Below are 144,179 nucleotides of genomic sequence, written 5' to 3' on the forward strand. Positions count from 1 at the left end.
GATTGGAAATTCAATAACTTAAAAAAGATGAGAAGAAGTAAAGCTTTTAAGACAAATGCAGCTCAATTATAAAGATTTAGTTTTGAATGGTCTTTGGTTTTGGTCCTATCAATGGTTGATTATTCTTAGGTTATTTTTTACCCATTTTCTTTAATCTCTTTGGGATTTTCTCAAAGTTATTTTCTACCGCACGTGTCTCTGTTAGTTGAACCAACAGATAACAGGCTTTCCTGCCTGACGAATCCCGTCAAGAACACACATTCGCTGACGTCTCCCGTCAAGATGAATTTCCCTGATGACTCCCATTATTATTTACGATGCGTTCTTTATATTCTCTCTTCAAAGTCTGGTGTACTCCTGGTAACCATCTCTTTTTGTTCCTTCTTTAATTGTGAAAATTTCAAATTGTGCGTTCACTATTTATTTTGTGAGCATGTCATACGTTACGTTCTATGGTTTACTACACTGCCTCCCTCTTAGAAAATGTGAGTGTTCCACTCACTCACAAGCAAGAGTTTCAAAGGTCCATTTTCGAGTTCATATATTCTGCTTTTTCAATCGCGTACTTGTCATAAATATTACGGGCCTCCTCATCTTCCATGTTTTTTTTGCCTGAAGAATAATTTTGAACAGGTCCTCCCGACCACCCTTGTCCGGATGACAGAGCATTGCCATCGTTTTGAATTGTTTCTGGATAGTACTGGTTGTGGCCCCCTGTGACAGGAATAGAAGCTCATAAAAGTTCGGAAGTCGACTGAACAGTCTCTGCGCGTTGATCGCCTCCAGCCTCCTCTGGATGACCTTTTTGAGGTCTGCTCTGTTCTTACCCTAGTCCTTAGTTTTCTGATATCTATCTCGGCATTCTTCAACTCCCGAGCTAAACACTCCCGCTCATCCACCAGAGCGATACATTATCTTGTCTTTGTTTCGGCTACATTCGTAACCTCCGCCAACTCTTTCTTCAGTATGTCCACCTTCCTCATGCAGGACTCCCGCTGATTCCCAGCGTATTCAAGCAGTCGTATGGTCTCAAGCAATTGATCGCTTAACCTATGACTTTCAAGTTTCAACTGCCGGAGCTCCTCTTCGAGCCGAGCCCCGGAAGTTCCCAACATTTCGCTGTGGTCAATCTTCTTTTGCTGTTCCTCGATTCTCTGATGCATGCCATTTGACTCCATAACACTAATTGCGGCTCTATCCACTTTATTGGGCGGTTGCAGCTGTGTCAATGGCCTCACGTATCTTTTATTTGAGGTTACTCCAACAATCCGATACACTTGGTGCCTGACTATTGACTTGACCTCGAACAATTTGGGTAAATAGTAGCAATAATCGCCAATTTTTGGTTCTTCCATTTTTAAATATCATACATTTAAATTAATCTAATGTGTCAATCTCAATTTCTCTCATATCTGGTACAGATTTAGCCTTTTTTGCTTTTATAACTACAATATCTATATTACCATCACACAGTTCAACTGTCATTTTTCTTGTCAATTTTTGTTCTTTAGTACATTGTTTTAGATGATTAAAATAAGCTAGTTCCCCCATTGGGTTAATGGGTTGCAGAGCAATTACAGGATTGGTGCTACTGCGTAGCATATCGATTCAAAGAAACACACGTATCAAACAAAATATGATTTTAGATCCAAAAAAATAGTAACCAAACTGATGGTTATTTACCTGGCCACATGCCAGAATTTTTTCACTTCGCTACCCAAGTATTCAAAAATCAGCAATTCATGCCACTGGTGATTGTACTTCAAGTCCGTGTTGAAATACTCTTGAGTCTCATGCTCATATGAACCTCCTTGTCCCAGGAAAGATTCTCTTCCTGTAATCGTTTTTCTCAAATGCCTTAATCTTTGGGCCCTCTTGCTGAGTTCCAGGTCTTTGTCACTGAAAAGTTCTGCCATTGGCGCGGAAGTTGAGCAATTGACGTTAACTCTGTAATTAGGCATATCGTTGGGTTTATCAATCAGTTGTATTCGTCTGCCATATGTTATCCGTGACCCATTCTGCAATTCAATAGCGTTCGGGTACATGGGGTTGCAATTAATGAATGTGAAATTTCTATAGAATACTCTTGCTATAGGGTCCATGTATCTAACTCTTTCTAAACTGTTGTCAGCAAACACCCTAATTGATACTTCCTCGGAACAAAACTGGTTTTCGACAACATGTACGATAACTTTAGCGCACCTATGGACATAAAGCATTTCTCCCGCTCTTTCAGCGTGTGTACCCAGAGCGTTTTGTTGATTTAGGACAATTTCGTGTGAGTCCCCGTTAATTGGTGTCGTTAAAATCATAGCTCTGTGCAGTGTTTCCATGTGACAATTCAATAACTCTATTTTTTTTTAGATTTTCAAACATGCCTCAAAAATCCCGCACAAACACAAAAATTTGGTCGAGTTTTATGTCTTTGAGATTTGTCTCTGATATATCTGTTGGTAAAAAATTTTTATCCGTGGCCGTCAACGTTTACTTTGTGTATAACAAATTTCTGTGTTTTGTTTCAACAAGCTGAAAATTGTCCATCTGTTTTGTCCTGGTTTTAAACTGAACAACTAATTTTCTTTTTCTGTCTAATTTGATCGTCAAGTACATTTTGTTCCCCGAGGGGACTATTTTTGCTGTTATCGAGTCTGGAAATTTAACTATCGTTAAGACAATTGATTTTTTGTCTTGGTAGAACAAATACTGTACTGAATTTATTTAAAATGTGTCTCTTGATATAACAAGGTCTGCTCCTGTTTCAGAGGTTCTTTAAATTATAAAGTTCCTTCATTTGCCTCCCTAGTTTTAATGACCAAAGTCTTCATGAAAATTTCAGCATTTATCATGATATTACCTTTCTGTGTTTCACGTTTTCGATTGATCTACTCCAAGGGGTCAACATAATTCTTTCCTTTCTCATCTCCGCCTTTCATGAATGTTATTGATACCTTTTGAACAAACTCTGGGTCGGTTCGGTCAACACTCATCTCATTAGGGACTGCTCTAGGAGAATTGAATTCAAAGTCCCCAAGACCCGGTAACCGCTCTTTGTGTCCCTGCCATAGGTTTTGGCAGACTGATTCTTTTATTGGGTAAAACGTTGGAATTATTTGTGATTTTGCGTTTAAGTAAGTTGCGTCGTCATACCAACCACTTTTTTCAGCACAGTTACCGTATATTCAGCCCTGTACATGCAGTGTTTTAGTTTACTCCTGCTGCTCTCAGCGTAGATGAGTCCACCTTTATTTACCTGCTCCTCTTTTATATGTGACGTTTCAAATTGCGTCGGTTCCGTCATGGCAAATTTTTGCGTCTGCAGATTATTCTCAAAATCATACCCCCCAATCTCCAAGGATTGTGAAAAACCTACTATGCTAATCAATTGGAGAAGTTTCCAGTTCAGCTGCACGTTCCAATGAGGGTTCCATGCCCTCTGCATTTTGTCGTATCCTCTTTTAAAAAAAATACATCATTTTCAAATTTTTCATCTGAATTGTAATCCTTGAATAAAAAATAGTCTTTGAGTTTCCGTGGTCTTGTTATTCCCGACGCATTTTTTGTTTGATATCGTCGATCGGTAACATTTTGCGAAGCAGAAGCCGTGCTTTCATTTGGAAATTCTTCGCCTTCACTCCTTTCGGATGTTGCCAACAGGCTATCCCGCTTCTGCTGCGTGGCTACTTTAGGCGCAGGTATCTTTGTGCTTCTGCTTTTATTGTTTGTGGTTTTTGTTTCTCTTGTACTCCCACACATAGGTGTTTCAAACAATTCCTCCTTGACTGTCTCATTGTGAGTTTCAGTACTATGGTCCATTTGACTATTACTCCCTTCCCGTGTCATTCATTTTGAGAGTGACTACTTCAATTTCCACAAAATCATTGTCCTCCCTAATGTCATTTTGGGATATTCTCGGTTCACTCTTTGCCTTCTTAGTTTCTCTTTTATCAGTGGTAGCACTTCTACTGTTAAAACGTTTGAGTTGATCGTAGTGGAACATTTTGTGGTTTTGTCGTTTTAACATCCTCAATAACAAAGTTTCGATCGTTGATTATTTCACGTTTTACTTGCGGTCCACTATAAAACGATTCAAATTTCTTTGTCTGGTCAGCTTTCAATGTGGGGTTGAACACCATTACTAAATCACCTACCTCATATTTTGGTCCAAATGTGCTATGGTCACAGTAGGTTTTGTGTCTCTTTTGCTACTCATCCATGCTTTCCCGAACCACTTCATAGCACGTCTCTAGTTCGTCTTTCAGGCAACTAACGTAATCACTCAAGTTCGGGTAGATTTTGGTTTGTATTGTTTGATACATGTAATCAATCGGTAGCGCGCATGATTGTCCAAAAAGGAGGTAAAAGGGGCTGTACTTGGCAACAGAGTGACTTGATGATCTGTACGCCATCACTACTAGCTGAAAGTAGTCGCTCCAGGTGTTGTGATGTTCACACACATATTTTGCAAGACTCTTTTCGATTATGCGATTGGTGCACTCTATCATTGCGTTTCCTTGAAGATCATAAGCTGTTATTGATGTCCTGTGAATTCCCAGCACTTTACACATGTTCTTGAAAAGATTCGAAATAAAGTTACTGCCCTTGTCGCTATGGAGATTTTCCTCACAACCAAACCTTGAAACCCATACTTTTACAGAAGCCCTAGCTACCATTTAAGCCATTTGATTGCTCATGAGAACTGCTTCATACCATTTTGTATACTGATCTCTACTTAACAGAATGTATTTGTTTCCACTTGACTCAGGTAAATGTCCCATAATGTCCAAGGCGACTTGCCATAACGGATGACTTGGTTTCCTGTTGTCAGGCTGTGTATTTGTTTCTGGCGCGGAGACTTCTTTTGACAGCATACTTCGCAAGAACTTACTCACTCGTGAACATCTTTTTTCATCCCGGGCCAGTAGAATCGTTCTCGAACCCGATCAAATGCCTTTGCCATACCAAAATGTCCGCAATATTTATGAAGGAAAGGTAAAATTTCTTTTAAATGTGATTTCTGAATGACTATTTGTGTTAAGTTGTTAAATTCGTCATTACGTCTCTGTCTCTTGATTAAACCATCTTCAATCTGTAATTTTCTGATATCAGTCCAAAGTTTCCACAGTGACTTGGAGGCTCCTGCCATAGTTTTTCTTTGAGGGCGTCTCCCGTTCTCAATCTAGTTTCTTAGTATAAGGAGGTCGGCTGCATTTTTGTGACGCTCAATTAGTTGTTCAATAGATTTCCGTAGTCCAATGGACCAGATATTTTTGTATTTCGTATTTACTTGGTTCACTTGATCGCAGTTTTTGACTTGGTCTTCAGTCTGTGGAACTCTTGACAGACAATCTGCGTGAGGGATCTTTTTTCCCCGCTTCGTGTTTGATTTCAAAATCAAACTGTCCGAGATTTTCAATCCATCTGGCCAATAATCCGTCTGGTTCCTTAAAACTATATAACCACGTGAGGGCACTATGGTTGGTAACAATTAAAAACTTTTGTCCCAGAAGATAATTTCTGAAGTGTTGAGTAAAATAAACTATTGCAAAAAGTTCTCGTTTTGTCGCAGAATAGTTTGATTGGTTTTTGCTGAGTGCTTTGCTTGCATATGCAATAACTCTTTCACCCCATTGTTGTCTTTGTGAAATAATTGCCTCAATGCCAAACAAAGAGGCGTCGGTGGTTATCGTATAGGGATCCCGGTCATTCGGATAACCCAATATTGGTGCTTTCTGTAGTGCTTGTTTTAGTTGTTCAACTGCTGATTCACACTCTTTGCTCCAAGAAAAACATTTTTTTTGTTTAATAGCTTATAAAGCGGCTCTGCTATTTTTCCAAATTCTTGTATGAATTTTCTGTAAAGACCAACTAGACCTAATATTGCTCTCAATTCATTTATTGTTCTTGGGTTTTTCATTTTATTGACTGCCGCTACTTTCTCCTTGATTTAATGCAATGTGTCCCAAAAAATAAATATTTTCCTGAAAAAAACTACATTTTGAGCCTTTTATTTTCAATCCAGCGTTTTTAAGTCGTCCAAGTACAAGATTTAGACGGTTGGGACGCTCCTCAAAGGATCGACCGAAGATGATTATGTCATCCAGGTATAACTAAAGCCACTTCATAGGAGAGTCGCGCCATGATCAATTCCAGTAAGTTTTGGAAAGCTCCTGGCGCTGACGCCAAACCCATGGGTAGCCTCTTCCACTTGTAGAGTCCCATTGGAGTTACAAAATTGTCAAGTTCTGAGACTCTTCATCCAGCGCCATTTGAAAAAATCACGATGTCAAATCAATATTGGAAAAGTAACAATTTCCGTCTCGAGAGTCGATAACGTCATTTATTCTTGGTAGCGGCCAACTAGTTTTATCGATTTGTTTGTTCAAACCCCTGTAATCTACAACCAGTCTGTAGCTGCCATCTTTGTTTTTCACCAATATTGATGTTGCTGCCCAATACGAATGAGTTGGTTCAATTAATTTTGCTTCTTCTAGATCTTCGACTATTTTTTTCTTTGCTTTTCTTTTATCAAAAATCATACTATAATAAGTTCTTCTGAACGGCTGTGCATCTTTGTTGAGTTTAATTTGGTGTTTAATTTTGTGAAAATATCCTAAGTCATTCGCGTTTCGGGATGACACTTGTTGATGTCTCATGAAAAATTCCAGTACTTCTCAATTCTCTTTCTGCTGGTTATCTAGATTAGAACCTTCCAAAATTGCGTGTTTTCCCATTTGAAAAATTTCCAATGTCTTTGGATTATTTTGATTTGTAAAAACTCCATTCACAACTAAGTTCTGTTTGTGTTCAAAATAGGTTCCTACTTTAGTACTTTTATACACGGTCAATGGTGCGTCCGTTAGATTTAAGACTTTTATCAAACTAGAACCATCTTTCATTGATATCATACAGGCTAAACGCAAATCATTCGTTAGTTGAAAATCTTCAATTGCTTCCACTAATCCCTCCACTCCCAGAATTTTTTCTCCGTTTTCATCAGCTAATCTAATTCTCATTAGACTGCCGTTTTTACTCTGTATATGAGTGTTTTGTCCCGCAAGTGCAAAAACCTGAACACTTTACGTTTTCTCTGTGGTAAGCGGTATTGAAATTTCAATGTGACTGCTATATAGTTTCTATTCGTGTAAGTTCAATACACATTTATCGGTTTTCAGGAAATCAATTCCCAGCAGACATTCAATACCTTCGTCTGCCGTTATCACAAATTCTTGTTCAACCTCAGGTAGTCTTGGTTGCAACTGTACCAACAGCTTTACTCTTCCTATTTTTTACAGCTGAGTTATTGGCTGTTAACACTCGTTTTGTGTATGTGTGCACAATTCCCGGTTTGCCCAGTTTTTCTAATGTGGACCAGCTCAAAAGCGATATACTACTTTCACTGTCTATTAATCCAACGCATCTGTTCCCATGAAGTATGATTTCCGTGTTTAGGCATTTAATTCTGTTTGTCGAAAAAACTCTAATGATATACAGTTGTTGCTGGTTTTCTTTTTAAAAGGCCAGTTTCTGTAAAAGTGTTGGGAACTTCCACATAGGAAACAATTTCGACAATTCCTCAATTTGTGTCCTTCTTGTCCATAGGCTCTACACTTGAAACCCTGCCTGTCGTTCCTCCTAGACGGTTCATATATTCCGAAAGATCTGTCTCGGTGACTATGTCCTGGCGTTAGAAATAGCCGCCGATCGTTGAGCCCACGATCTTGTTGCTGTCCTCTATCACTTCTATCGTCACCCCATCGTCCCCGGGAATTGCTTTGCTCCCTAGATATGTTTCAACGATTTTCTCGCTGTTTGTCATCTACTGGCAATTGGTTCACAAGCTTGGTGGCGGCCTCCACTAAATCTTTTGCTTCGTTCCGTCTAATTACCGCAACTTTTGATGTTTGCTCTTCCTCTTCTATTCATGTTACAACTTCTAGATGCAATGCTCGTTCCAAAACTGTTTCAATTTCCATATCCTTGTTGCTGATTTGCTTTCTGAAATCCAACCTCACCTGACTATGGTTGATTCCTTCTAGAAATCCTCTCAGAACGAGATGGTCTCTAATGTCCTGCGACTCCGTTGGGTAAGCTTTCAAAGCCAACTGCTTTAAATCTTCCAGAAAATCTGTCAGTTTTTCTCCTGGTGGCTGTACAAGGCAAGCTAGCCGTCCCCGGAAAACAACCGGTTTTTCGCTATAGTGTTCTCGGAAAGGTTGAACGCATTCATCATAATTTCCTCTTGTAGCTTGCGATAGAGTGCGATAGAACTCTAGGGCAGATTTTTGTAAGCCAAGTGCAAAATAATGCGGCCGTTCATTAACTTCGCGGGCCGGATCTCCTTCATTTCTTTTCCACTTTTGTAGTTCCGTTAATAGCTCAAAATGCGTCAAATAGCTTTCCAATTGTCTGAACCGGTAAAAGCTTCCGGTAATAGCATTCTAGAGGTCGAGCCAGTTGCCATTTTACTGTTCCCCTACTTGTATCGTGCCTTTTTAAAACTTTGTTTAGTTGTTGAAAATAATATTTTCTATAAATTACCAAGTAGATTGTCACTGGTAGGTGTTTTCTATTTTAATCTTTGAATTTCAATAACACTCTCTTTATTTTAATGTTTAAAAACGTTTGTTTATAAAACCAAACGCTTATTTCAATACAATATTTCCTTGTTACATTTTTTTAAATCTAACGAAGTTTTAAGTTTTAATTTACAGTCTTATAGATGACTGTCCCATCTAAAGTTTCTTTATTATTTTAATATGATACTAGCTGATCTCCGATTTTTCTTGTTTTTTTGATGTTTATAATATTTCTTTCTAATTACGACAAGGATGATATTAGGTGCTTCAATTTTTTACTTTCTCCTGCTTATTGTTACCCGGTTAACTTTTTTTTCGCTGTTTTTTTGTTTTTTTCTAATTAATGGTAGTTTCAGAAAAAAGTCAATATATGATTTTCAGAGTACAAAACAACGCAATTGCTTTAATTGACTTTACAACGCAAGTATCCTGCAGTTTATTTCGACCGATGGTTATACCGCTCGCTATCTACGAGTCAATTTTGCAACTAAGATCGAAAGAAAAAAAATATTTCCTAGACTAACAAGACTAACGCAGTGGCAATCCGTTTCAATTACCAACGCCAACAACTAGAGAAAAATATTTATTTCTAATCACTTGGTAAGATGCGGTCTTTCCACACAGGCAATTTTCTCTATTCACCAACGAGTAAAAGTTAGCCCCACGCGATTAAGTTCTCACTTTTGAAAATTGACTTCCTGCGATTGATTCCGCTGTGACTTCTGCAACTAACTCCCGCAAACACTGGTGGAAATTGGTGATTTGTTATCCCAAATCTTGTGTTTGTGTATTTATCTCGAGATTAATTCGATTCTCGAGTTCTCGGGATTAAAGTGCTTTTTATGTGCGTCTTCCTACAGAAAAATTCGTTAAAGTTTTCAAAATGTAAACTTTTTTAAAATCTCTGTCGCCAGAGTGATATCCGTGCACTGTGTACGGTTAAGGGTTGGGTTGGGGGTTTTCTTAAGCACTTTAAACCTCGGGGTTACTGATGAAAATCCTCTAAGTCTAAGACTTTAATTTAAATATGAAGGTGTTAAAATTCAAACGGTTCAATATAGAGTTAGAATTAATGATTGGAAATACAATAAGTTAAAAAAGATGAGAAGGTGTAAAGCTATTAAGAGAAAGGCAGCTCAATTATAGGAGGCTTAGTTTTGAATGTTCTTTGGTTTCGGTCCTATCAATAGTTCATTAATCTTAGGTTAATTTTACCCATATTTCACAATTTATTTTATGAGCATGTGATACATTAGGTTCTATGTTTTACTACAGATAGAACAGAAGGAGAGCGAAAGCAACTCGACACCTAAGGAAAAACTTCAGAAAGTAACGATTAGTATATGTGAAATCAAGGAGTTGAACACTAACCAATACGTTGAACATTAGTAGAGTTTCGCCGTAATTGTCAAAAGAGTTATTAAATAACAGATAGAGCAGAAGAAGCGGTCCAACATCTTGAACTCTAACTACCCAGCCTGATCCTACCAATGTAGAAACTGATGACAAATTACCTGTATCTGAAACAGAAACTGCTCTCAATATCCCCATAAAGTTCGATTTTCAAAGAATAGGTAAACTCAACAGAGACGATAAACAGCTATAACGCATACGGTGCGAAACGGATAAAATGAAATGGGATTAATTTTGAAGCGCAAAATTTCCAAAGAGACTGAGCGCTTTGAATCTGTATACCTACATCCGGACATCGCAACATCTGGAAGAGAGGTCCGAAGGGAATTAAGAAAATAAAATGACTAACGATCTAACGAATAAATTGAGTCAGTTTCCAGACGAGCAATTCAAAATAAAGGGTAATCTAATAATTCAAATGAGATCGTCATGAACAAGCGTATGTCTTTGGAACGTCAGAGAAGTAAGAACAAATTTGAAATTAGCCTTGAATGAAGATCTAAAAAGACTTTCTAATTCTGACGGACACATTCAGTACCACATCACTGAATATACAGAATTTCACGTAATCTTTTACTCAGTGTAGCCAATGTCAACGCGGTGCCTTGTGAATATGTTGTTTTGCATATGCCTTGAGAATACGCCTTGTGAATATGTCAGACTCTATGTCATTGTCATAGAATATACAGGCCTGTTTGAGTATACAGGTCGGTTTGTGTCTGGTGTCAATTTGACAGAGAACTTTTGAGTATAGCCAATGTCAAGGCAGTATCTTGTGAATATGTCATTGAAATCCATTAGAAGCTGTTCTGATCCTTCCTTGTCTTTGACAGAGAGTACACTGTCGCTCCTTTTGAACGAGTTCAGTAAAGATTTCCTTTCTTGGTTTTCCGACAGTGGTTCAATGGCTTCAATGTTTTTGACCTTGACGAGCTCGTCATATATGCGTTATTCAACTGCACTCATCTTGAATGTGTCCAGATTGGGTTCTGCGGTAGGAAAACAAAACGCGTGTTTTTTGTTATGTGATCTATTTTGCCTTTTGCTGTTCTCTCTGTAGATTTTTCTATTTGTTTTACTGTTTTCTTTGAATTGCTTGTTTGGAAAAATTTTGACTCAAGTGGTTTCAGGTAGCGAGCTTCCTCTGGTGTGATAATTTGGAATGTTGGTACTGGAGAATTTTGTCTAATGTGAGGTATAAATTCTGTTATATTGATTGCAAGTAGGGTGGTAAATTGGATCTTTATAAGTTTGTCAAGCGTGTTTGTTAGACCAAGGCCCAGTTTTTCAAATTTGACAGTACGCTCTACTAGTCCAATTTGTTCTTATTCATGAAAATCCTCTGATTGGATTTGTTATAGAGATTTTTGTTCTCCGGATGAGAAAGTATATGTTGTTCTGGTTATGAGCATGATTTTTTTTCTGGCTGTTGAGAAGTTTTTGTTTGCTGATGTGTATGTTTTATGTGCATAATTTTTATCTGAAAACTAATTTTCGGTGTTTGAAGTACTCTGTTGTGGGCATCAATAATAATCTCATTTTTGTCAAAGATGAAAAACAAAGAAAAACAGTGGAAAATTTTTCAAACCTCTGAACTGTTCCTAAAATGTAAATGGCGGATTGTAATTACAGGAGGATTTTTTTCTGGTTTCTTGTAGAGGTTTCTGCGTATTCTATCAAAATCTTCTTTGAAATGGCGCTGCTGAATGCTCCAGTGTCTGCTTTTGCAATCATTAACAAGGTTTTGAACTGCAGAGTTTTTATAAATACATTTTCGCTATAGTTTATGCTAACGGCTAAATATATAAAGGGAAAAACATGCAAACTATTTGTTTTTTAAAATTGATTCAATGGCATATTTCAATCGCGGTACGCTGGTTAACGTTCTGAATCGTCTCTGGCAGTGTAATTATTGCTACCACATGTTATGCAATATGTTCTCATTTGTGTAGGAGATCTTTCTTTACGTCCATTACTTCGGTTGTTTCGCTGGAAAATTACTATTCCTCTCGAATAATTTCCGCGACCTCTCTGAAAGTGTCTCGGATCACGTCCTTTTGCTGTTGTAGTTCTTACCGTTTTCTCGGCCATTTTGGCTTCTATTATGATGGTTCGTTCGTCTGTTGTAATTGTAGCCTCTGTATTTAATTCCTCTGCTGTATCGAGCGTACTGAGTACTCTCAACACGCTGATGCGCTTACTATGCTACCTGCACTATGGATTGTACCACTGCAGGTTTTCCTGATGCGCTTAAAACAATGAAAAAAAAATGTATATTGTGGATCTGGGCTTATCTGAGCAATTCGGAACTGTCCTTTGATGATAGCGCACAGTTAAATTACAGTGATGTTGTCATTTTCTTCCAGCAATAATTGTTTGTACTTGAAGGCTATGCCTTGCATGAATTGTTTTCTTGTTTGTCTCGTTCTTTCGTCAATGTGGTCGGGTCTATGTGAGCTGCAATGCCTTCCAAAATTACGAAGTTGGTGAGGCCTTGCAGATTTGTGAGGAAGTCATAAGGTTGCTCTTTTACCGGATCCAACATTCTTGATTGAAGATCGAGTTGGCTAGGTCGTTTCATGTGTTTTTGGCGAATCCAAAGTAATAAGTGAATTGCCAGCTAAGAGTATTTTGAGACATAGTGCACGTTTTTGATTTGCTTCCGGAAATCCAGATACAAACAATGGCTGTCGTCAACGTTCTTTCATATTCTGACCAGTTTTCATTTGGTAGTCCTGAGAATTTGTTCAAATGTAAGTGAGGCGGACTTGGATATGCCATTTTATTTTAGTCAGTTTGTTAATGAAGTGTTTTTGTGGAAGGAGAAATTTGTGCGCTTCTCCAATTCAACTGTGTCACAGAGTTCTCAGTGTAGGCTGTTTAGTCAGTCTTTTTTGTTCTTCTTAGCAGGATTTTGACTTACTTTTTTATCGATTGTTTTGTCGTTGAATAATACGAAGGGCTTTCTAGGTTGATGACCTTCCATTAGTCATAAAAGTGTTGTCTTAGCTTGCGTGGTATACTTTTTTTGCTAGCAAAGCAAAGATGTTGATTGCTCATTTAATTTTGAATGCGTAGAATTGGTCTTTGTTTGTGTGCTTGTAGTGTGGGAATTCTTTTATTTTGAAAAAAAATGTAAAATTCTGAGTTCCTTGTAATACGGATCCGTTCAATGTCGGATTGATTGTCTTCTTGTGAGATAAAATAAAAGCTAATGGCAGTGTTTGTTTTCCTGATGATTCAAAATTTGTAAGTTTTTCCGTTAATGAGTAATTCCATGAGGTGCAAAATTTTCCCACTTTTTAACAGAAGGAAGCGTTAAAAATTTGTGTTGCCATATGATAACACTCCTCTTTTGATTTTTTTTCTGTCTTTCAGAAGCTGCTTTGTAGATGCTTGTGCAAAGTGCTCGATTAAATGAAGACTGAGTTATTGTTGCAAACTCGTTTCTAATAAAGTCTATCAATTGAGGTTTTTGCTGTTTTATTTAGCGCGCGGGTTCTGTAAAAACGCTGTTTTTCTTTTAAAAGGATTTTTACTCAAGTATTTTTGTAATCGACTGAAATGTAGTGAGCAGATTCAACTGAGTGAGTTTCAAAATATTAAAAAGCTTAATGAATAACACTACAAATGTTTTTCAACCGTCATATCACTATCGTCATATTGACTTTGGGAAAAATTACACTAAGAAGTTTAATTATTCACTAATCGAGATGTTGTTCTTGTTTTGACAAACCAAGTGACTATCAAGTTGCAAAAAAGCGATGATTTAGGTGCATTAAAGGCCCAAAAAAATCCTTGTCACAGCTATATCAGTAACCAGAAAAATGTGCTGTCCAAAACTACAAAAACTGAAAGCAGAAGGAACTGCTGTACTGTTTATGCGGCTAAAGACTGGAACAATCTACCCGAACAGGTTACCAAGACTAGAAGGGTTCTGGGTTGACCTCCATACACTCATTTGAGATATGGAACGGCACAATGGAGCTGGTTCAAGAGGCAACGCCTGCCAACTGGATAACCTGGTCTGACCTGCGAGTGAAGAAAAAGCACCTGAATCCCAAAATCTTTTACTGGAAAAATTTTATCACTCTGAAGAAAGAACTGAGTATATAATAAATAATTATTTAAAGCAAACATTTTTGCTATAACTAGCAACATGATGTTATGAAATTTTAACAACTGAAAGTTGGAGTGTTTGAAACAAAAATGATATAAATTTATCTTGTGAGCTTTTCACAATAAAAAGTACACAAAACATGTAATTTAAATTAAAGGGTACTTTTTTCTAATTTGGTTGCAGGTTTGGGCCTTCTTTGCTGTTTTTCGCACCTTTTAATAATTTATTCCATTTCTTTGAACGGACCTCTCTTATTTAAAATTTTGCAATGAACTCGAATTTGATTTCAGCAACATGTAATTTTCAAAAAGGCCATATGGGTGCATATAGACCAATGTTTGAGTGTTAGCTCTCTGCTCCTTTGTTCATCACGCGTTTTGAGCGCCGGCTTTCGCTGCGCAACGTAAATTGCTTCCAGTGTCATTAGCTTTTAGAACTCGTTGCATTGATAAATGACACGTCGCTCAAAAACCCGCGAAGAGCCAAAATATTTACTCACCTGTTGTTCAACTGCGGAGTATATTATTTGATGCTCTGCTTTGCTTGATAGGTAGAATTACATCCACTACAACTTTCTGGTAAACCACATGAGACTTCAGATGTTTCTCAAACCCCGATTTCAAGTTTGCTAAGCATGCCTTGAGCTTGCAGTTTGTGAAAATCGCATTTATATCTGCTGCACTATTTAGTTTTTCCTTAAACCTTAGGCTAAGGTTACTTCTGTATTGCAGAAATAACGAAGGTATTCCATTGTCCTTTTTCCTTAATGATTCATTTGAGGTGATTTTGTGCGACAGGCTTGTTCATCTTTTGATTGTGTTTACATTTTTTCTAACGTTTCATTTAATACTTTGGAAGTCCAACTCTCTGGATTTTGAGTTTTTAGCCAAATTATTTATCAGATTTTAGAGTTTTCTCAAAGTTTTTCCAATTAATCGTGCAGCGCACTAGCCTACGGATTTTCTTTTCGATATTATTCCTCTTCTGTTGAAGCGGTACAAACTTCAGAAATTAAGGAGAGTACCAATGTCTGTTGATTAAGGTTGCCTCTGTTGCCTCTGCGGTGCACAACTTCGGAAGTTAATAATTTTACTAAGGTCTGTTGGTTTTTGGTACCATTTACAAATATCAATTTTTGTTCATTGGGGTGCATTGTCATATCCAAAACCGCCACTTCGCGCTTATCATTTAAATATTAAAGAGTAAATTTCAAATTCGGATGCAAATCATTGACCTCTTGTAGCAATTTAAAGGGGTCATCTTTTGCGGTACAAGAAATTTCATCTACATATCTTTCAAAAACTTTACGTTTTCTGCCATAGTCTTTTTGGCATATTTTTGCAGTTCAAACTTATCCAAACAACAACCCCAAATTTTTCAAATCGCTCTTAGAATATATTTTGACTTTTGATATGGTACCAGTTTTGGCATTTTTTACACTCGCCAGCTTGCTGTTCCAAGCAATCTTTCGATCGCAATCTGGACATCTTTTCTTTGGGATCTTTGCTTCTCACACTCGGTGTTTGACTTTTACCACTCATTTTTTCTTCAAAGATTTTCATCCAAATGTTAGCTAAGACAACTGCTAGGGATGCATCCATTACCAGGTTGTCTTGCTGACAGTACCAGATATCGTTGTTTTGAAATGAACATTGGTGACTGCCAATGTTTTTCTCAAAAAGTTAATCACTCTGGATAATGATTCATCCCGTGACAAAATAGTAGTGTGAAACAAAACAATTTTTCAATTAAAACTTACTTCCGATATTTAAAAGAATCGTTCTTGAACATTACTTCATCGTCAGGTTAAATGTGTTTCACAAATTGTTGAAGGATAAAATGAATATGTACTTACATTTTTCTGACACCACAATTCTCGGAACTATTCTAGAAAACTCATATGAAATATTTAGCCTAATTACATTCATAGTTCCATCTGCTATCAATTTCTTTGAAAACTTTCCTATTCCAGATTTTTTGAATTTGGTATTGTTTTTTTTATTTCTGGGGCTATTCCAAATTTGCCCTAACCCTAATAATATCTGTTGTGGAGGTTTTGCAATTTTTTTTGCCATGCACAAATTGTTTTTGGCCCAATGTACCCTTATCTAGTCAAAATTATGATTTGAAATAATATTTTAGCGTGAGTTCCCGCCACCTATATTCATCGCGTGTGTTTAGTGCCGGCTTCAGCTTGCTGATGTATATAGCTTCGATAGTAATTAGCTTCTATACTGTGCGAAAGGCATCCAGAATTTTTCATTCAATGCCTTTAGTGGAGTCACTACATTCAACAATATGTTAACCCAATTGTGACTCATTCTTTTGATGTTCTGATATCCTAGTGGTAACATGACGGCTTGCTTACCTTACAAAGATGGATCCACATTCATTACATTTTATCTCGTATACCACTTGGGATTTCAGGTCTCTATCGAAAGATGATTTCAAGGTGGGGAGTCATGAGCTTAATTTTCGCGTTATAGAAACCACTTGCAAATGATTTCTATAGAAACCACTTGCATAGTTTCCTCAAGTTGCTTGCAAAGTTTTGATTAAGGTTGCCTCTGTTGCCTCTGCTGTGCACAACTTCGGAAGTTGATGATATTACCAAGGGCTGTAGGTTTTTGGTACCGTTTACAAATATCAATTTTTGTTCATTGGCGTGCATTGCCGAATACAAAACCGCCTATTCGTGCTTATCATTTAAAGTGTCAATAGTGAATTTCAAATTCGGATGCAAATCGTTGACCTCTTGTAGCAGTTCAGAGGGGTCATCTTTTGCGGTACAAGAAGGGTCATCTACATATCTTTCAAAAATTTTATGTTTTCTGCCATAGTCACCTTCTGGCATATTTTTGCAGTTTAGACGTATGCAAACGACAATTCCTACTTTTTCGTACCAATCTTTGTCTATATTTTGGAATTTGATAATTTGATATAATACCAGTTTTCGCATTTTTTACACTCGATAGCTATATTGCTCCAAGCAATCTTTCGATCTCAATCTGGACATTTTTCTTTGGGATCTTTATTTCTCACTCTCGATGTTTGACTTTCGTCACTCAATTTTTGTTCAAAGGATTTCATCCAAATATTAGCTAAGACAACTGCTAGGGATACACCCATTGCCAGTCTGTCTTTCTGACAGTACCAGTTATTGTTGCTTTTGATATGAATATTGGTGACTGCCAATGTTCTTTCAAAAAATAATCACTCTCGTTAACGATTCATCCCCTGACAAAGTAGTAGTGTTAAACGAACCAATTTTTCAAATAAAAATTACTTCCGATATTTGAACGAAACGTTTTCGAACTTTAAGTCCATCGTCAGGCTAAGGTTGTTTCACAAAATATCGAAGGATGAAATGAATATGTAATATGATTTTTCTGACACCACATTTCAAACATTTCTAGGAACTACTCTTAAAAATTCAATCGAAAATTTTTTCCTGAATAAAATATTTAGCCTAATTGCAACTCATAGTTACATCTGTTATCAATATCTTTGAAAACTTTCCTATTCCGGATTTTTCAATTTTGGCCATGTTTTTGTATTTCTCAGGTTATTCCAAATTTGCCATAACCCTAAGTATCCCTCTTGAAGGTTTTTCAATTTTTGTTTTGTCATGCACAAAATGTTTTTGGTCCTATGTATCCTTATCGAAACCAAAATTGTGATTTAATTTAATATTTTAGCGCGAGTTCCCGCCCCCTATATTTGTCGCGTGTGTTTAGTGCCGGTTTCAGCTTGCTGATGTATATAGCTTCGATAGTCATTAGCTTCTCTACTGTGCGACAAGCATCCACAATTTTCCATTCAATGTCTTTCGTGGAGCCACTGCATTCAACAATATGTTAACCAACCTGTGACTCATTCGTCTGATGTTCTGATATCCTAGTGGTGAAATGCCGGCTTGTTTACTAAAAATAGATGGATCCGCTTCCATTATTTTTTATCTCATATACCACGTGGGATTTCAGGTCTCTATCGAAAGATGCTTTGAAGGTGGGGAGGCGTGATCCTAATTTTTGCGTTATAAAAACCACTGGCAATGCGCATAGTGTCTACAATTTGCTTGCAAAGTTTTGATTAAGGTTGCCTCTGTATCATAGTAACCAAATTCTCAAAAAATGGCTTTTGCGTGAAAAACCTGCGATAAGCTTAGGGGCTCCACGAGAGAAGGTTAATCACTCTGGTTAAAGGTTCATCCCCTGAGAAAGTACCTTTTCATCATAGAAACCAAATTCTCAGAAATGGATATTTGCGTGAAAAACCTGCAATATGCGTAAAAGCACCCCGACAAAACGGAACGCGAACAACGCGTGATTGATTTAGAGCACAACACATTCACCAGCTATTCTGACTCTTGACTTTGCCTGCATTGAATCGTCGGCCTCGCGAAGCATTTTTTCGTAGTCGCGGCGTCGAAATTGTTAATGCTTTAAAGGGAGCTGTTTTTGAAGAAGGTTTTTCTCAGCCTATATTGTGTAATATTTTCATTTTATTGATAGGTGTAAAAAGTACGAAATGCTCTATGAAGACGTAGTGCTGGGAGGACCACTGACCAGCCAATATTCGCCCAGTGTAAGGAAGAGGTTTTTTTCTTTTTATTTTTTTTCCGATGCGCCAAAACTAGACTAAGAGGTTTTTAACGGTTTTGATTGAGCATGATTTTTCTATTGTGACTTATTCTTGTGTTTCACAAAGACTATTTTTAAATTTTGGGGATTTAAATTTTGGGGCTTTCTAGATTTAGTTTGGTTTTTAGATTACATGCAGGAGTGGAGTCTTAAGTGGAGTCACTACATTCAACAATATGTTAACCCAACTGTGACGCATTCTTTTGATGTTCTGATATCTTAGTGGTAACATGCCGGTTTGTTTACTTTACAAAGATGGATTCACATTCATTACATTTTATCTCATATACCACTTGGGATTTCAGGTCTCTATCGGAAGATGATTTCAAGATGAGGAGGCATGATCTTAATTTTCGCATTATAGAAACGATTTGCAATGCGCATAGTTTCTGCAATCTGCTTGCAAAGTTTTGATTAAGGTTGCCTCTGTTGCCTCTGCGGTGCACAACTTCGGAAGTTAATAATTTTACTAAGGTCTGTTGGTTTTTGGTACCGTTTACAAATATCAATTTTTGTTCATTGGCGTGCATTGCCGAATCCAAAACCGCCTATTCGCGCTTATCATTTAAAGTGTCAATTGTGAATTTCACATTCGGATGCAAATCGTTGACCTCTTGTAGCAGTTCAGAGGGGTCATCTTTTGCGGTACAAGAAGGGTTATCTACATATCTTTCAAAAATTTTATGTTTTCTGCCAAAGTCACCTACTGGCATATTTTTGCAGTTCAGACATAACCAATCGATAATTCCTACTTTTTCGTACCGATCTTTGTCTATATTTTGGAATTTGATAATTTGATATAGTACCAGTTTTCGCATTTTTTACACTCGATAGCTATGTTGCTCCAAGCAATCTTTCGATGGCAATCTGGACAATTTTTTTTTTCGGATCTTTATTTCTCACTCTCTATGTTTGATTTTCGTCACTCAATATTTCTTCCAGGGATTTCATCCAAATGTCAGCTAAGACAACTGCTAGGGATGCACCCATTGCCAGTCTGTCTTTCTGACAGTACCAGTTATTGTTGCTTTTGATATGAACATTGGTGACTGCCAATGTTCTTTTCAAAAATTAATCACTCTCGTTAACGATTCATCCCCTGACGAAATTGTAGTGTTAAACAAACCAATTTGTCAAATAAAAATTACTTCCGATATTTGAAAGAAAAGTTTTCGAACTTTACGTCCATCGTCCATTTAAGGTTGTTTCACAAAATATCGAAGGATGAAATGAATATGTAATATGATTTTTCTGACACCACATTTCAAACATTTCTAGGAACTACTCTAAATAATTCAATCGAAATTTTTTTCCTAAATAAAATTTTTAGCCTAATTACAACTCATAGTTACATCTGTTATCAATTTCTTTGAAAACTTTCCTATTCCGGATTTTTCAATTTTAGCCATGTTTTTGTATTTCTTATGTTATTCCAAATTTGCCCTAACCCTAAGTATCCCTCTTGAAGGTTTTTCAATTTTTGTTTTGTCATGCACAAAATGTTTTTGGTCCTATGTATCCTTATCGAAACCAAAATTGTGATTTAATTTAATATTTTAGCGTGAGTTCCCGCCCCCTATATTTGTCGCGTGTGTTTAGTGCCGGTTTCAGCTTGCTGATGTATATAGCTTCGATAGTCATTAGCTTCTCTACTGTGCGACAGGCATCCACAATTTTCCATTCAATGTCTTTCGTGGAGCCACTACATTCAACAAGTTGTTAACCCACTCTTTTGATGTTCTGATATCCCAGTGGTGAAATGCCGGCGTGTTTACCCAACATAGATTGATCCGCATCCATTACTTTTTATCTCTTATACCACGTGGGATTTCAGTTCTATCGAAAGATGCTTTGAAGGTGGGGAGGCATGATCCTAATTTTCGCGTTATAAATACCACGGGCAATGCACATAGTTTCTTCAATTTGCTTGCAAAGTTTTGAGTAAGGTTGCCTCTGTATCATAGTAACCAAATTCTCAGAAAATGGCTTTTGCCTGAAAATCCTGCGATAAGCGTAGGGGCTCCCCGAGAAAAAGTTAATCACTCTGTTTAAAGGTTCATCCCCTGACAAAATACGTTTTCATCATAGAAACTAGCCTAATTGTTGTGATAAACTTATTAAATATTGACCCCTTTCCCTTTATCAAATCGTGTATTTTCAGGAGTTTGATCTAGAGGACTGAACATTCCACGAAAATTAAGTTGATTAATTAAGTCCCACTGCCTCTAGATTAGTGGGTGAAGATATTCCCCAGAACAACATTTATGGTGTTTATCATCGGCGCTAGCTGCCTAGCCAACGCTATCAAAGTTGCTCCCGAGGCACTCAGAAGTCAAGTACAGCCTACACTTTTCGCCAGAAAAGGACTGAGCCTGAACCCCAACGCCAAGAATAAACGGACGAATCTCGAGCTCCTACTCACCCGTGGACCATTAAAGAACAAAAAGAACTTGATACTTTGGCACGGAGTGATCAGCAACTCCATCACCAGGCACATCTCGAACAATTACAGTGCCCTACCCGTCTCCAGCCTCGTTGAACTACTGCGACGTTTCAGTGATCGGATCTCGGCTATAGTGTACTGTCAACGACTAGGATCCAAAACATATTAGAGGAATTAAGAAAGCTTGACATCCTGGTGATCGACACAGGAAAGAAGTTACTATCAAAGAGACGCCAACGATCAGGGTGGTATCGGAAACAGCTTTCATTGGTTCATCCGGACTCTGCGATAGAGTTAGGGCTTCTTACAAGAGTGCTCCAGAGAAGAAATAACCTGAAGAGCATCGTTCTTCGGAACAGGTCCTCCGGACGGAAGCGCCCATCTCAGAAGAGAAGCGAAAGAAAAACAAAAAGGAAACGACCTTCAAAGAACAAGAACAAGAAGAAGAGAAACAAGAGTACCGGCACCAAGTAGTCGCTAGCGCGTGTATACCACTGCTCTGGTAGCTTCCTGGAACTTCTGTTCCGGTGCGGCCTAGGTGGTGGTATACTCCAAGTAGTCACTAGCGCGTGTATACCTCTGCTCTGGTAGCTTCCTGGAACTTCTGTTCCGGTGCGGCCTAGGTGGTGGTATACTCGCCCCTGACAAGGTGAAAATGCCACCCAAACGGACGAAACAATTAACTTCTACCAGTGGAGAGGAAAGAGATGGCTGGAATTGCGAGAAATGCAAGAAAGTGTTTATAGACCCCAATGACAAGATAATTGAATGCGACCGCTGTAGCAAACACTACTGTATCAAATGTATCAACATGCCAAGCGCAGCCTATGAATACATGACCAGACCAGAAACCAGAAGTTATCTGGTGTTGTGATGCATGTATCGACTTCGCCAGGACAACCATAAAAGAGGCAACACATCCAGGGAATGATGTCGAAGAACTACGTAGCGACCTAAACACCACGATGAACTCGGTCAAAGCGCTGATGAATGACTTCTATTGCTTCATGAACGGACAGAAGAGCAGAGAGGTCCCCCAATCGAGCGGATCTACGGCCCAAATTTGGGTCCCTGTTCCTCAGCAACCGGTGAAACCTAGAAAAGAAATAATCCTAGAAGCATCTGCCGAACAGAAAAGAGAACAGGAGGAAGAAAGTAGACGAAGGAAGAACATTGTAATTCACAGAGCACCGGAAGAAAACCAACAGGGAGAAGAAGAGAGACTCAAAGAAGACGACGAACTAGTTGACTCATTACTGTGCGAGATTGAACTACCAGACTTACGAGCCAAAAAAGGCAAGAGACTTGGTAAGAAACCCACCCAAGATGACCCAAATGCAAAAGATAGACCACTGATGGTAACATTCGAGACAGAGGAAGAGGTTGCAAAAGTTCTACAGAATTTGACTAAACTGAAGGGGAAGGAAAAACGACTCGTCAACCTGAGAGTTTCTCCAGACCGAAGTATGAAGGATCGAGAAATTGTCCGAGAACTAGTACAGAGGGCAAAAAACCTGACAGCAAACGAAACAGGAGACTACAAGCACCTCGTCCGAGGGAAAACCATAATAAGAGTCAGAGCCAGAAAAAAACATACAGACGGAACCTCGAACTCTGGTTCAGCAACGTGGACACACTAAGTGCCCAGAAGACATCAGACCTTAGGATACAAATTGAGGGATCAACTGTCAAACCGGACATTATCCTGTTATCAGAGGCAAAACCAAAGAACTCAACTCTACCATGGGACCCATTATGGCACAAAATTGACAACTATTCACTGGAGGGTACCAATATGAACCCAAAGGAAAATGGACGAGGACTTCTGACCTACATCCGAGACGACCTAAAATATAACTTGATAAGTGCGGAATCCATTACCGAGATCCAACAACTTGAGATCAAATTAGCCGGCAGCACTTTAACATTAGTAAACATGTATCGTAGCCCGAGATCCTGCGACGAAAACAACGCGAAAATCAACGAGTATCTGAAAAATATCGGAAGATCAAGGAAAAAATTCATAGTGGTAGGCGACTTCAATTATCCAGATATTGATTGGGAAGTGGCACGTGCAACTGGTGAAGCAGAGAGCAACGAATGGAGATTCCTGGAAGCCGTGAAGGACTCTTTCATGGAACAACATGTGAAGACGCCAACTCGAAGTGCCAGAAACAACCGACCATCTTTGCTAGATCTAATGCTGACGCATAGTTCCCTGGAACCAAAGAGAATAGACCATTGTGCACCCTTAGGAAAAGGCGATCATGTAATGACCAAAACATCGTTTGCTCTAACTGTAGGAACTGACATCAAGTATCGCCGAAACTACAGGAAAACCAATTTCAGAGCCATCAGAAAGTACCTGAAATCTAAATTAGACACCAACTCCACAGTCACCCAAAATGTAAACGAGAAATGGGAGCTCTTCCGGGACACGATCCAGACCGCAGTGGAGAACCACGTTCCATTGACAAAAATAACAAGAGGAGAAAAAAGTAGATTACCACTTGACTCCGCAACTAGAGAAGCCATCAAACAAAAGAAGAAGACATGGAAGCAGTTCATCAAGGAGAACTCGGACTGGTCATATCGAGAGTACGCACGAAGACGGAACATGGTCAGGAAGCTAACTAGAAAACGCCAACATGAAAAAGAACAAACTGTGGCAGCGGTGTGCAAGAGCAACCCGAAAGCCTTTTGGTCTTTCGTCAACCAGAAAACGAAAACAAGGGAAACCATCCCCGACCTTGAGAGGGAGGATGGAAACACGACAAGCTGTGACTATGAGAAAGCAGAAACGTTATCCAAGTTCTTCGCATCTGTGTTTGTCCACGAAGAAGAACCAGACTGGGACATTGCAGTCACAAACCGAGACCAAATCGACGACAACATCAATATATCAACAAGTGAAGTCTTAGAGCAACTAAAAAAATTAGACGACACGAAATCACCAGGATATGACGGAATCCACGCTAGAGTTCTGCTGGAAGCAAGAGAAAAAATAGCTGAATATCTCACAGAAATTTTCAACGAATCTTGGAGAACATGTACAGTCCCGGACGACTGGAGAAGGGCCAACATCTCAGCGATCTACAAAAAAGGACCAAAGAAAGACGCAGCTAACTACAGACCGGTTAGCCTGACATCCGTATGCTGCAAAGTTATGGAGAAGTTTGTAAGAAAACACCTCATGAACCATATTCTGACAAACGACCTGATTAGTCAGAAACAGTATGGGTTCATGACTGGAAGGTCGACAACACTGCAGATCTTAAGAGCAATGGACGATTGGACAGAAGCGCTTGATAAGAATAACGAAGTGGATATTATCTACCTTGACTTCAAAAAAGCCTTCGACACAGTCCCTCACCAGAGACTCTTCAGAGTACTACATCAACTTGGAATTGGAGGTAAAACCCACGACTGGATCCGAAGCTTCCTCAATGGAACAGAGCAAAGAGTGATGGTAAACGAAATTCCTTCAAGATGGGAACCAGTACTGAGCGGAATACCGCAAGGATCGGTACTAGGACCAGTCTTGTTCATCATCTACATCAACTCAATGACAGACGTGGTTCAGTTCCCACTCCTACTGTCCGCAGACGACGCTAAGCTCTACAGAGAGATCTCAACAGTAGAAGATCAACTAATCCTCCAGAAAGACCTAGAAGAACTCCGAACATGGTCGAAGACGAGCCTCCTTGAGTTCAACGCAGAGAAATGTGTAAAGATGACATTGACATCAAAGAAGAAGACCACATCAGAGAGAACGTACAATCTTAACAAAGACCAAAATCTTAAGAGTGTGTACAAAGAGAAAGACCTTGGAATAATGACCGACAGCAAACTTAGTTTCGAAGAGCACATCTGTATGAAGTTGAAGAAAGCGAACTCTATTCTTGCCCTAATCCGCAGAAGTTTTATTAACATCAGCAAACAAGTATTTCTACAACTGTACAAAGCATTAATCAGACCCCACCTAGAGTACGCGAACCAAATCTGGTATCCAAATCTTAAAAAGCATAAGACCAGTATAGAAAATGTTCAAAGAAGAGCCACAAGGCTAGTTGTATCCCTGCGAGGTTTAAGTTATGAAGAGCGGCTCAGGGAACTCAAGCTACCAACCACAGAATACAGAAGACAAAGAGGCCGGATGATAGAAATCTTCAAAATCATCAATGGAATGTACGGCGAATCTGTTACGGGAAATCTAATTCAGTTTATCGATCGAAACTCGAGGAAACATGGGCAGCAACTTTCCATCAGAAGAGCACGACTGGAGCTGAGGAAAAAGTTTTTCTCAGTTGATGGACCGAAAGATTGGAACGAGTTACCAGAACACGTCATGTCAAGTGAAAGCTTGGATATCTTCAAGACACGACTTGACAGACACTGGCAACACAGGATGTTCCGCGAATTGTCCTAGGGTAAGGGACAACACGGAGGAGCTGGTCGACAGAGGCAACAAACCTACAGACCAGAATACTCGAACTCAGAAATGGGCTTTTGCTCAGAAAACCTGCGATATGCGTAATATTCACCCTGTGTAAGGAATGTTTTTTTTGTTTTTTTCCCGATGCGTCAAAACTAGGCTAAGAGGTTTTTAACGGTTTTGATTGAGCGTGATTTTTCTATTGTGACTTATTTTTGTGTTTCACAAAGGCTATTTTTAATTTTTGGGGGTTCAGTAGTAGTAGTAGTAGTAGTAGTAGTAGTAGGAGAGTCTTTAGGGTCGGAGCCCTCGGGTGTGGAACCCTTCAGTTTTCGTTTGGCACGAGTTTTTTCATTGGATTGCAGATTCCACAGTTGCATAGAAGTCTCCAGGTGCAGCTGTCGTGTTCGTTGTAGCTTCTGTGGAAATAGTTTTGGTACATCTCTGTCAGAAGTTTCTTCGTCATTGGCTTCTCCGTTGTCCTACTGATGATGTTGAATAGCTTTGTGGCTCTGAAGAAAAAATTTTCGTCTGATTTATGTAGTCGGTGTTTGGGGAGTTCAAATTCCTGCTTTTGTCTTGTTTCGTTTTCTTTTCGCTTTGGCAGTTTGTCTTCGGGGACGTAGTAATTGCCTTCTAGGATTGAGAGGAGATAGAGGACATCGTGCATTTCCATGTACATGGAGAGTGGGAGTATTTTCAGCGTTTTGAGTCTTTGATGGTATTCGTCGTTTCCACCGCATATCCACTTTGTTGCCTTTTGCTGGATCTTCTCGATTGATTTCATGTCAGTCTTCGAAGGGTACCAGACTTGGGAGGCGTAAGTGAGTACGGGCACTACGTATCCTATGTAAGCGTTCAGTTTCGTTTCCATTGAGGTTCTGCTCGAAACATTTCGTTTGAGTGTGTAGAAGGCTTTCCACGCTTTGGTTGTTCTAAGTTGGCAGTTTGCGCTCCAAGAGAGATTTCGAGACATTACGACTCCGAGATCTTTTTGGGTGGCAACGGTTTCAAGACCTGCTTCGTCACGCTGGGCTAGATCCCCTCTGATGAGGAGAGTTTTACTTTTGCTAACATTTAGGTCCATATGGTTTGCTTTGCTCCATTTCTGTATTTCCCCGAGAGTGGTCTCGCATTCGTGTTCACCGTGGGTAATTGCTTTGAAATCATCCGCGTATCCGAAGGCCGGGATGTCTGAGATTTCTTCGGGGAGATCGTCAATGTAGATGATGAACATCAGAGGCCCCAAAATTGATCCCTGAGGTACTCCGCTGGTTACATTTCTGGTCTTTGATTTGCTTGTTCCAATTTTGACGCGTTGCGTTCGGTTTGTGAGATAGCTTTCGAGTAGTTGGAGTAGCTTTCCTCCGAGGCCAATGTTCTCGAGCTTCTGGATGAGTCTTTTGTGCGCTACTTTGTCAAAGGCTTTTCTGAAGTCAACATACAGAGTTCGAATGTCATTGCATTTTTTCGATTCAAGTTGCTGGTATAGTTCGTCTGTGAAGAGGATGAGTTGAAGTACTGCTGATCGTTTCTTTCTGAAACCGTGTTGGGAGTCAGAGAGGGTTCTTTCTATTGGTGGGTAAAGCCGTTCGAAGATGACTTTCTCGAAGACTTTTGAGACGTTCTTCAATAGACTTATTGGTCGATACTGTGTGATGTCTGCTTTGTCGTTTTCTTTGTAGATCGGGGTGATCTCACTTGTTTTCCAGCTCTCTGGGAATTTTCCTTTATTAAGGCAGGTTTGGAAGATAAGTTTGAGAGATTTTGCCAAAGCTGGGGCGTTTTTTAAGATTATATTTCCGATGTTGTCTGGGCCGCAAGCTTTGTTTGCCTGGAGGCCCAACAGTTGTCTTTCGATTTCTTCTTCAGAAATTCTGAGGTAGTTGAGTCTCTGTTTTGGGTAGACTGAGGGTTCGTTGATTTTACCATCTTTGGTGAAAACGTCGGAGAAGAAGTCGTTGAAGAGATTGCACTTTTCACTATCGGTTGTGGCTGTTTTCTTTGTTTCTTGTCCATTTTGCACAACATTGTAGTACATTTCATCAGGGAAGTGTTTTGATTTGCGTAGGGATTTCAGGTATTTCTGTAGATCAGACATTCGGCGGCTTTTGAAGAGTTTGTCTTCGTAGACTGCCTGATCTGTCAGGATTTGCTCATTGAGGAGTTTTTCGCGTCGTTTTATCTTTATCAGGAGGTTGAGGGTCGGTGCTCTCTCGTATTTTCTTTTCATCGTTCCGAGGATCTTGAGTTCGTGTGATGTGGCAGAGGAAATCCATGGGGGAAGGTTTGCTCGGTGCTGGGTGACACGGGGGATTAGTATCTCAATTATCTTTTCGATCCATAGGTACCATTGGTCAACAAGTTCATCGACGTTGCTGAAGCAGTAGGGTGAAAAGGGATGGTCTCTGATGTGGCTGTTAAATTCTTTCCAGTCCACCTTGTGATATGCATGTTTCACTTTGGGGGCTGGTTTCGTAGCTGATATGTCGATGGAAATGGTTGTCCGGAATGCTTGATGGTCGGAGCATCTCTTTCCGTTGATTGAGTATTCCCGTGTTAGGTTTTTGTCGACTTCGGCAAGTTCAATGCTGTCAGGAGATTGGGTGAGGCATACATCCAGTGATTGATTTCGTTTGCAAGGCAGAATTTGCTGAAGTTGGTGGGTTTCAAAGTTGTTGAGAAGCGAAAGTTCGTAGTCATCATCTGAGAGCATGCTGTTCCAATCAGCTCCAGGGAGGTTGAGATCGCCGCTGACAATTAAGGTGTAACTATCCCGTTGTTTCATCTGTTTTTCGATTTCTTCCAGGGTTTCGTGGATTTGACTGGCTGGTGCCCTGTAAGGGCTAGATTTAGGAGGGTTGTACATGCAGCAAATTACAAGTGATTCAGTTGGAGTTTGTAACGCAATCGATACACTTTCCGAGTGCGTTGTGTTTTTCAGTCTGTAGTGAGGAATGTCTTTCACCGCAATGAGAACTCCTCCGTGTTTTGAGTTATGGTTTTCAGTAGGTCGGTCAGTTCTGTGGATTGTGTATCCAGTAAGGAAGAGTGCATTGTCAAGTACATCGCTTGTTAACCAGGTTTCCGTGAGACAGAGTACATCGTAGTTCCTCTTTGCTATTTCATTGGCAAAGATTTGTCGCCTTTGGAAGTCAAGCAGACTTCGCACATTGAAACTGAGTATTTGGAGTTTGTTTTTATTTTGTAGTCAATTTTGTTCCGGAGGTGAGCTGCTGCCAGTAGGAGTGACATCAACGTCAATCCATTTCTTGTTTTCTTTTTTCTGCAGTTTCAGATTGCGAATTCGCAAGTCTTTTAGGGCTATTTTCTCGACATCTATGAGGTATCTGCGCTTGATCAACAGAGCATTTTCAAGCTTTTTCTCGTCCGGACTGAGTTCTCGGCTCACGAAAATTGGTTTATCGTAGGTTGCAAGTTTGTGGGCGGACAGCAGGACAAGTCGCCGATGATGTTCACTGGAGAATTTTGCAATTATAGTTCTCGTTTTCTCTTTTTCGTAGGTTCCAACGCGTTTTACATCATCCATTGGGCAGTCGATATCCATGTGGGCGAGGATTTCCTTTACTTTCAGAACATCTTCATCATAACGCTCTCTGGCGGTTTTTCCGGAGGATTCGGGAATCCCTCGGAAGCGTACCCCATCGAATGTTGGCTTTTCTCGGATGATCGGCTGTGCTGGTTGACGCACGGCTGGTTTTGTCGGCTCGGGCGGAGGGGACTTGATTTCCGCTCGGATTTTGGATATCTCAGATTTGACTTCATCGAAGCTCTTTGCTATTTCCGCCACGTCCGGGGATTCTCTGCTGGATGCCAAGTTGTCTAGAACTCGGTCTCGTTGGTTGTTCTGCACACAGTCGTTACATATGAGCAAAACATTTTGTCGGATTTCCTGTAGTCCATATATGGCTTTTTCACTCATTCCACTGCATTTCGGGGTCAGGTGCATGGAGTCGCCACACGAGACACAGTTGAACACTGCACTTTTGTTACTGATGGGGAGGGAGCACGTTTTGCAGGTGCTTTCAGGTTTTGATCGAGTCATCTCGGTTGCTTTATAAACCAGTCGCAATTCCGAGGTAACAATTGAAACCTCCGGATTCACTGACGGGTTTATACCTCAACCGAGGGGGTGACTTTCCAACACAGATCCGCGATCCCAAAGCAAGCTAATTGATCCTGGATTCACAGGATTTGATAGGAAACTACGAGGAAATTACACAATTCCGCGATCCTAAGACAATAAATGTCTCCGGGTTCACAGGAAGTGTGATTTAGGGGAACGTAAGTACTATTACTGAGGTTTCCTTACTAATTTCTGATTGCGATCCTGAGATAACAAGACCTCCAGGTTCACTAACCAGAAAAAAGAAAAGAAAAAATCAGAAAAACAGTGACTTACTCTGTTTACTCTTGCTGTTCTGCTTTCTTGCTTTCCCGCTTCTTCTTTCTGTCCTTTTGGCGTTTGTTCGGTTTCTTCTTTGCCGGCTTCTTCGATCGCTTCTTCTTGATCAGCTTTCGAAGATTTCGACAGTTTAAGAGAATAGTGGTGACCAACTTGAGATCGATGTGGGTTTCGGGGTGTACCTGGGTTAACTGGTAAAGATATTCAAAATTTGCCTGTTTTCTTCTTGAGCTCAGGTTTTTGGTAGCTTCTAGAATGAGGATGCCGGTTTGTCGGAGGTCGATGGATAAGTCAGGGGTACCAGCTCGGCGGGTGTAGACTATGGCCTCAATCTGCCCGTTTGAGTTGAGCTTCTTGAGGATTTCGACCAGTTGCTCGGGGGAGAGGGGTCGATTGTTGTTACTTCTGTGGGGGGTGATGCTATTGTTGATCACGTCGTGCCAGATGACTATTCGTTTTCGATTTAGGAGCACAAATTTGTCAATTTAATGTAGGTCACCAATGGTCCTTCAAAAATGCGCTTGCCTATTTTTGGGGCTTTCAGATTTAGTTTGGTTTTTGGATTACATGCAGGAGTCGACTGGATTCAGGAGTGATGTGGAAACACTCCTCTCAAATTTCATCGACACGGATTCGGTTAGGTTTGAAGACTTTGCACGAATTTATAAGGAAATGAATTTTTCGCTGGTGTTCTTCCTGCTTGATGACGAAGAGTTGCCTGCTTTCCTGGATTCAGCATACTCTATAACGAGGAGTTTTCTACAGTCCAAGTTTCAATTTCAAGTTCGAGTTGGTGCCCTATATCTTTTGTATGCTCTCTATTCACAACAGCCTTTCCATGGTTAGATTAAATTTGGTTATCAACGCCTTTAGCATTAGATGACTGCTTCTCGACGTATTGAGTTATTCAGGCTGCCATTGTCGAAAAGCAGCAGTGTAATGTTCTTTATTTACAAGCCTGCCTGTTTTATGTGAACGATTTGATTTCCGATCTATCTTTAAAAAGTATTCATTTGACGGTTGTATTGTTGCACTCGTAAATCAGTGGGTACAAAATAAACTTACGCCTGTAGTTTAATTAGTTTCAAACTTAATGGAAAACTTAAAAATTCGACCCCTGCCGCTTTTTCGAAGCTTGAGTATGTTGAAAAATTGACAACAAGCGGTAGAATAGATTTTTGTAATTGAATGATATGAATCTTAAAGTGGAATTGTACATATCTGAAAAAGGTACGAGACATATATCTGGTAATTGATAATCAATAAGTTAACAGAAACTGTTTTAGGGACAGATCGAATCAAGATAAAATTCACCCCAGAAATGTGGACTGAATTTGTAGACCTAATTGTTGAAGTGAAGGAACAAGAGCACCACGATACCAACTTTATATTCTACCAGCTGTATGCCAGTAAGGCTTTCTATCTAGTAGCCCACGCTGAGATGGTTGTCATGAACAGGGAGCAGAACAAAATTAACACGTTAGTGTTTAATAGCCGCCTCAGCTTCTCAGCCGGCTATTATAGATATTATATTTTTTTTACAATTCAAAGAATTTGAATTATATTGGGGCGCTGTCTTTTTTTAAGATCTGTTCACACGTTTTCACGATTTTTGAAGTACTTGAGTAGTGATTTTGGTCACGCCGAAACAGGAAGTGGAGCGAAAAAGCGGGTGGTTTTGCGGCGTGAATTTATTTCGCTCCAAATTTAAAGTAGAGTGAGAAAACGGTGTTTGAACAAAAATTCGCTTTCTCGCTAGTGGTTTTTTGTTTACATCCGGCAATTTCACTTTGATTTTTACTGTTTTTTCGATTCTTTGGATCGGATTTTTTTTAAATGGTTTTTCCAATCCATTCATAGTCCGTTCTAGGTCTAGTTTTCTGTTTAGTCAATGAAAATTCTTTGAATTGTACGTCAGGACTTGTCCTGCTATGTCTTTTTACTTCGTCGAACTTTTTTTCCGCTTTACCCATTTTGCCACTTTTTCGGCATTTTGCGTGAAATATTTTTGACTTCTCTAGGCTAGTTTCACTCTTCTGTCATTCTGCTCAAAGTCCTTTTAAACAGCAGCTGCTCAGCAAAGTAATTCGAAATGAGGAGAGTCAGTATGAAAAAAATCAAAGTCAGAAATAGAAACGGGATAAACCCATAAAGCCCATTTTTTGATGCCCGGTACTTGAACTTTTGTTGGCGCCACTTCAAATCAGCTAGAAAAGCCACCAGACAGCAAGAAATAACCTTTGAAACTGAAAAAACTTAGAATTTGTCAAATCTCAAAAATGGTCAAAACTGAAAACTTTTATAAGTCGGGACCGAAAATTTGTCCACCCCCTCCGATTTTGGGAAGGCAAAATCCGAGCAACCCGAGAATATGGCAGACGGTTAGTGTTACCTCTAAGCTATCCATGGACCCAACACACGTTATTGCATCAGACCCACAATTGTGGCTATTAGCACTTATATGGTGCAATATTGGCATTTTTCGATATTTTATTTATTGTTAAATTTCTTAAGTTGTTTATTTTATGATACTTTAGATGATCATTAAAGGTGAAACACCGTACATTCGATGCATCTAGAGCCACGTAATAATCATCCATGCTTATGTCAAAAAAGTAAATATTGCAGTAATTTGACATTTACTATGTAAACAATGACCTAATACATTTTCTTGATTAACCAATCAGAGACAAGTGCCAATGATGTTAAAATGATAAATATTTGATTATTTACTTTAACCCAATTGTTTGATTAGTGAAACCGTATTGTATTTAGAACCATTAGAAACTGTTACCAAGAGCAGTTGGCTCTCAGATAGACTAAAATTTGATTCTTTAACAACTTTAGTCTTTTTGCTAAGATTTGCTAGATCTTAAGATCTTGCAAGTTCTAAGTTAGTTAAGCTTACTTAACGAGAAGTTTGCAACAATACTAGCTACTGGCTGAAGCCTTACAAACTTCAGCACGAGATTGAATATAGATTATCACTAAGGATTTTCTTAACTTCAATCAACAAAATTAAAGTTACAGTCCTTTAATACGTCCGAGCGACTAATTATTTCTGCGAGATCGTTAGTCAATCGAACCCAGTGAAAAACCAGGCCGGCGTAAAACTCGAGAACCAGGCTGTGATATATCGGTTCCGCTGAGATTCTTGAGCAGCCGCAACATTTGGTCCGCCGACCCGGACAACAACAGCAGTAACATAAACAACAACGAATGTTCGATTCAACCTGGTGGACCAAAACACAACCAGCAACGATGGCCAGCAAAAGTCCCAACAGACACTGGAAGACAGCTGATTGGAAGGCGAGTGGTCAACTCAAGACGTTAGAGAAAGAGCAAGTTGATCTACTCAAGTCCTTCTCCAGATACCTCAACGAGCTAGAAGGCTTCCTGACACAAAACAAAACAATGACGGCCGAAGGTGCTTATCGATGTTTCTTCGAGACATACGACAACTTGGAAGACAACCGACAACAGCAGAGGTTACTATTAAAACCAAAGTATTTTGAAAGCTTTGACAATGACACCAAGCGTATGTTAGAAGAAAAGAGGAAGGTCTTGCGATGGGTAGTTGACAAAGTACCAGATCTCAGAGGCATTGAAGATTGTCGCGCAATAGTCGTCGACTACCGGAAAGATACACTGAGAGAGTACAAATTATTGGGAGATTATGTTCCAATCGCGAACGAATTGTTAGAACTCGAAGAGAAATTGAAAGCAGAAAATTTAAGCGAATCCGAAAAACAGATACTGTGTGATCAGGCGGAACGGTTATTAGAAAAGCTAGATGAAATTTGTGCAGAAGCTCTTCGAATAGCGAAGACAGAAGCTTGTCACCATGGGTTTACGAATTTCAGTAATGCTAGGAGTCACTACCAAGACCTGATCAAACAGTACAGGCTCAGCAAGGATTGTGGAAACCAAACATCGTTAGTGTCAACTACATCGGCTGGTGACAAAGACCCAAACGACGAAACTGTAATTGATACAGGTAATGGAGCAATATAAAACGCTGAAGAGAACAACGAGGTCTCTTCCAAGCATTCTGCTACACACGGAAGCAGAAAACAGCACAGTATCGCCAACTCGCGATCATCGAGAAGGCGACAGATTGAGGAAATGGAGCTCGAAAACCTAAAAGCAAAGAAAGAAACAGAGCAACGACTGAGAGAGCGTCAGTTGGAGTTAGAGCAGGAGCGTGAAGAAATAGAACTTCGTCGCCAGCAAGAAGAGTTACGTTTACAACAGCAACAACAACAACGAGAACAAGAGTTACAACAACAAGAACAAGAGTTACGTCTAAAGATGCAACAACAAGAAGATGAACTGCGTCTTCGACAGCATGAGCGAGCATTTGAAATTGAAAGAAAGAAAGCAGAGGAAGAAGAAGAAAGACGTATGAAACTTGAGCTGACCAAAGGAAGCTCAAGAGCATCTGGATCAGTGGCAGATGAGATAGAAAGTGTTGGATCAAAACGAAATCACGAAAGAACAGCCGGGTGGGTAGAATCAGGGGCTCAACAGTCTGTCCCCCAACGGTCACTATCTCCAAATGTTGTTATCGACCCTCCAAAGAATGTCGCACAGGACAGAGTTGAAAAACGTTTCAGCACCTACCCGAAAACTACCCCACTGTTCCAACCGGGTGAAGGACTTTTCTCAACGCAACTGACAGAACCGAGCATTCTCAAGAAACCAGAAATCCGTAAACCAATTAGAGTAACGGAACCACCAGCACCGCCGTTGACAAGGACGACGTTTCAGCAGCAGGGAACGTCAGCAGTTCAAGACAGAAACAGGAGTCAGAGTCCCATTAACAACTCTCGAAACAGGTCTGCTGAGAGCAGAAACAGGAGCATAATGAATCACACCACTCCCCAAGTCATTTACCAACCAGTACCAAGCAGTGGTGCCAGTGGCTTGCCAAAACTAAAACTGACTGAGTTTTCAGGAGACCCACTGGAGTGGCCAGAGTGGTCAGGTCTTTTTGATGTTGTTGTCCTTCAAAAGCCAATCAGCGATACAGAAAAGATGCAATATCTGAAGACCAGTCTCACGGGCCAAGCGAAAGCAGCAATATCGGGAATGGGATTCAGCTCACAATCATACTATCATGCTTGGGATATACTCTGTGAGAAGTATGGCAGATCAGATTTCATAGTCAACGCGCAATTCAAGAAAATACATGCTCATTCTCCAGTTCGGCATGACGATTCTACAAGCATCGTCAAATTCGCAAATGTGGTTACAAATGTGGTAAACACTTTGACTCAACTTGGATACACATCAGACCTAGAAGCAGAAACAGGGCTAAGTTCAACAACGAGAAAACTTTCTCCGCAACTGAGAGAACAGTGGTTGCAATACATGCAAGATCGTCGACTACTGAGAGGTAACCTGATTAATTTCAAGGAGTGGCTTGCCTCCAAAGCTGCAATTCATGAGAACTTGTTAGCACAGACAAACTCGTCGTTTGACAGAAACAAATTTCAAAGCCGTGATAAGCCGAAGACGAGTACCTTTGCATCAAACGCTGAGGAGTCAAGCAAACCCAAGAATTTCGAATGTCCCTTCGAAGACGGACAGCATCCTATATGGACGTGTGAAAAGTTGAAATCACTGAAAGTAAATGAACGACGAGAGCATGTCCAGAAATTCAGACTGTGTTTCAATTGTTTGAAACCAGGTCACATGTCGAAGGACTGCAGAAGCAGGACCTGCAGCGTACCCAGCTGTGGAAGGCGGCACAACAGGCTTTTGCACAGCGAACTACCGAAGAAGGAAACTACAAAGAATGTCTCAGATGCTACAACGGCAGTTGCAACTAACATCACCCAAGGAGGACTCCCTGTGGTACGAATCAAGCTGAGAAACAGAGACTTAAGCCTAAATGTACTAGCGATGTGTGATTCAGGATCCTCAATCTCATTTGTGGACAAATCAGTGGTGTCAAAACTCCAACTCCAAGGCCGAAAAGCATCTCTATCAGTAGCAGGGATCCATGGATCACAGGATGTAAAGACTGAAATTGTGCCGATAGCTGTTTCAGCACATGAGAAGTCTCGACCATTGACAACAGTGCAGTTCTACGTACACGAAAAACTGAAATTGGGTGACCAAATTGTGGAGTTGCAAGAATTGAAAGACCGTTACCCACATCTGAGGAACTTGCCAGATCAGAGCTACAATCTAAACGATGTTCAAGTGATTCTTGGACAAGATTGCTACGACATTCATCACCCTTTTGAATTCAAGAAGTCAGAAGACAAAACTGCACCATGGGCAGTGAAAACAAAGATTGGTTGGGCTTTAAGTGGACCCCTACCAGCGAAGCAAGCAGCAATTCTTGCAACCACAGCAACTTCAATTGCAGATGATAAATTAGCAAACCAGTTGAGTAAGTGGTGGGATATCGAGTCCTACGCTTCAAACTGCGATGTCACCGGACATTCAAAGGAAGAACAACGAGCAATCAAGACGTTGGAACAAACGACCCGATTCAACGGTGAAAGATACGAAGTTGGACTTCTGTGCCGAGAGGACGAAGTGAAGTTACCAAACAACTTCTACTCTGCAATGGGGCAACTCAAGTCCCTAGAACGACGCCTACAGAAAGACGAGACGCTAAAGAAGCGCTACCAAGAAACCATTGACACGGATGTCATCGCTGGATACGTTCGGAAAGTTGATCAAGCTGAACTGAATGAAACCAAAGACAAATTGCAATGGTATTTACCACATCATCCCGTCATAAACCCGCACAAACCCGAAAAAGTCAGAACAGTGTGCAACGCAGCAGCAAACTATCAAGGTGTAGCCCTAAACGACAAACTTCTACCTGGGCCAGACCTGCTGCAGAGTTTGATCGGAATCATATTTCGCTTCCGAGAACACCAAATAGCCTTATCAGCCGATATATAAGCAATGTTTCTTCAAGTAGCTGTCCCAAAGGATGACAGCCGATGTTTACGATTCCTCTGGAGAGAAGATCCAGAGCGGAGAATAGAAATCTACGAGTACACACGACACGTTTTTGGGGCGAAAAGCTCGCCGACTTGTGCAAATTACGCCTTGCACCAAGTGGCGAAAGATAATGCAGTCAACGACGAAAATCTGGTCAAAGCTGTCCAGCGAAACTTCTACATGGACGACTTCCTCAAGTCAGTCAGAACACCTCAAGAAGCGATTGAAATCTACCAGAAAGTCAGAGACATCCTTAGCAAAGGTGGATTCAATTGACGAAATGGATAACCAGTGACGAAGAAGTCAAGTCACACATTCCAGAGACAGACAGATCAAAGAAAGTTGTGAAAACTTTCGAAGCAGAACCACAATCATCCTCAATCCTAGGACTCAACTGGAATGTGGACACAGACAGTCTCATAGTCTGTCGTGGAACTGAGCAAGAAGTTCCAGCAAAAATAACTCAGAGAATCGTCCTATCCTTTGTCTCAGCAGTGTTCGACCCACTTGGGATATGTTCACCATTCACCATACGAATGCGGTTTCTACTCTATACGAAAGCGTCTGGGCAGCAATGGGACAAGCATGGGACAAAGAGTTGTCAGCAGAACACTCAAAACTGTTCTGTGATTGGTGCTCTGAGTTGAGAGAAATAGGGACAATGTCAATAAATCGACTTTATTTTGAAAACGGATGCACAAACTTGAGACTACACATCTTTACAGATGCATCAGAGGAAGCAATGTGCATTGTGGCATATCTGCAAGATGAAGCAACGCTTAAACTGACATTTGTCATAGGGAAATGTCGTGTGGCACCCATCAGACATATGACGGTACCGAAATTAGAACTTCAAGCCGCATTCTATGGAGTTCGTCTCAGAAAGCGGATACTCAATGAACATGATGTCAAAATTGACAAAATCTATCATTGGACCGACTCATCAACAGTGCTACAGTGGCTCCAGGCAGATGAAGAAAAGTGGCCAAAGCTGTGGTGCCAAGTGAACGAACTCGAACCTGAGCAAGTTACGAGTACTGTAGCAACAGAAACAAAACTAGACCAAATATTTGACTGGAGACGATAGTTCCTTCAACCGAATTAGAAACTTCATTGCCTACTGCATGAGGTTCAAGACAAAGCAGAAGGGTCCCCTCAAAGCAGGCGAAATTCATCAAGCAGAGCAAATACTGTTTCGATTTGTTCAAAACGAAAGCTTCCCGAATGTTTCGAAGTCTATAGCAAACAGCAAAGAAATCCCCAAAACTTTAAACATTGCCAAATTGTCACCCTTCATAGAGGAAGATGGAACAATTAGAGTTAAAGGTCGACTGAAGCATTCAAACCTTGATTACAATGCAAAACATCCAATATTATTAACCGCGAAACATCCAGTTGTACAACTTCTGTTGGAGAGAGCGCATCGAGACAACCTACATGAGGGCACAGAATATGTGAGAAACATGCTCCAACAAGAATACTAGTAGTAACGTATACACCATGGAAGATCGGGGGGGGGGGTTGTCATCCCATGTAAGAGATAGGGTTTTCCTGAGGACAACCCTACCTTTTGCATTGGGAAGGACAACCCAACCCGATACATGCGCTATGACAACCCAACCTTTTGCATGGGATAGGACAACCCAACCTTTTACATGCAGGGACAACATAACTTTTACATGTAACAGCCGAAATATTATCCAAACATTTTACCCTTTTATTGAGGGAGACTTGACAAAGGGATTAAGGGGATTGGGTTACTGTCTAGAAATTACCATTTCTGAAATAGTGCGCGATGACAACAATTGCTACGGTGGATTTGGATAGGATTCATGAGATATACAAGAAAGTGAAAAAAGAATATTCGCAATACGGTGAAAGATTTTTGTATTTTTTAGCAACTTGCTTGTATTTGGATCCTGACCTCGATTTGGAAATTGCATTGAAATTGAGACCGTATGGTGGATTGATTGGGATTGACAATTCTTCGTTAGACGTTTATTTCAAAAATTTTAAAATTTTAAGACTACATGCAATTCTTCATGATGCTTGTGGTTTTGTGTATGAGTACAGTGAAAAGGGACCCGGTTATTCATACGTTTTACCCTGTCCAGTCACAAATGAATATGTGGGTCATGTGACTGGTATCGCTTTCTGTTTTTACTTAAAGACTTTCAAAAACCGTTTATTCAATCGATTGGAATGTTGACTGCAAGAGTGGTTGTTCTTGACTTTGAAGGCTTTCGAAGCAAAAAATCTGATTTTATTGTGAAAGAGCTAGCCATAACTTGCAATAACTACACGGATACAATTTCATTCTCACCTCCGCACTCATTCAATTCTCTTACTTTGAGTGAACAAAAATCTTATCAGTGGGTTTCAAAATACCTTCATGGTTTAGATTGGGAAAAGGGAGATTACCCATATTGCTATTCAAAACAAATTCTTCAAAGTGTAGTGCTTCGATTTCCTCTATCAGATTTTTATGCGAAGGGTGTAGAGAAAACTGATACGTTGCAAAAATTGCTTCAGAGGAAAGTTACAAACCTTGAGGATTTGTTATGCCCCAAAATTGAACATTTGAGTTTCTATCGGGAGACCCCAATTTGTGACTTGCATTCAACAACTTGCCCAAAACGACAGAAAAACAAACATTGTGCGAGGAAAAAGGCCCAATTGTTCTACTACTGGCTGATCCATGAACAACCGTCGATTAGAAAAGACAGCACCGTCTGTACTCCAAGTGAATTTGTCTCCAAATTTGATCGTTTACAGTTGCTTAACGGCTGAAAATCAATTGACTGTTACACTAGTCAAGGAGGAGAAAATTGACAGTCGGGGACAAACTGTATTGAGGAAACAGCAAGTTGTTTGCACAGGAGCCGAAATAGAATCCTTCAAAAAATATCTTTCACTCTTAGAATATTTTCAACTGTATCATGTCTATGAAAGAGAAAATGCAAAGAATGAATCTAACCCCTTTACCTATGCCCAAGCGGTCAGTTCCAGTGCAAGTGCCTCTGAACGATGACAATCTACCTAAGGAAATTAAGCAGCTTGTAGAACAAGGATGTGTGGATTCAGTTACGTATTACGGGATGGAGTATGGCATGAAAGCAAGCTACACAGTTGTTTACAAAAAAGAGGGCAAAAACTCTCATTATACAACTTATGAATTTTTTATAGTAGACTAACAATATTCATGTTGATTTTTAAATTTAATTATTTTGTTTGAATTCATTTTTGAAAAAAACGTTTTCTCCATGAGTTCAACTGCGGATCAGTTAGATTCGGGAGGTGGCATAACCGATTTGGTTTTTGATGAGAATCAACAGGAAAGGAGATCTTGGAGATTTTGTAATTCAAGAGTGCCACGATCAGAAGTTGTTTATTTCACTCAAATTTTCATTATAGTTTTTCTTATTGCAGTATCTCTCATCAAGTTGGTATTTTTTCAATTGGATTGTGAGGAGTCAACATTTTGGTTTTCGCTCCTCTCTTGCACAGTTGGCTACGCACTTCCAAACCCAAAGCTATGAATAAAATTATTTCAACGAGCGATCGACTCTTTATGGCAGTGTCTGGTCCATCTTGCTGTGGAAAAACTGAGCTGATTTTCAAAATGTTACTTCAAAACACTTTTTCACCAAAATTTCAATCCATTTTTTATTTCTATCAGAATGAACAACCAAAATTTGAGTCCTTAGAGAGAAAATTGAATATACAGTTTAAAAAATTTACAAGTTTTGAAATTATCTCAGAGTTAGAAGACTGTCTTCTTGTTTTTGATGATTCATGCGAAGAAATTTTTAACGATAAAGAGTTTTCAAAACTTGCGACTGCAGGTCGTCACAAAAATATAAGTGTTATTTACGTTAAGCACAATTTATTCCAACAAAGCAAGTGGTCGAGAACAATTGACTTGAATACAACACACATCATCTTATTCAAATCACCACGTGATACTCAACAAATTGGTTTAATTGGTCGACAGCTCAACAACACACAATTTCTTAAAGAAAGCTACGAGCTAGCTACCAAACAGCCTTTTGGTCATTTATTAATTGATTTAGACCCAAAGACGTCGGACGTTTTGCGATATTGCTCAAACATTGTGCCTCCAGGACCATCAATTTTCTACTTACCGTCTGCGAAAGCTGTAATAACAAATCTAACAAATGAAACAGAGAGAACTATGTATGCTGCGGCAAATGCTTCAGTCAAGCGACATCAACTTAAAAAAACTGATAAAGACAGCTTCTAAAAACTTTATTCGATTTCTCTGCGAGTGTTTTCTCAACGTAGTCAACGGTAATGTTGAAATTAATAAAAAACTAATCGAAAATCACGAAAAATCATTTCGAAAAATATTATCCAAACAAACAGGTTTGAGGGAAAAGAAAAGAATTCTTGGCAGAGAATCAGAACTGTTAAAAGCCGTTGGTCTTTCCTGTTATTTCTACTTGATGAAATCATAATGCATACAGAAGAGTTCATTTTAATTCCAAAACGAATGTTTATAACAAAGCAACCCCAAAAGAGCGAAATTATTGAAAACCCACAATATAAAAACAAAGCTATTCAGTTATCACTTATGCAACGAAACAAGCTAAGGGAAGATATAGGAAAAACGGACAGAGTGATCCCAACAGATCCAACAAATATTGAACGAGATGTAGATAAAGCAGATAGAGTGGTCCAAACAGATCCAACCCAATTTGAAGATGAAAAAATGGAGGCTTCTAGTGATGATAGTGAAATGGATCCAATTGTCACAAAAAAGCCTACAGTTGAATCATTTGAGTCGATTATGAAAAACGTTAAATTAAAAGAAGCTCACAAAATCAAACGTGCAGAAATAGTACTTGATTTTATTCTCCAATCAAACCAAATCACTATTGGGGAAGAGAGCCAACTAATTTACATTGACAATAAACCCACGGATGTACAAGTTTCATCTTTTTTGTATGATTTGCAACAACCAACCAAGAAAATTGATCAAGAGGCATATTCAAGAATCTTGATAGTTCTTCGACTTGAGCCTGATCTCGTCTCAAACACTTACGCCAAGCAAATATTGGAAAGCTATGAGAGCGAACAAGAATTTTTACCAACGCAACAAAGTCCGCAAACAGGACGCGGTACTTCAAAACGAACCACAACAGAAAAAGAGAAAACAAACGAAACGACAAAGCAAAAAAAGGCCAATCAGAAAAAGTGGTCTCGTTTCGTCTTCTGAGAGAAAAACATTAGAACAACTGTACTCGAGAGGTCCTGCATCGTTTGGAAGCTCAAAGCGATTACAAAAACACAGCAAAATGTCATTAGCAAAAGTCAAGTCTTATTTAGATACCAAGCCGTCCTTCACAATATACCGCTCGCATCGAATGCAATTTCTCAGACTAAAAGTGATTGTGAAAGATATCAATGAAATTTGGTCATTGGATTTAGCATATGTTGAAAACCTTGCAAAATACAATCGCGATGTAAAGTACCTTTTGGTAGCAGTTGATTGTCTGTCACGGTACCTTAGAGTAGAGCCAATGAAGACAAAATATGCAACAGAAGCAGCTAATTCATTCAAAAAATTGATCAAACATAAACAACCCGAGAAAGTATGGGTTGATGATGGAACAGAATTTCTCGGAGCTTTCAAAAGACTGTGCAACTCACGAGCAATTCATTTGTATAGCACTTTTAGTGGAAAAAAGTCTGTTTTTGCCGAACGGAATATTCGTTCACTGAAAAATATCATTCATAGGTACCTTGAAGAAAAATGGACATATTCGTACATTGACAAATTAGAAGACTTTGTGAAAACAATAAATTCACGTGTTAATCGGATAACTAAGCTTGCACCAAACAAAGTTACAAAAAAAGACGTACCACGGCTTGTGTCCTTGAGCGCTGAAACAACTGTTTCCCAAAAACCTCGTTTTTTGTTGGAGATTTTGTCAGAATTGTCAAAAAAGACAAAGCTTTCAGAAAGGGCTACGAACAATCGTTTACTGACGAAGTTTTTGAGATAACAGATATTCCGACATTATTTCCGCCATCATATTCCCTCATTGATGCAAACAAAGAACAAATAGAAGGAAAATTTTATCAATCAGAATTGCAGCTTGTTCGTGTAAAGGAAAATGAGTAGAAATCGTTTTGATGATGAGTTCACTGTGCATGTTATTTCATCCGCTTCTATGCACATATTTGGGTCAAATACTCTGGCCTCTTTTCGCAATTTTTTCAATGATGAAATTCAACTCTCTGGTGACTGGAGGGTGGCTCTTAGTGAAATAATTTTTCCGACAAAAATTGAGCACGTCGTGAATGGAGATTTAATAGCATACAGTCTTAAGGGATACGAAGACTCGCAAAAAATTTCGTCTGATGCTAGTGTCATTTCTCGGCCTTACAATGGAGAAAAACTGTCCTTCATGACTGGTAATTTTGACAATATTAATCAACTTCTGGGTACTATCAAGCGAACAGTTGGATTACCCAATTTTTCGTTTCGAGAAATCAAGAGTACTGGAAAATACGAAATAATTTTTGGTAAATATGAAGGAATCACGTTTCCTAGTGAGGAAATACCTAGCATTGTGGGCTTTACCGGAATTCCAGATGGACGCGGTGTACATATTGGTTACAAAATGGATTCAGTTACATCAAATAGATTAATGAAGAGTGATGAGACAAAAGCATACTTTGGAGAATTTCCTGCTGATCTTTGCGCGGGAAAGCACCTAATATTCATTTACACAAACATTATTGAGTATCAGTATGTGGGTGACGCAAAAGCTCCGTTATTGCGTGTCATTGATTCAAAACAACGTCTGAAAAACGGTAGCGTGTGCGAACTTGAACCAACACATCGATTTGTTTTTTCAAATTTAGACTATAAAAAACTGTTATCAAACGCTATACAATCAATTTCAATTGAGCTTCGCACTGAGACAGGACAATTGGTTCCTTTTTCGGGAACAGGTAAAGTTATTTTAACTTTACAATTCAAGAAGTTTTCTGACTAGTATGGATTCCTATTATGCTAATCAGGTAACATCATTGCCGCACTTCTCCGGACACTATAGACAAAGGGGAAGTGGGTTTGGGGCTTTAGCAGCGGGAATTGGACGCGTTGCTTTACCATTGGCTCGACGTTTTATTTTACCGGCTGCAAAACGTATCGGGAGAGAGCTTTTAAAACAGGGTGTTCCCGAACTTGTAGATGTAGTCTCAAAGAAAAAGTCACCAAAACAAGCCTTGAAAAACACAGTCTCAAACACTATCAAAAAACAAACAGGTGGACGAGCGCGACAACAATGACCAAGGAAACAAATTGGAAGTCTTTCAAGCAAGTTAACAAAACAGCGTAAAACCTCGTTCATTTCAAAGTCAAGAGCTCCAAAAAGAAGTCGATCAGATTTTTTTGCAAAGGTGAAAGATGATCGCTAATTTATTACCATCCGAGGCAACTCACAGTTCCCTCGATCTGTTCGAGAAACCATCCCTCTTAGTAACATTTGATGGCAATTTTTGTCAAAAACTGGGCCCGGTGTATAGCCCCAATGGTCCAATGTTGGAATTTGAAGTTGCTGGCGATAGAAACAACTTTATTGATTTACAAAAAATATTCCTCGAAGTCAAATGTAAAATTGTTCAGTCGTCCGAAGCAAATTTAAAATATGACGGTACAGCTGCTGCAGATGTGACTAAAAGTGACGCTCCCTACTTTTGCAATAATGTGCTGCATTCACTGTTCTCTGACTGCACAGTGTCAGCCAACGGACTAAAAATATCGAATGCAAATGGAAATTATGCTCACAAAAGTTTTATTGAGACTGAGTTTTCACACAACAAAGACGCGAAAAACACTTGGTTAGCTTGTCAAGGCTACTCGTATGAGGAAAATCCGGGAGCCTTATCAACTACTGAAGTAAATAGAAGAAAAGCTTTAGTCAGACAGTCAAATGAATGCACGTTTTACGGAAAGGTTGCAGTCGACTTTTTCACATGTGACAGGCATCTAATGAGTGGTGTAACTCTTCGGATTGCTTTTCGAAGATCAATTGATGACTTTGTTATTATGTCAGATGATGCCGCTAAGCATTATAAAGTGAAAATTGTCGAGGCAAATTTGTATGTGCGCAAGATGACTTTGAACGATGACGTCGTGTCGGCCATTGAAAAAACCTTGCTTTCCAGCCCGGCTTCCTATCCGTACCTTGAAACCCTAACAAAAACATTTTTGGCTTCTACTGGTCTGCACAGTTGGAAACAAGAAGACATATTTGCTAGGGAACCAATCCGAAGACTAGCTTTATGTCTGAACACAAACGAAGCTTTTCTCGGTAACAACAGACAGAATCCATTTCATTTCCGAAAATTTGATTTGGAACAGATTTATATCTATCGAAATGGAATGCCAGTCGCTGATAGTCCAATATCAACAAATGATGACAAACGGCTTTACTTCAATACAATATCAGACTTAGCCTATATTGACAATGGTCATGGCATAAGTTTGACGGACTACCCGAACCATTTTATTATGGTTTTTGACTTGACCAGTACTCAACAAGCTTCTCACGATTTTATTCATCCCGAGCTAACAAATTGCTCAATTTCGATCGAGCTGAAATTTTCGGCTGCCTTGCCCAACAATATTGAAATATTCATTGTTGGCGAAAAAGCTAGCACAATTTTTGTGGATTCTGCGCGCCGGGTTTCAAAAAATCACATTTTAACCAACTAATGGATGAAGATGACATCAATGACCTAATTCAAAAATGTAGAAAACTGAAATACAAATTTTGTGGTGTATTCGCTGCAAACAACTTTCCCCAAAAATTCCCCAGAAACAGTTTTCTCATCGTAAATGCTTCGCCCTCGAACAACCCTGGTACACACTGGCTTCTTTTATGTAATCGAAACAAAAAAATTATTTTTGCGGACCCCTTGGGACAATCGATTATTGCCTATAGAGACTTATATCGCAGACTCTCTGACACTAATGCACAAATATGTCAATTTCTCGAACATCAACCAATTCAGAGTCAAAACTCAGAACTGTGTGGACTTTTTTGTATTTATATTGCGCATGTTTTATTTAGTAAAAGACAAATTGTAAAAGTTAATGATGTTCAATTGCTTCGCTTTGCACTTCATATGATGTTTTAATATCTGTTGAATAAAAATTTTTTTTTTCAAAATTTTATTTTTTCTTCAAATACAAGACGAACAAATAGTAACTCAGAATCAATATCTAATTTTCCATAACCACTCACAAATATGTCCATAACTTTACAAAAAGCACCAGAATGAGGACCACTTAAAATGTTTTCAACTCGTTTTAAAGTTTCTGTACAAATTTGATCAGTTTGAGTTTGTTCATGGCCGGTTTCTGCTGAGACGGTATTGTGGATTGTTTTCTGTGCGATTCCTGTAGTTTTTGTGGCCGTCGTTTTTGTCGTCGTCAACATCTTTGCTGTGTTTGAAATTGGAAGACGCTTGTGAACCGTTGCTGGGTCAATTTTTTCTCCTGTTTTGTCATTGAAGTCAACGGCTAGCTTCAACTTTGTAAATACTTCTCCATTCGTTTCCAGTTTTGAAGAATTTGAAAATAGGTGTTTGAAAGTTGTGAAAAGACAGGGGACAGCAAAAGATTTGTTTTGCTTTGTACAGCCAATATCAGTTGAACTATCAATCAAAAGGTGAAAATGGTTAGTTGCTATTTGGCAAAACTCAGACTCAAAGTGAGGACAAACTGCATAATTATTCAAACTCGTAATGTCTGTTGGCTTTTGATCAACAATTTTGAATCTAAATTGTTTCTGAAATTGTTTGAAATAACTTGGAGAACGTTCATACATTGCTTCCACCATCCTTGCTCTCGAGCTTAGGCCTTTTATTTGGTGGCGGTTTTGTTGAACAGTCTTTTGATGATTTTTCTTCTGATTCAAGTATCTTCTCTGCCGTATTGACCAAACTCCCAAATTCTTGCAGAGTTAACGAAATTCTCTGTTCAAACTCTTATTCTTCTGCTGCTTTTTTAAACAGTTTCAGAAACACATACGTTCCTGTCTTTTCATAAGTTTTCAGCGTTGCCCTTATTAAACGCTTATCAGTTTTGGAAATATCAAAATAACAATCTCCAAATTCTGTATCTTTAGTGGAAGTGAAAGGCATAGTGTGCAACTTGTTTTTATCACTTTCAGGTACTCTAATGTGTAAAGATTCAAACTAATGGCGGCGGCAAGTTGGGATTAAACCAGTGTAGTCATTTTGTCTCATTAAATCCAGCTGACATGTGAATACAGAGTCAAGTACGCCTATGGCGTACTTGATTCTGTCTCTTGCATTCACATTGGATTGCATAATTGATTTCAGATGTGACCTTAGATAAGGTTTCCCTACTAAAATGGTTGGTGGTACCACAAAAACTGAAACAGATGTGACCCTAGGTGTGACGACCACAGGTTGAATTTAGCGTGAACGTGCAGAAAATTCAAAACAGATGTTAACCTAGATAAGAATTGAAACCAATATAATTCAACTGGTTATAACGTTATAACACATGAAAATTAAAAACAGATGTGACCCTAGGTGTGACGACCACAGGTTGAATTTAGCGTGAACGTGCAGTAAATTCAAAACAGATGTTAACCTAGATAAGAATTGAAACCAATATAATTCAACTGGTTATAACGTTATAACACATGAAAATTAAAAACAGATGTGACCCTAGGTGTGACGTGAATAAAACGTTGAATTTAGTGGGAACGTACAGTATTAGTAATTCAAAACAGTTGTTAACCTAGATAAGAAATGCAATGCAAAGTTAACTTGGTTTCTACGTTATATTAATTAGAAATTAAAAACAAATGTGATCCTAGATAAGCGGTGTGTTAAAAACGTATTTGCACTACTAAAATTATTGCGTTCATTTCCTTTGGTTCTTGCTAAACAGTCAATCTCTACTTGAAACCTTTTGGTTCCTCTTGCTAAACAATTTCACTCTCTACTTGAAACTAGTGTTATATTTTGATCGTTATAATGTCTGTAAAAATTCTTTCTGAATCTGCAATTTCCCGAGAACGAACTCTTGTTTATCAGACATTGTACGAAAACTTTGTCGTCTTGATTCAACAGAAAAAAATTGGCGATGTTTGGACAGTATACCAGCATTGTCTAATTCCAAAACTCTTTATCAATGCAATTGCAGCTCTACCTAACAAAACGGAGCCTTCTGAGAGCAGCATTATTACTTCGGGTGGGTTATTGCCTCCCAAAACTACGCCTGCTTTCGAAAATCACGATGTTGATACCTTGACAGACGAAGTGCGGAGGATATTCTATCGCTACGATTGTGAGTGTGTTCCACTTTGTGAAAATCAACTCGGAGTTTATCGAGCATGCGACGAATTAGCAGATATGTGGGGACTCAAGTCTGCGCCCGATTCTCCCACCAGTCTCACAAGTGTACCAGTGACGCCTGCAGTGGACCCTAGTCCTACAGTTACACCGACTCCTAGCCCATCCCTGTTTGCGGAAATCAGTAAAAGTTATCAAGAAAAGTTTTGCAACGGAAATCAAGATTTCGACTTGAACATTTTATCCGGGACAAGCTTTCATACCCCACAGCAATCGAATTCAGCCCTATTTGAAACGCCGGAAAGTGGTGAGACACCGCAAATTTGTGCTGCTCCTAAAAAACGAAGACCAGAAAGCAACCTGATGGATATATTTGATATTTAAAACTAAAACTATAAATATATGCGTGCTTTAGATTGCTCAATAGTTGTGTATATGACATTCATTCAATTGTGTATCTGACATTTATTAAATTGTGTTGATTGCCTTTGTACAACTTTTGATATAGACTTAATTCACAATAAAGATCTTCAACCTTTTCATAAGGAATTGAACAAGTTCAAACATGTCCCAAAAGAACACTGCACTTTGAGGAAATTGTATTTGGTTGAGCAAGGTCATTAAAAAAATAGATTTCTACCGCTCTTTAGTTATTAGACTTGTCTATTTAATGTTTTAAGGTTTGTTCAAATCGTAGTTCAAAAAATGAAATTTTTTGAAATATTTCAAAAAATGAAGAATTTACGAAAACAATAAATAATAAGAGAAAGAACGATAATTAATCAGGAAACCGAAGAATACCTTTGCTTCAATTAGGTTTGCAGTGAAAAGCTCTTGTTTGGAGGAAAAGTTTGCAAAAAAAAAAACTTTGAATATTAAGAGCGAATCTAAAATTCAACAAAAAGTGGTTAACAACTGAAATTGTCATTCTGGTGATTTTGTGGTAAAACAAGGAGCTTTTTCCAGCATTGAAATTCCTGTGAGATTGGTCCAGTGTTTGTTCTTTTACTGTTTTCACTAAACAAAAGTTTAAAACTTTCAAACTTGTGTTATTTGCATAAATATTTTGACCGTTTTTCTTGAAATCAAAAAAACTTTTTTTTTTGCTTTATATCAGCTGAAACTCATGATCATCCAAAACGAGAGTGACTTAGCGATGATTCCAATGAGTAGTGTGCTATTGATCGCTGTAACAGGTACCATCTTTCTATCAAAAACAGCCTTCTTTTCAACAATTTTTACAAAAATAACAAAATATTTTTTTGTAATGATCCGAAAGCAATGAAAAATTTATCTCAAATGAACGGGGATAGGCTCATACGATAGACAATTGTCCCCGCTATCAAAGATCTCAGAAGGTCCAGGTTGAAAATGTTACTGCAACATGGTTTTTTTGCATTTTTTCTTTTGTTATTTTAGTTAATCCCTCTTAATCCCTAAAAGTGAAAAAATGCCATTTTTTAACATGAAGGAGACATTTTTACCCTTACTAAACAGAAGTTTTTCTGTAATGGGAACTTGTTAGAGAGCTGATGAAGTAACATACGTATAACGTTTTTCTTTATTCTTGGAGAAAAAGCCTAATCCCCTTAATCCTTTTGATCAAAAAAATTGAAAAATTTAAAAAAAGTGATGTTTTCTTTCAATTGTTTACACAAAAGTTTCATATAGGAACACTCCATCAACAAAGAGGTCCTCCTGTGCTTCTCAGTCATTTTTGCCAACACATGAACCCCTGGTAAAGTCCTTTATTTAGAGGTTAAAGTCTTCTGAAAAAACTCGGCTTTCGATGCAGTTTCAACTGATGTTTCCTGATAGCCTTGGTGACTCCAGGACTTGTTTTCTTATATGATATACCTTAATATAGACCCTTAGTGTAGATGCCTTTATATGCTCCTTAGCATGCATGCTTCCGCGACATGTAACAAGAACTTTATCAATTTCGAAATTTTCAACTTTTACTAAAGTTATTTTTAATTGTATATTAAAACCATAAAAATGGAAGGTACGTTCAATCTGCATGCCTTTTAAACCATTTTTTTGGTTGTTTAACTTCTGTCTCTGCTTTGACTGTGTGATAGTCATTTTTAAGTTTGAATTTGATTTTTGGCGCGCTTTCAATTTTACTTCAATTTGATTGGCTAATTTCAAATTCAAACTTGCGCGCGCAAACTTTCAAACTTTGCACAGCATAACAGTGAGCTCAGATTGAAATCAGCCATATTTGAGAACTCTTGCATTGAGAAACCGTTTGTTCAAACTTATCATGAAAATGCCAGAAAAGTGTAACTTTTGTGACAACGTTTACAGCAACAAAAGTAACCGTGCTCGTCACGAACGCACTGTTCATGCTGATGAGAAAGGTATACCCGTATACCGCTGTTCAATTTGTCCAGTTACTCGCCGTCAATTATCTGAAATTCAAATTCACCTCTCTGACTGCCATGGTAGATTTACAAATCTTTGTCATTATTGTAATCTTGCTTTCAACGACAAAAACTCGTTTAGCGAACACATCAGAAAACAACACGTGTTACCTGTTCTTGACAACTCGAGAGTTGTCAATCCAATTGTTCATCGACAGGGACAACAACAACAACAACGACAACAGCAGCAACAACAACAACAACAACAACAACAACAACGAGGTACCCTCACAGAGTCAGCCTTTAGAAAGAGTCTCCAGTCTTATCGTATTGTAGATAGTAACAATACCGTTGGCCTTCTCGATTTCATGACTGCTCAGAGAGATGAAATCAGTGACATTATAGAACAAAAAACATTGAACGAAGGTCCACAAAAAGTTCAATTCAGTGCGAAACTATCACTTCATAAAGAAGCGCGCGACAACGGAGAAGCATCGGACATTGATATCTACGCCAATTCTGAAATGACACCTGTTCATCATCAATTGTCTGACGAAACGTTTTTTCACATGGTGGAAAAGATGCTCACTGTCCTCTTCGTATTCGCATCTAATGGAAGTGGTTGGATTCTTCAAAAAATTCTGTGGGTTGATTTAAAATTCGCTAAATTTTCGCCAATACGTGGTTCATCTTTTATTGAGCTGCCCCTCTGTCTTCGTAATCAACGTTTTTTATTGAATATACGCAACCATGATGATTTCCAATGTTTCAACTACTGCTTCACCGCTTGGTACCACGAACTGCACGGACCCAACTTAGCTGACCCTTCACGAGACATTAGAACACAATTGACTAACCCGGCTACATACAGGAAACCTGAGGCTACCAAACCCCGCGGTGAGTTTTCTATGCCAATGGGCTTTCACGATATTCATCAGTTCGAAATCATGAATGACGTGCAGGTCAACGTGTTTCAATTTTCAAAAGGAGACCTCCTTCCTATGTACGTCTCCAATAACAAGAACATTGCACCAACGATTGATCTTCTACTCCTGTTTAACGAAGATGTACATCATTATGTTCTGATCAATAACCTCATTAAACTGGTATGCACTGTGAAAGAAAAACAGTTCACAAACAATTTGCGTCTTTGCAGGAACTGTTTTGCTTTTTCCCACTCTGAAGAGCAACATCAAGTTCACGATGATGCATGTCGAAACCATGCACCAGCAACAATAAAGATGCCCGGCGATGATAAAAATTCTTTCCGGTTCAAAAATTTTAAGGCGCGATGGTTTGCTCCATTCACTATTTACTTCGACTTTGAGTCGTTTCTAATGCCAGTCTCATCTTGTCCAGCTAATCCGGACGCATCTTCAACTGAAGTTATCGAACAACACATACCCTCCGGTTTTGCTCTGACTTTGATTGAGAACGGTTTTTCAACACCAAAAGAATTCGTTATCGATAGCTCCGAAAACTGCATGACAATTTTTATTAAAAAACTACATGAGATGGCGCGAGAAGTATACTATTCAAAGAGACGCTTTCCGATATATTTGGGACAACAAGTGCCAAATCGAAGTAGTACAATTGAGTGTTGGATTTGTGAAGAACCTTTCGGACCCGAAGATACAAAAGTGTTGGACCATTGCCACCACCGCGGAGATTTCCTTGGTTTTGCTCATGAAAAGTGCAACTGGATAAGACGCACAATCAATTTCACTCCCGTAATTGGTCACAACATCGCTAACTACGACCTTCATCACGTATGCTTGGCACTTCGAGAAATTGAGCCATCAACAACAATAAATGTCATCCCATCCACAGATGAGAAGTACATATCGATGACGTTCGGTGTCCTAATCAAAACAGTCACGGGGAGAGATGGAAAAGTCAGAAAAATTTACGAATATTTACGCTTCATCGATTCTTTCAAGTTTTTAACTTCATCCTTAGAAAAGTTAGTTGCTAACCTACCCGCTTCGGCTTTCGCAATTTTCGATTCAATGTTCGATAGTGACCAGTCAGCTGATGCTCTAAATTTGATTAAAGAGAAAGGAATATACCCCTATTCGTACATGACTGACCGCTCAAAGTTCGCAGAAACAGAACTTCCCCCACTCGAAAAGTGGAAAAACAGCCTAGACAATGGAAAATTGCAAATAACAGAGGATGAACTGCAAAAAGCAAAAACTGTTTTTGATACTTTCCAATGTGGTAACCTTGAAGGATATCATAACTTATATCTGAAGTGCGATACACTCTTGCTTGCGTGTGTGTTTGAAGAGTTTCGGAGACTGTGTATGAACACATATGGACTGGACTGCGCACATCACTACAGTGCCTCAAACCTCGCTGGTGATGCATTTCTCAAAATTTGCCGGGCCAATATTCAATTGTTGACAAATCGAGAACATCTGGAAATTGTTGAAAATATGATTAGAGGAGGTCTCGCATCGGTGTACGATGAACGTTACTTCAAGGCGAACAACAAGTATATGGAGAATTACGACAGTGCGCTCGAGTCGACTTTTGGTTTCATGGTAGATGCTAACAACTTGTATGGTGGCGTCATGAAAACAGAGCATCTACCTGTTGGTGACTTTTTGCTGGTGGAAGTCCCACTCGAGCAGGTACTCAATACACCAACAGATTCTCTCATAGGCTACATCCTTGAAGTAGATTTGATGTACCCACACAATATACGAGACCTCCATCGTGATTTCCCTCTCGCGCCAACAAAAGATTTAGTACCCGATGAGTGGTTGAGCACTTACCAGAGAGAGTTGAAGTTCAATGTCAACATGCCGCGGTCATCTGTCCCCAAGTTACTACAAACCGTTACGGACAAAAAGCGGTACACGCTCCATTACCGGAATCTTCAACTTTATGTACAACTTGGTCTGGTTGTTGACAGAGTACATCGCGTGCTCCAATTCTCGCAAGAAAACTGGATGGAGCCCTATATCAGATTAAACACGGAAAAAAGACAGACCGCGCGGAACAAATTCGAAGAAAATTTGATCAAACTTATGAACAATAGCGCTTATGGTAAAACCTGTGAGTCAAAAAGAAGGAGAATGAAACTTACCTTAGCGCAGAATGCAGATCAAGTGCTCCAGAATGTCTCACGCTTTACCTTCAAGACATTCAAAATTTTCGGCGAAAATTTAGCTGCTATCACGCACGAGCCAAAGAGAATTTTTTGGGATAAGCCAACAATTGTTGGCGCGACAATTCTAGAATTAGCTAAATTTCAAATGTATAGGTTTCACTATAATATAATGAAGCCGCATTTTGATTGTCGCCTGCTATATTCTGACACAGACAGTCTTTTATATAAAATTCGATCTGACGATTTCTACAAGGAATTAGCAGCAAAACCCAATATTTTGTCGGAGTTTGATTTTTCAAATTACCCTAAGGAGCATCAACTTTTCAACAACAACAACAAACTCGTCGTTCTCAAATACAAAGATGAATTCGCCGGAAAACTCATCGACGAGTTTGTTTCGCTGAAGTTTGTTTCGCTGAAGTTTCGGTAAAACAGATTTATGTTCATTTATAACTTTTTAGTCATTATCACTTTTATCACAGTTATAACTTTTTTAGTCATTATCACACATACATCACACTAAACTTTAAGAGAAGCAAGCAAGCATTTCTTTGAAAAACTTTCTGAGGACAAATTGATAAAACTTCTCGCAACTTTTTTGTATTTAGATTCCCGAAAAATCTCTGCAAAAGGTGTTACCAGAGCTGCCAGGGAACAATTAACGCACCAGAAATACAAAGACGCTCTGTTCCTCTCATCTACACTACGAACACCGAACAACAGAATTGTGTCAGACCGTCACGTTCTACAGACTGTTTCAATTAATAAATTGTCCCTGAGTCCCTTCGATGACAAACGTTTCATTCTTGAGGGCGGTATAAAAACTTTGCCGTACGGTCATGCCGACGCAATTGAAGCCACTGATCTTGAAAGTGATCCAGAGTGGGATGCACCGACGCAAGATGAAATCGAGGATCTCTTTGGGGAAGAATGGGAAACGGATAATGAGTCGGACAGCACGCTCCCTGCTTCTACTGAAAGTTGGCAGCCACCCGATCCTGCCCTTGAAAGTTGGGAGCCACCTGATCCCGGATTCAACAGAATAATAAACGAATCGGACTTGGATAGTGACGATAATGTCGATTTTGAGGCAGTAATTGACGAAGAATCTCCAATCAATTGTCCATTCATAGATTATGAAGCTGTTGAATCTGAGGACGGAAGAGAAATAACCGATTCTTAGGAGGAAGAAGCAATACCACCGCGTAAAAGGGGTCGACGCATATAAAAAACAGCAATTTTCAGCCTTATTTTTACGTCTGTAATTGTTAAGATTGTGTTTTATGATTTATATTTCAATTAAAACTGTTTAACCTACTCTATTTTATCCCCATTTGTATATATTTTCCCTATGACACTTCAAAAAATTTAAATATTTGCATTTTTTCGTTCATTTCATGCTAATTTTGTTGTAATTTTTCGTTAAAAATGGCTCCATTTTTGTTCAAAACCCATTTCAAAATTCTAACCTACCCGTGCTCAACACTGGTTTCAGTAACAACGCGTTTTGTCGTGATTTGTAACCTTTCGATTGTACAGATTTTGTGTTCAGTTTTGGTTCAATTTCTCAACCCAAGTTTGTGTTGTTTAGCTAAATTTCAATTGCTAGATTTGAGCAAATTGCGTGGTTTGGTTCTACAGTAAATTCACAGTTTATATCCAGTCTTTCTGATAAGTCTAAATATTTCACTCTTTGATAAGAATAAATAATTCCCTCAAAGGAGGGGGGAAATGTTTGGATAATAATTCGGCATAAACCGAATAATTCCTTCAAAAGCGGGAAATGGAGGGGGAATAGGTTTGGATAATAATTCGGCCGGAAGGGAGCTGTCCCTGCATGTAAAAGGTTGGGTTGTCCTATCCCATGCAAAAGGTTGGGTTGTCATAGCGCATGTATCGGGTTGGGTTGTCCTTCCCAATGCAAAAGGTAGGGTTGTCCTCAGGACAACCCTATCTCTAACATGGGATGACAACCCCCCCGATCTTCCATGGTGTATACGTTACTACTAATACTGGATCATCGGGGTGAGAAATGCATTAAGGAAAATCAAGTCGAGATGCATCAGATGCAGACACAGGAACGCCAACCCAATTCACCCACCGATGGCAGATCTATCCCGAGAACGACTTGATGAACAGGTGTTCCCATTCACTCATACTGGAGTCAACTACTTCGGACCCTTCGAAGTCAAGTTCCTACGACGTACCTTGAAGAGATGGTGCTGCCTCTTCACTTGCCTGACAACGAGAGCAGTACACATTGAAGTTGCTCAGTCATTGGACACCGAGTCATGTCTAGCTGCAGTGACAAGATTCATTGCAAGACGTGGCTACCCAAATACCATCATTAGTGACAACGGAACAAACTTTGTTGGAGCAGCCAATGAGCTGAAAGCATTCATGAACGAGTGGGACAAAGCTAAGATTGAGAGTGACTTAGCACAGGAAAGGATTGTTTGGAAATTCAACCCTCCCGGAGCTCCTCACTTTGGTGGAATCTGGGAAAGACTGGTTCAAAGTTGCAAGAAGGTCATGATTGCAATCTTGGACAACAGAAGCCTCACCGACGAGGTACTCAGTACAACAATGTGTCTTGTAGAGCAGACTCTCAACGCAAGACCCCTGACAGCAGTAAGTGACGACCCTGAAGATTTGACAGCACTCACACCTAATCATTTCTTGCTAGGACGAGAGAACGTGAGTGCACCATTCATGCCATCCAGTGAACGCTACCATGACCTGAGAAAATCATTCAAAACGGCGCAAGCATATGCAGACATGATCTGGACAAGATGGACTCGTGAATATCTTCCGCAATGGAACCAGAGATCGAAGTGGTCAAAAGAACATGTGCGAAACCTGAAAGAAGGCGAGTTAGTGTGGCTAGTGGATAACTCTGTGAAACGCTGTGAATACAAACTGGGACGAATCATTGAGATCTTCACTGGCAACGACGGAGTTGTGAGATCAGCGATAGTCAAAATGGCACATGGAGAGCTAAACCGGCCAGTCGTGAAGTTAGCGCCAGTATTCTACGATGGTGTTTCCGAGATCGAAAACAGGGCCGGCGATGTTGGCGCCACTTCAAATCAGCTAGAAAAGCCATCAAACAGCAAGAAATAACCTTTGAAACTGAAAAAACTTAGAATTTGTCAAATCTCAAAAATGGTCAAAACTGAAAAATTTTATAAGTTGGGACCGAAAATTTGTCCACCCCCTCCGATTTTGGGAAGGCAAAATCCGAGCAACCCGAGAATATGGCAGACGGTTAGTGTTACCTCTAAGCTATCCATGGACCCAACAAACGTTATTGCATCAGACCCACAAGTGTGGCTATTAGCACTTATATGGTGCAATATTGGCATTTTTCGATATTTTATTTATTGTTAAATTTCTTAAGTTGTTTATTTTATGATACTTTAGATGGTCATTAAAGGTGAAACACCGTACATTCGAGGCATCTAGAGCCACGTAATAATCATCCATGCTTATGTCAACAAAAGTAAATATTGCAGTAATTTGACATTTACTATGTAAACAATGACCTAAATCATTTTCTTGATTAACCAATCAGAGACAAGTGCCAATGATGTTAAAATGATAAATATTTGATTATTTACTTTAACCCAATTGTTTGATTAGTGAAACCGTATTGTATTTAGAACCATTAGAAACTGTTACCAAGAGCAGTTGGCTCTCAGATAGACTAAAATTTGATTCTCTAACAACTTTAGTCTTTTTGCTAAGTTTTGCTAGATCTTAAGATCTTGCGAGTTCTAAGTTAGTTGAGCTTACTTAACGAGAAGTTTGCAACAATACTAGCTACTGGCTGAAGCCTTACAAACTTCAGCACGAGATTGAATATAGATTATCACTAAGGATTTTCTTAACTTCAATCAACAAAATTAAAGTTAGTCCTTTAATACGTCCGAGCGACTAATTATTTCTGCGAGATCGTTAGTCAATCGAACCCAGTGAAGAACCAGGCCGGCGTAAAACTCGAGAACCAGGCTCTGATATATCGGTTCCGCTGAGATTCTTGAGCAGCCGCAACAACTTTGTTCTCATAAGTTTGAGTTACTATCTATAATGCTTATTGGTATTGATACTAGACCCTGTAACCTCTCACTGAGAGACAGGAGTATGTTCAATTACGAAATGACATTAAAATAAATTGCACTTAAAAATGTTTTATTTTACAAAAATCAATTTTTGTTGATGTTTTCTTTCTTTCCCAATAGAGTTATGGGAATCAACGGCGGCTATTTTCCGGTAATCTTGCGGGTATGTTTACAGTTTTTTTGATTTTTGCGATTGGATTTAAATGGTTTAGCAAATCCATTCATAGTTCATTCTAGGTCTAGTTTTCTGTTTGAACCAATTTTCCATTTCTTGCTAGTGGTTTTTTTCACATGCGGCGTTTTGACATTGATATTCTGATTTTTTTAGAAATGGTTTTTCCAATTCACTCATAGTCCGTTCTAGGTCTAATTTTTGTTTAGTCAATGAAAATTTGTTCAATTGTACGTCAGGACTTGTCCTGCTATGTTTTTACAATTCAAAGAATTTGAAATGTATAGGGGGCGCTGTCTTTTTTTAAGATCTGTTCACACATTTTCATGATTTTTGAAGTGAAATTGGAGTAGTGATTTTGGTCACGCCGAAACAGGAAGTGGAGCGAAAAAGCGAGTGGTTTTGCGGCGTAAAATTTTTTCGCTCTAAATTTAAAGTAGAGTGAGAAAACGGTGTTTGAACAAAAATTCGCTTTCTCGCTAGTGGTTTTTTGTTCAAATGCGGGAATTTCACTTTGATTTTTAGTTTTTTCGATTTTTTAGATCGGATTTTTTTCTAAAGGTTTTCCCAATCCATTCATAGTCCGTTCTTGGTCTAGTTTTCTGTTTAGTCAATGAAAATTCTTTGAATTGTACGTCAGGACTTGTCCTGCTATGTTTTTTTACTTCGTCGATTAAAAATTTTTCGCTTTACCTTAGTTCACAGCTTGTTCAACATTTTGCTTGAAATTTATTTGACTTCTCTAGGCTAGTTTCACTCATCTCTCATTCTGCTAGAAGTGTTTTTAGACAGCAGTTGCTCAGCAAAGCAATTCAAAATGAACAGAATCAGTATCAAAAAACGATATCAGAAATAGAAACGGGATAAAGCCCACTTTTAGATGCCTGTTACTCAAACTTTGTTATTAGTTACCATTTTTAATGCTTATTGGTATTGATAATAGCCCCTGTGTGGTCTCACTGCGAAACGAGTATGTTCAGCTCCAAAATGACATCAAAATAGTTCGCACTTTAAAATTGATTTTACAAAAATCGTTTTTTCAATAGTTTTTTCAATCCGAATCTTGGTCATGGGAATCAACGGCGGCTATTTTCCGGCAATCTGCCGGGTATGTTAATTTTTTGCTCAATGACTTTGTTGATCAACGCCTCGACAATTCTACCTGTGAATAAGTCTACCTCTTGCAATTTAAATTCAAGTGGAATCATTCAAAATCTTTCCTGCTCTGATTCGAGGTCATTTGACAAGAAAGCTTCGAGAACATCGATTTTCTTCGAAAATAAAGATTATTTAGTTTATTTCCAGTACATATATATTCATTCATTTCTATTAGTCTTACCAAACTAAAAAATTCGAAAAATGCGAATCTGAGCAAATGTTTTTAAGATCAGCTAGCAACCAGCTGCGTGAATCGATTTCCCTGGACAACTACCTGGACCCTAACCTCCTCAGGGGTTTAGAGGAGGTCCACAGAAAGTACGAGGCTGCCAAGGCTGAGTTGAGTGGGACTTTAACTGGGAACGAAAGTGTCTTGATAACTAATCAGCTACATATGAGTAATAGCAATCTTCTCTCTGATGTTGCTGCTCAGTTCACTCAATTCAGGTTTGTTTGCTGCCTTAGACCATCTCTAATGTTTCGACTCCTGGGTACTTTTGCTGCGTCTTGTTATAGCTGCGAAGCTGTAAGCTGAGCGTAGCTATATTGCGGTGCTCTTGGTTTTTTTACGACTCGAAGAGGAGTATTGGTTTTCTTAAGGTTTTTTTTTTTACCGGAAGTACTATTCGTTCAGACGATGTTTTGACCTAAAAGCGAAAGCGAGTAAAATTGCAGTGTGAACTAATTTTTTCTGAGCGAGAGAAGTTTTTTGATCATGCGCGGCGTTTAGTGAATGACTTTTTGACATTGAAAAGTAGTTTTTGACTGAATGGCACATATAGATAACCGTTTTTAGCCGTTTTTTCGTCTAAGTGGCCTAGTTTTTTTTGCTTGTAATTTGGTTTTTTGTAGAAATATTTTTCAATCGATGCCATGTTGAAATGTAAACCCCGGAAATTGATAGCACAGTATTTTGCATAGCCTGAAAATTGCGTTTCAAATGCGAAATTGGCACATATTTCTTGATTTTTTAGTTAATTTTTGGGCTTTTTTTTCTATTAATTTCTTCATTTTTGGATTTTTTACCTGTTTTTTGTCAAAAATCGGTTAATATGGCAACTTCCCTTTGATAGATCATATACTCAATGCCTCTTTCTACCTCGATGTAATTTTGTTTCATAAAATTGTACATTTGCTAATCCGATTTTCGTAGTTTTTTGCCAATTTTTTTCAGTTTTTTGCTTGTATTTTGCTTTTAATTACTAGAAATAGTATTTTGGGGAACATGAGGGACTTTAATTTCGTTTCAAGAAAAATTCAATCTTTTTTGGTGTTAAGTTTTTGAAAAAACAGATAAATTTTTTTCATAAATGCAGTCTTAAATATTTTTATTTTTTACTACTTTTTTGCAAAATATTTCATTGTTTCGTATGTCTGAATTCTGTTTTTTCTTGTTTTATTCTGTTCAGGAAGTTGGACTTTTGTCTCGAATGACTCGTTGTCTTTTCTATGTCTCGAATGCTGATCAATGAAATGTACTCGTTTTTCTTGTTTTTTTTTTAAATTTGATTTTTAACTTTCAAAAATCAAGAGTTGGTCTTTTTGTTACGGTGTTCCTAACATTGTGTCCATATTCTTCACATTCTCGTTTGTATCATTCTAGTTTTGTCCTGGCACCTACTTTTATATTCGTTATATTGATTTTTTCAGTTGTTAAAAAATTGAATGAAATCAGCTTTTTCTTAGATCTTGGTTTCTTCGGTTTGCAATTGATTTAATTCAAAATAAGGCAGTACTGGGAGTTTGCTAGAAAGTCTTTTCCAACATTTCTACTTTTTACTATTCATTGCAATTTTCTTCCGGGCTTGGTTTTGTTTTAGACGATTTTTTGTCTTTGAATATTATTCTGTTGCTTTTGTTTTTATATGATTTATTTAATTTTTGAATTAGTATGAAATCATGTTGTCTAGCATATATACAACAAGGAAGACTCATGTATTATTTTTGCCGTGATTAGAAATCTAATTGTAGTGGTTCTCTGATTCTTAAGATTGAGCACTCTTTTTTGAATAATTTTGACTTTCCTGTCTTTCTTGAAAAGTTTTTATCTGCCGTTTGCTTTCGCGATCTTTTTGAGATTAGAATCATTAATTATCTGAGGGCATTTGATGGCCCTGTCAGTTTTGTCAGGCTATCAGTTTTTTTACCATTCTAAACATTTCAGACTTTTATAACGTTACCAAACGTTTTCAATAATAAAGTTTGGCTGCATTTTCTTTCTCTTGGTGACAGTGGTTTAAATTTCACCGATGTTTAGATCAGACCCGGGGAGGTAATGAGTTAATGGTGTAATACAAAAGGTAATGGCTTCAACTTTTTGTGAAGTTTTGGTGCTTCGAGTCGCTTCCGGAATTCTTCCGGCTATGTTTTTTGTTTCGTCGTCTGACGCTCTTTTTTCGTTTTACATTTGTTCACACAGCAAAGCTGAAAAAGTCAAATTTTATGAATGACTTCTTCCTCTCACTAACGGCATTTGCGCGCGTGACGTCATTTCTCACTCGCTTTAGCGAAAGTTTTTAGGTTATTTGCGTGATTAGATTTTGATCATACGTGACTTACCTCACTCAATAAAATGACTTATGCACTTTAAAACTTAAGTTTAATTTGATTTTGTTTAAGGTCAAAGGAACTCCTATGTGCAGTAAAGGTCCCTAATAAGAGGCTTCTGTGGAATGAATTTTAACAAGCTTTATTAATTTATCGCTAAATGTTTTTTAGCCTAGTTTTTGATCGGCGTCGATTTTTTTTCAATTTAGATCTGTATCTGTTTCTATCTCTATTATATGGCATGCAGGTCTATTCTTTCGCAGCTATTCCGGCAATCTGCCGGCTATGTTTTAATATACTTTTAGGTGTTTTCAGTTTTAACAGGTATTTTGCCTGTAAGTTTTGTCCACTTGTCGGGCAGCAATGAGGTGATTATCCTGAAATGATAAAAACCGAATTTCTTTTCTTTACTGCGTGAATTGTAAAATTCGCATATTAAGTTTTGTCTTTTGAAGACTTTGGTCTAATATTTCCCCTACTCCCCAAATTTAATGGGGAGTGAAGAACTATTCGAGCCTGGCTTTTCAAGGTCAATTTTGGCCCATCGATCTTTTCCGGAGAGGTAAAAGGATACAGTTAGAAAGCTGTTCAAAACAATCGATCTTTGAAGTTAGTCTCCATTTTTCTTTTTCTCGAGAAAAAAATGATGCCTAAGTTTTTTATTAAATGTTTCACTCCTACCATATCAGCTGTCGCAAATTTCTGCATTTATTGCCAGTCTTTTTGATTCATTTTCAATAAAATCTCCCAAGGAATTTTAAGTTGTTCAAAAATTTATCTTATTTAGAAGCAAACTTCTGTCGAGCAACTTAATAATCACTGATTAGAATCTACTTAATGGAATCTATGGTTAACCTTATACTCTATGGGTTTGCGATTTCTGATTTTTGCAACCACTGATTTTTGCTTTTCTGATTTTAATTTGCGCCCAAGCATCACAAATAACATTAACAGGTTCCATGTAAACAAAAATTAAAGGAAAAATTCGGATAATCTCAAATTAGTTTTATGCAATATATTAACCGAACGTTTCTAAAAGCGATGCTGCTAGTTATCATCTTCCCAATGACTGGAGGTATCATCTAGGTTATCAAATTAGGGAACGTCTGTTTTAAGTGTATAAAGTTTTAATTACAGAATATTTTTCTTCTTATCAGAGACTGCCTTGGAGTTTTTTTTGCATTCAATCGGCTGAGCATCTTTTTAGTGATAGCTGTAATATTGATAGCTGTAATATTGCTGTAAATATTGATAGCTGTAATATTGAAAGCTGTAATATTAATAGCTGTAATATTGATAGCTGTATTATTGGCAGCTGTAATATTAATAGGTGTATAATTGATAGCTGTTATATTAATAGCTGTAATATTGATAGCTGCATTGTGATAGCTGTAATATTGATAGCTGTGATATTGATAGCTGTGATATTGATAGCTGTAATATTGATAGCTTTAGTATTGATAGCTGTAATATTGATAGCTGTAATATTGATAGCTTTAATATTGATATCTGTAATATTAATAGCTGTAATATTGTTAGCTGTATCATTGACAGCTGTAACATTAATAGCTTTTTTATTGACACCTGTAATTTTGATAGCTGTAATTTTGATAGCTGTAATTTTGATAGCTGTATTATTGCTGTAATTATTGATGGCTGTAATATTGAAGGCTTGATTATTAATAGCTGTAATATTGATAGCTGTATTATTGGCAGCTGTAATAATAATAGGTGTATAATTGATAGCTGTAAATTTATTAGCTGCAATATTGATAGCTGCATTTTGATAGCTGTAATTTTGATAGCTGTAATTTTGATAGCTGTATTTTTGATAGCTGTAATATTGATAGCTGTAATATTGATTGCTGTACTATTGATTGCTGTAATATTGATAGCTGTTATATTGATAGCTGCTATATTGATAGCTGTTATATTGATAGCTGTAATATTGATAGCTGTAATATTGATGGCTGTAATATTAATAGCTTTAAAAGTGATAACTGTTTTATTGACAGCTGTAATATTAATAGCTGTATAATCGACAGCTGTAATATTGATAGCTGTAATATTGATAGCTGTAGTATTGATAGCTGTAATATTGATAGCTGTATTTTTGATAGCTATAATAGTAATGGCTGTAATATTGATAACTGTGTTATTGATTGCTGTAATATTGATGGCTGTATTAATGATAGCTGTAATATTGATAGCTGTAATATTGATAGAAGTAATATTGATATCTGTAATATTGATTGCTGTAATATTAATTGCTGTATAATTGACAGTTGTAATTTTTATAGCTTTAGTATTGATAGCTGTAATATTGATAGCTGTAATATTGATAGCTATATTTTTGATAGCTGTATTATTGTAATTATTGATGGCTGTAATATTGAAGGCTTGATTATTAATAGCTGTAATATTGATAGCTGTATTATTGGCAGCTGTAATATTAATAGATGTATAATTGATAGCTGTAAATTTATTAGCTGCAATATTGATAGCTGCATTTTTATAGCTGTAAATTTTTTTTAGCTGTGATATTGATAGCTGTAATATTGATAGCTTTAGTATTGATAGCTGTAATGTTGATAGCTGTAATATTGATTGCTATAATTTTGATAGATGTATTATTGCTGTAATTATTGATGGCTGTAATATTGAAGGCTTGAATATTAATAGCTGTAATATTGATAGCCGTATTATTGGCAGCTGTAATATTAATAGGTGTATAATTGATAGCTGTAAAATTAATAGCTGTAATATTGATAGCTGCATTTTGATAGCTGTTTTTTTTAGCTGTGATATAGATAGCTGTAATATTGATAGCTTTAGTTTTGATAGCTGTAATATTGATAGCTGTAATACTGACAGCTGTAATATTAATAGCTGTTTTATTGACAGCTGTAATTTTGATAGCTGTAATATTGATAGCTTTAAGTTTGATAGCTGAATTTTTGTTGTAATATTGAAAGCTGGAATACTGACAGCTGTAATATTGATAGCTGTTATTGATAGCTATAGTTTTGATAGCTTTAAATTTGATAGCTGAAATTTTGTTTGTTGTAATTTTGATAGCTGTAATATTGATAGCTGTAATTTTGATAGCAGTAATATTTATATCTGTAATATTTATTGCTGTAATATTGATGCTTGTAATATTGATAGCTGGAATACTGAAAGCTGTAATATTTAAAGCTTTATTGTTGATAGCTGTAATATTGATAGCTGGAATACTGACAGCTGTAATATTGATAGCTGTTATATTGATAGCTGTAATATTGGTAGCTGTAATATTGATAGATGTAATATTGACAGCTGTAATATTGTTGGCTGTAATATTAATAGCTGTAATATTAATAGCTGTAATTTTGATAGCTGTATTATTGATAGATGTGTCATTGATAGCTGGAATACTGACAGCTGTAATATTGATAGCTGTTATATTGATAGCTATAGTTTTGATAGCTTTAATTTTGATAACTGTAATATTGATAGCTCTAATATTAATAGCCGTATTAATGATAGCTGTATTATTGGCAGCTGTAATAATAATTGCTGTATTATTGACAGTTGTAATTTTGATAGCTGTAATTTTGATAGCTGTAATATTGATAGCTGTAATTTTTATAGCTGGAATACTGAAAGCTTAAATGTTGATAGCTGTAGTATTGATAGCTGGAATACTGTCAGCTGTAATATTGATAGCTGTTATATTGATAGGTGTTATATTGATAGCTGTAATTTTGGTAGCTGTAATATTGATAGCTGTAATATTGATAGCTGTAATATTGATAGCTGTAATTTTGATAGCTGTATTATTGATAGCTGTGACATTGATAGCTGTAATATTGAAAGCTGGAATACTGACAGCTGTAATATTGGTAGCTCTTATATTGATAGCTATAGTATTGATAGCTTTAAATTTGATAGCTGAAATTTTGTTTGTTGTAATATTGATAGCTGGAATACTGACAGCTGTAGTATTGATAGCTGTAATATTGATTGCTGTAGTATTGATAGCTGGATTACTGACAGCTGTAATATTGATAGCTGTTATATTGATAGCTATAGTATTGATAGCTTTAAATTTGATAGCTGAAATTTTGTTTGTTGTAATATTGATAGCTGGAATACTGACAGCTGTAGTATTGATAGCTGTAATATTGATTGCTGTAATATTGATAGCTGGAATACTGAAAGCTGTAATTTTGACAGCTTTAATGTTGATAGCTGTAATTTTGATAGCTGTATTATTGATAGCTTTGACATTGATAGCTGTAATATTGAAAGCTGGAATACTGACAGCTGTAATATTGATAGCTGTTATATTGAGAGCTATAGTATTGATAGCTTTAAATTTGATAGCTGAAATTTTTTTTGTTGTAATATTGATAGCTGGAATACTGACAGCTGTAGTATTGATAGCTGTAATATTGATTGCTGTAATATTGATAGCTGTAATATTGATAGCTGTAATATTGATGGCTGTAATATTGATAGCTGTAATTTTGATAGCTGTATTATTGATAGCTGTGACATTGATAGCTGTAATATTGAAAGCTGGAATACTGACAGCTGTAATATTGATAGCGGTTATATTGATAGCTATAGTATTGATAGCTTTAAGTTTGATAGCTGAATTTTTGTTGTAATATTGAAAGCTGGAATACTGACAGCTGTAATATTGATAGCTGTTATTGATAGCTATAGTTTTGATAGCTTTAAATTTGATAGCTGAAATTTTGTTTGTTGTAATATTGATAGCTGGAATACTGACAGCTGTAGTATTGATAGCTGTAATATTGATTGCTGTAATATTGATAGCTGGAATACTGAAAGCTGTATTTTTGACTGCTTTAATGTTGATAGCTGTAATATTGATAGCTGGAATTCTGTCAGCTGTAATATTGATAGCTGTTATATTGATATGTGTTATATTGATAGCTGTAATTTTGGTAGCTGTAATATTGATAGCTGTAATATTGATAGCTGTAATATTGATGGCTGTAATATTGATGGCTGTAATATTAATAGCTGTAATATTGATAGCTGTAATTTTGATAGCTGTATTATTGATAGCTGTGGCATTGATAGCTGTAATATTGAAAGCTGGAATACTGACAGCTGTAATATTGATAGCTGTTATATTGATAGCTATAGTTTTGATAGCTTTAATTTTGATAACTGTAATATTGATAGCTCTAATATTAATAGCCGTATTAATGATAGCTGTATTATTGGCAGCTGTAATATTAATTGCTGTATAATTGAAAGTGTTAATTTTGATAGCTGTAATTTAGATAGCTGTAATATTGATATCTGTAATTTTGATAGCTGTAATATTGATAGCTGAAATATTGTTTGTTGTAATATTGATAGCTGGAATACTGACAGCTGTAGTATTGATAGCTGTAATATTGATAGCTGTAGTATTGATAGCTGTAATTTTGATAGCTGTAATTTTGATAGCTGTAATTTTTATGGCTGTAATATTGATAGCTGGAATACTGACAGCTGTAATAGTGATAGCTGTATTATTGATAGCTGTAGTATTGATAGCTGTAATATTGATAGCTGTAATATTAATAGCTGTAATATTGATAGCTGTTTTATTGACAGCTGTAATTTTAATAGCTGTAATATTGATAGCTGTAATTTTGACGGCTGTAATATTGATAGCTGGAATACTGACAGCTGTAATATCGACAGCTAAAATATTGACAGCTGTAATATTGATAGCTGTAATATTGATAGCTGTAATTTTGATAGCTATGATGTTGTTAGCTGTAATATCGATATCTGGATTATTGATAGGTGTAATATTGATAGCTGTAATATTGATTGCTGTAATATTGATAGCTGGATTAATGACAGCTGTAAAATTGATAGCTGTAGTATTGATAGCTGTAATATTGATAGCTGTAATATAGACAAAACTTTGCTGAATTTACGTTTGCTTTACATACCTGAAAATAGTGAGTTCTGAATAAAATTGCGCAAACTTAACGCTATACTTGATTATAGTTTTATCAAGAGTTAGATTATAGTTAGTTTAAGATTTTAAAAAATAAAAATAACTAATTTTTCGATTCTTGTTCTTATTGATAATCTATTAAGACTTTATAGCCTTTTCATTATGAGGAAAAAACTAATTGAAGACCTTTTTCAAGAGAAAAGTATGCGAATGTTGTTTCAGTGAAATTATTGAAAAAATGCAAAATGAGAGCGCGGAGGGAGCTAATGCGGAGAACGCGAGCGCCTCTACTGAACAGAAAGTGAGTGATCAGAAAGCGGTTAAACTCAAGGCAATGTCCTCGAATGTCGCAGCTCCTCGGCACTTCAAAAGTGTGATTAAAGATGAGCCCTACTCACCAATGCGTGGACAAATACCCGAAGAGACCCAGGAGTTGCAAATTGAAAAGGAAGATTCTGCTGATAGTGCCGATGACAGTTATGCAAATAACGAACTGTTTGCTGATTTGAAGCAGAGACCAGTACGTTCAGCGAATCACAAACAAAAGCCTCGAGTTATAATGTCTAGCAAAATTTCAGCCAATGATTTCTATGAAGGAGCAATATCATTGCAGAGCTCAGCATCAACTGAACTGCCGTACATTAAAACGCAAACTAAAACTACAAATGAGAAAAAGTGATACATTTTGACTTTGTTTTTTTGCTTCAAGAATTGAATTTTGGTTTGTTTCTTTTTCGCGTCCAAATTATCTGAGGTTTTCAATGTCTTTAATTATTAAGCTCACACGGAGGTAGAAGTTTAATCACAATAGACAATTTTTAATACTAAGAATTTGAAAATGGTTAAACTAACTGTATTTCAAATTGACTGCCCAGCTAGATAGGGAAGGAGCTAGGCAAGATTTCACAACGCCAGGGAACAGTTCCCACATTACATAAACAAGGTTCATTTTATGTATCATTGATTTAAAAAAAATGAGCGTTAGTCGCAAAACTCAGTGAGAAGTTGAGGAAATGGCGGTTAATTGCTAAAATCTATTCGACTGTATTTTGTGACCAGTGCATGAGTATATGGCAATGAACATTTCGTGATTTCAATTAACAATTTGGCAAATTGTTATATAGTACTAAGACTTGAGAGACAACTGCAAGCTACTTTTTAAGTACCGACAGATTACGAAAATTTTTTAGATAAGATCTCAAGAATGAAGATCAAAATGTAGAAAATGGCAAAATTCAATGTTTTGTTGAATCCAACATCGAATTTGTTCTTGTGACGCTTTTAACTTTTTGTCCTCAAGATAAACGATTTTTCATGTGACGCTTTTAACTTTTTGTCCTCAAGATAAACAGGTAAAACTCAGAGGTCACTGAGCAACTTGCTTAGAGCCTTACTAGCCTCTAAATATGCGATTCACTGAAACTGCTGAGGTGACTTAATTGGTTTGAAGGTCTGTCCTTAGACTTTGAACCCTCCACCCCCACCGGCAGTTACTCCTCTTCCCCATCCACCCATCCTCACCACTCCACCATCCACCCTCCTCCCTTGGCAATTTGGCGCCCCGCGTCCAACCCCCTGGGCTTGCCCCCACCCCTGAGACCACGACTCCGCTCCCCAGCCCAGCTTTGAGCACCCCAATGGTAGCATCCTTGAGCCCCAGCTGGCTACTACTACCTGCCCTCGCCCGCCGGTCGTTTGAGACCAATTAGCCCGTTAGTTGGCTATGTTTGACGCAGTTATGCTCATCTAAGTTCAATGGGCGAAGGGTTTTGAGTCCGAAGCAAGAAACAGAAACCTGTTGTCAAACCTAAGAGGAAATACTTTTGCAACTTTTTTAGCTTTAAATTGCGCAGAACTTAATGTGTTAATCGATGATGCGTTCATCGGATAAGAAATAGTTTATGCCAAACGGCTTCACAGAGCTGCTCGCCCTGAATAGAACGTGGAAATCTGCGTATAGAGAGAAGTCTGAAATAGATTTCAGTAGGTCTGACATAAATAGTGACGGCAAAAAATACTTTTGTTGCCCAAATGATTCAATAGGTTGCAGTCGAGGTGAATGAGAGTCAACATCACGTCGTGTGGAAATAGTTGACGCTTTCTAAACTTTTTAAAAATCAGAATAGTTAATGTATTTTCAGCGGTTAATTCAGCATTAGGAGCTCGCTAGTCTCAATATTTGTTTTCATTCGCAAAATATGTCGATGAGTCAAAACTGACGAAATGGAAACACGCCGGCGTAGAGTTCCGGCACTAAATTCTGTGGGCTGTAACAACCATTTGACCGTAATGACTTCGATAGAGTTGGACAGAATTTATGTTACTTCATCACTGAAGTTCAGAACGCAATAAAGGAAAAGATTTATTGTAAAAGAGTATTTTTTGAAATTTTAATAAAAATTTTATAAAGTATTAACTTGCATCTTAAATAAGTTTTTTTTGAGAAAAAGTTTGTTCGTAATATCAATGCACTACAATGCTGATATGACTACTGATAGAAATGAATTGTGTTATTTTCAAATTATTCATTGGAGCTAGCTCTCCAAAGCTCGTAAAATAGGTTGTTTCCTTCCTCCAGCAATTTTCTTGGATTTCCGACCAGAGAATGCCCGTATTGCATTACTATCACTTGGTCGTAATCCAGAATAGTGTTAATTCGATGTGCAATTTTTATCACCGTGCAATCTCTTAAGTGTACGTCTAACACTCTTTCAACCCGTTTCTCTGTTTCTGGGTCAAGCTGGGACGTGCATTCGTCTAAAATTACTATTTTCGTTTTGTTTAGAAGCCCTCTTGCGAGACCTACGAGTTGTTTAGCGCCCTCGTTTCGGAATTTTTCGCATTCAAACTGCCACAGATCTTCGCCTTCTTTGTCTTTGAGTTCTGGCCATTCGAGCACCCCGAGATCTTCGAGCACCTCCAGCATTCGTTCACGCGAGTGAGCTTGTAGAGGATCTAAGTTGTACTCGAGGCTGTCTTTGAATAGAAGCAGATTTTGGGGGATTATAGTAATGGCTTTGCGGAGCTGAAATTTAGAACCACAATTAAGAAGGAAATATGTCAACTCAAAGTGCTGTTTCAAAATACAATGATGAGATGTATCTATAAAGACCAAAAATTACAAGTTCGTAGAGCTTTTTTATAACTCTGAGTTCTGAGGCTGTTTTTCACAATCAACGGTATAGCTTTGCTCCTCTTTCGCTTGTTTCAATAATTTGTTAGACAAAATTTTCATCGGCTACATAGCACACTTAACAGGTTGCCTATCTCTTATTGATTGAAACTTTTTGAAGCTATTTGACTTGCAAACATACAGCATCAAATTTGTACTTCAAGCAACACTAAAATTTACGGGAGAGACAACCATCACCAACTGAACACAAAGTACCCGTATTTGCATTTATTTATTAATAGCCGCGAAGCGATAGCGGCTATTATTGGGGACATCGTGGTTTTTACAATTCAAAGAATTTTACAATTCAAAGAATTTGAATTGTATTGGGGAGCTGTCTTTTTTACGACTCGAAGAGGAGTATTGAAGTCCTTTTTTAAACAATTTTATTGGAGTGATTTTTGAAGCGGGAAATGAAACGCGTGAAAAAATTTGGAGTGATTTTGGTTGTTTGTTTTGGTAAAGTTTTGTTGGTATAAATCATTTTTTCTTAGGAAAAATGACAAAAAAAACTGAGAAATTTCAAGCGATTTCTCTTATTTTTTATTGCAGTTTTTTTAATCTTAGACAAATTGATCACCATGTTGTGACTTGTCCATTGTTTTGCGAGCTTGTCATTGCTCTAATGGCAAAGGAACTTACTCGGTTTTAAGTTTCCTTGTACTATTAAAAAAAAACTCATTAAGTTTTTATAGTTTTTTTTGTTCAATTTGTTTTTGAATGCCGTTTCTATTCTTCCTTAATTTCTTTAAGGCATTTGTGGAAGTTTGGGGTTCACAATAGTTCTTCTAGTTGTTTAGTCATAAGTATGGGCAATTTTCTCCTTCGAGTCGTTTCCAAAATTCTTCAGGCTATGTTTTTTTTTAAGATATGTTCACACATTGTCATGATTTTTGAAGTCAAATTCGAGTAGTAATTTTGCGGCGTGAAATTTTTTCGCTCTAATTTTAAAGTAGAGTGAGAAAACGGTTTTTGAACAAAAATTCGCTTTCTCGCTAGTGGTTTTTTGTTCACATGCGGCAATTTCACTTTTAGTTTTTACTGTTTTTTTTCGATTTTTTGGATCAGATTTTTTCAAAATGGTTTTCCCAATTCACTCATAGTCCGTTCTAGGTCCAGTTTTTTGTTTAGTCAAAGAAAATCCGAAATACGTCAGGACTTGTCCTGCTATGATTTTACAATTCAAAGAATTTGAAATGTATTGGTGCGCTGTCTTTTTTTTAAGATCTGTTCACACATTTTCATGATTTTTGAAGTCAAATTGGAGTAGTGATTTCGGTCACGCCGAAACAGGAAGTGGAGCGAAAAAGCGAGTGCTTTTGTGTAGTGAAATTTATTGGCTCTAATTTTAAAGTAGAATGGCAAAACGGTCTTTGAACAAAAATTCGCTTTCTCGCTAGTGGTGTTTTGTTCACATGTGGAAATTTCACTTTGATTTTTACTGTTTTCTCGATTTTTTGGATCGGATTTTTTTAAATGGTTTTCTCAATCCATGCATAGTCCGTTCAAGGTCTAGTTTTCTGTTTAGTCAATGAAAATTCTTTGAATTGTACGTCAGGACTTGTCCTGCTATGTTTTTTAATTCGTCGTCTCCATCGATGATTCTTACGACCTGACTTCTTGGAATTGACTTTTTCAATGACTTCAGTGAATTCTACAGCTTTGCAGTTAAAATTTGGGTTCGTGACGTCATTTCTGCTTTTAGGTCAATTGCGTGACTTACCTCACTCAAAAAAGCGAATTCTGAACTCACTTATAGAACTTTAAATTTTATGAACAAATACTGTGTGCATCTAAGTGTGCATATTAATAGTGTGCATCTAAGTAGTGCCAAACTTTTATGCCCTAAATCTTGATTATTAGTCTTGAGTTTTGAAAAAAGCTCTTTTAGGACTTTTTCTTATAGACAGTATGTGTCATGAAATTGTCAGGCCGAATATAACCCAAAAAGTGTAGTTGTCTATTAAAGGACTGGTGGTCGATCTGTCTATGTTATTTCTTTATTTGTTTCAGTTCATGGAAGGCCACAAGCGTCTATCGCGGCTATTTTCCGGCAATCTGCCGGCTATGTTGCTAAAAATGCCTGATTAAAATTGACTCACCCTCTGTAACGGGACTTTTCTAATGTCAATTCCATCTATCGTGATCTTGGAGTCCTCGTGCAGGTAGATCAGTCTAACCAGAGCAAGAATCAAGGAAGACTTCCCAGAATTTGATCTTCCCACAATGGCTGTCTTGAAATTTGGCTTCATATTAACACTCAGTCCATTTACTACAAAAGTGGGAGCTTTTTGCTCTGAGTCGGAGCTGTCCTCGTCTTCGTCACTGTCTTGATCAATTAGTGGTTTTGCAGCTTTGGTCTTTCTGATTGGTTCGTAGCTGGCCTTGACGTTGCGCATGGCAATGGTTCCTCTGATTGGCCATTCGGGTACCAGACGTCTATCTTGCTCCTCCTGCTTAAATAAATTTGGTAATATTTTTTACATGAAGTAACGCACGATCAAACTTGAGCTGAACTTTGTGGTGACGTAACAATATAACAACGAGGACCGGTACTGCGTGTCTGCACATAATGATCCAACCCATTAAATAAAAGAGAAACATTGTTAAAGGAAAATGCGTTTCCTGATGTAAGGAACTTTTTTGAATTTATTCTACATGGTTATGCTGTGCGATCTCTGTACGATACATATTAAGGCAGACCCAAGATGGGCTCCTTTTACAGCCTTAAAGTATAAAGAGCTAGGGCTACTTATTTCTGCGCCCGGAGTAGGCTTACCTATATCTCTCAGACTAACCGACTCAGTAAAACACTGAAGATAAACTTCTATTATTACGATGGTACTAAAGTACAGCACCGGAGTCAAGAGTATTTACATGGTGTATCTAACTAATAGACTGGTTATAGTTAGTGAAGTTCTCTCTATATAAAAGAGAATAGTGTCTTCTCAGTCTCTGATTGGATGGAGGTGTACATACAGTATTTCTACTGCTATAATATTGTACTTAATCAAATTACTGCATAAAAAAAAGAAGCTGACCCTCATAGGTCAGAACAAGTCTTGGAGTCTTTTTCTAAAAAAAAATCTTGAGACCTAGAGTTGTGCAACAATTTTGAATAAAAATTTATATTTTCTGCTCATAATTTCGTCTAATTGTCGCTCTCTAGCCTTCGAGATTCCTATACATAAGACTTAAACAAAAACTTTAAAAAACTCACGATTCAACACCTATTCTATCCCACGACTATCAGGCAATAAGTTTAAAGTCAGGAATAAAGAGAAATAAATAAGTTCTTTTTTTTCAAATTTGACTGTTTTCTAATTAAGTTGGCACTTTTTAAATTTTTACAAGGAAAAAAATAAGATTGAGAAAAATTTGAGCACTTTCAATTTCAAATAAAACAATTGCTCAAAATATTTACAGTGATAGCTAGCCAGAAAGACAGAACGTAGCGGAAACAGAATTAATAAAGCAAAAACAGAAATAAATTATCCGCACGTTGAAAAATTTTTCTATCACAAACCGAAAATCCGTTTAAATTTCTCACTTCTGTTTGAAAGCAGTTTGCAAAAATGTCACGCCTTAAATCTACTAGCTTTTCTTTCCTCTTACTATTCCGGCGTGATTAAAATCACTTCTCTAATTTGACTTCTCGTTGACAAGAAACGGTCGAAGAAAGTCATCAGATATGAAAAAAAAGAAAGCACACCAATACATTTTAAATTCTGTGAATTGTAAAAAAATATGATAACTGTATTTTGCCCTCTGCATTTTCTTAAGCACGCTAAACGGCCAAAACGACAAGGAAATCAAAGTTTTGAATGTAAATATTGAATAGATTTCATCTTTCCACTCTCTTTCCGCACTATTCACAATTTAGTGAATCCTTTAGCAATCTTATAAGTATAATTTGTTTTCTTGATTTTACAAGTATTTGTGTTGAGTAACTGGGCAAAGTACGTAAAAACGCGAGAAATGTTAGAACTTTTGAGTACAAAAACATCGCAATTTTCAATTTTGCGATCAACAAACCAATCTAAGATGCTGCTAAAACATCACCCCAAAACATTGAGAAAAATTTGTCCAATAAATTGTTGTTCGATTTGAAGCGGCCTCACTGAGAAAAACCAAGAAACGTGAAAGTTGCAAATTTATGCCTTAATTTTTCCTGAAGAAAACAACGACCAAAAAAGGCCTTTGCATAGATGGATTTTTGCAAAAAAAAATTGTTAATTGATACTTTTTTTCCACAAAGGATATCAACCGGCCAATAAACTGACTGAACAAAAAACTCAAGCCCTCAATGTTACTATATCCCGTTTTCATGGAGTTTTGGAACATAAAAACAGAAAAAAATTGGGCTAAAATTTATTCTTACAAACTAACACTTGTTCTATTAGATATCCATCATTGTCAGTTTAGAATTTTTTCTCATTTTAGGGACGATTTTTTACCTGTGACTCCACTGCATTTAGGGAGAACCCGCCCTCCTCCTGTTTGAGTCGCATGAACTCTCTGAGGTTCTCTACTCTCGCAGTTTCTGCCTCCACATCCCCCAGACAGTTGACAAATGCAAAGAGTGCAAAGTTCATCTGTAGAGCCATGTTGACAACTATCCCCACCAGACCCACATCTTTAGCTCCATCCCGTTGCAACACACAATAGATACTGGCACCAGTTATCAGCAGGTTACCTGTGGTCAGATATATTGTAGTCAATTATTTCAATGGATTAAATTATTACTAAAAATTAATATAAATTTTAGAATCTATTCTGTTTGCCCCCCCCCCCCCCCATCTTAGTGGGTTGTATTTTTTACGCCCCTGTGCTATATAACAACGTGCTATATAACAACATACAATATATAACGGGGGGGGGGGGGGTAAAAACACTGGGGGCCGAAACAGAATAGATCCAAATTTTAGTTATTGACCAGAAGAAAAAGCGTCACCTATTTAAAATTTTGTAACTTATTTTGATATAGAAAATTGTCTCGCCAGAATGTCCATTTCAAAATACATTACTTCCAAGTACATAATTCTTCATCGTGATGCAAAAAAGTTTGATCGGAAAATCAATCTTTTGAAGGTGACGATGTGCTTCCAACTGTCATAAATTGCCAAATGTTGATATAATCCAATAGTTGATAAAACGAAATTTCATTTCTCATTTCTTTTCCAAGATAATTTTTCGGTGATCCTTGATTTTTTGTGGAATACATGTTTTCTCAGACTCGTATTATCATACGTTTTTGTACTTGTGACTCAAGGTTTTAAATAGTTTCTAAAGGACGGCTCTTTAGCGGAACGTTTCCCAATTTGCAGGTGAGAGTATATGATAGTTGTAAGGATGATACAAAAATACCGTACCAGGCTGAGTTCTCAGACCGCATCGAATTCTGATCAAACTCATTCGAGCAAACTCTAAAACTTCTGTGCAATAAATTATATGGCCTGGGAGACCTCGAGAACAATGCAGTCTTATCAGAGGCCGTGAACAATCATTTGTTACATAAATCACGCATACATCAATCCAATTTCGGATCTATTCTGTCTTGCCCCCCCCCCCCCGCTTAGTGGGCTTTTACGCCCCCCAGGAGCACGTGCTACTTTTTTTTTTGGTGGGGGGGGGGGCGTAAAAAACACTTGGGGGGGGGGGGGGGGGGGCGTAAAAAAACACTTGGGGGGGGGGGGGGGGGGGGGGCAAAACAGAATAGATCCCGACCGAATTTAATTATCTGTTGCTAACTTGGAATCATATTTTTAAAACTACTTTTTATAAAAATGGAATTATACGTTTAAAACAGATATGTTCAAGGAAAGGCTGATATCTTACCGAGAGACTGTAATCGCAGAATGAGCCACTTTTGAGCTGCAAATATGTAATATGCCACTTTGAGATCCTTGTCCAATCTCTCACGCAGAAGAGCACAGCTTTGGGGCTGAAGATCAAAAGTGCGAATCTGAATCAACATCGACGTTGTTTTCTGGTAGATTCCAATCAGTCCAACTTCTGTCTGCTCCTGCTTGATTCGCATTAACTGCTTCCGCACTCTGGCGTAGAGGCGTTCTATGAAGATGTATACGACGAACATGGCCACCAGCACAATTGAGAAATAGGGGATGTTGTAAGCTATGATAAGTCCCAGAGCCAGAAGCTGAAAAGTTTTTCAAAGGAATTTACCGGAGTAGGAATATATGAAAGTTTGAAAAAATATATTTCCAACTCGAACGCGATTAAATTTCTGGTAATCTCACCAAGTAAAAATCGTAGTCACTTCAATTTAAACTATATGAAATGCGATAAAGTGGTTAGAAAACTTTTGTGTAGGCATAGATCAGATCAGATTGTACACGGTGAAAATTTCTGATTCTGATGAAAGAGAAAAGTGACAAACCTTATTTAAAATGTCAAATTCAATTCTGATGGAGACAAAAATCAATGATCTAACGTGTTCCCATAACCCAAAGACATCACGTTTAGAGAATTTGATGAAAGTCGAATTATAAAATTGCAACTCTTGTAGAGTGAACAGAATCTGATCCTGAATATCGGTTTATGTATCGTTTGAAGGAAACTCACCTGATAAAAAGCAGCCAGACTGAAGAAAACTTTGAAGCCAAACACCTCCACCTAAACAACCATTCTCTACTAATACAAATTTAGTTGATTCAAGGAAAAAATCTGTCAAGTTTGAAATCTTTACAAAAAGAAATATAGGCGAATTATCGCTCTGTTGGAATTCCATTTTATTTGTGGGAGAAGATAGAGAGGAAAGGTAGCAGTTGCAATCAAAATAAACAACTTAATATTTTCATAAATTGTGTGTATTTTTCACGGTTCGATGTTTGCTGCAAGTTTGGAGAAAGTTAGAATGCATTTTTAATTGTACTTCCATATGCTCCAATTAATAATCTGACCGGAAGCAGGAGTTATCCCAGTTTAGAGCATCAAAATGTTCTCGGTAAGCTAAGTAGCTGGTTCATGTTCCAAAGAAAAATGATGGGACCGTTCCAGAGATTAAAAAGTCCTCTCATTATACCATTTTAGAACAAAGTAATAATTAATAAGATTATCTGACGACCATTGCCCAGATTTTGGTACGTCGTATTAGACCTCTGATCTGTTCAAAATGGCCTCCGATGAATTAAAATGGCTTTATCGGCAGACCAGACTGTAATTTGTGCTCAGAATTCCCCGTTTTCTGCCAGATCTGGGACCTCAACGAGAATATTAAAGTATTTTAAAATCCTCAACAAAATTATTGAAAAATTTTTAATCGGGCATTTAGTTATCTAACCCTGAGCATATCAACACTGAATCTCTGCAGAATGGTCTCCCGTTTGAGTGCCTGGAACTCTCTCAGAGTGCATCCAAGCAGTGTCTGCACCATGAGCTGGTTGAAGTGAATTGAGGCACGGTAACAGGCGTAGATCTGCAGGGCAGCACGCAGACAGATGAAGACCACATTGCCTGAAACAAACAAACTATTTACAAACAAGGCCATAAATTGGTTCTCATGAAGTAATCGCACGGGGATCTTTTTTCGCACAAAATAGTATTGTTAATTTTTAATATATTTTTGAAAAATGAAACAGTTATATATTCTTCACGTAGTAAAAAAAGTAGACACAAGTCACCCCCCTTATCACCGATCAGTGTTTTCTAAGATACAAAACTCACAATTTGCAAACTAGCAGTCATCATTCGTTCTTCACATAAGTCAATGCTTGACACAGTAACACATTACTGATTCACGCCCCTCTAATAGTAAAAGCTTCATTCAATACTGAATCATCAAGTCGTAATCAGTACGAAACTCACTCCGTTCTCGACAAAAATGGAATGATGGTTTTGAAAATGAAATCACAATATAAATACGCAAGTAGGAACAATTCTTTTTGGAAAAAACTGGGTCGAGCGTTTTACAAAAAAACTAACTTGCGAGATCTTTTCGAGCGTTTCCGCTACGTTTTCTTGTGCATTCCCAATGTCTCAGTTAACAAAGTGACTGCAAAACAACTATAGAAGACAGTTACCGAGTTTTATAGAGCAATACTGAGTGAAGTAGCTCATGTTGTTGTTATGCCTCGAATCCCCGTTGTTTGATGACGCATTACGCATCACATCAATAGTTGCTTCCACCTCCGCAATTGCCCACTCTTTCAACAAAATAGCCCCCAAAACCTCCATTGTGACGTAAGCAAGAGCGGCGAATTGCCACAACGTGAACAAAGCCACCCCAGCACCTTGGATCCAAACCAGAACACTTTTCATCCAGTTTCGGCTGATTTTCTTGTCTGCTTCTTGATCCTCCTCTGATGACGTCACTGATTCGCTGTCTGAGTTGTGAGTTTCCGAGTCTCTCTCAAGTGTCTCATTGTCCATGAATTTCATGTCTATTGCTTCGTAACTGTTTATACATTTCCTTCTCCACATGGCTATTAGATGGTAAATATTTTGTTGGATCAATTTGAGAACTTATTTTGTCAATTTATAAGTTTTTTTAGAGAAATTTTCCTATCATTTGAGAGTTTTATTTACAAAATGTGAGGTCAGATCAATTTTCTGTGTATTAAGGATGTTCCCATGATTAAATTAGTCCCTTTTATCTTTCATTAGTACAAAGACAGGCGAGGCGCTTTTTTCAGATTGTTTTCTCATTTAATCATTTCTTTTTCTATCCCAATTTTTCTCATGTAAAATTGTAAAAATTTCTAAAAAGAAGAGTTGCGAGGAATTCATATATTCTTGATATCATATTTTTAATGACAAATCAGACCTTAAACAAAAGTTCTCTATCAATTCTTCTACCATAAATGTTTTTCCAATCAGATCCTACACGATACGACATAATTTTTGTCTTAATAGACCTAACAGGTTAAAATTTATTTAATCAAAACATTTGATTTTCAAATGAACAAACTCTTGTTGATGCCAGTGGTCTGATATATGCAACAGCCTCAAATATCTAAGCAAAATTGATAGATTTGATCTCCGATGGCAAAACTACCATTTAAGTTAAACTTGAAAGATTTCTAATGCGCTTTACTAGATATTCAAAGCTGTATTCTACTAGCTTTAAAATGGTTACATGACAATTTACCCAATTCCATTTTACCCAATGCCATTTTACCCTATTCCATTTTACCCAACCTGCCATTTTACCCAATGCCATTTTACCCAATGCCATTTTACCCAATACCAACTTACCCAATGCTCTTTGATCTTTTCGTTCAATTATCCGATTACAAATTAGCAGTCGCTATTAGAAGGATGATTTAAAATATTTGTGGACAATATAATCCCATGTTCGGTTGTGATAGTTTCATATCAAGTCCCACGGGCCATTTATTTCATAGTCGGCTAAATAGTCGTTCTGAATAATTTAGCAATGGGGTAAATTGGGTAAGTTGGCATTGGGTAAAATGGCATTGGGTAAAATGGCAGGTTGGGTAAAATGGCATTGGGTAAAATGGCAGGTTGGGTAAAATGGCATTGGGTATAATGGCATTGGGTAAAATGGAATTGGGTAAATTGTCCTGACACCCTTTAAAATAGACCAAATGTTTCTTCGCGCAAAAATTGTTGAGATGAGTTAGTTATCTGAATAAAAGCGCACGTCAAGAAAATAGTTAAATTGCAAACAGACCCACTGTGCCAACATACCCAATGCAATTATACCTATTTTGTTTGATTTTTTCGTTCAATTATCCTATTATAAATCAGCACTCGGAAGTTTAAGCATGTTCTCTAATAATTAAGCCGATCATTTAATCCCATATTCGGTTGTGATAGTTTCATATCAAGTCCCACTGAGGCATGGCCATGACCCACAAAACATAGACAAGAACACTAGCTAAATAGTATGCTAAATAATTTTACTGGTAGTTTCAACATAAGGATAATATTTTGGTTACCTAATGGGTATTTTGTCACATTGGGTATATTGGCATTGGGTGTATTGTCCTGATTTTTGTCCTGACACCATGAAACATATTTCGGGAAAGTTAATTTCTTTCTTCAAAAAACGCCGTAATCAGACTGTTTTTAAATTTACGTTTGTTGTCTTTTTCCAACGTCTAGCTAGAATATGCGACTATCTTTACGCTAAGCCAAATCTGAAAACATTTCTTATCCAATCTTTGCGATAAAAATTTTAATAAGAGGAGAATATTTTGTCTGATATGATGTCATATCACTCCTGAAGAGATACAATTCTACTGAGCATCATATAAGATAATAGGACTGTTTCCCTTTGTGCTTTGTGCCCCCGAGTACGTTATGCAACCCCCCCCCCCAGTAACAGAACACGTGCCATTACATAGTAAATCCTTATGTAAAAATATGGCACGTGCGATCTTTTCCGTTTATGCAACCCCCCCCCCCCCCCAGCTTAGTGGGCACATATTATTTGCACCCCCCAGATGCACGTGCATATATTTATACATAATGATTTACTATATAATGGCACGTGCTCTGTAACTGGGGGGCGCATAACGTACGGGGGGGGCACAAACGGAAAAGATCCGGCACGTGCGTTGGGGGGGGGGGGGGGCAAATAAAAGTGGTGCAACCACTAAGCTTTGGGAGGGGGGGGGGGGGAGGCAAACGTAAAAGACCCAGATCTTACAATGAGAGTTCCAGATTCGCTGTAGCAAGAATTCGAGATGTATAAATGTTCAAAATTCATCTGCGATGCGGTTATCTATCCTTTATATTAAACAAAGCAAAAACATGGTCATATGGGATGTCATTGATATGTAAGCATTCTGCGTTCAGAACTTTTTTAAATATGCTGTTTCCGACATTGATCAAAGCAGTCATACCGCACGTGTTCAGTTCCCAACAAAAATTGACTGCAAAATTAAGTTTAGGTTTTGCCTACGCCTGATAGTTTTTGTTTAATGTAAAATGCGCATAGTTTAGCTAACCTTATGGCATGGTAAGAGAGCGTTATGATGTCTACGAATCCTTTTCAAATCAAAACATCCTAACGGTTTAAAAATTCTTCAACCTGCTATAGCGTGTCCCATGAAGTCGAAATAAGAACACTTTTCAAAAACCATCGGGCAGAGCTCTAAGGTGAAAGTTTAAATGTCAAAAAAACATAATGAAATGGAGCTGAAGTGAAAATGCTTTGGAACATATTATTCAAATAAATTAATTGAGACTTAATTGCCTGTTTTGGCGTTTTCTGAAAGTTCGTTTTGTGGGACAGACTTAAAAATCAGAGCTAACAAAATCAGAAAAAGTTGGCTATTATAGGCGGAGAAAGAAATGCAATGCCTGTTTTTGCGGGGTCTTGACAGTGAGTTCGGTACCCTTTTGGTAGGAGATGCTGAAGAAAATTTGCGACCAGCAACTGGAGTTGTCCCGAACACTGACAGTGGTGAGCCTGGCTCCTCGACTGTGGGGTTTAGGTTATCATTGGCTTGTTGTTCCTCCTCTTCGGGTACCTGGAAAGTCTCTCTACCCGAGGGACTGCTCACAAAACTCTCACCTCGATGTCTAAAACAACTCAATTTGACTCCTGTTTAGCCAAAAATTAACTCATAATTTATAAATATTTTTTAATTATAACTAAAAGTCTTTTTTTTGTTATTTTTACAAAATTACAAATGTGCGTTTATTTATAAATCTCGTTTATAAAAGAAAAAGGATGAAAATTGCATATTAATGCAAGTCTTTGCAAACTGTTTATAAATTCACGAAATTCCCTAGTCTATTACCGACGGCTATCTTGCAAGATCTTGCAAGAATCTTGCAAGAATCTTGTAAGATTACGCACCATCTTGCAAGATCTTGCAAGATTCTTGCAAGATCTTGCAAGATAGCCGTCGGATATGCAAGAATCTTGCAAGATAAGCGTCGATCTTGTAAGATTCTTGCAAGATAGGCGTCGAACTCTTGCAAGATTCTTGCAAGATAAGCGTCGAAGTCTTGCAAGAATCTTGCAAGATAAGCGTCTGATTTTTGCAAGGGTCTTGCAAGATAAGCGACGAACTCTTGCAAGACCCTTGCAAAATGGGCGTCCGGAAACTTAGTCTTAGCTTGAGCGCGGGCCTTTTTGGCTTCTTTGCTGTCTAGAGTCGGTGCATTACTATGCTCCAGAAGGAGCGCACCTGATCTCTAGCCACCAAAGAAAAAAAAGACCCGAAAGAGCTAAGACTAATGCGCGAAGGGGCCACAAACAAGGGCGGGGGGTTATCGCGCTGCGCGAAGGGGTCACAAACAAGGCGGGGGGTTATCGCGCTGAAGAAAGGAAGAGACAAACATATAAATGAACATCTAAATGCATCAGAAAGGGGGCACAGAGAGGGGTGGGGTTATAGCACCGAAAGAAAGAAACATAAATGAACATCTAAATGCACAAGAAAGGGGGCACAGAGAGGGGTGGGGTTATAGCACCGAAAGAAAGAAACATAAATGAACATCTAAATGCACAAGAAAGGGGGCACAGAGAAGGGTGGGGGTTCAAGCGAACGAAAAACGGGCGAGCAAAACAGAAACGAACGAAAAACGAGCGAACGAAAAACGAGCGAGCGCGAAAGCAGGCCTATTTTAGTGTTTACCAAGTGATTCACACTTGGTGTGAATAGAATGAACCATTGAAACGATCATTGAACAATTTCTCCTGAAATGAGAGTTTCAAATATTTTGTTGAAGGCAGAAGTGATATGAAAGTTTCTGTTTTGAACAGAGAGCTCCCTTTGACGTCTGAACTCATAAGAGAAAAGGATCATTGAGTTAATAGGACTTTAAAATTTCACTTTTTTCTTGAACATTTTTCGACGTCTATCTTGCAAGATCTTGCAAGGTTCTTGCAAGATAGGCGTCCGGATCTTGCATCTTGCAAGATAAGCGTCATTTGCAAGAATCTTGCAAGATCTTGCAAGATAAGCGTCATTTGCAAGAATCTTGCAAGATCTTGCAAGATAAGCGTCGGAGTTCGACTAGGGTTGTTTAGAAATTTTTGAAAAATAGAGCAAAAGAAAATTTTTATTAAAAGTTTGAAGAATAATGCATCTTTTTGCAAAGATTTTTGAATTATTGATAATTTTTTTAAATTTCCATTAATTTCGTTTTTCTACTAGGGTGGTAGGAGAAAAATGCCAGATTACTTCAATGCCATTTGATACCAGTGGATCATAATTCGGCATAAAGAATAATGCATCTTTTTGCAAAGATTTTTGAATTATTGATAATTTTTTTAAATTTCCATTAATTTCGTTTTTCTACTAGGGTGGTAGGAGAAAAATGCCAGATTACTTCAATGCCATTTGATACCAGTGGATCATAATTCGGCATAAAGAATAATGCATCTTTTTGCAAAGATTTTTGAATTATTGATAATTTTTTTAAATTTCCATTAATTTCGTTTTTCTACTAGGGTGGTAGGAGAAAAATGCCAGATTACTTCAATGCCATTTGATACCAGTGGATCATAATTCGGCATAAAGAGGATCTAATTTAAGAAACTGGACCAGAAGTCCTAATAATTTTTCTCCTGCAATCATTCCACCAGACACAGATAATTAGGGCAGAGGATCGTTTTTGTGATCCATCTGCCTTTCTCGATTTGCCGTCATCTCAAGATCTAAGAATTTAGAAATATTTTGACTCCAATGACTTGCAAATATGTTGTGAACAAAGTTTGAACTCGAAATAGGGCATAAAAGAACATTGCGACGCAGAAGTATACCCAAATCCTCACGGGCAGATATGCCCGATGCGTGTATCTCGTGTTCATTTTTACTATGTTAATACATTGAAAGTGGAAAAATATTGCGGAAAATAGCAAATTTAGCAGAAACCGGCAAAATGGAAGGGAAATTAGCAACTCGTGTTCACAAAAGTGTCCTAATCCTGGCCGCGAAATACAAGTACACACTTTAAAACCTATATTTCGTGTATCACGCATCCGCTCCATATATGTATCCATTTTTCGCACGCAATGTACCTCGATTTCGCATATAATCCGCAACTAAGTCCAATTTAATGCGCTTTGAGCATAAAAGTGATTATTAAAGCTCTATTACTACTTTATTATTAATTTTTAGCCGGTTCATTTAATCTACACCAGTACATCAACATACCGTCATAGAAGTTTTTTTGATTATTATTTCACGATGTTTGAAACGGGAAACATTTGAAACGGAAAGATTTTTATTAATCAGAAAAATTTGTCACGTTGAATTAACATTAACACAGGAGATTTCATGTACATCTAATAGATTTGACCAGTGAAAATAGATTTGGCCACTCCCACATTGACAAACAAAGACTTTTTTGAGCGAGAGGTTTTTCGGGAAAAAAATCTATTTTTGTGGCATTGGGAAGTACACCATGTATGCCACTAAATAGATTCAAACAGTGGAATAAGATTTGGCGAATGAGAAAAGATTTGATCAGTGAAAAAAGATTCGGCCACTCCCACATTGACAAACAAAGCGTTTTTTGAGCGAGGGATTTTTCGGAAAAAATCAGTTTTGTGGCAATTTTTGTGAAATTTCATGGTTTTATTTTTGAGTGCCAGCACAAAGTGAGCACATCCATTGCCATTTTTTTCATTTCGGATTTATTTAAAGCACTTTTGGGGTCAATGAACCTATTTTTTATGTGCTCCTGCAAATCAAGCAAAAAATTAGATTGAAATTGTCGAAAAAATGTTAAAAAATAAAAAAGTCCACAAATATGTTTTTGTTTCAAACGCGCAGAGATAACAATACAGTTATCACCAAGGATTTAAAATGTCTCCTTTCTCGAACAAGAGAGAATTGACTGAAGCTTTGCAGCTATTAATGTCAGTTTTGAACGGAAATTATTTTTAAATACAAAATACTCAGAAGAAACTCTTAATCTCCTCTATTCAACGTATGAAATTAAACATTGAAAAAATCATTCTGCCACAACCATTTGTTGATTTTTAACGTTTGAAAATTGGTTTGTTTGTGATTTTTCGGTTTGAATGTTGAACGAAATTTTTGCTTGCTCGAAAATTTTATTTAAGTATACATTGGCCCATTTTTCGTTGCTTGAAAAGACAAAATATGCAAGTTTTCACAAAGGCACTTAACAAATGAGTCATTGAGCAAAAGGCAGGCAGCACAAATGCGTCTTTAAAACATTGGACCACCTAGACGTAATAGTCGAGAGATAAGAAGGCATTTTACCTAAAAAACAGACGAATTTTTTGCGTTTCCGAACTATACTTTTCTAATGTGCCAATTTTTCAAGTATTGACACCAAAGCAACAATTTTTTGTTTAATACAATTCAAATAAATAGAAGATACTACGAAAATAGTTTGAGCAAAATTCTACAATTCTTTGACCCATGGGGTTACATCATATTTCTGAAATACGAAACGACTTTAGAGAAACATTTTGACGAAATTGCAAAACTTGACTTTATATAACACTAATCCTAAATTTCTTTACATCATGGCCAAAGTGGGCCTGACACACTATTTTCTTATCACTTTGAACCACTTAGACCCAACAGTCGAGAAGTATGAAGTCATTTTACTCAAAAAACAGACAAATTTTTGCCTTTCCGAACATTATTTTTCTAATGTAGCAATATTCAAGTATTGACCTCAAAGTTTGAGTTTTCGGTTTAATACAATTGATATGAATAAGAGATATTAAGGAAATATTATGCTCAACATTCTGCAACTTCTTGACGCATAGGGTCACATCATATTTTTAAATAAGAGACGAAATTCAGAAACATTTGACGAAATCGCTAAACTGGACTTTATATAAAACTAATCTTAAATTTCTTTACATCATAGCTATATCTAGCCTGACACACGTTTCTCTTATCACTCTGAGCCACCTAGACCCAATAGTCCAGAAATAAGAAATCATTTTCTATAAAAAACAGACACATTTTTTGCGTTTCCAAACTTTACTTTTCTAATGTACCAATTTTTCAAGTATTGACCCCAAAGCAAAAATTTTGGGTTTAATAAAATTCATATGAATAGGAGATACTACGAAAATAGTATGAGCAACATTCTACGACTCCTTAACCCCTAGGGTCACATCACATTTTTTAAATAAGAGACGAATTTTAAGAAACATTGGATGAAATAGCAAAACTCGACTTTGGTGTTCAGAATCTAAAGACATGTAATTCGCTCACCAAATTACAACCAAATAAACTTTTTGATTAGTTTGCAAACTAATTTTTTTTCAGTGAATTAAAAACAGAAAAAGAATAATTTTGACTTTTTTTCTGAAAAATACCTCAAAATTTTTTTTATGATATTTGTCGTATTTTCAGGTCAATTTTCCCTTCTTGGTAAACAAAAGCCGCTTGGTTTCTACATCATTGCCCCTACTTATAGTTCCCCTGAGGTTGCCAGTCCAACATTGGTATACAAGCTCTTTTTTTAGCGAGGGTTTTTTCGGAAAAAAACCGGTGGCTCGACTTTGTCTTTTAAGTTGTTTGTATTTAAATCGCGTTAAAGCGTTAAAAGCCTCAATCAATTTTTTTTAATAAAGTGCTTACTACAAAGTATTAAACCACTTTTGCATGCTCAAAATGCGCGCATTTAATTAGGCTCGATTGCGAATTAGTGATACTTGTAATGCGAATAGTAGACACCTAAATTGAGCGGAAACGTGCTACAAGACTTGTATCCTACTTTTCGTTCCGAATGTTCTTTTACAAAATGTTTAACCACTTTCGCATGCTCAAAATGCGCGCACTTAATTAGGCTCAATTGCGGATTAGAGATACTTTTAGTGCGATTAATAGACACCTAAATTGAGCGGAAACGTGCTATAAGACTTGTAACCTAGTTTTCGTTCCGAATGTTCTTTTATTTCGCAAAATTGGCGGAACCCCTTTTGCGAAAAGTAAGATACAAAGGATCACTCCTAATTTCGATCATTTTATGTATCTAATTTTTGAGCCAATTTTACTAAGGTGGAAATTTTGGGGTATACCTCTGCGTCGTAATGAAGAAATTATCGACTCTTAAGTGAAAAGTAATCCACAAAAACACCCCTGCCCAATGTTGGGTGCATAATGGGAGCCCTCTATTTCTATATAAAAAGATTGTGATTTTCAAACAGGGTTGTTTTTCAAACTTATCACTAAATAAAAATATTTAAATGTGAGGACGAATTGAAAACATGGTAAGGTAAAGAACGGGCAACACATATGAGATCTATATTATAAAAGTTTAAATCAATTAAACAAATAGCTTCGCTTCTTTGACAGCCACTACTGTTTAAGAGAAACCAAATTTGCCACGCCCTATCAGCGGCATAGAAAATCGGATGAAAAAATGAGCTGCTAGGAAGAGAAAAACTTACTTTTGCTCTTAGCTAAGTCAGAATATCAGCACAGGTATCGTTTGTCTGTGCAGCTTTTTTCGGAGCTAAATGTCTCATCAGAATCACGCTGATGGACCAGCCCCGGTTGTGTATGTAAAGGTATTTGCACAGAAAGTGGCTTTCTCAAAATCTTTTTTCGTATCTGATGTTCTACATCAGTTCATCAATTATGTAGGCTTCCAATGATCTTGAGTGGATAAACTACAGATTGTTAATTAAAGCAAAATAAATACAGAGTAGTAATAATGAACGGATATGATAATGATAATGATGTGTTTCCTTGTTCCTTAAAAACAGTTATTTAGATTTTTCAGTTTTTCAAATGGTGAACCTTGCGTCTTAAAAACAGGAGACACTTCAAAACTAAAAAAAATGATTGAGGTATTTTGTGTCTAGTCTTAATGGTTTTAAAACTCATAATCAAATGTTATGAACAGTTGCTATACTCATAATCGTAAACTCATAATCGTAAGGTAAATTGCTATAAATTTTTACTAATTCCTCATTATTTCAGATTAGATATAGTTTCCTCAATCGGATATGTTTCAGTAAAGTATTTAGAGGTAAAATTTGCATGTAGAAGACAGTTAGATATAATATATTATGATTCATAGCGGATTATATTGTCCAAAAATTATGCTGTCAAATTGCACCTGAAACAACCTCCAAAATGATGATATATAAAAGAAAAACCAACTTCTCTTAACTCATATTTTTAAGCCAAGGTTAAACACTATGGTACCAAAAAGCTACGTATAGCATGATTTCTGCTTTTAAAGCATGATTCGTGCTTCATCAGCATGAATTGCGCTAAGGCGTGAAAAAAGCTGTGAAAGTTAGAAATTTTAAGAGAAATTTCATTCTCACTTTCTCCGCTTAAACAGAAAAGATGGTTAAACCGCTTTGTTCTTTTACCGTTTGCCAAGTTGTTACGCTACGAGATGTCGAATTGTCGTGGTCTAAAATACATAAACAACTCAACTTGAAATCAAGATCCAGTGCACAGTATGCATACAAACGTTACTTGAAAAACAACAGTTTCGAGGCCCAAAAATCGAGCGGAAGACACCACAAATTGTCAAAAAAATCAGAAAAAAAGTAGTTACCGATGTTTTGAAAGATCCCGAGACCTCACTGGAACGCATTCGAGTGCCTCATAACGCTTTCTCATGCAACGATACAATTTAGACAGTTAGACGAATTCTCAAAAAATATGGCGTTTCAAGAAATGCTGCAAAAAAGTCCGTTTAAAGAAGAAAAGCAAGTGTTTTTGTTCAAAATTGTGTACCAATACGCTCAAGAAGCCGTTCTCTTTCTGACAGATTGTTGTTTTTACTGATGAAACAAGAGTGCGCATCTCCAGTGACGGAATTGTTAGAGTTTTTCGAAGTAATGGAACGAGATTTTTTGAAAACAAAAATATGAGTTCGGACAAACAATCACTTATGTTTTGGGGTGCAATACAATCAGATGGACGGAAGTTGCTTGTTAAGTGTCCAAACAATCTAAACGCTGTCGGTTGTTTGGAAATTTTGAAAATTTACGAAAAAAATGCTTTTCCTGGACATTATTTTTCAACAAGATAATGCTCCTGTGCATAAATCGAAGATTATCGGCAATTTTTTCCGAGAAAACGAGTGGAGGGTACCAGAATGGCCAGCATACAGTCCAGATCTGAGTCCTATTGAAAATTTATGGGCCATTTTGAAGCAACGATTACGAAAACAGACAGTTTTTTGGCAAAATTTAGAAGAAAAAGTGTATGAAATTTGGAATGAAATTGACGCAGACGTCGTCCGAGAAACCTGTATGAAAACTATACAAACCGTCTACTAGACGTTAAAAAAGCTAAAGGTGTAATGACGCGTTATTAGAGAATAAATTTGAACCTCAAAATGTTATTTTATTTGATATTTGTATTGCTTTTTAAAAAATCTTTAGGTGTACGTAGCTTTTTGGTACCATAGTGTAAACTATTTTCAAACCGAAATAAAGAATGAAAAAATTGCGTTTCATTGTACGATAATTTGGTTACCAGCATCAGGGTTTCTAAAAATAGGTGTAACTGCATTTCCGATGTTTTAAAACGTTCAATCACTTACTTTCTGTCTGGGATAGGACTGGCATCTATTGGAAGATACTTCAGAATAGACGCTGCAGAAATTTTTCTCATCTTGTCCGGACCCTCACTTGAAGACCTCACAACAGATCCTGCGCCCCCTGAAAATTTGCAATCACCCTAAATATCTTAAAATTACTTTTTACCATGTTTTTCAACATATTGAGAGAGAGAGAGATGCACATTGAAATTTTAATGTAAAGTAAAGTTTCTTTGTTCGTATTAGGGAAGATTTTTGAAAATGCTCAATATACACTGTTTGAGACAAATGATGCCATTTTAAGTCGGCAAATTAGGCATGTGCAACAAAAAAGAAAACACGCGCATTCAACTCCCAAAAGTGTCCATCATGAGCAATTTCGGAATTCACAATTAATAACCGAAGTTAAATTGACAATAAAATTCGCCATTTCAAAACTTTCACACTATGTGTTTCAATCAATGGTAAGAGAGTCTACAGAAGTCTCTCTGAAGTTCTGGCTAACATCTCGCAATGTTACTCGGTTCTGAATTAGTACCAGAAGTTCCTACCGTCTTTAACAGAGTCACATAACCTACACTTAAATTTATCCACTCAATCTTTCTGCATTAATTTCTCCATCTTTCTGGTCTTTTAATGGTTAGCAACGTTAATGGGAACCTCCAATTATCTTCCACACTATGAATGTGACACTATGAACAAGATTAAGTTCGCAATGTACGCTTAAAATAAACTGTTAAAAGTGCCCAATGTAGCTACACTACAGCAACTATTCACCATGTTGAGTGTTGGAAGCAGTTTCGATTACTGGAAACTCGAAGCGTGTGTGGTGGGGTCTGATTGATGGGGAGGGTGTGACCGCTAGTTGTTGTTTGATGCTTCCCACTGAGCTGGTACTGTTCTTTCGAATGGACCTCCGCCTGCCTGAGGGAAGCGGGGATTCACAGCCAAGTTTCTAAAATAATTTAGTACGATATAAGTCCAAAGAGGTCATCTGTCAAAAAAATAGTCCAAAAAAATCGTCCCTAATGGACCGTCGAATGCATCAAAACATTACCATGGTTCAGATGTCAGGCTTATGAAAAGACGTTGTCGATGGATATTGAGTGTGAAGAGATTTTGTGTCCACTCGACTTTAATTGTCGAGGTCGACCATGAGCTGACCCACAAGGGTATTGCATTAGCCGATAAACCATGTTTAGATGAAAAGAACGTGCGTCGACTTATGAAAAGATTGTGTTTGATTTGTTTTGACGAGAGTAAAAAAAGACCAGTTCAAAAATATAAGGTATCAAAATGACGTGGGTCCGCTTGAGAAAATACCATGGTCGGCCGATATGATGTATAAAAAAACAGCGGTCGACTGGTATTGGCTATGCAAAGATTGTGTGTCAACCTATGAAAAGACTGCTCGAAATTAATTGTGGTATTGACATTGTATCGAAGATAGAGCGTTGTATCAGTTAGAGAAATTATCCCCACCTCGAGTTAATGTGTTTTTTTTTTCATATGCCAAACCTTCAAACTTGGGTAGAACAACTTGGGTAAAAAATAATTCATTTTTTATCATTTCAATTTTTTAAATCCATTTAAGCGCAAAGTTATTGAACAATATAATTTTAAACCACACGAACGAATACTAAAAGTATGAGTGGTTTTAATACAAAATCGCTTATAACAAAACTCTTATAATTTGCAAAAAAATGACATTGAGTTCATGTATTTGACAAGAGTCCGACTGCTTTAGCCCTTTTATAAGTTTGATTGTGAGCCCTTTTTTTCGGAGTCAATTTGTTTGAAAGAGGACATTTTTGAAGGGTTTGTAACAAATTGGTAAGCAGTATCTCTATAAATCTTTGATTAAAAAACAATTGCCTGACTTGTTACTTTCCTTTTCTTTAATTCATGCATTTTATTTGAGACGAATGGAACACGTTTTGTTATTCTTTGAGTAGAAAAGAGCTGACAGATTAAAGAAAAATATTTTTGCCCCAAATGAGTTTGTAGTTTACGAGAAATCATTATGTGTTCTGAGAAATTTTCGTGGAGTAATTTTTAAAAACGAAAAGGCGCTTGTAAAATTTATAATGGCTAATGCTTCTCGCGGGGATACAAAATCTTTTCGAAAATTTAATACCAACAGCTGAATTAGCACCAGAAGTCCCCAATGTCTTCAACAGAGTCACATATCGTGCACTTAAATATCGTGTCCTGTGCCATGATATATAAAAGTGGTTTCATAAAATATTGAATCAATTGTTGACAAGAAGATTCTTTTATTTCTCGGGGTTTGAAATTTTTTTGCTTGCTTTTTCGAATTCGATTAAGCTGCGTTGTTTAAAACAAAACAAGTTATACAAAAACAATTTTGCTGAGATCTGTAATTGTTATGTTTAACGTTAAGGGGAGAACAAGTTTAACTGTAACCGAATTCATTAGTATTTAATTTTCATAAAGTATCTGAAAAAAAGTATAAAATTCTTTTAATTTTTAAATTCAAAATGTGAATTTCATTTTGTTCTCCCATTGAGTTCATTTTGAACAGATGACGCAAATTTTAATGCAGATTTTGTTTTAAAAAGTGATGTCAATGATTTAAACACCCTTATCTTTTCGTAATCATAGACTACAGAAAAAGATTTGGAACATTATGTGGTCCCAGCCGTTGTGTTAAATAAATTCTCACTTACTGGTAAGGTTTAGTGAGATTAAAAACTACTAATATAGCCGAAACAATACAGTCAAAAAATGAAATGAAAAAAAAATAAATAAAAAACTTAAGTTCGATTAAATTAGGCCGAAACTTTTTGAATTTTATCGCATTTCTTGATTTTTCACAATGCGAGAATATCTTAACTGGAAAACGGTTTTATTCGGTCACATTTTTTTCAGAAACTACAATTATTATGTTGAGCATTTTACTCTAGTTCTCATAAAAAATAAAAATACGGTCTGTTTTGAGTACAGCTTAGGGAAAAAATGCTATACATTTTTTTAAAAAGCACTATAGATAGAAAAACAGTACTTGAAAGGCTGTTGAAAGGTTATCAAACTTCGTAAAGTAGAAATATAATCGGATCTGGAATTTTCACAACTTTGAGCCCGATCCTGCCCCATTTTCATGATCGATGCAAAAGATTTTCAAAGAACATTTATAAATCAATCTATAATACCAGCTAGAAGCTTTTAAAATTTTTTATTAAAAAAGTTTTCTTTTTTTCGACTTTGTTTAGTGACAGAATTATAGGTCAATAGTTTTAGAAGATTTTTGAACTTAAAGCAAAAAAGCTTTTAAGCTTTATTCAAAGATCTGTGAGAGTTTCAATTTTTATTATATATAGTATATTTTTTGTTCTTTCTTCTTATCTTTTAAATTTCCAGATAAATCAAGACTCAAAAAATTCCTAACTATTCGCTACCTTGTGGGTGTGCTAAATTTGTGTAAAAATTGCATTTTTTATAATACCAACTTTTTGTGTTGTAAATGTAAAAAAGTGTTTTAGTCTAGTAATTTAAAGGTTTTGCTTTAAATCTTTATACAGAACACTTCAAAATATTTTAATTGAGTTGGTATGCAAAAACCAAGTTGATTGAAATAGTTCTTGGATAGTTTGCCAAATTAAGCGGTGTCCTCATTTTGTTCGTGATGGTCCTCATTTTTTCGCGTGTCTATGATGACAATTTTTTGTCCAGGCTTCAATTTGGCTTTTTACAGCGAAAAGAATGTTTTGTGTATATTTTTCTACCAAACTTGCTTCAATGTTTTCTAACAACAGCTTCATTTGATTCTCAAAAAACGACGAATAAAAAAATCCTTAGAAAAAAACGAGATTTCATGTTAAAAAATGGATCACAGTTTCAGTTTGGTAGTTTTCCTGGAAAAAGGAATAAAATAATTGTATTGTTCTGACCTATGATGTTCAAAGTGTGTTCTATGCATGTCTATAAACAAAGTTGAGTGGGCAAATCAGGATAGGCTTTTTTGATTAAAAAACTTTTATCTTCTCAATTCTGATTTTTTTTTCATATGATAGGATGGAACATTATGTGCAGATTAGATTTCCTTTGCTTAAGTGTACAAAAGGTGTAAAAATGTTGACCTGTTCACTTGTGAGACTCATTCTTCTTTTGATAGGTTCTTCTAACTGTTGTGAGCACAATCTGTCGATTCTCCTCTGGGTAGTCAGCTGGTGGATCTGTCTCCTCTGTTCCTCCAACCTACTCATCAACAATTCCGCACTTTTGTATCTGAACTCCAAGCCTCCTCCTTCTGAAATATGGAGCAACGGTTATGTATAAAACACCTTACTTTTTCTATACGTTGCAGCATCTTTTAACCATTTTTGTACTTTATGACTACCGTAGTCCAAACATAATGTCAAATTTGCAAATATTTGCAAATTTTTCGGGATTAACAAAATATTTGCAAATTTTCACTGCTGAAGGTCAAATTTGCAAATTTTTGCAAACCAAGGCGAAAATTGCAAATATTTGCAAATTCGTAAAAAATGATATAAACAACCCGTTGCTGCACTCAGTGCAGAGTATACTGTGTTTTTCTCAAAATATTACAGCTTCGATTATTCTTTTTATATCAGTAACTTAGGGCATAATGATCTGTTTTTGAGAGTAAGTTTCGTTTTTTGTATGGTCAATGTATGACTACTATTATTTCATACGAATCATGTATTATCTAGTATGACTACTACGCATTTTTTATGATGAGCAACCCGTCAACACACCCTAGTTAGCGCGCAGGACCCAAACGAGCTATGATAAGGCATGCTTGGGTTGCATACAGGGGCAACGTGCCACCCAACAGTCCAGAGTTTGCACGGCCTGATCAAAACACCGTCTACAGTCAATCAGATTTGAAAAATGTGTTCTGGATTGAGTCGCTGGGTATGAATTTATTGTTCCCAAGCAACAATTTTTGAAAAATTTTAGAAAAACTATGCAATTGCCCTTGTCATTTAATGCACCGTGATCATCAAATGTGCTACCTTTTCAAAAAAAGAGGAGTCATCATCTGTTTCTGAGCAGAGGAAAAGAGATTAATGGCAACAAAATTACATAGTTTCTTCTACCACAAATTTTTCACTTCAAAAAATATTGAAGCTCTCCAATCAATGTATCGTTTGTCCCGCGGATTTAAATTTGATCGTCCAATGTGAACATATTTTTGGACAAAAAACATCTTGACAAAGAGTTCGGGCAAATGGCTGCATTGTTGAACCCCGTTCTATCTTTCTTCATTTTTTGCATAACTTTGTCTCAAAATTCTTTTGTCATTCTGGTCAAATTACGGTACAAAATCTTTCCCTGCAAATTAAACGGTATACATAATGTTTTAGAAAGCTGCCTGATTTTCTTAAAATAATTTGGAGGATTTTTTGTCATTTCGGAAAATCAGGCAGCTTTCTTTCATAGACAGCCAATCTTTCATAGACATTTTTTGTACGTGTAACGGTTCGCCCAACTGATCGTATTAGCTAACTCAATAGGCTGCTAAAGATTTGGAGTTTAGAAGACTCGAACCTTCTGTCTCCTGTACACTGGGCCTGCACGCAACCGTTGCACCGATTGTCCGATTTGCTAGCCTGATATACCATAAGCGTGGTTATTTCATAGGCACAGTTTTGTAGAAGGATTTACCTCTCTGGTGTTCGATTTGAAGCGGCTGTTTAAAATACTCATCAAGTTGTTCTCTCCAAACAGACCGGATCTCTTTTTCACCATCTCCAGCACCATCCGCCTTCTCCTCCAATTTTCTAGCCAGCGCTTGGAACCTTTCCCCACACTCGTTCATAACCTGTTCATAGGTCCCGTGGCTTAGAATCTTCCCCTTCTCAAGGAATATGATGGAATCGCATTTATCCAGAAACCGGAAGTCATTGGTGACGACGACTCTTGTTTTGTCTTTTAAGAGACCGCGACTGGACAGTAGATTTTCGAACACGTGTTTAGAGCTTAGTGCGTCCATATGGGCCAGAGGGTCGTCGAAAAGATATACAGATGCTTCGTGGTAAGAGGTCCTGGCCAATGAAATTCGTTTCAACTGACCCCCACTTAAGTTGGCAACATCCAGAAGCTCCGTTTGATCACCTGAAGTGAAAGTGCATGGAGTATCGGAAAAACTGATACCAAGGAACATTGAAGAAATTGAACTCTTAAATTTAATCAATCAATTTTACTTAGGTTTTCTAACTTTAATACCAGCCTCTGCCCTTTTCTCATTACTCAATATCAGAGAAGAATCTATAGAACATTTTCTAGAAAAATAAGTTTAACTTGAAAAATTACAGTGAAAGCTTGAGTTAGCTATCAAATAAGATATGAAGACAAGCTTATGAAGAATATCTGTCATATGAGATCTTACACGATGATAAGTCCTGCCCCATAACTTAGGTCGGTCCTTAAATGCCTTACAACGTTTGCAGAAGCTCAAAAAATGAAGAAATACGAGAAGAAAAACCAAAAAAAAACTCTAAATTTTTTTTAAAAAAAAGTTAGTCAATAATGTTTTTCTCGCGGTGACATTGGAATGTCTAATTGCTGTTGATTTCAAAAATACGAACTTGGTTAACCCGTCAAAGTTTATCGTCACTTAATCGCTAAGAGTTTTTAAAACAAGTTTTTCTTTGCTAAGACTTCTTGTTATTGCCCATTAATTTAACAAGCAGTTTTGCGGTTACACAGAAAAATCGGTAAATATATGGCTAGCACTTCTATCCAAAAATGGCCGAAAAATCCTCTAGATTTTAAAACTACGCAGTATAGTGTGAACCGTTTTGATACGCTTACAAAAAATTCTAAATTGTAGTATCTCATGAACTAGAACTTTTTATGAATGAATTGTAGTGCCGACTATTTACCTTTCGTTCAAGATGAAAAAAAACTTGGAGTCTGGAACAGTTGATAGAGAAACCTTCAAAAATTTTAAGGAAATTGTATGTCAGATTTTACAAGAAAAAGTACATTGAGTGGCTATTTTTGAAAAGACTAATTTCGATTCCACAATTTTGTGTCTGTAATTAGCCTAAACAATTATTGCCCGAATTTTATTTTTAATTTCTCGAGGTTGTTAGGCAGACAATGTTATTGAATATCAAAATTCAGATCAGTTTGGATTATTATAGTTACATGATTTTGAGTTTACATGATTTACTAATGCATTAGGTTTCAAAAAAATTGACTCCAATTCATTAAAGAATCGATGTTTTCAGCAATGTACAACTGAAATGATTTCTGAACGTTTTTTTAAATACTTGACGCAATATCTGTAAAAATCACAATCGCAATTCTTTAGAGTGAAAAAAAGCACTCTTTGTAGGTTCAAATCTGTCTCTTTTTTTTCTAATTTTGAAATTAAAGAAAACGAATTTGACTAATATGATCTGTTTTAATTGATATTTAATGCAAGTTCCGAGTGCTTTATTGTAGACGAAACATGTGTTTATCCCGCTTTATTTTTGCAAAAGAAACGTACGCAAAAAATCGCTAATCATTTGTTAAATATTTTATACCTATTTCCTAGATAACAAGTACAACTGTTTGAAGTTACCTACTCTGGAAGTGCTTACAGGAGTCCACCCAAGGTAGTGCTAACCCAATGGATATATTTAGAGCATACTAGCGACCAACAATTTGTTGAAAACCTGCAAATTTCCTGGGATTTTATGCCAACCAATTTTTTGTTAAGTTGTGGACAGAGAGATACGGGGAGCTTTGGAAATTATTGCGGACAAACGTTTCCAATACTTTCTTTCTTTAAGAAAAATTGAAAATAAAAATGAAGATTGAAATTCCCCCTAAAAACAAAGATTGAAATTAAAGACCACTCAAACATCTCTAAGACCATCTCTTACCATCCAATATATATTTTTTTCAAAATAGAACATATATTTCTGGAAAAAATGAAAGATAGACGAGCATCAAGTGCACCTGTTGTAAAAATATTGTATGTAACTTTTTCGATTTGTTAGGTTTATCAAGCAACTTATGCTTATCTATAACGTCAAAGTTTCGAAAATCATTTTCTTGTATTTTTAAAAGTGCATTTTTAATTATTAATTTGATACCTTTCTGTATTTTGTTAATTTTTGAGCTTCGGAAAGCAAAACTAATTAATATGAATAGTATTTACCCTTGAAAAATTCAGCGCAGTACGAAAAAGCTCTTTGATCAGTATCCAACTTCAATTTTTCAAAAAAAAAATCAACGAGAGAAAATAATTTTTGTCATCCATAGTTTTTAAGAAGTCCCAATTTTTCACTCACCTATCTCAAAGATATTTTCTTACTGACGAACAGGATAATAAAACGAGAAAACTTTTTGACCCACACCGAGAAACGACGAAAAATAAAAGCGCAGTAGGTTTTCACTTCTTCCTGTTTCCAACGTTCAAAGTTTACCGTGCTTATTTACATTGGCAGTTGGATTTTGATCTAACTGCTCCTTATTAGTTGTCAAAATAAAACAACCGCCAGCTGATAATCAAAAAACTTTCGCATCAGACATTTATAATTTCGTTCAAAGGACTTTCGAAGTTGTGTGATTGGAAAAAAATTTTTAAGTTCAAAATATTCCGCAAATCATGTAGCGTTGCAGATTTTAGACCGCCCGGTTCGCCAATTCTCAGTTTTCATACAAGGATCATATATGATGTCATACAATTCATAACGTATTTCCTAGTACGGTCCTTTCAGGATTACTAAAAAATCATACATGATCCTTATATGATTACCAAGACGTGACATATGAACCTAATATGAGTACCAGAAACCATACATCAATTTTTCATCAATCTATTTGCCATTTAGGTTTTTTTTAAGTTTGTCCGGTAAAGCATCACCTATGTGATTCCCCAGCGTCACTTTATGATCCGCCAAAAGAGCCCAACGTACAAAATCAGTTGCAAAGTCGGGCACTAAATAAAAGAGTAAGTCAAAATAAAAAACTGAAATTCTGATATTCTCTGAAGCCAGTTAATAATTATGAATGCTCAATTATAGGAACATTAAAAAGAATTTTTGAATACAACCTCAAATTCGTTTCGTGAATGTGTTCAAATTGCGATGTTATTTTTTAAGCGCAAGCAAAGAATCAAATGTGGATTGCAAATGTGGATTGCGATACAATAATTTAATATGTCCTCTGACTAAACTATACGCAAATTTGTGGCACCAGTCAATGTTTTATGTGTCATATATGACTCTGTATGATTTCTAAGAAATTTTTTCGATAGAAACTTGGATAGAAAATGAAAATTATACAGTTTTTAGGCTTTAAAAATTTCTGTATGATCCCTTTTTGATTTCTAGGAAATAATTTATGATCCTTGTATGACTACCAAGAGTTCTTACAAATCATAAATGATCTAGTATGATTACTATGAATCATATATGACCTAGTATGACCACTAAGAATTTTGTATGACGAGCAACCCGAGCAATGTATATTTTGGTCGTGCTGCTGATGCAACAAGAGCGGAGCTATGTTCAATTGGATAACAAGACAACACCTTGAGTAAAGCATGAGGGTACTTGTTTTTTAAACTTTATATGTTGTGTGACGTTTGAGGGGCGGAAAAATTATGTGTAGCGCATATTAACATTTATTTTTAAATATTTCTAAAATCTGATTCAATAATTGACGAATTACCATCTGGAAGTGTAGGTATGTCTGGAAAGAGAGCACATGCGTACAACGTCTTCCTATACTTCACCCAGTCTGCTTTCCACAAATTCTGCTGGTCAAATAGGATAATATTCCTCTGAACAGAATTGGGTAGAGACACAAAGTGCTGCAAGTCCCAACTCACTCTTTTCCTTTTCAAACTTCCCAAATTTCCGTCAGATTCATTGGGCACAAGCTCCATCTCGCCCCCAATAGCCGAAAGGAGTGCCGTTTTTCCGGACTCAACCGACCCGATTATTGCTACAAGGCTGCCCGTTTTAATTTTTAAATTGATGCTATCCAGTTGGAATTGCTTTTTAAAGTTGGGCGGACATCCATTTTTATTTTCTTTTTCACTCACTGCTTTGAACTCGGTTGTTTTTTGCTGCGTTTTTGGGCTGTTCGAACCGTTTTGGGCTAATTTTACACCGTTAGTTTGTTTGTTCAAGGGTTTCAGTTCAAAGCTGCTGTTCACGTTTTTCGAATTATCGAGCAAATTTTTCAAGTTATTTTGTATTGAAGGACTGTTTTCATTTTGAGCGTTCATATTCTGTTGTTGTTGTTGTTTTTGAATCTGTTGTTTTCTAGCTTTCTCTCGCTGTTCTAATAAATGGTTCCTAGCAGCTAGTTGATTTTTATAGTGCTTGAAGGAACAGTTTTCAATATTGACATCAAATTCATCAGAGTCGTCGTAGTTGATGTACAAGTCGCGATCAATTTCTTGCACGTTCAAAAACCGCACAAGACGTTTGCAAGAAATGTTTGATTCCTGCACAGCTCGAATGACGTCACTCACGCTATACAACGGCACTTTAAGGACGTTCAGAATTGATAAAGAGACGAACAGCTGGCCAGCAGTTATCCCTTGACCCGTAAACATAAATAAATAACCGGAAATACAGGCAACTCCGATTATAGTAGGCGACAGTTCTAGCGACGCGTGAACAATTAGCACTAATATTTGGGTTCGATTGTAAGCTTTCAGTTCCATTAACCGAGCTTCTTTTAAGTTATGGTGAAAAGCATTTTCAAGTTGGTAGAACTTAATCTGTTTGATGGCAGTCACAACCTCATTCACCAAGCTCAGTTTGTGGTCTTTAAGTTCGCGACTTTTTTCAACTTGATGCTGCATGAAATAAAGAACCATAACATTTAGTAATGTTATCAGAAATACCGCAATAAGACCGATAAAAGCTGCCGATTTAAGCTGAACATAAAGTAGGTATATACACATGGAAACGACGAAAGGATTTGACCAGACAAGGTGAATTTGTCGGTTTAACAGAAAGAAACATTCGCAATCGATTCGTAAGACATTGACGATGTTAGCCGCAGTTGTTCCAGACATAATTTTGATGGCTTTCTGGTATGTATAGTCAACAACAGCCGCTTTCATCATAAGTCCAGTTTGATGCATACTGTTTTGGTAGCGCAGTTTTATCAGGGCTTCGATGCATAAACAAACAAACAAAAGTAAACAAAGGAGAACTCCCCGCCACTGGGGTGTGTCCGGCTGTTCGATGTGTTGGATGAGGAGGCTGAGGAGAATTGGGCTTGAGAACTGGACAGAGTCGCCCATGAGTCTGAGAGTGCCAGTTTTGACCATGTACCATCCGAAGGTGCGCAGCAGAAGGGTCTAAAATACATACGACTTCAGAACAAAGTTTATTGACAGTGTGCTGTAAAAAATAGTTACATGCAAACAATTAAATTTAGAAGTGAGTCACTTGGTTATTCAGATTCAAAAATCGACAAAGGCTAACAAAAATTCAGTTGAGCATATACCCCCCCATTAAGGTGGGACCGGAGCAGAAGTAGCAATATTGCCCTAGTCCAAGCCTGGACGTTGAAAAGACCGTTCTCGACTATTATCTGAACTTGGGTTGACTTTAGAAGTAGTCTTCAACTTTGACTGGAACAAAAAAGATTGTCATTGACTTTGGCTCGTCAATAAAGGATATTCTCAACTTTGACTTGATAATAAACGATGTTCCCGACGTTGACTCGACAACAAATTAGGTGCTCAACTTATTCTGGTAGTTATTCATTATAACAAAATTTCTAATTTTTCAGGCGTTTTGGCCGAGTAGGTAAGCTTCCTGCCTAAGTTTGATTAGTTTGAGGGAACGAACCCGCGTTAGTAGGAAAGTTTTGAATTAAAAACCCAATATGCCTTATGGAAAAAAATAAGCTGGACCCACGCAAAAAAATCAGCTTGATTTCAGCAGTATACTATAAGTTTTTTATATATATTATATATATATATATATATATATATATGCATATGTATATATATATATTATATATATATTATATATATATATATATATATATTTCTATATATATATATATATATATATATATATATATATATATATATTATATATATAGTCCTCGACCTATTAGGCTTACTCATAAAATCGAGGCCTCAACTAAGGTGCTAAAGCTAAAAATTTAAAATTAAAAATTATATACTTCAAAGGCATTTGAAAAAAAAACAGGAAATTACAGGCCTAAAGGTTTTTCTCTGCAAAACACGAACAAACTTTATAAAATTAAACAAAAGAAAAAACCATTCGAAGAAGTGAGTGGCAGTAAATTAATAACGTTTATGAAAATATTCATGAAGAAGACATTTATTGTGTTTACACGATCATATATAAAGGAACTGTCAAACTTTGCATACTTCTTGCGCAAAGCAAAAACCTGGCACGGAAACGGCGTTCTCGCTTGACAAAATAATAATAAATTGTTTCCAGAGTATTGGTTAGAAAAAAAAGAAATATGCTCTTTTAAATTTAGAAGTTAAAATCGAAATTCATTTTAGCATTTAATACTGCAGGAGAACACTTTTAGGCCATGGTTGGCCTGTTTTCAAGTGTCTCTAGCGAAAGAGATCGTAAAATTCAAAGATTATATGTGAAGATTATGAAAACTTTTTAAAAAAAGCTACATATAAAAAAATTGACGGAGGCTTGAAGTTTAGTACTCGGTTTGTTCTTACATTTTAAACCAAGATAGCAACTCATCATTGTCAATAATATATAAGTCCAAAAACTTGTGGCAAAAGTCCTTTACTTGCCACTTTGACAGATCAAAAATAAAGTTAACAAAATTGGGAAAAAAGTTTAGCAGGCAATAAACCGTTTTACGAATTTTTGGTTGCAGTGAGAAGTTTTCAAAATTGTTCTTACATAAACACAATTTGCGAGAACTGTTTCGCGCATTTGCTATTTTGAGAAGCTCTTCCCTTGAGAAACAGTTTTTTAAAACTGGGATTTCACATCCTTTTCGTTTTATTTTTATTGCCATTTTGAGTTTTTCATACAGGCGGAGCTCTGATACATTATAGAGTAGCAGTTCTTTCCGCCTACTTGTTATGGAGTCAAACTTTTTTTGAATGTTAAGATTCTGGCTAATATTTTCACCCTTGGATTCAGGCGCTTGAGTACTTGATTGCTTATGTTATCGTAAACTAAGACTCCGTATTGAATTACTGGGTGCACATATGTTCAATAGACTTGAACTAACCGATTTGTTGTTAGGACCTTCCTAATTCAGTAGAGAAGTGACCAGAAACCTAACATTCTTTTCGTTAAGTTTTTAGCATGTTCTTGAAAACTTAATTTATGGTCTACCTGAATAACTAGATACTTGAAAGTTTCAACATTTTGGATTGTTTTACTGTTAATATACACCCTTTCAGATTTTTTTTGCACTCTTTTCAAAAAATTATACGCATTTTGTCTTCTCAACGTTTAAAGTCAGTCGATTTCTATTCAAACAGGAGGCTGTTTTCTGAAGAATTACATTGATTTTAGTTTCATTTGTTTTGGGTACATTTTTTGTATAAAGTACAGTGTCATCTGCAGAGAGGATGGATTTAATGTCAGATGTTTCTAGGGTCAGATCATTTATGTATATAATAAAAAGCAATGGACCCATTATTAAGCCTTGTGGGACACCAATTTCTCTGCTGCTCATAGATAACTTCTTTGAGCCTAATTCAGTGTTTTGAAGTCTTCTGCTCAAATAGGACTTCAAAACTTTCAAAACACGTCCTCTTAGACCATAACTGGAGCACTTTTCCAGTAAGATTTGGTGGTCCACGGTGTCAGATGCTTTTTTGAGTTCCAAGAAAGTACTGATTGTATTTTGTTTACTATTTAGCCAATTTAATCGAACATTTTTTCTGAGTTCCACCAGTGCATCAATTGTGCTGCCGTTTTGTCTAACACCAAATTGATTTTCATTTAACACTTTTTCTTTATTAAGGAAAACAATAATTCTGTTGGAGATAATTTTTTCAAAAATTTTACTTACCACCGGTAGAAGTGATATCGGACGATATTTTGATGGATCACTTTCGTCCCCTTCCTTGAATATTGGGATTACTTTTGCAATTTTCAGGCAATCAGGAAACAAACCAAATTTAGACAGGAGTTGAAGACTTCGCAGAGAAAGGGTGAAATTGATGGCGCTAGCAACCGTAAGCAATAGTTATTCAAATTGGAAGCATCTACACTGCATTTGTTTTTCATATCACTTAAATTGTTGCTTATCTCCGTTTTTGTTGTTTTTTTTGGACAAATAGACTGTTGACAATTTTCTTTGTGCAGGTCTCGTTGCGTTTAGCACTAAATTTTTCTGTAAGTTTTTTCCCTATGCCTGCAAAGAAATTGTTAAAAGATTCCAGTTTTGTCTCTACTTCCTTCACCTCTAGGTTTTTGGCCTCACCCATTATTTTTTTTTACAGCATCAAAAAAATTTCGAGTGTTTTGTCCAGCGTTTTTATTTATTTTTGTTTGATAGTATTGTCTCATCTTTTTCCTGACATGTTTTTTAACTACTTTGAATTGATTTTCATTTTTTGCTTTGGCTGACGAAGATTTTTCTTTTAAAAAGAATTGCCTTATGTGATGTTTTTTGTAGCAGCGGTTTTTACTTCGTTGTCGACCCAGTATCTCTTGTTTCTAACAGATGGATTTTTTTCTGGAATTATTTTGTTCAGTTCAGTGTTTAAAAAATCTTGGAATTTAATCAATGATTAAATGCAATTGATGAAATTTAATTTTTTCTTGAGCAGAAAGTTGCTGTGAGACACAATTTTTGCTCTTATTTCATTCAGATTATCAATGTTCTGTAATTTTGACCATACTTGTATCTTATTACATTTTTTATTGGAAAATTTGTTATTTTCAGAAAATTGTAATTTAATGGTATAGTGATCGCTTGCAGCTGTTTTCAGTACTTTTTGAGAGGATTTAAAATTCGTAAAAAAACACATCAAGTAACGTTTTTGAGTAATTGGTTTCTCTTGTTGCATCTTGTGATGACACAAAAGAGAGCCCAATAGCGCTAAGTGTTGATATTAGCTTGTCATGTTTTTTTCCTTTGTGAAAAAAATTAAAATTCAGGTCTCCACAAAGTATATGTTTGGTATTTGGTTTGAGAACTATCCCATCTAAATAACTTCCTAACGTTGAAAACGTAGCTTCATTGGTGCAGTTTGGCGGTATATATTCACAAGTTATAATTATTTCAGTCCCTCTATATTTTATCAGAACTGATATAGCCTGATTTGAGACTTTCCAATTTTGCAAGCAATTTTGCATTAGCCGCGCAATTTATAAATATTCCAACGCCACCACACCTCTTTTTTCTTTCCGAACTAAATAAGCTACTGTAATTCGCTTGATTAAAAATTTGTTTGTTATCTGTTGGCTTTAGCCACGTTTCAGTTAAGCAAATCGCTAAAGAGCTACAAGATAACTATCCTGATAAAGTGCAATTTTGCTGACAGATTCGGGTACGCTTTCATGTAATACTTTTCTCCCTCGACTGTTTTCTGTTTTGTCACATATATTTTTCATCGATATTAACAGTACTGTCCTACTTTTTTATTCAATTTTGAGGACCTTAAAAAGGTTTGCTCGGCTCGACTTCCATTATCTTTTTTATATGTTTGAAGTCTGGGCTTGCCAGTGTCAATTGATTTGAAAGTCGCTATTTGCAATTTGTTCAAATTAGATTTATCATTGATTTGAAAATAACTGTTATATTGTTTTTTTAAATTGGATTAAAAGTTTTCCATACACAATTATTTTTGCCCAGTTGTTTTAAAAAGCAGCGTCATTTGTTAAATTCTTTTGAATTATCTGGCCCTTAATCGACAACATAAGTGGTTTTCTGCCGAATGGCTCAAAATTCAGTTTCAAGTTTTGACGATTGACAACGTTAAAGGATATACTAGTTAATAGTAAGTTAACAATTATTCTTAGTATAAATATTTAACTGTTTGAGTCCAAGGCTAAAAAAAACTCAATTTATTTTTTCAGAAGTATGTAATTTTTGTATACCAAAGCAGTAACACGAGTAAAGCTGTCAAATACTGTCGAAGGATACATCAATTGTCCTTTATTGCTGCCATTTAAGGAACAGTTTACGAAATATTTAGTTCCAGAGGATAATCGACAGAACTTCAGTATTGATGGATTGTTTTGATCGTAGTAGGACTGCATAACCCTAGCCGAAAAACGACGCATATCTTGCAAGATTTTTGAGGATTTCCAAAAACTTTAGAGATTTTTGCAAATGACGGTTATCGTCCAGGTTGCAAAATCCGGACGCCTATCCTGCAAGAAACTTACGAGATCTTGCAAGATAGACTCCAAAAAAATTTGTTAAAAAATTTCTGAGACCAGTTTTCTTACTGAAGTCAGTTTGTTCACATAACGGTTTTGACGATTAAAATCGTACATGGCTAAAATCAGAAATAGTCATTTTTGTTAGCCTTCCAATTCATTTGAAACTCGTTCTATAGCAGAACAACACTTTTACTGAGCTTATCACACAGCTGTAATTAAAAAAACTGGGGTGCAAAGTTTTTTTTTGTCTTTAACGATTTTTCTCTAGGATCTAAACAGAAAGTTATATATCGACTTCATCTGTGATATCTTAATGAGAATGCTCAATTTTAGAAAAAATGGTTCTTTTGCAAGAATCTTGCAAAAGTTCTACGCGTATCTTGCAAGAATCTTATAAGATCGACGGTCATATTGTAATTCTTGCATATCTTACGGCTATCTTGCAAGATCGTGCAAGATTGTTCCAAGATTTTGCAAGATAGCCGTCGTTAATAGACTAGGGTAGCGATGCAAAAATCACATGGCTCTGCAATTTAATGGGAGATTTTTTCTCTGATTTTTGAACGTGGCCTCCTAATTTCCCCGATGAACTTGTTTAAATGCTTACCTTGTACAGTTCCCAATGTGTTATCTGGTTAGTGCCCTCATTTTCCATCTTTTTCGATTTCAGCTCGTTCATTTTGCGAGCAAACCTTTCCGTCGTCTGTAAAGAAGTGAACGAACTTTCAAGGTCAGGCAACGAGTCTATACTCAAGTGACCTCTCCACGCTTTCCACACAAACTTTGTAAACCAGTGGAATAAAATTTTTGACTGAAACGTTATTTCTCGGAAAGACAAAATATTCTCCCCGTTTTCTGTTTGTTTACCTGTGAGTTTTAAGAAGGCTGTAAAATTAAGCAACGAAATGAGTAGATTTAAAGGTGAAAGTAAGTTAAACCGCACACTAAATATTAAAGGCTCTTCTTCGATTCCGTGCTTGTAAATTATGTAAATGTTTAGACAGTTTTCGAAAATGAGCCACAGACAACGAAATGTAAAATAAATTATACACGTAGGACTGTAGCGCATGCCAAATTTCTGACTAGTTATAAACTCGATTGTTATCAAAAACCAGGAAATCAGGTCAATTATTGTCTCCGCATAAACAATTTCAGGTATTTCCACATCTTGGCTTTTTATAACTAACCAAGTTAGCCCTGAAAATAATAAATAAATAAGGTAAATAAAAATCCCCGTCCAGTGAATGCTGAACCGAAGCTCGGTCGACCCTAAATTTGAAGATTTCTGAATAATCCGGCTAATTAAACCAACGGGTAATGAAAAAATAAGAAATACGAGCCCAAAAATTGGTAAGATGATTGATGGTAGGAAAATTGGGGCACTTGAAAAGTCGCTTGACGTACTATTAAACCATAATGGGTATGACCTGTTTTCAAAATAGTCCCAAATTTGGTCCATTGCCGGAGTTCTGGGCACAAAAATAAGAAATTTTGATAATTGTCTGCGGATTAGATTGTCCTATTCGCCTTCATGTAATAGAGCAGTTGATATTTGATATTGTAAAGGTGAAACGAAAATGACCTTGTCTTTGCACAGAGTACAATCAATTGTCTTTGTACATCAGAATTACATGTAAAGTATTCTTTATGACGTCATAAGCTACCTAGGTCATTTGGAGAAGAACTGAATTAAACTTCGGTTTGAAACAGAAAAATAGAAAGAAGGCGTTTATAACACAAGTTTCAATCAATCATTTTCAATCAATCAACATGAAGGTCATGATTGATTACTAAAAGTACTACAGGTGTGAAAGATAGTTGAACTAATAATTTTACTAGAAACTTAAGGTTAGGTTATAACTAATAGAAAAAAAAACAATAAGCAGTCGACTTTTAAACCTTGACAGATAAATTAACTTGGTCACATTTAGTAAAATGGGATTAACTAAACAACAACGAGCCAAAACTAATTTGAACAGTAAAAGAAAAGCGGTCCAATTAAAGCATTGATCAGAGAACAGTCATTGGTTTCCGATTGGAGTTAAGCTCAAATTGTTGATTATTATGCAATATCAAAATTTCTTGTGAAAATGAGGCAAAGTTATGAACAAATTCTGATAATATTGATGATTGTTCTTTTAAGTGAAATTTAATCGCAGTTGTTAAGTTTATAATCTACTCTTTCGATATTTCAGATACGCTGGCCCAGTTTTGAACCTTAAGCACTTGGGTAAACAGTTTGTTTGTTTTGTTTGTTTGGCATCCATAATGGGAGAGCATTCTGTGATTCCGTCACCTATTTGAGCTGGTAGTGGTTAATAACAAACAGTTGATTGCAATCACCTGGCCAAATAGTTGAATCACCCCAAAGGAACGCCCAGAAGTTCATTCATTGAATGGCATCGCTGTCCGAGATTGTTCCGATCGCAGCGTGACTCAATTTGTGAAATAACTCTCTCTTTCTAGCCGCTAAATTCCGACTATTTTCACAGAATTTTGAAAATGTTTGCAAAATTTGCTAACTAAATTGACGTTCGATTATAATTTATTGGTCATGCGTAGAGTTGCCTTCGAGCAAGTTATGTCCTATTGTCAGATTTTAGTTTAATTGCGATTAAAGTTGAGGCCAAACAAAAATTTTTAGGATTAGAATTTTAAATTTACGGATGGTTTTTATGGCAGAATATCAAATGAAAATATTATTTGCAAAAATTGCGTTTAATTATTCGTAAATGGAATCAGTATTGGCAAAAGAATATTGGAAACAGAATTCACAACTTCGAACATAGCTGGAGATCTGTAAAACGTTGAGAAGCACCCAAAATTAGAGTGAGTTGCCGTCTCGTAAAAGATCAACACAACGCGAATTAAGTTTAAAGCAACTTTTCAAAGAATCAGCATGAGAATACGTTCCTACAAACAGAACGTTAGAATTATTTATGTTCTACGCATAGAAACAAACAGTCAAGTGTGAGTTATCACAACCGGTTTCCGAAAAAAATCCAGCGAAAAAAAAACACCCACTTAATTTTTGATAGGAAACAAGGCGGCTCGGTAATGTGCGATGGCACATAAGGTTCCGACCCCGCCCATCCACAATTTTGGCATAATTGTCTACCAAATGAGGAACAGATAGAAAAACCCAAAAATTATCTTTTGGAATCCCAAAAAACTAAAAAAAACCCAAGTATTTTTCAAAAAAATTATGTATGAACGATAAGATAGCCTCCAAAGCAAACAAATAAGTGGGGTAAAAATTGATGCATTAGATTGCTGTGATATGCCAATATTAAGAAAGCGAATCAAGACGAAGAGCAAAATCAAACAACAACAGCAACAACAAACATTAATTACATCAAAAATTTTACGTCCGTTTTAAAAAACCAAGCTTAATAACAAATTCAACACACCGTCAGATAAAACTAAGACTCAACAAAATAACCTAAAAATCACCAGAAAAGATATGGGACCAGTCCATAAAAAGGTTTGGTAACAATTAGACAAAAGAGAACAAAAACAGTAAAGTTAAAAAATTCGCTTTCTTTTTTTAAATTATTAACTTTAAAGTAATGAAAACCGTTAAAAATCAAGTAAAATATCCTAAAGGCGTGCGATAACCAATTTTTCTATAGAAGGGCATCGGGACCTGACCTTATTCATTTTTTAAGCGGCTAAAAAGAACAAAAAAACAACAAACAAAAAATTAATTGAAACTTGCCGGAAAACGCTGTCAAAACCTTCAAGCCATATTTTGGCCCTCAAAATTTATTTGATTGCGCTTTCCTCATATACCAAAAATGTAGTATGTGGTCATTCATTAGTGAGACTAGGTAACAAGTAGACAAAAAAGAAAGAAGGGCAAAAGTATGTAATACTTTTAATTTTTTTCGAAATAAAATTACATCAGAAGTCAAAAAAGACTTTAATTACATAATGATATGTTCAAATAGGTTCGTTTATTCATCCATAGGAACCTCTTGAGACCTTCAGTTATCCAGAATATGTCTAACGTCTACAAAAAGAACGTCAAAAATGACAAAAATCAAATTAATTTATTTTTTTTGTGAAAAACCGGTGTCGAAGCCAGTAAGGTCATAACGAAATCTTTTTTAAAAAAAATTTGAGGACGCTAATTCCTTTTGACACCTTCCCCTGACATCCACACGGTCATATTTGAGCTGTAACTAACTAACGAGATTAGGTAACAAAAAGAAAAATAAAAAGAAAATTGCGAAGTTAAATTTTTTTTTTAGTTTTGGAAAACGATTCTTTTCAAAGTCAGGAAAGCCATCAGCTATCCGATAAAATCAGAATATCCGCTCAACTATTCTTCCATGAAAACCAAAAAACCTATCACTATAAAGGAAATTTCATACGACCGAAATGGCAAAGTAAAAATGACAGTTAAAGACAAAATTAAAAAATTCAATTACTTTCTTCAAGAAAGTGTCGAGGCCGTTAAAACGATAATCTATATCTTTCAGGGTTTTAATATGTTACATTGTGGCTTATTTTGAACCCTAATAATGCGAAAGGACTCCGAAAATTTATAAAAAAATTCAAAAAGTAAATCGAAATTTCATTAAAAAGTTTTCCTCCGAAAAACTTTTTTTAAAGTCTTAACAGTCATTAGCTGTCCTCTCAAGTTACTACGTAGTTCGTTTACTGTTCCTTAAGAAGCCTATTGTTTTTCTAGTCATCGAGTCTATGCCATAGGACCCCGAAAAGTTAGTAAACTTTCAAATAGAAAATAAAAATTTTGTTAAAAAATTTTCTTTCGAAATTTTTTTTTCAAGTCTTAACAGCCATTAGCTGTCCCCTCAATTTACTAAATAGGTTCGCTTAATGCTTTTTAGGAAGCGTATTGCAATTCTAGTCAACGAATCTATGTCATAGGGCTACAAAATCTCATTAAAATCTCAAAAAAAAGAATCAAAATATAAAAAAAAATTAATAAAACTCAGAATCGGAGCCATAAAAATTGCCCGATTCCTTAAAAACTAATTATTTGTTTATTGGGCATTACTTGACGGTAAATGAGGTTTGTCAGGAACACAACCTGGATAATAAATGTGACTAGTCTCCAAGTGACTTGAAAAAGAATAATAAAAAAAACTTGAAAAGGTTTTTAAAAAATCCAGCTCTCAAATGAAAATCGAGGATTTTCTATAGTAAACATCGCTATGAGACAAAAACTACCTCTTTTATGGCCTTTCGTCTGTTAGAATCACAAGAATATTCCATTTATAGCAGAAAATGTAATTTTGAATTGATATTTTTTTTTATAGAAAATAGCTTAATTTGAACAAAAAGTGAACAAAATCATGCCAAACTTCACGTGTTCACGCAAAACTCTAAACCTCGATAATTCCTCAAAAAACACGAAATTCGAAAAAGTCTTTTTAATTCCGAATTCTACGCGAGACGAGCTTTTCAATGATACCACTCACTCTTCTCTACGATGAATATATCGATCGGCCAAAATTCACGGAACAAAAAAAACCCATTTGAGTATATAGTTCCTCCCCCCCCCCCACAAGTGGGGTCGGAACAATAAACCCCACAGAAATAAGCCCCTACGGAAATAAAACCCAAGGGAAATGAACCCCCACGGAATTAAACCCCATTTGACTATTAAAGAGCTCGCATTTGGAGCCTTTGGACATGCCTCACGTGTCCTGGCTTTGCCTTAGCGGCCCATGGGGCTTGATATTTAACTATCTCAAGTAAACAAATTTTCACAGTCACAATTCAACTTTAAATGGGAGCTTATTTCCGTGGGTGTTTACTTCTTAGACCCATCACAACAGATGAAATTATGAATTTTTTAAAACAATGTTATGTGATTTAATTCATATGAATGTGAATGTTTTTTTTTGTTTTTTTTCGTCATCCCAATGGAGTTACAGCTATTAGTGGTAAACAAATTAAACAAAAATTTTGTGATTCATTTTAATTTTAATAGTGTTTTTAAATTTTATTGAAACGAAAATTCAAGAAAGGTAATGGAAACTTTTTTTAGTTAGTTTACTCGCTTAAGAGTTGTAATTTGATGAAAGCTGCAAAAAAGAGCGAACATAAGAGTTGCAAAAATTAGTTATATAAAAAAATTATACACATAAAATATTTCCTAAGAAAATGACCCACAACCTCTCCTGTGGATAGGACAACACTGTGCCGTTTTTTTATCAGGCTACTTTGAATAGGTTATCCGCACCATATCAACAACAAATTGCAAAGAATTGTGATGTCAATAAATGAACATTCATTTGCGAACACGCATGTTGTTCTTAGGCAAAACGTTTCAAAGAATTCAAAGTTTTTCCGCGAAAAGGCTTTTCGATTTTCAGACATCTAAGTACCAAAAGAACAAGAAAGTGCCTAGCTACTAAAATTTCGCAAACCCTTCTAATGGATCCGTTAACAATTTTCTGTAAAACTTGTACAAAACGAAGATTTGGAAAACAAATAAAATTATATTAAAACAAAAGATTTAATAAAAATTGAAAAACATTGGCAACTCTCACCACAGTCAATATGAAGACCGAAATGACGAGCTAAAATTAGGGTTTCGTGATTTCCCTTTTGGGAGTATCAGTAATGAAAATTTGTAAATAATTCCTTGTAGCACTTCAAATGTTACGATGAAATCAAAATTGGATGTTCCGATTTTTGTCAAGCAATCTTTTATACTTACTAGAAGGAATTGCTAAAATTTGATCTCAAAACTAAAGTAAAGTAAAAGTTTTACAAAATTGTTGACAGTTTATTTTGTGTTTTTTAACGCCGGAAACAGTAATAAGCAATTTTCTTTCAGTGAGCCTAAAAAATTTCACATTTCTGTGAGAAAACAAGTAAGTAAAAAGAAAACGTTGATGTAAATTTAATTTCGCTTCGCCTCGGAAACGGATAAAGCTAACTATCGAAAAGTGAACACATCAATTATAATACCTAAGCAAAAAAAACTTCAATTGGTTCACGCAATTTTTTCTCCGAGAAAATTAAATCAAATATTATAAGTGCTTTGGAAAATAGCAACAGATGATCAATTTTTCGTTCCCTTTAAATTCTACAACTCTTTGGTGAGCCAACACAGTCGAGTCTTGAGCTATTATTAAATGTGACGTTTTAGCAGGAAATTCAACTTTTGGGGAAAAAATTTTTCATAAATTTTTTTATATCATCTATACTAAGGTGTGATTCAACTTTTTTTTGCTAAGAATACATTTTTGGGATACATTTGTAATGTGACAAAAACTTTGATCACCAGTGAATTTGGAAATATTGGTTGCAAACTGTTTAATAATGCGGTTTGTGGGTAATTACAAAAGGCTGGAAAGGTTGCGAGACTTTTGCCACCCTGACTTTGCTTCTATTCTATCGCTTGATCCAAAACAGCTGGAGTTCTCCTGATTTTAATATTGCTATTTTTTTTTAAAAAATTGAGTTTTTAAAATTAAATGCTTGAATATTTGAATTATTTTTTATTTAGTAATTTTTGGCGCTCAGTAACTCAAATTAGTTGATGTTTTAGTTTTTTATTCTTGTTTTATTGTTTTTTATTCTTGTTTTATTCTCCTTCCTAATTTTTTGATCTAAGAACCGGATTTTCAAAAAACCTATCTACTGAGAGAAAAATTTTTGATCCCCCGAACTTTTGGTGTACAAGAATTTGAAAGGAAAATTTACTTTTAAGCGTATTGGTGCGAACTTGAACAATTGCCGGAAAAATTGGGGGACTCAGACTTTGTTTTGTTTTGTTTTCAATCCATTGCCCTGTGAAAACAAGAACAAAACTTTGCTCCTCCTACCACTGGAAATCAGCAAAAATTAATGGCGTTAAAAAGTATGCCGCCCTGTACAAGCTGAGGGGTCGACTTATGAGAAGACCCTGCTCTGCTAATATTGGTTATGAAAAACCGTGTCGACCGATTACAGATATGAAGAGAAATGGAATCAGCCTTGATCGCAGGGGTCGACAATGCAGTTACCAATAGTAGCCAGCGTTGAGACTCAACCAAAATGAGACTTGACAACTCTACATATATTTCATTTAGGGGCAAGAATTAATTACTATACTCAAATAATGTCCTTACGCTACATCAAAGTGGTAGTCATAAGGTTTTTCGGTTCAGATAGAAACTAAGAAAAGAAATAAATGTTTCAAGGTTTAAAAGAGTTTCATTTTTTCATGCGGCCATTAAATTTGTTCAGTTATTTTCAAATTTGCAGAGTGAACTGATAACTCTAACTGTTACTAAAACGAAGTACATGTTTCGAATTTTAAGTTTTTTAAACTGGTACTCCAACGCTCTTTTTTTGTATATTGTTTAATTGGATCTCTTGTTCAAGCAGTAAGAAATGCAATGAAAAACAATAAAATCACGGAGTGTTGTACTGCCAAGAGAGTTTTATTGAGAAAACATCCAGAACGGCAGCATTGGTGTCAAACAGAAATCATTTGAATATATACATACACGTTACCGGATTGTATTTTAGGTATAAAGTTTGATAATTCGGCTATAGCAGCTTATCAGCAGATACTTATCAGATTTGATATTTTTGGATTTTAAAGATATTATAAAGTACTATTGACTAATAAGACGAAAAAACCAATTTTTTCGAACATCTTTTTCAATGAGAAATCACATAAGACGGTTATTCTATAGAATTAGATATGTTAAAATCTGATGAAACGAAGGGTTTTTTGTTGAGACACCCTAGATGCTCTTAGAATTTCACACATCTGGAACTATTTCAGTCAGTTTTGTGCGGAATTTTATCAAATGAAGATTATTTTTTTAAATTATTTTTCTCGATTTTCTATGATGTTTCCATTTTGTTCTAGAACATTTAATAACAGACAAACTCAAATCGAAGCGTTCACTGCTGCTGCCGTTTTCAACTACTTTTTGCAAAACAATCATTTTTAGACGCATATTAGTCTTGAGAAATAAACCAAAGAGGGTAAAAGAAGCTGAAATTAATTTTAATCATGAAATATAATACAAAGCTAAATGTTAATAAAAATCTAACACCCAAACTAAAGTTGATCACTTTGTTGAAAACGTTATAAAAGTTTAACAGTTTTGGGAAACACAATCTTTGTCTTTTAAACCACATTAACAAGTTCGAATATTAATATCAGCTCTGAAACATTATGTGAAAAATTGGACAACCAATGAAGAAAATCTGTTAGCTAGACATTATAAATTTATTCTACAATGTGTTATGGTCCTCAATATCCAAACAAATTCGATCACTTAAAGATTAAATTGGAGATCAATGGATGTCAATAACCGTGAAGTGGAGGTTGCACAATTAGGAACAACATTTTCCATTTGGCTTGATAATTCTTATATATTTGAAGCTTTTTCATTTTAATTATCGAGATACCTTCAAAAAAACTTTGAGTTATGAGCAAAGAAAAAAATCTGAAAAACTTAAATATAGAATTCAAAGAGGAGCAAGGAAGGGGACTAAATTTTCATAAATGAAAAATTACTCTGTTTTATGTAAAGTTTTAATGTTTTGATCTGTTAAAATTCTTATCAGATCATATACGATAAAAATTTTCCTCATGAGATACTCTGAAGAACTAGTAGGAATTAGTGAAGATGTATCGGGATTTGTAGGAGCTTGTAAAAATTCATCAAACAGACCCATGATTTGAAAGGAATTTCTATTTCGTATCTTCTTATAGCAACAAGATATCTCTATAAGTTTTTTAATGAAGTCTCTGTAACGTAATCAGCGTGATTTTTTTTTCATTTTCCCGAGAAAATTAAAGCAATTCATTTGTTAAAATAGACACTTATTGGTATTCCAGTTGATAGTGTGCGAAAAAATACTCGAAATTATGTAGAACAAGACCGGAAACTATGAATATGCAACTCAACTTGTCAAATATGTTGTGCTAGTCCAAATAGTTTTTCTAGCGAACCTATAGATTGCTTGATTGAAAATCTCACAAGTTATGGCTGTGAAGATCAGTTCGCAATTTATTCATTGAATAATTTTGTTGCTACTTTACTATTTGCTGCAAATATCGGAATTCGTGAAATGTGTTCTGTAATGTCTGATATCATCTAAGTTTGGTTAAGTTTGTTTCCAAGCAATCCTCAGCAGTACTGCAGAGCAACTAATTAAATATAATAAGGTCTGAAAGGCCAATTTCTGTTTTTTTTCTGCATCTACAAAATTTCACAAGTTTTTCATAATACCTTGAAGATGGGAACTTAGATGTCCTAACAAACTGTTTTGTTTTTATTTCTAAAAAAATACTTTTCTCTTTTACTCTGTTAAGAGCGATTTGTTGAACTTTTGTGCACAAGCAATTATTTTAAAAGATCTAACAATACAATTTTTTTTCAAATGACAACAAGTCTACCCGATACATCTTTATACGATCTTATCCAGCCATAAGTTGGAAAATAGAATTATTATTTTATGAGAACTAATAAAAATTTTATCAGGCTGAGTTTGTATTGCGCAAGAGTTGGTAAGATCTTACTCTAAAGAATTTGATAAAGCGTTGTAAGAGATCTTACACGGCAGAAATTCTAGTAAAACGTTTTATGGGATCTTACAGTACAAAAATCTTGGAAAAATTGGGATTATACATGATTTGAGAGCACCCAGGATGAGGTGAGTGACCGAAGTTAGACCTGATCAAACCGACATGGCTCATGCATGAGGTCAAAACGCGATCACTCCACAGAGTCTGGCAGCACTATCTACTGTCTGAATTGTCTGATCAGGACACCATGCAGAGTCTGAACGGTCTGATAAGGGCACTATTTACGGTCTGGATAGTCCGATGAGGACGCTATCGGGAATATGCACGGTCTGATGAGGACACTACCTGCGGTCCGTACAGTCTGATCAGAGCCCCGCCCATGGTTTGTATAGTTTGATGACAGAGTGTTCTAGGTTCTAGATTGTTTTCTGGTATGATTTTGATAGTCTGAACAGAGAGAACCCGTTTCCAGAGTCCGTTCCGTCTGATCAGAAACTTTGCCAGAAAAGACCAGTCCCCCAAATTAAAGATAATTAACATCCGAGGAGACTGTTTTTTGAGAGAGCACTTCGCCATTTTATTTGATTAGCATGAGAAACCACGCTAGAGGCTGAATTCGAGTAATCGTTGTTGAGCTAAATTTCTTTTTGTTTGGAACTAATATGTTTTTCCGAAGAAACCAAAGCCATATATTTAAAATGACGTCTATTTTTCCGAAAAAATACGTTACACCAATGATTACTGCTACCTCAAGAGTTAAAATTGTTATTCGAGTTACCCCGAATGAGCGACCGAAGTCGGTCTGGCACCCCAGTGTGCCAAGTTCGAAGATTAAAAACAGCTATGAAACATTATGTGAAAAATTGGACAACCAAATGAAGAAAATCTGTTAGCGAGACATTATAAATTTATTTTACAATGTGTTATGGTCCTCAGTATCCAAACAATTTCGATCACTTAAAGATTCAATTTGAGATCAATGGATGTCAATAACCGTGAAGTGGACGTGGCGCAATTAAGAACAACATTTTCCATTTGGCTTGATAATTCTTATATATTTGAAGCTTTTTCATTTTAATTATCGAGAAACCTTCAAAAAACTTTGAGTTATGAGCAAAGAAAAAAAAATCTGAAAAACTCAAACATATAATTCAATAAGGAGCAAGGAAAGGGACCAGATTTTTATAAATGAAAAGGTTACCCTGTTTTATGTAAAATTTTAATGTTTTGATCTGTTAAAATTTTTTTCAGATCATATAGGAAAAAATGTTCCTCATGAGATACTACGAAGAACTAGTAGGAATTAGTGAAGATTTATCGGGATTTGTAGGAGCTTAAAGAAATTCATCAAGCATACCCTTTGATTTGAAAGAAATTTCTATCTCGTATCTTCTTTTAGCAACAAGATATCTCTATAAATCTTATAATGAAGTCTCTGTAACGTAATCAGCGTGATTTTTTTCATTTTTCCCGAGAAAATTAAAGCAATTCATTTGTTATAATAGACAGTTATTGGTATTCCAGTTGATAGTGTACGGAAAAATAATTGAAATTATGTAGAACAAGAGCGGAAACTATGAATATGCAACTCAACTTGTCCAATACGTTGAGCTAGTCCAAGTAGTTTTTCTATCGAACCTATAGGTTGCTTCATTGAAAATCTCACAAATTTTGGCTGTGAAGATCAGTTCACGATTTATTCGTTGAATAACTTTGTTGCTACTTCACTATGGGCTGCAAATATCGGAATTCGTGAAATGTGTTCTGCAATGTCTGATATCACCTAAGTTTGGTTAAGTTTGTTTCTAAGCAATCCTCAGCAGTACTGCAGAGCAACTAATTAAATATAATAAAGTCTGAAAGGCCAATTTCTGTTTTTTTTCTGCATCTACAAAATTTCACAAGTTTTTCATAATACCTTGAAGATGGGAACTTAGATGTCCTAACAAACTGTTTTGTTTTTATTTCTATAAAAATACTTTTCTCTTTTACTCTGTTAAGAGCGATTTGTTGAACTTTTGCGCACAAGCATTTATCTTAAAAGATCTAACAATACAATTTTTTTGAAATGACAACAAGTCTACCCGATACATCTTTATACGATCTTATCCAGCCATAAGTTGGAAAATAGAATTATTATTTTATGAGAACTAATAAAAATTTTATCAGGCTGAGTTTGTATTGCGCAAGAGTTGGTAAGATCTTACTCTAAAGAATTTGATAAAGCGTTGTAAGAGATCTTACACGGCAGAAATTCTTGTAAAACGTTTTATGGGATCTTACAGTACAAAAATCTTGGAAAAATTGGGATTATAAATAATTAGAGAGCACCCAGGATCAGGTGAGTGACCGAAGTCAGACCTGATCAAACCGACATGGCTCACGCATGAGGGTAAAACGCGATCACTCCACAGAGTCTGGCAGCACTATCTACTGTCTGAATTGTCTGATCAGGACACCATGCAGAGTCTGAACGGTCTGATAAGGGCGCTATTTAGGGTCTGGATAGTCCGATGAGAACGCTATCGGGAATATGCACGGTCTGATGAGGACACTACCTGCGGTCCGTACAGTCTGATCAGAGCCCGCCCATGGTTTGTATAGTTTGATGATAGAGTGTTCTAGGTTCTGGATTGTTTTCTGGTATGATTTTGATAGTCTGAACAGAGAGAACCCGTTTTCAGAGTCTGTTCCGTTTGATCAGAAACTTTGCCTGAAAAAACCAGTCCCCCAAATTAAAGATAATTAACATCCGAGGAGACTGTTTTTAAAGAGAGCACTTCGTCATTTTACTTGATTAGCATGAGAAACCATGCTAGAGATCGAATTCGAGTAATTGTTGTTGAGCTAAATTTTTTTTGTTTGGAACTAATTTGTTTTTCCGAAGAAACCAAAGCCATATATTTAAAATGACGTCTATTTTTCTGAAAAAATACGTTACACCAATGATTACTGCTACCTCAACAGTTAAAATTGTTATTCGAGTTACCCCGAATGTGCGACCGAAGTCGGTCTGGCACCCCAGTGTGCGAAGTTCGAATATTAATATCAGCTATGAAACATTATGTGAAAAATTGGACAACCAAATGAAGAAAATCTGTTAGCTAGACATTATAAATTTATTCTACAATGTGTTATGATCCTCAATATTCAAACAATTTCGATCACTTTAAGATTAAATTTGAGATCAATGGATGTCAATAACCGTGAAGTGGAGGTGGCGCATTTAGGACCAACATTTTCCAATTGGCTTGATAATTCTTATATATTTGAAGTTTTTTGCTTTTTCGTTTTAATTATCGAGAAGCCTTCAAAAAAACTTTGAGTTATGAGCAAAGAAAAAAATTTGAAAAACTCAAACATAGAATTCAAAAAGGAGCAAGGAAGGGGACTAGATTTTTATAAATGAAAAGTTTACACTGTTTTATATAAAGTTTTAATGTTTTGATCTGTTAAAATTCTTATCAGATCATATACAATAAAAATTTTCCTCATGCGATACTCTGAAGAACTAGTAGGAATTAGTAAAGATGTATCGGGATTTGTAGGAGCTTGTAAAAATTCATCAAAGAGACCCTTTGATTTGAAAAGAATTTCTATCTCGTATCTTTTTATAGCAACAAGATATCTCTATAAATTTTTTAATGAAGTCTCTCAAACGTAATCAGCGTGATTTTCTTTCATTTTTCCCGAGAAAATTAAAGCAATTCATTTGTTAAAATTGACACTTATTGGTATTCCAATTGATAGTGTGCGGAAAAGTACTTGAAATTATGTAGAACAAGAGCGGAAACTATGAATATGCAACTCAACTTGTCTAATACGTTGCGCTAGTCCAAATAGTTTTTCTATCGAACCTATAGATTGCTTCATTGAAAATTTATGCCTGTGAAGATCAGTTCACGATTTATTCGTTGAATAATTTTGTTGGTCTTAAGAAAGTCGGTCTGGCACCCCAGTGTGCCGCTCAAGTCAGTCTGGTAGAGCCGGTTTTGGTCGAGATAATTTGATCAGGGATCGGACACTCATCCTGGGCAAACAAATTCGCGGGTAGAGAAAATCTATGTAAGAAATGCGCTGAAATGCGCTGATTTTTCAGAAAACTCAGCGCAAAAACCTAACATAAAAATGCGCTGAATTGTGCTGAATTGCGCTGAAACTTTGCAAGAAACGCGCTGAAAACTGAGATTTCAAAAATAGCTATCACTGAGAATCGAACTCTCCTCTCGTTGCCGTAGCCTTCTCTCAATCCACTGCGCCATTCATACCTGAAATGCTTCCTATTTAGTTTGATTTTATAGCAATAGACGAGTTACCCCGAATGTGCGACCGAAGTCGGTCTGGCACCCCAGTGTGCGAAGTTCGAATATTAATATCAGCTATGAAACATTATGTGAAAAATTGGACAACCAAATGAAGAAAATCTGTTAGCTAGACATTATAAATTTATTCTACAATGTGTTATGGTCCTCAATATTCAAACAATTTCGATCACTTAAAGATTAAATTTGAGATCAATGGAGGTCAATAACCGTGAAGTGGAGGTGGCGCATTTAGGACCAACATTTTCCACTTGGCTTGATAATTCTTATATATTTGAAGCTTTTTGCTTTATCGTTTTAATTATCGAGAAGCCTTCAAAAAAACTTTGAGTTATGAGCAAAGAAAAAAAAATCTGAAAAACTCAAACATAGAATTCAAAAAGGAGCAAGGAAGGGGACTAGATTTTTATAAATGAAAAGTTTACACTGTTTTATGTAAAGTTTTAATGTTTTGATCTGTTAACATTCTTATCAGATCATATACAATAAAAGTTTTCCTCATGCGATACTCTGAAGAACTAGTAGGAATTAGTAAAGATGTATCGGGATTTGTAGGAGCTTATAAAAATTCATCAAACAGACCCTTTGATTTGAAAAGAATTTCTATCTTGTATCTTTTTATAGCAACAAGATATCTCTATAAATTTTTTAATGAAGTCTCTCAAACGTAATCAGCGTGATTTTCTTTCATTTTTCCCGAGAAAATTAAAGCAATTCATTCGTTAAAATTGACACTTATTGGTATTCCAATTGATAGTGTGCGGAAAAGTACTTGAAATTATGTAGAACAAGAGCGGAAACTATGAATATGCAACTCAACTTGTCTAATACGTTGCGCTAGTCCAAATAGTTTTTCTATTGAACCTATAGATTGCTTCATTGAAAATTTATGCCTGTGAAGATCAGTTCACGATTTATTCGTTGAATAATTTTGTTGGTCTTAAGAAAGTCGGTCTGGCACCCCAGTGTGCCGCTCAAGTCAGTCTGGTAGAGCCGATTTTGGTCGAGATAATTTGATCAGGGATCGTACACTCATCCTGGGCAAACAAATTCGCGGGTCGAGAAAATCTATGTAAGAAATGCGCTGAAATGCGCTGATTTTTCAAAAAACTCAGCGCAAAAACCTAACATAAAAATGCGCTGAATTGTGCTGAATTGCGCTGAAACTTTGCAAGAAACGCGCTGAAAACTGAGATTTCAAAAATAGCTATCACTGAGAATCGAACTCGCCTCTCGTTGCCGTAGCCTTCTCTCAATCCACTGCGCCATTCATACCTCAAATGCTTCCTATTTAGTTTGATTTTATAGCAATAGACGAGTTACCCCGAATGTGCGACCGCAGTCGGTCTGGCACCCCAGTGTGCGAAGTTCGAATATTAATATCAGCTATGAAACATTATGTGAAAAATTGGACAACCAAATGAAGAAAATCTGTTAGCTAGACATTATAAATTTATTCTACAATGTGTTATGGTCCTCAATATTCAAACAATTTCGATCACTTAAAGACTAAATTTGAGATCAATGGATGTCAAAAACCGTGAAGTGGAGGTGGCTTAATTAGGACCAACATTTTCCACTTGGCTTGATAATTCTTATATATTTGAAGCTTTTTGCTTTTTCATTTTAATTATCGAGAAGCCTTCAAAAAAACTTTGAGTTATGAGCAAAGAAAAAAAAATCTGAAAAACTCAAACATAGAATTCAAAAAGGAGCAAGGAAGGGGACTAGATTTTTATAAATGAAAAGTTTACTCTGTTTTATGTAAAGTTTTAATGTTTTGATGTGTTAAAATTCTTATCAGATCATATACAATAAAAATTTTCCTCATGCGATACTCTGAAGAACTAGTAGGAATTAGTAAAGATGTATCGGGATTTGTAGGAGCTTGTAAAAATTCATCAAACAGACCATTTGATTTGAAAAGAATTTCTATCCCTTATCTTTTTATAGCAACAAGATATCTCTATAAATTTTTTAATGAAGTCTCTCAAACGTAATCAGCGTGATTTTCTTTCATTTTTCCCGAGAAAATTAAAGCAAGTCATTTGTTAAAATTGACACTTATTGGTATTCCAATTGATAGTGTGCGGAAAAGTACTTGAAATTATGTAGAACAAGAGCGGAAACTATGAATATGCAACTCAACTTGTCTAATACGTTGCGCTAGTCCAAATAGTTTTTCTATCGAACCTATAGATTGCTTCATTAAAAAATTATGCCTGTGAAGATCAGTTCACGATTTATTCGTTGAATAATTTTGTTGGTCTTAAGAAAGTCGGTCTGGCACCCCAGTGTGCCGCTCAAGTCAGTCTGGTAGAGCCGATTTTGGTCGAGATAATTTGATCAGGGATCGCACACTCATCCTGGGCAAACAAATTCGCGGGTCGAGAAAATCTATGTAAGAAATGCGCTGAAATGCGCTGATTTTTCAGAAAACTCAGCGCAAAAACCTAACATAAAAATGCGCTGAATTGTGCTGAATTGCGCTGAAACTTTGCAAGAAACGCGCTGAAAACTGAGATTTCAAAAATAGCTATCACTGAGAATCGAACTCTCCTCTCGTTGCCGTAGCCTTCTCTCAATCCACTGCGCCATTCATACCTGAAATGCTTCCTATTTAGTTTGATTTTATAGCATTAGACGGTTTAAGAATAAATGCGCTGAAATTATGTAAGACATGCGCTGGATTTTTAGCGCATTTCTTACATATTTTCAGCGCTTTTCAGCGCATTTTTTAAGACAAAAGTTAATCGTTTAATAAGGAAAATTAAAAATTAAGGAATCGGTGTCAAAAGGCGTTTAAATCCACTAAATATTTTTAAGAAATGCGCTGAATTTTAAATAAATTTCTTACAAATTTTCAGCGCAAAATTATCTAAGATTTTTGCGCTGAATAAATTGAAAAATCAGCGCGTTTCATCTCATTTCAGCGCAATTCAGCGCATTCAACTCATTTCTTACATAATTTTAGCACATTCAGCGCACTTCTTACAAAATAATGCGCTGAAACGGCGCTGACATCTCGACCCGGGTTGTTTAATTATCCATAAATGACAGTGTCTTTTTACGTGGGAGGGAGATTGCGGTGAGGAATTAGCCAGTTGAAATGCCCCCTCCAAAATAATACTGCTCATTGTTGAGATTGGATTATCACATAAGAAAGGCTTCGGACCAAATATGACAAATTTTTTGTCTCAAATTAACTGCTAGACGAAATTGTGCACTCTAAGCTTATTCCAATATTTGCAGTGACAGACGACAAATAGAGAAATTGAAACAGAGAGCACCTAGAGCTGATATATTGACTATTCTCAGAACTATGTCAAAAGAGGCTAGACTACTTTTCTTGTTACCGAACTTCATATAACCTCGAATATTAGGACTACGTTAAGAGCGCCCCCATTTCTGCGAACAAACTAATGGCTAACTTCATCATTGAACTACATGCAATAATGCCTTTTAATATAAATATCGAAATTGAAATAATATTATCTCTAGCGGTACATGTAAACTTGTCAAGTACACCTCTGCTGACCTGCATAGTTGTAACTTTAGTGTACCATGAACTCAATAATAAAAATGAAATTTTAGCAGGAATTTTGTTTTTTTTTTAGATCTAACAGCAATCCCGGGATGAGGTGCGCGACCCAAGCCAGCCTTCATCAGAACGACTTGGGTCGAGCACGGGGGGGGGGGGGGGTAAAACGCAGCCACTCCATAGAGTGCGGCATCACTGTCTACGGTCTGGATAGTCTGATCAGGACCCCGCCCAGAGTCTGCATGGTCAGATCAGGGCACTAATTACGGTCTGGACAGTCTGATCAGAGCGTGGTCTGGGGTCTGGATAATTTTGTGGTATGGTCTGCGTAGTCTGAACAAAGCTCTTTCCAGAGTCTGTACTGTCTGATCAGAAACTTTTCCAGAGTCTGGAAAGTCTGATCAGAACCAGCGTCTGGAGTTCCAGAAAAAGAGCCAGTCCCCCGAAAAAAAGAAGATATAGTTGAACCCCGTGGGATTGTTTTTTGAAGAACACTTCTCAATTTTACTTGATGAATATCAAAGACTACGCCAAAGACGAAGTTTTGATAATTGTTGTTGAGTTGAAGACATTTTTTGGTTTCAAACTAATATTTTTAATAAAAAATTCAAAAAACATTCATAAATTGACGTATATATTTCTGAAAAAAATTATACCAATGATTACCGCTTTTTCGACATATAAAAGTGTCAGTCAGGGTACCGCCAATGCGTGACCGAAGTAGGTCTGGCACCCCAGTGCGCAACTCAAGTCAGTCTGACCAGAGCCAGTTTTGGTCTGCATCGGCTGATCAGAGCCGATTTTGGTCTGCATAGTCAAATCAGAGCCGCCTTGGTTCGCGCACTTCATCTTGGGTATCCATTCTGAGGTTGTGATCACATTTGAGTCCTTCGATGAAATCCATTCCCTTTACAATTCTTCTTATAGAGATGACAGTGCTGTCAAAATTTTTTTCAAAGCTGTTATGAATTAAAATTCCTGTGACCTAAGAATAGAAAGTCAATGAAAGAAGTTTCATTATTCCTGCGTTGGGCTCCCGTATACTGTGGTACCAAAAAGTTACCTACAGCACAATTTTGGGCTCAAGATATTTGATCTGCAATAAGGCGTAAATTTTCAAAGTTTGAAACAATTTTTCAGTCTCATTTTCTGCACCTACACGGTAAAGTTGGTTAAACTGCTTTGTTCTTTTACTTTTTGCCATACTGTTGCAATTCAAGATGTTCAGTTTTCATGGGAAAAACCAAAAGCAGCTTAGTCTAAAATCAAAACACAATACGCAGCTTGCATGCATTTAAACGAAGCCAGAAAAGAACAGGCTCACTGCATTTCTAGAAAAGGAATTGTGCGAGTTCTTCGGAGAAAAGAAACAAGATTTCTTGAAAACAATATTAAAAAATGTAAGTTTGGACAAGCAATTAAATATGTTTTTGGATATAACAAAGTCCGATGGGCCGAGAACAAGTTTAGATGTTTAGATGTTCAAACAAGAAAACAGTTGTAGTTTACCGGGAGAATTTGAAAAACAAACAAAAAGAATAGCAATTTCATGGTCTTTGTTTTTCAACAAGATGATACTCCTGTGCGTGGATCAAAAATTCTTGTCAAAACTTTTCTGTGAATTCTTGTCAATACTATACGTATTGTTTTATTCAGTTTTGTTCAAAGTGTGGGAGGTATTGAATGGTCATCAAATAGTCCAACCTGAATACAGTTGGAGCATTATGGGAACTGTCGAAACAAAAATTATGTAAACAGACATTTCATTGCGAAAAAATGACAGAAAGTGCCCAAAAATTAACCCAGATATTGTTAACATTTTTGTATACTAAATATTTAAAAAAGATCAAAATTGTTACCACCAGTTTCAGAAAACTTTTTTGAAATCTGATCGTTGTAAAAACGATGTTTGTTGCCCCCTTTTAAAAAATTTCCTGGAATTAGGTAGCTTTTTAGTTCAAAGTGTTTTTTCTTATCAATGGATGATTGTTATTTTATATATTTTGATGTTCGTAGTTCCAGTGATTTTGCAAGAGTGGAATCCCATGTATTTATGAATCGTAGAATAATCATCAGTTTGAAAAACTTGTCAATGGATTATAACATTTTCATAAACATGCCAACCAATTGATCGATCTTGAACATTTATGGCAAATTGTGTTCACCAAATTTTTAGAGTCCAATGAAATCATTCTCAGGGCTTGTTTGATCGTTCTTTGCTTTGACTTCTCGGAAATGACAACCGTAAGATCATAATGACGTGATATGGGTTTTTGACGGTTGGAAGATTGACTGCAAAGACCATGCATTTGACCATCGTTTGTTATTCCGGAGAGGACAAATTTAGATTCCATTTGATGAACCAATAATCCAGGAATTGACTTGCTATAAACAGGATGTTTCACAGAATCTTTTCCAACTTAGCCCCTGGCCATTAACTACAAAAACAGAACCCATACCTGCCGTACAGAAATCTCCAAGAATGTTTATACCGGGCTACAACTCGATACATCCATCAACGTTAAACCAGCAGTGGGAAAATTCAACAGTGCCCTGGAAAATAAACAAAATCAAGAAGCTGAGCAGAGGTAAAAGTCAACTCGATTTTTGAAATTAAAACAATTTAAGTTTGTATAGTGTTAGGAAAAGAAATAGTATCTAGCGACAGTTTTAGGCGCATTTTTGGGGTCAACACTGCAGGAGCTGAGGAATCTTGACTTATAATTTAATTACGCCTTTTCACTTTAAAACAGTAGCTATATATTTTTTGCTGTACTGGAAGCATATCGAGAAGTCAATTGTAAAAGAGACCATCAACAAACTTTATCAAGCTAAAACGTGGTTACATACAAGTCATGACTTCAACGTTTCCAATTTTGTTGTGGGCGATTTGATTTCTCTGTACAAGTTTATACTTGATACAATTACCTCTTATTACTAATATACGCTCACATCTATTTTTGGTAACCGTGAAGTACTAGTATAACTTTTAAACTATTCTCTAGATGTGTGTTTATGTGTGTAGATGGAGGGTTTAACTCATAACCTATTCTAATTAATTGACTATGCTTGCTTTTTAGCTTCCTTGAATACAGGTAGATTTAGGGTTGCTCTTATTTCAAATCTTTGGATGACTTAATCTATGATAGTAGTTGTCGGGGGCAGCACAAAAAAAAGAAAAACTTAGAGTCGAAAATTTTGATTGGACCCTGCGTAGAGGGTTAAAAAAAGATTATCTCAAGCAGTCGTTAAAATATATTCTTTTGTAACAAACGGGTCTTGGGAAAATCGTAAAATTCTATGATCTTGGGTCTCGCATTATCTAAAAAACAAAAGATCTTAGGTCTCTAAAATTTTTGGGGGTGTACTATAGGAGGATTCACGATCCGGAGTAATTCAATTTCAAATCATAACAAGATAATTTTGAACCACCGGAACTGATAGTAGGATCAAAGAAAGATAGTGCAATCCATGGAAAAACCAACGGCGAACCGGAAAAGAAACAAAATCTAGAAGCTGAGCAAAGGTAAAATTCAACACAATTTTTGTAGTAAAGCGATTAAATTTGCTAAACGTGAGGGTGAAAACTGGTTTCTAGCCTCCGTATTAGGCGTACCTTAACCGGTAAGGGTCATCATTGCAGGAGTTGAGGAGTCCTAAATTTCCATTTAAACACGCTGTTTCACTTTAAAACAATTGCTATATATTTTTTTGGTGTGATGGAAGCATATCGTGAATTCACTTAAATTGACGACAATCAACAAAGCTTATCAAGCTAAAACTTGATTACATAAAAATCACGACTTCCACATTTCCAAATTTACTTTGAACCATTTGATTTCTCCGTATAGGTTTATATTTGATACAACGACCTCTTAATACTAATACACTCTACAAATCTTTTTTTGGTCGCACTGCAGTACTTTTATAATATTAAAATTTTTGTCTGGTTGTGTGTTTCTGTGGGTAAGTGCAGGGAGAGATAGACTCAACTCAAAACATATTCTGTTACATTAAGTATGCTGGCTTCTTTGCCTCCTGAATACAAGAAGGTTGACGTTTGCGCTTAATTCATATTTCTGGATGACTTAATCTATTGTGGGAGTTGTCGGGGGTAGCATTAAAAGGGAAAAACCCACAGTGGCAAACCTTGGTTGTACCCTGGGTAGCGGGTGTAAAAAATGATTATGTTAAGCAGTCATGAAAATATGTTCTTTTGAAAAAATAACGCTCTCTGGAAAATCTGGAAATGCTATGATCTGATTGCTCACATTAGCTAACATCTAAAAGACCTTTAGTTTCGAAAATTTTTATGATTGTATCATACGAGTTTTCAAAATCCGGAGTGTTTCACTTCCAAATCTTAACAAGATAATTTTCAACCATCGGGACTGATAGTAATATCAATTTAAGGTAGTGAAATCGATGGAAAAACAAACGTCGCGCCAAAAACGAAACAAAATCAAGAAGCTGAGCAAAGGTAAAGTTGAATTAAATTTTTGTAATCAGGCAATTAAGTTCGATCAGCGTGAAGAAAAAATAGGAATCTGGCCTCCGTATTAGGCGTTTTTTAACCGGTAAGGGTCCCCATTGCAGGAGTTGAGGAATCCTTTCCTACCATTTAAATACGACATTCCACTTCAAAACAATTGCTTTTTTGCTGTAATGGAAACAAGTCGAAAAGTCAACCCTCAACAAAGCTTATGCAGGTAAAACGTGATTACATGCAAATCACGACGTCCACATTTCCGATTCCATTTTGAATGATTTGACTTCTCCTTACCCTGATTTAGGAGTGTGAAATAAGAGTCTCTAAAATGCATTTTTTTGTTTTAAAAAGCAGCGGTCTTCGGAAAATCTGGAGTTGCTATAATCTGGAGGCTCGCATTATCTAAAAACTAAAAGATCTTTTGTCTCAAAATTTTTTGGGAGTTTATCATACGATGTTTCACGATCCGGAGTAATTCATTTTTAAATCATAACAAAATACTTTTCAACCATCGGAACTGATAATAATATCAAATGAAGTTAGTACAATCCATGAAAATTATAGGTTGCAATCATACACTAAATGAGAAGTTTTTGGTTTTAAACATAAGAAATCGTTGGTATCGTCTTTTTTTTCTAGCCAAAAACGACAAAAATTTCTATAATTTTTGGTCGGTTTCGTGGTTTTTGTTCAGTTTATAACATGAGAAATCTCCGGTATCTTCGTTTTTAAACGTTAGAGAGATTCGGAATCGTCGTTTTTAAACTCAAGTGAGATTTAGAGAAACCAATTTTCGTTCGGTCTTCTCAACTAGGAAATTTAAAGTAGGATTCCTGTTTTCCATAATTAAAGTATATCCTTAGAAGCTTCTATGATCATCTTATTGGCGTCTCTTACTGTAAGCGCCAATCTGATATAAAATGATAGAATTTTATGAAACAAAATTAATCTGACGATGAAAATCCATTGGTTCCAAAGGAGGGATACTATCGAAAATAAAACTCCAGAGAAAATGGGGGATATTATAGAGAACATGATGATATTGCAGAATAGTCTACTCTAGTACTTGTACTCTAATTACTCTGAATTCTTTGGGTAATTTAAAAATGAAATACAACGCAAATTTTACTATGTCGAGACAAAACGCGAATAAACTTTATTCATTTATATTGATTTTTGACAAAATAAGTTTAACCACTAACTTACAATACAAAATGGAGAAAAAAACTGCGATGCGGAAACTACATCTTTTTTACGAGTACAATTTTTTTCATAAATTTAACTGTTAACATATCAGCTCAGTTTTTTGCTCATAGAAAGATAATTTATTCAGCCATGGGTTTTACAAACGTTCGCTGCAATGGTTGATTGTTTGGTTTTGAATTTCGGAGTTCTTAGCTAAGATCTAGAGGAACTATAAAAACCAAGCAATATTTAAATACAAAATATATGCGGCTCTCATTTCAAATAGCGGGCTCTGGGGGTAGAGTTTTGTACTCAATGAAACAAAACATGAACTCTCTGAATTTGATCTGGTTATGATACAGAGGTGAGAAAACTTCATCATACAAACAAACTAGTCAAGATCTTTGTATGCGCACCAAGAACTTATATATGGTACCAAGATCCTATCAAAAGACATACCATGATCTATCATGAAATCTTATTCTAACAAGATCTTGCTAAAGAACTTCGGAACCTCAAGTTTTGTCATTATCTTGCATGTCTTATCAATCTTAACAATATTTATAAAGTTTCATTTCAATGAGTAGTGAGTACATCAGGGGAAGTGTTAAAGTACAAGTTGTAATTACTGCACTGGACAGGTAGAATTAGTAAACTGTCGTCTCTTGCACTCTTTTTCCACCTCAATAAACACTTTGCGTCCAATTCCAGTGTCATTGAAAGACTCGAATTCGATTCTCGTCATCAATTCAGCCCGCATGTCATTTTCTTTCCTCAGTCGGGCTAGCTCGTTGTCTTCGAATATTTTGAGTTGGTTCAAATCGCGCTGGTATTTCAGAGCACTGCTTTCCTCTTGTCGTCTTGCATGGTAGCATGTCAACATAGCCGAATCATACGACTTACCAACCCGGTTCAAGTTCTCAATGACGTCACTGAGGATCTTGCGTCTGAGGTCCTGCTTGACTTCATCCGAGGTCTCCATTGGGTTCACAAGCCACACGACCCGACTGGACTTGGCCACTGCTTTTTTGAATACCTAAACGCAGAAATACATCTCTTACGTTTTTTATTTTGAAGGAAGTCAAGAATGACTTCCGATACTTTCCGATTTTTGATTTAAAAGTCACAGTTCGAGTTGGGAATGTCACAACCATTAAGCTATGATTGCGGGAACATAATGCTATATAAACCGACTGATTCGTAACAAATCTTGCCGCCAATTGAAACATTGATTAATACTTCTCTCTCTCACATCAATACACAACTTATCAGGTTATGGGCCCAGCCAAACGCACAGCTGCACACAAAAATTTTTCTGCAAGGCGGCCAAACAAAAACAGACAAAACAGCAAAGGGACAAGACACTGCCAAAGATACCAGAAAGGGCCAAAGAGACGAAAAGCCAAAACGAGAGAGCAAAGGAGAGCCCAAAAAGAGAGCAAAAAACAAAGCCAAAAAGAGAGAGCAAAAAGAGAGAGAGAGCAAAGAGTCCGAAAAGAGTAGCTAGCAAGGATCAACAGGGTGAAGTTCCAGACCCTAGTTTCGAATGAGTCTGTTTGAGTGCCGGCAAAGTGCCAAACCAAGATTGAAAACATTAATTGTTCTAAATTTGTAAAAAGTTACTTTCCTAAAAGGTAGCTTATTGGTTGTGACGCGCGTGCATTTCCGGATACCGTTCGGACATTTTTTTGAAAAAGCGCAACCTAATCGAACACCGTCCAATTTTTGAAAAAGCGCTGATTTGCTGAACATCGTTCAGATTTTGATTTTAAAACATTGTAATAAACCTGTAGAGCAGCGCAAAACTTAAACACTCTACAAATATGGTTGAACTTGATTGATAAATGATAATAACTTTGGAAAAATAATCATGCTAATAAGGGGCGATACATGTAGAGACTGCCCTTGAGTCTGTGAAGTTATTGCAACCTGGGTTCCGCTAAGGATAACACCCGACCTAGAGGATCCTTTTACAGTCGAACCTTGTAAGGACGTGGCCTGGCCGTTTCTCAGTGACCAGTAATGACATAGACAAGAGGGTAGTGTGTGCGTGTAGGACCTTTTGTTTGCCGACCTTTTAATCCTAATTCTCCAAAGAGTTGGTTTTTGTATGAAAGTAACGAGTGAAAAAGTTTTGAATTGATAAACTGATTAGAGAATAATTCTTGCTTTGCATTGATAGACTGGTTAGACAAGAGATGAGTGATAAGAACGAACGTGTACGATTCAGCGGGAAAGAAGAAGACTTTTTGTACTTTTCGGAGCAATTTGAAGCTCGCATTTTTGTCCTTAAGTTGTACAAGGTACTTGATGGTAGTAGTACATTTGAAGATTATGTCCCATCTACACGCCCTAACGCTTCACGAGCCGAAAAAGACGCAGCTATAGATAAAGGGAGAGAAATTTTCAAAGAAAAACAAATGCAAATATGGTATGAGCTTGTCTCGGCGCTAGACAAGCAGTCAGTTCTTTATCTTAGGCCATATAAAGGAGATGGGGCTCAAGCATGGGATGTGTTAACTAAAAGATTCCGTAGCTTTGAGAGACCTAGATTACAAAAGTTAGTAAGCGAACTCACTAGCCTTGTTAAAAGAGAAGACGAAAGTCTAATCGAATACATAACAAGAGCAGAGGAACTACAATATAACCTTAACCAAGTCAACGAGGGTTTGAGTGAAAAAATGTTTACATCAATTCTACTGAAAGGTCTGCCGAACGAATTTGATAATTTTGTCACACTTGTTAAGTACGGTAGTGAGGATAAGTCACTTGATGAGTTGAAGCGAGATCTGATCAACTTCGACGCTGAGCGAAGAATAGAGAGTGATAGGAAAAACGCAAGTGAAAGTGTCTTTCTAACAAAGCAGAAGAGGTGCCATAACTGTAACAAGTTTGGACATATTGCAAAATTCTGTCGCTCAAATAATCAGCCTCATAACCCACAGCCCAATACCAGCAAAGTAATTCAATGCTACAATTGCAATAAGTTTGGACACAAAGCTAAAGAGTGTAGGAATAAAAAGTTTGAGAGTCATGCCAGGCGAAGCGTTAGAAATGAGAAACAGAATTTAGCAAAAGATGAAGAATACTTCAGTTTCTTTTTATGCCCAGTTGATGATGAGGGAGTAGGACTAGTGCTAGATTCGGGGGCAACAAGTCACATGATGAACAACAGGGAAATGTTTATCGATTTCGATGACAGTTTCTCGGGCAAAGTACTGAACGCAAACAAAACGGAGTCTGAAATTTGTGGCCGAGGTACAGTTGCATTTTTAGTTAAGGATAGTAATCAGGTTAATAGAAAAATTATCTTAGAGAACGCCTTGTTTATACCTGAAAACTCACACAGTCTAGTGTCAATTAGTAAACTTAGAGAAGCAGGAGCTGAAGTTTTGATAGGACCAGAACTAAGCATAATTGACAAAAGCGGTCTAGAGTACCCATTTAGGCAGGAGAAAAATTTGTTCATTTGGGACTTTAGAGAGATTGATAAAACTTGCAAAGAAAATTGCCTACTGTCCAGTAGCTTAAAAATGTGGCACAAAAGATTGGGTCATAACAATTTTACGGACATTAGCAAACTAGTTGAACACGTTGAAGGAATGCGTATCAGCGACAGTTCGGTAGATGTATGTGAGATTTGTGAGTTGAATAAGGCTAAGAAACAACCAATAGCAAAAGATTGCACAACAAGAGCACAAGCAGTGTTGGACATTGTGCACACAGACATCTTAGGGCCTATTACCCCCGAGGCTGTAGATGGCCACAAGTACGCGATAGGATTTGTTGATAGCTTCAGTAGATATTGTAGGGTTTACTTTATGAAGTCAAGGGAAGAGACTCTAGAGAAATTTCAACAATTTTGTGCAGATGTAGGCCAACCTTTAACTTTAGTATCAGACGGTGCAAAAGAGTACATATCTAGCGACTTTAAAAAGTTTGCCCGGCTAAAAGGAATCAGGCTTGAGAATTCTGCGGCGTACACGCCACAAGAGAATGGTAAAATTGAGAAACTTTGGGACGTCACTGTAGGAACTGCTAGATGTTTAGGAGATCAGGCTTCTTTAGAGAAAAAGTATTGGACTTATTCGCTCAACATGGCGTTCTATTTGAAAAATTTTTGCTATCATTCGGCAATAAAGAAAACTCCTCATGAAGCCATGTATGGTGAGAAACCAAATCTTAGTTTCATGAAAATATTCGGTTGTGTAGCTTACCCTTTCATAGAGAAACAGTTCAGAAATAAAATAGACAGAAAAGCAAAAAAAGGAATTTTCTTAGGTCATGCACTCGATAGTAGATCTTTTTTGATAGGAATAGAAAACGATCGCGGTGAGCTTAAGGTTCAAAAAACAAGGAATGCAAGGTTCGACGAGAACAACTATTACTTCGGAGTGAATGAACAGGCAAATCTAGAACATGAGGTAAACAAAGAGATGAGTGAAATAGTTTTTTTAAGTGAAATTGTTGATCAAAATTTGTTACCTAAAAACGCAAAAGAGGCGCTCAAGAATGAAAACTGGAGGAAGGCAATGCAGGACGAATATAACTCACTGAGTGAAAATAAAGTTTGGGATCTGGTTGAGGATAATGGAGCAAAAGTAGTGGGTAGTAGATGGCATTTTGGAGTTAAATATGGTCCGACGGGGGAGATAAGTAGATTCAAAGCAAGGTTCGTGGCCAAAGGTTACAGTCAAGTCTTAGGGAAGGATTTTCATGAGACGTACTCACCAACGACTAGGTTGTCAACAATTCGTTTAATTGTGAGCTTGTCTGTTCAAAAAGGGGCGAAAATAAGACAAATGGATATAAAAACGGCATACCTTAATGCACCTATAGCTGAAGAAATTTACATGAAACAACCAGAAGGTTTTGAGCAATTAGACAACAAAGGAAAACCTCTTATTTGTTTAATGAAGAAAAGTCTTTACGGTCTTAAGCAGTCAGGAAGGAATTGGTATCAGACATTTAGGAACTTTTTGGTAGCTAAAGGTTTTGAATCTTCGGTTCATGATAACTGTTTGTTCATAAAGAAAAGTGAAACACAACTTCAAGGCGCAGTTTGTTTGTGGGTAGATGATATAATAAGCTGTGAATTTCAGGAAAACTTCTCGGCTTGGTTTGAGAGTGAGCTGTCTAAGGATTTCAAAATAAGTGATTGTAGAGATCTTTGTTGGTTTCTTGGAATGAAAATTGTGAAAAAGGAAAATTCAATTGAAATCAACCAAGAACAGTATATTGAAAAGCTGTTAGAGAGATTTGGACTAGAAAATTTCAAATCAGTAGAGACACCACTTGCAGAAATAAAACTAACAAAAGAAGACTGCCCTCAGGAGGGGAGTGAAGAGCAAGAGCGCATGAAAAATTTTGATTTTAGAAATTTAGTGGGTTGCTTGAATTATTTAGCTTGCTCAAGTAGACCAGACATTGCTTTTGCAGCAAATTTCTTAAGTTCTTTTGTTGAGAATCCAGTTGAAAATCACTGGAAAGCCGGAAAAAGAGTTTTGAGATACCTCAAAGGTTCTAAGTCAAAGAGTTTAGTTTTTAGTAGGGGAGACAAGTTAACCTTAGAGTGTTACTCCGATGCCGATTGGGCGGGAAATTTAGACCATAGGAAAAGCACTTCAGGATATTGTTTCAAACTTAGTAGTAGCTCAGCCGTTGTCAGCTGGTCAACAAAGGTTCAAAGATGTGTTGCTACATCAACGGCAGAAGCCCAAATGAATTCCTTAGTAGAGGCAACAAAGGAAGCCATTCACTTGAGAGATCTGCTTCAGGACTTAAGCGTTGAGGTGCAAAAACCTATTGAGATTTTCGTTGACAACCAGGCATGCATAGCGCTCAGCAAGCAGTCCACTCACTATGGAAAAACAAAACACTTTGCACTTAAACTTCATTTCATAAGGGAGCTTGTAGAAAGGGGAGAGCTGGAATTGAAATACTTGCAAACTGACCTCATGATCGCAGATGTCCTCACCAAGGGGTTAGGTAAAACAAAACACGCTAGGTTTTGCGCGGCTCTCTTAGGTGACGCCCAACCCGAAAGGAGGGGTGAAGGAAGTCAAGAATGACTTCCGATACTTTCCGATTTTTGATTTAAAAGTCACAGTTCGAGTTGGGAATGTCACAACCATTAAGCTATGATTGCGGGAACATAATGCTATATAAACCGACTGATTCGTAACAAATCTTGCCGCCAATTGAAACATTTATTAATACTTCTCTCTCTCACATCAATACACAACTTATCATATTTCATTATAATTTTTTTCCTCGAGATCCGGACAAAACTCCGGACAGTTCCGGCGATTTTAATAATGATTGCGCCCAGACCAGTTATACTGTCGCAGTGAGCTTTATTGCCAGACGGCTATTAAAATTTTTTGAACTAGTTGAATATAGAAAATTAGCCTGATTTATGGTATTTTTTGCACGAACGCCAAAAAATGATTCTTGCAATAGCCACATGCATAATTTAAGTACAGCAAAAAAATCTGGTGATAATTGATCAAATTAATTAAAAGAAAATTCGAAAGATAATATTTGCGAATTTTTAAAGGAGACCTCTGTGAGACCTCCCGTAAACTTTCCAAATGCTCAACTTGAGAGAACTTTCTCACCTCAGGAAGAGAGTCGGTCAGGTCATCCGGTGGAGTGAAATCGGACCTGTAGCTGTTCAAAAGGAAGAAACAGTAATTAAGAATGGATTTGCTGAAGAACAGACTCATCTCGAGTAGAATCTGGACGTCATCATCAGTCAGGGTCTGGTTGAAGGGCAGAACGAAGACAAAGGCGTGGACTCCACCCGGCACACTGTAGACAACTTGACTCATTGCACTCAGACACTCTTGTGGGTCTGCCTCGAAGTCGAACAGTCCGGGAGTGTCGATGACCCGCAGGGTTCCAGTTCCTGCACTTCGAAACTTCACCTTAAGAACGTGATACACATCATTAGTAGCTGCATCCGGGAACGAATTGGATAATTGCTTGTTTTGAGATTAATGGAGTTAATTATGGTTGGCTTGGTAATTGGTACCGAGTTTTGAGGATAAATTTTGTAGAATCATTAGAACGGAGAAAGGCGCTAAACAATTTCAAAATTTTGCTAGCAGCAAAGCTATCTCTCTGTGTACACACAGTTTGAGATGCGATTTTATGATCAGACAATTTTGGGGAGCTTTTTTTTATCACACCCACGAGCTTCCCATTTATAGTTTGCCCATTTTCTGATCAGTGACGAGCCATTTTATGATCCCCGATTATTTGTATACTTCATTCTCTTATCTTTTACAAGTTATTTTTAAAAAGAAAATGATGATCAAATTTTTAAAAAAGATGAAAGTGGCATGTGTCAGAAGGTTGACAGAGAACAGCCAAATGTAAAATGTGCATAAGACAAGCTTGTCATAGCTTGACAAGAAGCTATACTTGTTGAACGTATACTTGGCTCGAGAAATGAAGCCTTGAGGAACAAGAAAGAACGTGAGAACGGGTTATAAGAGATACCCAAGTTTGACAGCTTAACACCAGTTGGTGTAAATGGGTGGTAGCACACTAGGCTTTCCAGTAAGAGATGCTGGTTCGATTCCAGTACTGGTCCATTTTCACAGTAGTTGCGCCTGAATAGACCACCTAAGAGCACGTAAGTGAGAAAATTTAGCATGTAAGTAATTTTATCATTACATAGACCTAATTTTTTAAACGCCTGGCATCAATTATTAATTTTAAGAAAAAACGCCAAAACCGATTTGCCACTTGAATAACTGTAGCTCTAAAATGGGTCGACTGGTTTACTAGTTTTTGGTTTCAAGAATAAGCCGGATTGGTGACCGACCTTAAACCCAGGATCTTTGACGTCCAAAAAGATTTTTACGATGGAATTTAATTACTGAAAACGTGGAAATAGATAACGAACATCTTATAAAAGGGCTTAAATTTGGAAACGAGTTTTCACGGATTACCTTAACCCAGTTTCACAAATTCCACCAAACAACCTTAACACACATTCACATTTCATTAGCAATTATTTGCGACCAAATTCAAAGACTTAATTGTTCTTCTGAACAGTGCTATGGGCAATTACAAAAGTGGCCGCTTTCTTGTTAATCCACAATTATCGAAGAGAGGGATTTTTCTGAAATTAATCAGTAAATGGTTTTTCTTTCATTTCGGTAAATTTGAAGATATCTTAGTTATTAGGCACTCTAGCGGTAAAAATTGGTGACGCCTGGAAACCAGTGGTTTATGGCGTGGGAAATTGTCACAACGTATTGTCAAAAATTTTTCACGCTGGCCTCAAAAACACTATTCGTGGAATCAAGTTGCTGCTATATTGTGTTTTGAAGCAAGTTTGAACTAAATTTGCTTGCTGCAAATGGTTTTCACACACGCATTAAGATATAATTTTAATACATCCGTCATAGAAAAAGGGGACAATGTAGAGAAAACTTACTCAAAAAACGGTGCATTGGCCACATAATAATGAGACCTTTCAAAAATGGTGCAAAAAATTTTTGCTCATTTTCCTTTTTCCTATAAATCGCTAAGGAACAGTTGAATACTTTTTGCCATTTTTGATTATGAAGAGCATCTGAAAAAATAAAATCTTGAGACGGTGTTTGCCGTCGCCTGGGAATAGCTAGGTTTCTCAACTTAACATGTTGTGGGCTGGCCCAAGCCGACAAAAAATTGATCAGAGGAACAAATGTATGACTTTTTCTCCGGAGACCGCATAGCAGGGCCTTCACAATGTAAAGGTACTTTATGTAGAAATATGCTACTTTTTTCTTTTAAGTAGTAGTAGTAGTAGCAGTAGTAGTAGTAGTAGTAGTAGTAGTAGTAGTAGTAGTAGTAGTAGTAGTAGTAGTAGTAGTAGTAGTAGTAGTAGTAGTAGTAGTAGTAGTAGCAGCAGCAGCAGCAGCAGCAGCAGCAGTAGTAGTAGTAGTAGTAGTAGTAGTAGTAGTAGAATTAGTAGTAGTAGTAGTAGTAGTAGTAGTAGTAGTAGTAGTAGTAGTAGTAGTAGTAGTAGTAGTAGTAGTAGTAGTAGTAGTAGTAGTAGTAGTTGTAGTAGTAGTAGTAGTAGTAGTAGTAGAATTAGTAGTAGTAGTAGTAGTAGTAGTAGTAGTAGTAGTAGTAGTAGTAGTAGTAGTAGTAGTAGTAGTAGTAGTAGTAGTAGTAGTAGTAGTTGTAGTAGTAGTAGTAGTAGTAGTAGTAGTAGTAGTAGTAGTAGTAGTAGTCATTGTTAAACAGCATCGTAGAACAAGTGGCTCTAAGTGAACGTATTTGCTACGTCAAGTTCGCGGCTCGGAGGAGAGCCAATCTAGCTGTTGTTGTCTGCTACGCACCTACGAATGAAGCTAGTCTCCAAGAGAAGGATTTGTTTTGGAGTCAACTTTCAGACCTAGTTTCCAGCTTCAAACATAGGGAGCGTATTTGTGTCATCGGTGACCTCAATGCAGAGCCTGGACACCAGTTGAATGACACCATGAGCTGCAGAGGCCCGTTTGGAATGGGTGAAGAAAATGAAAACTCGGAAAAGTTGTTATCATTTTGCACTTCACACAAATTGCTCGTAGGTGGTACATGGTTCCAGCATCGACAAGTGCATCGGTACACCTACAACCCTCCCGATCCGAGTTGTCGAAAAAAGATGCTGGATCACATTCTGTTTGCAGAGAGATACAGAGGATGTCTGACGAATGTGAGGACCAGAAGAGGGAAAACCACAATTACCGATCATGAACTGGTCATTGCGGAAGTATCTATGAAACTTTTGTCTAAAAAGCCATGTTTCACGCCCAGAATCAGTTCTGCAAAGCTGCAAGATGAAACAACGCGTGACTTATTCACGCAGGAGGTCAAGTTACATCTTGATAAGAGCGGCGATTTCGAGAATACAGAGCAGTCTTGGGACAATTTTCGAAAAGCCCTGAACCAAGCAGCAGTGAAATGCCTCCTTCCGGACAAGCGAGTGAACAAACCTTGGATTTCTCCAGATTCTCTGGAACTTATCCGGAAACGAGCTGATCTACAGTTGAAGAAACACAGCAGCGCGATGGCGTTGTTAGAGTTCACAAACTGCTGTAAGGAAGTCAGAAAAGCTCTACGTCAGACAAACGGGCATGGCTTGAACGCAAAGGCCAAGAAGTGCAGAGCTTTGCGGACAGAGGCAACTTGAAGGAGGTTTTTGGGGCATCACAGCAGATTTGCCGAAACTGGAGTCCCCAGTTGACCAAATTAGTTTCAAGCACTGGCGTCAACTTACGGACGAAAGAGGAACGACTTGAACGCTGGACGGAACATTTTAGTCAACTCCTGAATCCCTCAACATCCAGTTGCAGTACGAGATTAGATCCCGAAGAAGCAGCTGAAAGCTTGTCGATTGACCTGAGCCCAATTCGATTTGAAGAAGTGCTTGAAGCTGTCCGCAGGTTGAAGAATGGCAAGGCAAGTGGACCCGATAAAATTTCCTGTGAGATGTTGAAAGCACACAAGGGTATTGTCGAGTGGCTCTGGGACATCATAGATAAGTGTTGGTCGACGGAAGTTCTGCCCGATGACTGGAAGGTAGCAGAAATTGTCCCATTATACAAGAGTAAAGGAAAGAGGTCAGAGTGTTCGAACCACCGAGGGATCTCTCTATTGTCAGTACCAGGCAAAGTGTTCGCTTCCGTTATTCTCAATCGATGCAAAGATTCAGTGGATCGCGTCTTAAGGGAAGAGCAGTGCGGCTTCAGAAAAAGCAGAGGATGCGCCGATCAACTCTTTGCCCTGCGTCAAATAATAGAGAAATCAATGGCGTTTCAATTGGATATTAGCTTTTGTTTCATAGACTTTCGAGCGGCATTCGATTCTGTCGATCGTGAGCAGATGTACCAGATAATGAAACACTATGGTATTCCGCAAAAAGTGATAAACATCATAAGAAACAGCTATGATGGATTCAAATGTCGAGTCAAAGCCGAAGGTGAGAAAGGACGCTTATTTGATGTCAGAACGGGCGTTAGGCAGGGTGATGTGTGGTCCCCAATCCTATTCGGCCTTGTTATCAACTACATTTTGGCTAACTCGGTGCATGGAGGATTAGACATTGGGAGATTGGTGGCTGACTTAGATTTTGCTGATGATGTTGCTCTCGTGGGGCTCTCAGACAGTGAGGTGCAAGAAAACCTACATCGAATCGAGGCCCTTGCGGAAGCCGCTGGTCTGAAGATTAATGTGGCCAAAACTAAGAATATGGGCGTAAAATGCGACAGCCCAAATGTTGTTGCAGTGCCTAGTATCCAACAGAACGTGGAGATACTCACTGGAACACATAAAGGCAAACTAGGACTCCTGGCAGAGACATCTAGCCAGTCACGACTAACCATCAGCACGGAGGTGCTGCTGGGAACGAAAAAGAAAGCGGGCTGGTTCGAAACACAAGATGGCCGGAAGCTAAGATTGAAAAGCTTAGCGGTGGCTAAGCCAGCGTTGGTAGCTTCACAACAACAATCTGCGGTAGCAGATTCAGAGTCGCTAGAAAATGAGAGTCGGTCAGTGGTGGCTGACCAAGAGTCTTTAAGATGTCAGAATTGTCAGCGGCAATTCAGTACAGTTACCGGACGCAAAGTGCACCAAACAAGATTCTGCAAAGCCGGTTTGTCAAAGAATGTCGTCGACAAGTCAAAGTTCGAGCAACTAGAGGCGAGCCTTACCTGTGACAAGTGTGAAAGAAAGTTCAAAACAGTCAATGGCCGAAAAGTTCACCAATCGAGATACTGTGGCAAACCTAAAGCAGTTGCCACACGCGTGTTTTCCTGCAAAGTACAAGATGGTGAATTCTACGTGTGTCGTATCCGGAGAAAGCAACGAACGAAGAAATTATGTCAAGATCACGAATGCCCCAACTATCCACGATGATCATGCTCAAACGGATAAAATGGTACGGACACATCCAGAGAATGGAACCAGGAAGATTAGCCCGCAGTGCCTTCGATTGGGACCCGCCCGATCAATACGTCCATGCTAGACGCGCTCCTGGGGGGCAACGGAAAACGTGGATGAGTCAAATCGAAGGAGACTGTGTACGAAACAAAGTATCGTTCACCAGATTGCAGGAGAAAGCAGCAACCGGGTCAAAGAATGCCTTCAACAATTTCGTCGTACAGCACTTCACAGAATAACCAAACAAATAACTCTTCTTGTTTTGTTTGTATTTGTTGCCAACCGTGCCTTTATTTCATATTTGGAATTAAAGTGTTGAAACAGTAGTAGTAGTAGTAGTAGTAGTAGTAGTAGTAGTAGTAGTAGTAGTAGTAGTAGTAGTAGTAGTAGTAGTAGTAGTAGTAGTAGTAGTAGTAGTAGTAGAAGTAGTAGTAGTAGTAGTAGTGGGGGACAAAATCCAACCTCACCTCCACGTGGTGTCCCCTGCGGGTAGGTCATGTGCTGCGGCTCTCCGCTCACATGGTCGAGCTAACGAGGCAGTGGTCTTCTAGTTTGTGGCGCAACTAGTCGTATCTCAGCCTTCAAACACCAAAGCAATGAGTAAGATGTTCTCGGAAACGAGTTTGAAAACATAGAAGTGTTCAAGTATCTCGGATCATATGTCAGCCTCAAGCATGGAGACCTGCAGGAAGTCAATTGCAAACTTGCAGAAGGTAGACAACGGTTTGCTAACTTCCAAAATCTCTGGAAGAGCAAGCAGATCAGCGTGCACCTCAAGTGCAATTTGTACAAAGCACTCGTTTTATCAGCCGTGCTGTACAGCTCAGAGACTTGGACTCTTTCGAAATTAATGGAGAGAAAACTTGAGAGTTTCCACTGTGGTTGTCTTCGGAGAATTCTACGTGTGTCGTATCCGGAGAAAGCAACGAACGAAGAAATTATGTCAAGATCACGAATGCCCCAACTATCCACGATGATCATGCTCAAACGGGTAAAATGGTACGGACACATCCAGAGAATGGAACCAGGAAGATTAGCCCGCAGTGCCTTCGATTGGGACCCGCCCGATCAATACGTCCATGCTAGACGCGCTCCTGGGGGGCAACGGAAAACGTGGATGAGTCAAATCGAAGGAGACTGTGTACGAAACAAAGTATCGTTCACCAGATTGCAGGAGAAAGCAGTAACCGGGTCAAAGAATGCCTTCAACAATTTCGTCGTACAGCACTTCACAGAATAACCAAACAAATAACTCTTCTTGTTTTGTTTGTATTTGTTGCCAACCGTGCCTTTATTTCATATTTGGAATTAAAGTATTGAAACAGTAGTAGTAGTAGTAGTAGTAGTAGTAGTAGTAGTAGTAGTAGTAGTAGTAGTAGTAGTAGTAGTAGT

At 36.9% G+C, this 144,179-nt stretch overlaps 5 protein-coding genes across 6 annotated transcripts in view; 2 read left to right on the forward strand and 3 right to left on the reverse strand.

The window, feature by feature from the left end:
• The first annotated feature begins 20,856 nt into the window (after positions 1–20,856).
• Positions 20,857–68,587, forward strand: LOC142356414 (uncharacterized). Its single transcript, XM_075408363.1, has 5 exons — positions 20,857–20,875; positions 30,599–30,897; positions 31,343–31,535; positions 59,559–59,777; positions 68,077–68,587. Exons 2-5 carry the CDS (start codon positions 30,624–30,626, stop codon positions 68,531–68,533), a joined length of 1,143 nt encoding a protein of 380 aa, XP_075264478.1. The 5' UTR covers positions 20,857–20,875; positions 30,599–30,623; the 3' UTR covers positions 68,534–68,587.
• On the forward strand, positions 22,161–25,624 carry LOC142344331 (uncharacterized). The gene is made up of 2 exons (XM_075395922.1): positions 22,161–22,738; positions 22,819–25,624. Exons 1-2 carry the CDS (start codon positions 22,161–22,163, stop codon positions 25,622–25,624), a joined length of 3,384 nt encoding a protein of 1,127 aa, XP_075252037.1.
• Positions 25,956–28,499, reverse strand: LOC142344341 (uncharacterized). The gene has a single exon (XM_075395932.1). The coding sequence runs from the start codon at positions 28,497–28,499 to the stop codon at positions 25,956–25,958; it is 2,544 nt and encodes an 847-aa protein (XP_075252047.1).
• A 1,628-nt stretch (positions 68,588–70,215) lies between the features above and the next one.
• Positions 70,216–109,026, reverse strand: LOC142356291 (ABC transporter C family member 8-like). Of its 2 annotated transcripts, none has more exons than XM_075408259.1 (14): positions 107,414–109,026; positions 100,145–101,795; positions 96,137–96,586; positions 94,582–94,751; positions 91,259–91,436; positions 90,485–90,602; positions 82,319–82,540; positions 79,069–79,442; positions 78,330–78,502; positions 77,612–77,662; positions 76,865–77,186; positions 75,484–75,722; positions 73,129–73,482; positions 70,216–70,879 (listed from the first exon to the last, which is right to left on the reverse strand). In XM_075408259.1, the coding sequence occupies exons 1-14, from the start codon at positions 108,263–108,265 to the stop codon at positions 70,376–70,378; spliced, it is 5,658 nt and encodes a 1,885-aa protein (XP_075264374.1). In that variant the 5' UTR covers positions 108,266–109,026; the 3' UTR covers positions 70,216–70,375. The 2 variants fall into 2 exon arrangements, with proteins under 2 accessions (XP_075264374.1, XP_075264389.1); XM_075408274.1 differs by having other exon boundaries at positions 73,129–73,479; positions 107,414–109,025.
• A 22,349-nt stretch (positions 109,027–131,375) lies between these two features.
• The window catches only part of LOC142344607 (uncharacterized), an 18,407-nt gene continuing 5,603 nt past the window's right edge, over positions 131,376–144,179 (reverse strand). The window contains exons 2-3 of the mRNA XM_075396409.1: positions 137,483–137,791; positions 131,376–131,898 (exon numbers count right to left, since the gene is read on the reverse strand). Coding sequence (XP_075252524.1) covers positions 131,488–131,898; positions 137,483–137,791 — 720 coding nt within the window. The 3' untranslated portion in view covers positions 131,376–131,487. The remainder of the gene's footprint in view (positions 131,899–137,482; positions 137,792–144,179) is intronic.

Source organism: Convolutriloba macropyga, chromosome 1 (genome assembly GCF_964194025.1).
Source record: "Convolutriloba macropyga chromosome 1, txConMacr16.3, whole genome shotgun sequence".
In the NCBI taxonomy this organism is placed as follows: Eukaryota; Metazoa; Xenacoelomorpha; order Acoela; family Convolutidae; genus Convolutriloba; species Convolutriloba macropyga.

What these genes read in the sequence shown, in the direction of transcription:
- LOC142344331 (XM_075395922.1), top strand. Translation starts at nt 22,161, where the DNA reads ATGAACTCGGTCAAAGCGCTGATGAATGACTTCTATTGCTTCATGAAC. An exon ending in AACGAAACAGGAGACTACAA is followed by an intron (nt 22,739 to 22,818) that starts GCACCTCGTCCG and finishes ACTCTGGTTCAG; the next exon opens with CAACGTGGACACACTAAGTG.
- LOC142344341 (XM_075395932.1), bottom strand. Translation starts at nt 28,499, where the DNA reads ATGTACAACCCTCCTAAATCTAGCCCTTACAGGGCACCAGCCAGTCAA.
- LOC142356414 (XM_075408363.1), top strand. Translation starts at nt 30,624, where the DNA reads ATGCAGGAGTCGACTGGATTCAGGAGTGATGTGGAAACACTCCTCTCA. An exon ending in TTCACAACAGCCTTTCCATG is followed by an intron (nt 30,898 to 31,342) that starts GTTAGATTAAAT and finishes AAACTGTTTTAG; the next exon opens with GGACAGATCGAATCAAGATA. An exon ending in GCTCAGTTCACTCAATTCAG is followed by an intron (nt 59,778 to 68,076) that starts GTTTGTTTGCTG and finishes ATGTTGTTTCAG; the next exon opens with TGAAATTATTGAAAAAATGC.
- LOC142356291 (XM_075408259.1), bottom strand. Translation starts at nt 108,265, where the DNA reads ATGGACCAAATTTGGGACTATTTTGAAAACAGGTCATACCCATTATGG. An exon ending in TCAGTGTTGATATGCTCAGG is followed by an intron (nt 77,663 to 78,329) that starts GTTAGATAACTA and finishes ATGGTTGTTTAG; the next exon opens with GTGGAGGTGTTTGGCTTCAA. An exon ending in GTCTGGCTGCTTTTTATCAG is followed by an intron (nt 77,187 to 77,611) that starts GTGAGTTTCCTT and finishes AAAACTTTTCAG; the next exon opens with CTTCTGGCTCTGGGACTTAT.